Source organism: Cibotium barometz, chromosome 17 (assembly GCF_041138505.1).
Source record: "Cibotium barometz isolate CiBa-2024 chromosome 17, ASM4113850v1, whole genome shotgun sequence".
Lineage (NCBI taxonomy): Eukaryota > Viridiplantae > Streptophyta > Polypodiopsida > Cyatheales > Cibotiaceae > Cibotium > Cibotium barometz.
In genome coordinates, this window is record NC_141062.1 from 24,210,193 (window position 1) to 24,354,371 (window position 144,179).

At 39.8% G+C, this 144,179-nt stretch overlaps 1 protein-coding gene across 4 annotated transcripts; it reads right to left on the reverse strand.

Annotated features, from left to right (window-relative positions):
* Positions 1-7,923: 7,923 nt before the first annotated feature.
* On the reverse strand, positions 7,924-109,100 carry LOC147629807 (MADS-box transcription factor 23-like). Of its 4 annotated transcripts, none has more exons than XM_086810857.1 (7): positions 108,477-109,100; positions 64,129-64,204; positions 10,086-10,147; positions 9,640-9,739; positions 9,498-9,533; positions 9,359-9,400; positions 7,924-8,145 (listed from the first exon to the last, which is right to left on the reverse strand). In XM_086810857.1, the coding sequence occupies exons 1-7, from the start codon at positions 108,872-108,874 to the stop codon at positions 8,059-8,061; spliced, it is 801 nt and encodes a 266-aa protein (XP_086666983.1). In that variant the 5' UTR covers positions 108,875-109,100; the 3' UTR covers positions 7,924-8,058. The 4 variants fall into 4 exon arrangements, with proteins under 4 accessions (XP_086666983.1, XP_086666982.1, XP_086666980.1 ...); XM_086810856.1 differs by having other exon boundaries at positions 7,940-8,145; positions 9,498-9,539; positions 108,477-109,097; XM_086810854.1 differs by lacking the exon at positions 7,924-8,145 and adding an exon at positions 8,761-9,222.
* Positions 109,101-144,179: the final 35,079 nt, after the last annotated feature.

Below are 144,179 nucleotides of genomic sequence, written 5' to 3' on the forward strand. Positions count from 1 at the left end.
GAGGAGGAAAAAACTAGCCACACTATTTTAGAACATTCTAGATAATACAATAAGGGAATGTGGCCTTACTAATTTTTATGTATTTATGGATAATGAGGCTCAGGCCAATTGGAGATCCGTAAGGGCAGTGTGTAATGAAGGTGCAAGAATAGAATGGAAAGACATAATGAAAATGCTAGAGCAAAGCAAAGATAACCAAAGTACTTACATGATGAGAAAGGTTGATGTAGACTTCACCGATTTGACACAAGGAAGTACAACACTCTTATAGAGTGCACACACAAACTAAAGTACCTAGTGTATATGGGATAACTCCCAATATGACACGTGGCACTCTCACACAAATATTAGTTCCTAGTACAAACTAGAACACTCAACTTGACTTCATGTTCTAACACCCCCCCATGAAGGAAAGGTGAGTGATAGCATGAGTCCATAAAAGATGCAGTTCCTTGATATTCCCAATAAATCCCCCCTCAAGGAAATGCCTCATACTGCAAGGATAAATCATAGGCTCATGGTCTCTCATGCCAGGGTCTCTGGTCAAGGATAAATCCACGGCTCTAGTCTCTCATGCAAGTTGGACATCCTTGGGTAGGTACAAAATATGGGATATACCAGGACAAACACACAAAACATAATAGATACCTCTGAGAGGTTCAAACAGATAAGACAAGATACCTTTGCATACTCATAGCGGTTGCAACAGGTTTACAAAATCTTTTTTTTGGAAACATGATCCAGGCAGGGAACCCTAGAAACAAAAATCTTTGTCATCTACCATATATGCTTTTTCATCACTTGTGTCCTCCACCATATTTGCTGAATTTTTCTTTGAGAAACAATTATTTTCAGAGTGGCCATTCTTGCCACAAATCCCACATGGCTTGATGCGAAAACAATCTTTCTCATCATGATTGTTTTTGCCACAATGTCTACAAGCTTTAAAAGAAATCCTTTTGAACTTGGTTACCAAAGCTTGTTCTCCCTTCACTTGGTGATCCTTTCGCTTCTCCCGCTTCCTTTCATCTTCCTGCAATGCACTTATGATCCCTTCAAATGAAGGATCGGGACCATATTTCAGTGTCGTGACCAAGTTGTCATATTCTTCAGGCATGCTTTTGAGAAGCACTGCCATAGCATCATCTTCTGTCACCGGAGAGTGAACGGAAGCCAATTGATTCATTAGGCTTCGCATTTTGTTGATATGAGCATCCAAAGGTGCTCCAGGTTTTAGATCTAACTCAAAGAATTCAATCTTGAGTGACAACTTTGAATGCTTGCTACTTGCACCAAATAAGTGGTCAAGCACATTCCAAGCGTCAGCAGGGTTTTCAAGATCAGAGATGTGATGCAGATAATTGTCTCCAAGACCCAATGCAATGATTGCGAATGCTTGCTCGAGACGTTGAGGTTCCTTTTCCTTCTCGTTTGATGAAGAAGTTCCCTTGACCAGATTCCACAGATTGTACTTCATCAAGTGGAACTTGATCTTCATTTGCCAAGTGTGAAATCCTTGGCCATTGAACTTTTCAATGGCAGCGTGGGTGTTCATCATCGTGAGGAATCACATATGTTGGCCAAATCGTGGATAGATATTCACCAAAGAAGTGTGCTGATTTTGGTATTGAATTCGTTGAAGAAGATGATGGGCAGCTTCAGAGATGGGGCAGCCATAAAATGTGCAGCACTCGGAGAAAATAGGAGCGACCAAATGCAGCACGTGCAGGAAACAGGGGCTGGGCAGATTCAGCAATGTGGCGATGCTGAAAATAAGACGTGGTAGCCTGATGTGGGGCAGCAACAGGAGCGGGCAGAAACTGATAATGGTGGACAGAAATCGAGGCAGCCTTGGCAAGGAGAATCAGAGATATGGCGGGAAGAAGATGGCTGGAAGAGGTGCGGCCAGATTTGGAGCAGCATCAGGGACAAACAAGAGCGGCATGATGTAGAGGCGGGCAGCAGCAGGGTAGTGGCAGCCTGATGTAGAGGCGGGCAGCAGCAAGAGAATGGCGAGGTAAGTGAGAAGAGGTGGCGGACAGCAAACACGAGGGGAGCGGAGAAGATGGCAAATGAAGAGGGAAATCGTGGGCAGCTACATGTTGATGAAGACCACAGGGAAGCTCCAGCTCCACATGAAGGGGTATGGGAAGGGAAGCCTTCCAAGGAGAGAGAGAGAGAGAAGCTTCTCTTTCTGGCCTCTCTCAACTCAATTCCTTGGAAGGCAAGGAGGAAGGGAGCTGGCTCTGATACCACATGAAGGTGCAAGAATAGAATGGAAAGACATAATGAAAATGCTAGAGCAAAGCAAAGATAACCAAAGTACTTACATGATGAGAAAGGTTGATGTAGACTTCACCGATTTGACACAAGGAAGTACAACACTCTTATAGAGTGCACACACAAACTAAAGTACCTAGTGTATATGGGATAACTCCCAATATGACACGTGGCACTCTCACACAAATATTAGTTCCTAGTACAAACTAGAACACTCAACTTGACTTCATGTTCTAACATGTAATGGGGACTCTAAGCAACCCATGGAAGAACAAGAAAGGTCTTGTCTCTTTAATTGGAAACAAAGTCTACACCAACATACTACAAAATAAATAAAGAAAACACTACAATAAGAACACATGACATTGTGTGAATCATGGAGAACTTGCGAGAAAAAGGATGATGCACTCGCCCAAATTAGAGTAATAAGGAAATGTTGGAGGGGAGGACCTACTAAATACCCAAAACATGTGTCAGTGCTAGATAATTGATTTTCTTGGTGGGAAGTGAATAACACATTAGGAAAATATATATCTTTCCATTACTCCTTGATCTTTGAGATTATTATAATTTTATTTTAGCTTTTTGTCTGTGATTGTGTCTTATATTCCTATAGGTGGAAAGACATCCACCACAAGAAGATGCTTGGACTCCTAGAACAAATTTGGTAGAGAGTATTCATGGAAGTTGGCTTGCAAAGGAGGGTTATAAGATAAAGATCACATTGATGCTTTACTACAAAGAGAAAAGAAGCATGCTTATATGATTGGTAAACATATAGGAGATGGACCAAGCATGGAGGCATTGATCCAAAGAGCATCATCTAGAAAAACACAAACCCCACCACAAGTTAGCCGTATTGTTCAAAATGCAGTAGTAGTAGGGACCCCAATGTATGAGGGGAAAGCAAAGGTACATGTGAATAGAAAAGCCATTTAAAAAAAAGGGAGATTATCAAATGTTGAGATAGAGAATAGTATCTCACATCAATCTAGCTATGTGATGGAGAATAGGCACTATCCACAAAGGGTTTGTCGACCAAGGAACATTGGCTCAGAATTTGAGGCTACCGTAGATCATGGGCTGCAAGGTAGTGTTGTTGCAACATGTGTGTGAACGAATAAGCATTAAACGAGACTCTTTAGGTAATACATAGGACCCCCCCTAAACTCCTAAGTCAAGTTCCTTAGCTTGATTTATGGAAAGGTAAAATGCAACCGTTTCATTCAAGGCTCAACATATGGAGTTGTTGCTTCTTGCTTCTAGTATGAGAGAAGACATCCAGGTCTTGGGGTTGAATCAACACAATTCATGTGGTTTTTTAATGATGAAATTACCCACGGTTGGCATCCAAATCTTAACATCACCCATGTGCTGGCAGTAGCTCCAAAAATGTAGATCATAGATGAGCAACAAACTTTACCACCCAAGAGATTGAGATTCTTACCAAAGGGGGATTTCAGCATAATACCAAAGAGTAACAACCAATACACGTAGACCTAGTAGAAAAAGTGAAAGCATATATAAAAAGAAGATGTAGGCCTAGTAGAAAAAGAGAAAGCATATATAAAAGAAAGTGTGCAAGTTAGTGTGCAAACAAATGCTCAACATTATATTAGAGGGTCATCTAGTAATCAAAGAAGAGAAAAATGGAGACATGGAATATCTAAAGTGGTAGCCAAAAGAATATCTGATGCTATATCCATGGAAGCATTCTATTGTAACAATGGAGTGAGAACACAATGGAAGAGCTAACCTGTCCATAACGGAATCTCCACAAGGAACGTTACATTTGCATTTCTAGAAAATGACTCTTTTTTAGCATAAGCTTAGATAAGCTCTTGTCTTGGAGAAAAGGATACATCTACTCGAGAAAAAACATAGGGATTTGACATAAGCAAAAAGAGAGGGATACTCAAGAAAACATTAGAGGGACATGACACAAGGAATCAAGGGAGAAAGGACGTATAAGAAGCAAGGGATGGTAAAGACAATCAAAGAGGAACACAAAAGTAGACCCCAAAGGATCAAGTAACCCTCAACTATTATAAATGATCCAAAGTTTGTGTACATAGCTCACACATCCGCGGTATGAAGATGAAGGACCATCCACCACCAAATAGGTACATATGTTAGATGATTGGGAAAACTAGAAAGGGGTAAATGACTCTAAATAGATGATATGTGCATAGAGATGAAGAACCATATCCAACACAAAAGAGGCACATATGCCAAATGATTGTGAGAAATGGAAAGAGGCAAATGACTCAGAACTACAACCACATGAAATTCAACAAAACATGGACCTATCATTTGGGCATTGGATAATAAGATGCAAATGGATCTTCAAACTTAAGGAGGATGTAGGCGAGAAGGTCACAAAGTAGAAAAGCACACCTAGTAGCCAAGGGATACATATCGATTCAAGGATTATATTACATAGAAATCTATGCACTAGTGGCTTCCATTTCCACCATTAGGACGCTACTAGGGCATGCAAATACTCTAGGCTATTTAGTACACCAAATGGATGTATGGACAACCACCTTGCACATCGCAGCCGATAAAGAAATCCACATGGATGAACTACCAAGCGTACTTTTTCCAACTGAGGTATGTAGACTGCACAAGCCCATAGATGGAGTCAAGCAAGATTCATAAATCTACATGGATGAACTACCAAGCCAAAGAAATCTACATGGATGGACTACCAAGCGTACTTTTTCCAACTGAGGTATGTAGACTGCACAAGCCCATAGATGGAGTCAAGCAAGATTCATAAATCAAGCCCATACATGGACTCAAGAAAGCCTCATAAAGATGGTATCTCAAGATCCATACTTTCTTTCATGAAATTAATTTCTACTGTTGTGCATTAGATTCTAGTGCCTATGTCCACACAACCCATACAATGTTAATGATCTCATACTCATCAATCCTAGGATGGTCCTAGCATTCAACTATAGAAGATTTCAAGGTCACATTAGGAGACACCTTTGCAATGGTTAACTTAGGGCCCATGGCATAATGCCTAGGACTTAGAATGGTACACCACACACATAAGTAGATATTGACCATCAACCAAGGATACTATATTCATCATGTCATCTAAAAATTGAACATGACATATCGTAACACATTTTCTACACCACTAGAATGGGAATCACAAATCGGGTCGAATACCGATATGTCCATGCCGACATATTGATCATTGTTGGATACCTCATGTACGCAAGCATGTGTAAATGACCTAACATCACAACAGCCGTCTCATCAAATTGAACAATTTATTTAAAAATCCCACTAATGCACATTTGATAACAATTGAGTGTGTGCTCAGATATTTGAAAGGCGCCATACAATATATGGGTCTCCAATACATTGGCCCTCGGTGCAAACCTTTGACGTTATATTCTAGATTCCGATTGTGTGGTGGAGACACATATACAAGACACTCAATTGCAAGCATGACAATCTTACTCAACAAAAGACAGTCGTATAGTGGTGCAACAGATGGCAAGTAATAGTGGCACTCTAGTCCACTATAGGAGCCAAGGAGTGTGTCTTGCTAAAGCAACTGCGCCCGGAGGAGGAGACGACTTTGCATGCAAAGCCAACACAATTACATATTAACCATGGAAAACCAAGGCATAAGGAGAGGAGAAAAAAGAGAAATCATGGATTTCTAAAAAATAAAAGAAAAAAATCCCTTCGATTTGACCCTTAGTATTCCGGCTTCCATTTCTCCTTTTCTTTTCTTAATGTCTTTTACTTTTACATACCGGCTTCCATTCCTTCTTTTCTTTTCTTAATGTCTTTTACTTTTACATACCGCAACAATGCACAGGTTGAGTACTAGTAATTAGTTATGCAACTCACACCAAGGGGTAAATCATTTGGTTCACAATCTTATATTCATTAAGAGGGCAAAACACAATGATATCAAATATAGAGACAGAATCACGAGGAAGGATATCATTCTATAGTATTGTCCAACAACATCCATGGTTACCAACATATTCACACAAAGGTGCTCAAGCGCGATAGGTTCAGAGCGTTGAGGAGGACCCAACTAGGGCTGATTGGTGCCATGGACCACATAAATTACAAAGTTACAAACTCGACCATGGAAGGAGGCTATAGATGAGCAAGTTGCAGAGGCAACTGAGGAAGCTCGCAGTAATTGCAGAGAGGGAAGTGAGCAAAGCAAGAGGGGAGCCGGTCGAGTTACGAAGAAGAAAGACAATGAATCGTCTGCATGTGTCCCCCTCTACATGTCGACGCCGCATGCCCCAAATTCGTAACCCTACCTTGAAGGAGTACGGAAAGACCAACAATTGGCCTCTCCCGAGAGGAAACCCAACAAGCGGCAATAGCTGCGAGCTGGTTTTCAACTTTCCTGGCCATCATGGCCGTCGGGAGAAGAGGCGACGTGGAGATCACGCGTATGACGGTCCACCTGGAGATTGCGCATTTTTGTGACACATCAACATTCTACAGAATGGATTCTACGTGCTAAGTTGGCAAAAATATGGGCCATTCTGCAAAAATATGGGACCATTCTGCAAAATAATGTGTCCTAAATGTATGGCCTGGATGGTGCCTCCTTCGACCAACGACCATGAACGGCCATTGGCCTGCATGTGAAACCTATCAACCATAAAAAATCTTATGAAGTTTTGGAGGGCAATGATGATGCCCATTATATAATCAAAGTTGCAAACTTTAGCACATGAGTGGGAGAATTGTGGGGCACATCCAAACACGTGCAAAACTCGACATATTGTGAAAATTCGCTTCAATGCTAGAAAAAAAAATATTTTTCTCAACCCTTAAAATTAAAGGCATGCTTAGGTTAACTCAAATTTAGACCTCAAAATCACTAGAAATCATACAAATGCCAAGATTTATGACTAAAATTTTATCACTTCAAATTAAAGGCAAAGTGTAATTTTAGCAAGGGATTTCTGAATTTGAGCCAAAAAATCATGGGTCATGTAAGCACTAATTTCATTAAACAACGTATGTAGGTAGTCTTTTTATCAAGATGACTACGACAATTAAGGTTTCTTTGCTAAGGGTTAGAAGTCCTTGGTGTAAACTCACAACCAAGGGGTAAATCATCTGGTTCACAATCTCATATCCATTAACAGGGCAAAACACAATGATATCAAATATAGAGACAGAATCATGAGGAAGGATGTCATTATGTAGTATTGTCCAACAAGATGCATGGTTACCAACAGATTCACACAAAGGTTCTCAACTGCGAGATAGGTTCAGAGCGTTGAGGAGGAGCCAACTAGGGCAAATTGTCACCGTCTCAGAGGAGAGGTGGACCACATAAATTACAAAGTTACAGACTCGACCATGGAAGGAGGCTGTAGATGAGGAGGTTGCAAAGGCGACCGGGGAAGCTCACACTAGTTGCAGAGAGGGAAGTGAGCAAAGAAAGAGGGGAGCTGGTCGAGGTAGCAAGAAGAAAGACGATGAAACGTCTGCATGCGTCCCTCTACATGTTCGCGCCATAGGCCCCAAGTTCGTAACCCTACTTTGAAGGAGTAGGGAAAGGCCAGCAACAACTGGCCTCTCCCAGGAGGAGGAAACCCAGCGAGAGCGACGGTAGCCGCAAACTGGTTTTCGACTTTCCTGGCCGTCATGGCCACCGGCAGAAGAGGTGACGTGGAGATCGCGCGTATGATGGTCGACCTGGAGATTGCACCTTTTTGTGAACGTCAGCATTCTGCAAAATGGATTTTGCTTGTTGAGTTGGCAAAATTATGGGACCATTTTGCAAAATAATACGTCTTGAATGTACGGCCTAGATGGCGCCTCCTTCGACCAATGGACAGAACGGCCATTGGCCTACAATCACCCATAAAAAATATGGCATTGTTAGAAATCGAATTTTGTTCAACCTAGGCTTCATGTGAAACCCACACAAGTGAAACCTTTCTATCACTAATAAAAATCTACTTTTTAGAAACCAAATTTTCAAACTGGGCTTCTTATGAAGTTTTGGAGGGCAATGATGATGCCCCTTATATAATCAGGGTTGCCAAATTTAGCACATGAGCGGGAGGATTCTGGGGCACATCCAAACACACGTAGAGAACTCTACATATTGTGAAAATTCGCTTCAATGTTAGAAAAAAAATTTCTTTTTTCTCAACCCTTAAAATTAAAGGCAATGCTTAGGTTTAACTCAGATAGATGTAGACTTAAAAAATCACTAGAAATAGTACAAATGCCGGGATTTAGGACGAAATCGTACAGATTTTGTCACTTAAAATTAAAGCAAAGGGTAATTTTAGCATAGAGATTTCTGAATTTGTTATGTGCGCAGTGGTACCATCAACTGTAGTTATTGGTCGTGTTATCAAGACGACTACGACAATTAAGGTTTCTTGCTAAGGGTCAGAAGACCTTGGTGTAAACATGCTGTGCCTAATTTAGGCGCGGCACAAATAGGTGCTGACATACATGCATGAAGTCTTAATAATATTCATGTTCACTAATTAATCCTTAATCTCTGAGAACTAATCCACCAGCTATTCAGCCATCACAAGCAGCAGTTGTACGAAGGCACCACAAGGCAAAATAGTTATAAGTCCGTTTGTCTCACAAATAGAAGATAAGAAACTTGAAGGAGCCCTAAACTCTTTTCAGAAATGTCATTAAAATCTTTGTGTGCGTAAGCCATGTTGCTAAAGCATCTACGTAGATTCATTAAGTAGCATGAACTTCTTATCTCGAAGAGTAACCACCACCAATTGCAAGCTGAAGGGTACTGCCATCAGCACTCTTGTCTGATTTATTGTGTTGCATGAGAGAGGCTTCATGTGCAACTCTTGACGTTGAGCAACATTGAGCACTCAACCTCCCTAATTGAATATTACCTTTGCAGCTTCCTGTTGCAGCTGGTGCTTGCAGCGCAGCAAGCTTTCACCAAGATAGAAGGTCATGAAATAAAAATACACTACACATTTAAGAAGAATTGGGCTCTACAATAATAATAATGTAACGAATTATTGCAGAGCAATTATATATCATGTGCTTATGTTATAATAGAGCTTACCTTGGATCTCAGTGTTTCATGCTCTGCTACAAGCAAGCGCTCCTGAAGGGCAGAAGAATCTAATGAGCTACTACTAGAGTTTTGCTAATGCACTTGTTGTTTAGGAGTAGCAGCAAGCAGCAGAGCTGAGAATATGCACCTTGTTACGGAGATCTTCAACCTGTTGCATGAGCAGCTGTGTCTATTCACAAAAGGAATGCTAATTAGTGTTAGCTTCACAATATTATATATCGCCCAATCGACTTCTGTGGAATTTTAAAAAAAAAAGAATTTGAAACTACCTTTCGTCCCCTCACTCGACTTATGCCAGATTCGAGTTTGCTTTCGAGCTTTTGCAAGTTCCTTATTTGCAAGCTTTCTATATTCTCACCCAACATGTTTCTTTTAAATACAAGGAAAAAGAACACATAATTAGAGGTGGTGTTAGGGGCTATTTTTAGCTCAATGGCTATTTTATAAGGGTCTTCGAGACTGTTGGGTTGTTTCACCAAAAACTTCTTTTGTATATATATTCTCGAACGCACACACACATACCCACGTCGCATAGCCCTGATGGCATCGGACCCGGCGGGTGCTCTCGTTGTTGGAACCCAACCATTCTACCAACCGTGGGCTTAGTAGGTTGTAAAAAAATTGTCCAAATTTCTAGACTTTAGTAGGTTTTGGAAGTAGATTCATCAAAAGTACATTACATACTCATCATAGTTTGGGGTTCCCACGCTCTTACCTATGCGTTTCTTCCAAGTGAGCTATTTCGTTTCTCATTCGAGTAACCTCATGTTTCCAGAACTGCAACCAAACAGTATGAAGCTTCGTTATTGTACGTTAAGTTGCTCAAAATTCAACATTAAAAAAATATCCGAAGCACTATTATCGTCACTGATACACGTGGACATTCAAGCATTAGGCTATATATAAATCACAAATAGTTCATTAAACACAAAAAAGTAATACAATAATAGCAAGCACAAAGTAGAAAAACCTATCAATAGAAACATAGCGTTCTTAACATAGGAAATGCAAAAGTTCCATTTTCACTCTCTTCCCCTTGATGAGGATGAAATGAGAATGCAAAAAGGAAACAGGTGGACTCTTTTAGAGTTGGAGATCTCATTAAGAAGACATGTAGGGATGTTTATAATAATAATAAAAAGTGTTCAGTCATCATCACCTTTAAACTCAATTAAACCCTATCTAAAATCTACTCAATACCTATGGTCACACATTTCTTTACTCTTTTATTATATAGAATAATCTAACTTTGACTCTCCACCATTCAATGAAAGTAAACTTCATTAGGAAGTGAATGGTGTCTTCTTGGGCCCTTTAATTTGCCCAAGCCTAATCAAGGTGATTAAGGAATAGCCAAATGGGAGGTTGCCATGTGGACTGAAATGTTGGGTTTTTAAGAGAGGTGTAAGAGTGGTCAAGGGTGCACTTTTTCTCCAAAAAGGGGGAGGGGGATAATTTTACAATTTTCGGACCTCCATAACTTCTACATACAAGCTCCGATTTGAGCGGAGATTATAGATCTGTGATCTATGCATCAAGAGCTTTCCATAGATATGTTACATGATATGGTTTTATCCGCTAGATTTTAAATTTCATTTTCCCTCCAAAATTCAAATTCGAATAAAGTAGCCGTTTTGAAGCTTCTAATTAGAAAACGTTTCTTCTTAAGAGAAAAGGTTTGACTCCCTTAAACTGCCAAATAAAAGGGCCCAAGAAGCCTTCCATTGAGGTCCTAAAATGAACTGCTGTGATCAAATTTGTGGTCACACTTTTTATTTTTTATTATAAAAATAATGATAACCATTGAAGTTTTAAATACATAAAGAGTAAAATAGAATAATTTTTTGAGTTGAAGATGTTCATTCTATCTCTAAGACAAACAACAAGCATAAAATGCAGTGTGTCACTTTTAATGTTTTATTACATGGACATAATTGGGGATAATAAACTTTAGTATGGATGATGATTTTTGGTAAGAAAGAGATTGATTTTAAAGGCCAAGATAGAGGATTAAGAGAAGTTACTTTGAAGGGAAATAGAGAGGCCTTAGAGAAGTCAAGAGACACAAAGCCACATTTAGTTCTAAAAGAGAGAAACAACGGGTCTACAACCAATTAGGGATAAGATCAATTCATATTTGTAAGTTTTTCAGTCATTCTTTTACTATCTATAGTAATAATATAGAGAGAGAGATTGTGCTACTATCTGCATAGTGGAAATATGGCATATGAGACCAAAACACTCACACACATACAAAGACACGAGCAAATTGATATGTGGGCAACGATGGGAATTAAAAAAAAAGGTTTGTAACAATGTCCTCCAATATTTGGTCCTACCTTTGTAACAAAGGTAGTGATGGCAATAAGTGGACCCCTTTTCACGAGGAAATTGTTGATGTTAGTATTCCCCAAATATGTTGGGAAAGCATAAATTGACAATAGCATATGTTTGTTTTTGCCACACCTTGTAACTCTAAGCCATCTTATCTTGATTCATTTTTGGCACAAAGATGAACTTTAAGCCCCCATTGTACCATCTATTCTTCCACAAATAATTTTTTGAACACAATAAAAGTAATAGAATAATAGCAAGCACAAAGTAGAAAAATCTATCAATACAAACATAGCATTCCTAACAGAGAAAATGTGAAAGTTCCATTTTTGCTTTTTTTCCTTGATGAGGATGAAAAGAGAATGCAAAAAAGAAACAAGTGGACTCTTTTAAAGTTGGAGATTTTGTTAAGAATACATGTAGAGATGTTTTTTTAAAAAGTGTTCAATCATCACTATTAAACTCAAATAAACCCTATCTAAAATCTACTCAATAACTATGGTCACACATTTTTTTGCTCTTTTATTATATACAATAATGTAAATTTGAATATTCACCATTCAATGAAACTAAACTAAATTTTTGATCAACTTTGTGGTCAAATTTTTTATTTCCTATTATAAGAATTATAATAACCACTAAATTTTTAAATACATAAAGAAGAAAACATAAAGAAAAAAATAGAATAATGTTTTCAAGATAGAAATGAGGAAGCACGCATCCATGCGAGCGACTTCGCCCCTTCTATAATGAATCCTCATGTGAACGACAACCAGGTCGGTCATATTTCTAGTTCTCTTAAATATGTGAAACTTCTTCCTTTAGGTCATAAAGTTAAGACTCCTAGGTTTAGCAAGATTGCATCCCTATTGGTTAAACCTATAACTATTATGACTAGCATTGTAGAAGCATCGCACCTCTCTTTTAGGTTAAGTAGCCAAAAGGATTAAGGCTCCAATATAGAGAATTGCCACTCTGTCCTCCTATATACCCTTAAGTAAGACTAGTAAGTAAAATTGTGAGTAAGTAATCTTACTCCAGAATACTTTATGGTTCTTATTCTTATTGACAAGTATTGTAGCTAAGAAGATCATCAAATGCTGTGTTCGATGTTCTTTTCTTATTGCTCAATGAATTATTGGAAAGAAAAAAATATTTTCTCGATTTCAATGGATATGTTTGTGTTGGAATTAGGGTTGCAGGAAAGCACACAAAGCTTGGAGAAGAAGAAGCAAGAATGCACACAACACAAAGTGTATTAGATTGTGTCAATGTACAAAAGATTAGTTAGCCCTAGAAGGATGGGCGTATATACAAGCCGGGGGAAAAAACCTCCTAAAGAGGGAAAAAGTGCCCCGGCGGTCCTAAGTGCCCTAGAAGGATGGGCGTATATACAAGCCGGGGGGAAAAAACCTCCTAAAGAGGGAAAAAGTGCCCCGGCGGTCCTAAGTGTGTTCACACACATCACTGCCTATATATATATGGCAACAAATCCCCCCTGGGAGTGATGGTGTGAATGAGAGCTGGCACTCATGTATAGGGGAGTGCCATGCCCGAAGTAGATCAATCCACAAAGGGGAGCAAGCCCAAAGCTTTGCGGAAAGCTTCGAACTTCTCACGAGGAAGCGCCTTTGTGAAAAGATCGGCAAGGTTGTCCTATGTTGGCACATAGGCCAAGCTGATCTCTCCTGCTGCTGAGAGTCTCTCCCTGACATAGTGATAATGCACCTCAATGTGCTTTGTGCGAGCATGAAAAACTGGGTTTCTCGCAACTGCCAATGCGCTATGACTGTCAGTGAAGATAGAGGTGGCAGACTCCTGTCCAACACCCAAGTCAGCCATAAGCCGTCTGAGCCACACACACTCAACCGTAGCTGTGAAAGCTGCCCTGTACTCAGCTTCACAACTAGAAGTGGCCACAGTAGGTTGCTTCTTGCTCAACCAAGATATGCATGAGCTACCGAGCATGAAACAAAAACCACTTGTGGACACTCTTGTGTCATAGCAACCAGCCCAATCTGAGTCCAAAAAAGCATGTAAATCTGGCAACAACGATCCCCCCTTGGGATAAAATAACCCAAGATGTATGGTGCCACTCAAGTAGCGAAAGATGCGTTTAACTGCCTTCCAATGCTAAGACCCTGGGCTATGCATAAACCTGCTCACCTGTGAGATTGCAAACTGAATGTCCGGCCTCGTAATGCATACATAAATGAGGCAACCAACAGCTGTTTGATAGAGTGTGACATCAAAGTGATCTCCAGCATCATGAAGACTCAACTTCAAACCTGTCTCCATTGGAGTAGCAATAGGCTTGCAGTCTTCAAGGCCAAATCTCCGCAACAATGTCTCAATATACTTTGTCTGACACAAAGCAATACCTCCATCACACTGCTTAAATTGTATCCCCAAATAATGATGCGAATGCCCCAAATCTGACATCTCAAAAGAGGCATTCAAATCAGCCTTAAAATCAGCAATATGACTTTCATTTGGTCGTGTGAGCAGCATGTCATCGACATAGAGAGCAATGATTAGATGTACATCATCCACACATTTAACATATAAAGTGCTTTCTGTTGGACTATTCTGAAAACCATGTGCAGTCAAATATGCATGTATCTTTTCATACCAAGCTCATGGAGCTTGCTTTAAACCATATAAAGCCTTTTTCAACCTGCACACTTTGTTTTCCTGCCCTCTTTGAACAAAACCACGAGGCTGTGATACATGCACCTCCTCATGCAAATCTCCATTCAAGAACGCAGTCTTTATGTCCAACTGATGTACATTCCAACCATTATGAGCTGCCAATGCACAAATGCTACGAATGGTAGTCATACGACAAGTAGGAGCAAAGGTCTCATCAAAATCAATGCCCTTTTCTTGAGCATAACCCTTTGCAACAAGTCTAGTCTTATTTCGATCAACACTCCCATCTGGCTTCCGTTTCAACTTAAAAACCCACTTACATCCGATGGCCTTTTTACCAATAGGCAAATCACACAAAGACCATGTACCATTCTTGATTATAGCATCATATTCACTTTGCATTGCAGCCAACCAATTTTCTGATTTTTGTGCCTCATCAAATGAAAGAGGTTCTTCCTCTTCACACATACTAGACACAGTCAAAGCATAACAATCTGATGCATAAGAGGCATGCTGAAAACCTGAACGAGTACGACTAGATATAGGTGCATCAATTTTACTATCACGCAAGGTTTGCACCAGCCATTTAGGCATACTTCTAGCCTGCTCATTTTCAGCCCTATCCTCAGAAATTACATCCTGTAAATCTGCATCAGAAATAGGCTGATCTATGATGTCGTTTGAAATCTGCATAGGCTGAATATTTACCTCATTAGGACTTACATTTGAATTCCCACCTGTAAACACAGGCAACAATGTATCAAATACATCCCGTGAGCTCACACCTGTCTCTTTGGTACATGATAACAAAGGCTGCACAGCATCTTCCACAAAAACAACATCTCGACTAATCAAGATACGCTTTGACTGCGGATGATACAATCTGTAACCCTTGCTCTCAGCACTGTAACCAACAAAAATGCATTTGATAGCCTTATCATCCAATTTTCTGCGTTGTTGCACAGGCACTAAAGCATAGGTCAAGCAACCAAAGACACGCAAGTGACCAATAGAAGGCTTCCTGCCATGCCAAGCTTCGTATGGAGTAATAGACTACAAGGCCTTAGTGGGACACCTGTTGAGTACATATGCAGCACACATGATAGCCTCAAGCCAAAACGCATGTGGCAAAGCTTGGCTCTTGACCATACATCGTGCCATCTCCATAAGTGACCTGTTTTTCCTCTCAGCAACACCATTTTGCTGAGGGGTATACGGCACTGTACATTGGTGTTTTATCCCACGACTAGCCAGAAATGCATCAAACTCTTTAGACAAGTACTCCCCCCCTCGATCAGAACGGAGGGTGCCCACAGTACAATTGGATACATTTTCAACCATAAGAAAAAACTGTTTGAAGCATAAAAACACTTCGGACTTTGCCTTCAGTGGATATACCCATGCATGCCTTGAGTAATCACTCACAAAGTACAAGTGTTTACCAAATGACGGAGTTTGCATAGGCACACATACATCACTATGTACAAGTTGCAATTTGCGAGTGGCCCGCACAGAACCATCCTTTGGAAACGCAGAACGCTGCATTTTGCCCAAAATATAGCCTTCACAAACATGTTTCAATGGTGCCTCAAGAGGGGGCAATGAAGCAACCATATCAAATTTCTGCAAACGCAGCAAACTAGCAAAGTTCAGATGACCAAACGAGCATGCCATAGTTTTGCATCTGAAACTGCCTTTTCATCAGAAACTGCATTTGCTGAATCTTCCACACACTTGTCATAAGAATTGAGCCTATACAGCCCACGAAACAAGGTGCCAGATGCAATAATCGTATCACCAGAAGTCAAATCATGAACAGTACATCTATCATCCATAAATTTGACTACAAATCCAAGTCTAGCAAGCGCAGAGATAGACAATAGATTCTTCTTTATCCCTGGCACATACAAAGCATCTGAAAGTGTGAAAGCACTGTCATTTGCAGCAGTAAGCATAATTTTACCAATGCCCTTCACTGGGTAAGAAGTATTATTGGCACATGTGACAGTATTCCCATTAGAGACAGCCTCAAGACAAGTGAACATATCACGATGTGAGGTAATGCGCTTTGTAGCACCACTGTCAAAATACCAAACATGAGAGTCAACAGAAACTGCCAAACATGCATCATGTACAGATGGGTCATACTGGCAATACACGCTAAACACCCATTCTGTATCCTGCACAACATTTGCAGAATCTGCATTTGTAGAAGCATCCGCTATTGTGGCTGCATTTGACTCTTTCTTCTTTGCCTCTTTAGCCTTTAGCTTAGGGCAATTCTTAATGACATTATCATTTGCCTTACAATAGTTGCACCTGGTCTTTTTCTTGCCTTTATCAAGAGCCTTCTCAGACTTATTGTTGCTACCTGTGGAAGGAGAAGAAGTTGCAGACCTACTAATAGGAGAAGAAACAGTGGAAGGGACTGCCTTACCACTTCTTCTTTGTTGCTGAGCAGCAATAAATGCTTGATCAACTGCACATTGCCTGGCCCTGTTTTGCCTTGACTGCGCTTCTTGCAAGAGCTTAGCTAATCTACAGGTACATCTTCCCCCTACTTAGCTAACTCCACTCTCTCTTGCATAGTTCACCACCCACGGGCAGGATCATAGCTAAAAAGATCATCATTGTGTCCGATGTTTTCTTATTGTTCAATGAATTATTGAAAATAAAATAATATTTTCTTGATTTCAATGGATATGTTTGCTGGTTTCATTGCTAATCTACAGGTACTACATCTTCTCCCCTACTTAGCTAACTCTACTCTTTCTTGCATAGTCTACCAGGCGGAGGCAGTATCAAGCCCAAGAGTTGGCCTAGGGAAATCCCCTCCTATGCCACTGGGAATCAAATTTCTACCCCATGAGAGAGTGGACATGTGATTATGATGCTACCTAGTTCTGCAGACTGAGGCTAGTGCGGTGAACTAGCCAACCTCATGATTTAACGTCCCCTCTAAGGTGCGGGAGGGTTTGGTACAAGCAACAAGACCTGAGGGGGTGACAGGCTGGCTTGGCCTTTGCTGACTAGTTGACAACAAGGAAGTATGGTCTGTGAGGTATGCCCAGCTGCTTTAGGCTAGAAGTCTGAATTCTAGATCATCGATGGTTTGGTATTGGTTTGGATATGTCTATGGACATTGATATATAGAAGCCTAGATTTGGCTATTGACCCGGTTTTAGGATCTCTTTTGTGAGCATTTTTACTGAAGAACTCTTTGATGCAAATATTGTTGTTTTGAAAGGGTGTTTTAAGGAACATTGTGGAATGTCTTTAATGAAAGAACCTATTTTTATATGTTTCATAGTGTGGTAGGATAATAAAAATGAATGGGTGAGTGGATGGAAAGTTGTTGAAATATATGATGTTGATAAAGGGTGAGAGAAAGAGGTCATGTAGATGTGAACACACCCCAAATAAAGTGGGCATGTGGGTGGAAAAGGGATCTAGGGTTGGCCCAACCCTAGCCCTTGGTGGACCTTATATAAAGGAAGAAGGTCACGCCATCTTTGGAGTGGCTGAAATATTTGAAGATAATATAGAAGCTTCTTTCTCTCTCTCATATATGTTGCTCTACCTTGCCATCAACTATTGTTTCTATTGTATATACTCCTCATTTTTTTCACATGGTATTAGAGCCTTGCAACAAAGGCCAAGTTCCCCTTTAATCCTCTTTTCTCTCTCTCTTTCACTATCGTAAGCCATTCACATCCTCATTAAGAAGGACGGTGGTAGAAGAAGGTGAGAAGAAAAAAGGTATCAAGTAGGAAGGAAAAAAAAGAGCTTGATCAAAGAGGAGATTCCATCATCTCATCAACAAGCTCTTGAAGCTTGGAAAAACAAAAAGAAGAGGATCCTCATCACCGGCAAGAAGAAGATGAAGGAGAAAAAGAAAAACGCAAATTTCCATCAAGGAATTCTGATTGTCAATGATCTTGAAGTGTTGGAGAGGCGAAGAATAGGTAAGGGACTGAGTATATATGCTATTTTTTTCTTCACAACCAAAGGTGGAAAGACAAAGGAAAAAAATGTTGTTGTCCGTTCATTTCTAGAGCTGTCCGTCCATCTCTGCATTTTCGTCGTTTACATTGCCGTCCATCTGCATCTATCACCTTGTGTCTGGTTGCAAAGGAAATTGCTTTGTAAGCTACAACAAGCACGGTTGGCAAAGCTACATCAACTAAGCAACCTCAATACCGCGCGCATTCACGACGAGCATCAAGCGCAAGGAAAACGTTCTACATTTGTTTTTAGAAAAAACGCTACTTCCTAACATTTTTAAAAGCCTTGCATTTTTTATCAAAGGTTTTTTTAAGAAAAAAAGAAAACACCCTTTTCTAAAGGTACTCTATACTTTCTACAAGGCTCTCTTTAAACCTTTAGCTCTACAATTTTCCAACTAGTTTTCTCTAAGCACTCCTCATTTCTTTCAAGCTCAAGACAAGCAGAGGAAGAAATTATTTTGGCCGTTCACACTTGGGAAGTACAAGGTATGCATGATTTCTAAAACCAAGAAAATCATCGCATCAAGCATGAAATCCGATCCTTAATTTTTTTGATGAACTCACGTGCATGGAATTCATCTACCGTATTGTAATGGAATTAGACACTACCCTTTGATCACATTGGTCTATTATTTTTGCATCATGATGAAGTGGAAAGCTGGAAGCAACAAGCATATTGGAAGGAACATTTATAAGCTATTAAAACATGGGTTTCAGCCATGTGTTGGTCTATGTGGCAACTATACTAAAGAAGCTAGCATGATTGGAAGGAGATATATACGCATGAAGCTTATCTACCATGAGGAAGGGTTGGAGAAGCACGAAGATGCAACCAATGAAGCTAATGTAATGAGGAATGGTACATCCAAATCCCACTTGAAGATTGTCTTTTGCAAGAAGATGGTTTCATCAAGGTGAAGGACGAACAAGGGTCATGCACGAAGCCACTATGGAAGAGATGGTACCAAAGATGTTACTAAGGTTGAGGGAAATTTTGTAAGTTCCTCACATGACAAGCAACTCTTCTAGTTAAAGAGTGAATCATGATTACTAGAATTAGGAGTGAACGACATTTCTCTATAACTCATCACTTTTGTAAAAGCCTAATGACTACCTACCTTATCTTCTCCTATGATTGAGAGGGGATATTTTTTATTCTTGTATGTCCAATGCTCACCTTGCTCCATGTTTGACATTGTCCCATGGTGGCATTGAAAGGGGGTGTTGAAATATATGATGTACAAGTGATAAAGGGTGAGAGAAAGAGGTCATGTAGGTGTGACCACACCCCAAATAAAGTGGGCATGTGGGTGGAAAAGGGATGTAGGGTTGCCCTAACCCTAGCCCTTGGTGGAACCTGTATAAAGGGCAAGAGGCCTCACTTTTTGTAACACAATCAAGACATTCACAAAGGAGAAGGTCAAGCCAACTTTGAAGTGGCTAAAATAGAAGATAATATAGAAGCTTTCTATACATCTTGTGTTCCTACTCTTTCTCATATATGTTGCTCTATCTTGCCATCAACTATTGCTTCCACCACTGTATTATTTTCACTTCTTTTGGCCCACAAGCATCGAAATGGCCATAATTCATAGGAAAACCATGTATTGTACATTTTACATGTGCGATCGCTGCTTGTCTATTAAAGGCACACCACAAGATCCCAGATTGAGAGTGCTAGCTTTAGAATAGGTGTGTCTAAGGGGACGAGAGTTTTAACTTTGGTCGCCCAAGAGTGTGAACCCTAGAGGTCACCTACAAAACCTAAAATGTAACTCTCATGACTCATTCTTATGCAACTAGTAAAGTCCTCTTCTTTTCTACTCTCTTGTCTCTTACTTACCTTACTTCAATTAGAGCTATTGGATTGTTGCAAGATCAGGGTGTCCAGTTTTATCTAGTTTATGCTAGACTGGGACAATGCTTGGAGAGTAAGGGGGGCAAGGTACTTAAAATGAGATCAAGCAAATAATAGAAAATACGCTTGTCCTTAAATTAACTGAATATAACTTAAATTAATATAAATTAGTCTAATTAATCAAAATTAATAAAAAAATATGATGAAATGATAAACAAATGATCTTTCCATACTTAGAGTGATCCAATTTATTTTTCCATAGATGCACCATTACAAGTACACTAGTCCCTATATAGGTTTTAGATGATTCATATTAAAAATGTAATTTTACTAATTAGATTATTAATATTTGCAGGCCTTCTAATAGTCTGGAAGAATTTTGAAAAAGAGATCATTAAAAATCCAACCATTGGATTTGCAATTTTTACTAACCACCACATTCTACTAATGTCTCAGTATCTACCCACTCTTTTGATCTACAAGATTAAGGATTTTAAGTGGTAGCTATTGTGGATACAAAAAGTGGCGTATATTATAACACTTTAAAGACCTTGAAATATTTAAAGAAAATGGACATATATCTTAAAATTTTCTCGAAAAATCAAGTTAAGCTCCATATTATGTAAAGATCTAAGGTACAAAGTGGGAATCTCATATGAGTTTATATGTAAAGGATATTAGCATTTTATGGAATCAGTTCAAATTTGTATACATTGACTTTGTACCTAAGAAAATGAGGACTTTTAACTATCTAATGCTTAATCAAATTATGCAACTATATTTCCAACTTTGAATATGATGTTCCAACAAAAGAACTTGAAATGAAATTCCTTCATTTACTAGGAGAGATTAGCCACTAAAGGTAAACAAATGCCTGTTTTTTTACTGTTTACAGGGTGCCTAAGTGGACAAAACTGGGCACCCTGATCTTGCAACGACCCTATTATATGCTCTTCTTTTCTACTCTCTTGTCTCTTACTTACCTTACTTCAATTAGAGCTATTATATGCTCATTCTATATTTTTGATGTGTATGTGTGAGAGAGAGAGATTGAGTGAGACAAGGGTCGAGGTTCCTTTGGAGTGCGGTCGAGGTGGAGGTGGTGGTGGTGGAGTGGAGCTTTGGAGTGTGGCTGCATGGCAACATTGTCTTTCAAAATTTGAGCACAAGTATTCACAAGGTGAGTGACACACATTGCCTATGCAATTTTGAGCTAGGTCATGGTATATTGGCTTTTTGATTGAGCTATTTATACTCCCGAGTGTGGTTGGAAAAATCTCCACGATATTGGTTTGTTCATGCACTTTTTCTATGGTGCAAGTTACACCGTGCCAAGGAATATCCCCACCGAATAGCCACAATGCATTTTGAATGCGTGTGTGTGTATGATTGATTTCTGTTATGTTTCTATTTTTTGTATTTTTTTCAAGAATGATAGAAACGAGATGGTGAAAACCTGTCGATTTTGTTGCATTATTGTTGAAATTTGAAGAAATTTATGTTCAATTCTTGTAATTTCTACATGTTTTTTGATATATGTAATTTTTATAATTTCTACATATTTTTTAATTTTTGTAATTTTTATAATTTCTGTGAGTTTTGCAATTTATGCATTTAGGTTAACTCTACTCCCACTTATCATTTATAAGTTCAATTTGGGGTTTTCTACATTTCCTTTTTTTTGCATGTTTCAATTTGTGGTTTTCTACATTTCCTTTTTTTTTGCATGCTTCAATTTCAAAAAGAAAAAAACGTCAATTGAACATGAAATTGCATGTTTCAATTTGTGGTTTTCTACATTTCCTTTTTTTTTGCATGCTTCAATTTCAAAAAGAAAAAAAACGTCAATTGAACATGAAATTGAAAGAATCGGGTTAAATAGACCATAAAATCGATTTTTGAGCATAGAATTTATTCCAATTTCGACTCCTTACATGGGAAAATCGAGATAAAAATAGAAACTAGGGGAGGATTTGCAACACATAAATTTTTGTATTTTCTTCACATTCTGCATTTTTGCATTAGTGTAATTAATGCAAGTTAATTAAGCTTAATCCTCTTTCTAATATGGGACATCTTGACTAGCTATTCGCATTCAATGCATGCAGGCTTTTAGGCCACTAGCCCATAAAGTCCAAAAGCCTCCCAATACCCATTTTCGGGTGAGCTTTAATGGACTGACTGCATTCAATGCACACAGGCTTTAAGGCAGGCCCCAAGTAAAAGATTCTAGGAAAGCCCCTTTTTGGTAAAACTGAAAATTGAAACCGTAAACGGTAAATTAAAAATGTAAAAAATAAAAATAAAAAAAATAAAAAAAGTAAAAAGTAAAAAGATAAAAGGAAAAGGGAAAAGGTAAAAGATCCAAGGGAAAAAAAGAAAGGTAAATGGTCAGAGTATAGAAATTTCTTGAAAAGTGCACACACAAACTTGCCTAATATATCTTTTAAGCAGTTGCGATAGTGTGTTGATGTAACTTGTGTGAAACCCATTTTTGCATAGTTAAGGAGCTTCCTTAACTATGGGAGCCAAAAAAAGTACACTATTGTTTAGGCCAAATGGGTTAAAAAACAACAAAAACATGTTTCAATAAAACATTGGATAATCCTTTTTTTTTTGGAAAAAGAATATTTTTAAAAAAATAAAAAATTTCCTAAATTCCTAAACTTGTCCGAGACATCTCTAGGATCTTCCAACACCCCATATTCACATGCACCTATGATTTGAGCATGTATTAGTGGCCTATTTAGACGATAGCGGTTCTATTAAGCTAGGGGCATACTAGCTTACATTGGGCTCAAGACCTTCAATCTTCGTCTGAACCCAATTTAGCATTGTACAAGGACCCACTCCGCCACCCTTATGGATAAGTGGGTTGAGGGATCAAAGGGCTATGTGGGAGGCTCGGCCAACCAGGCCACTTTGTGTGCTACTCGCTCTCTCAACATGGTATCAGAGCGGGTCGCTCTCCTCGCCTTGCTCTGCTCATCGTCTGCTCCCGTTTGTGTGTACATGCTACTGTGCTGAGCCAAGCCAAGATCTTCATAAAGCCTATGCACCCAAGCTCGCCATGGCTCCTGACCAAGCTGCTGGTGCCATGGCCAAGCGAATGCTACCTCTGAGCCTAAGCCGTTGTCAAGCCCCTAATCCAAGTCATCATACTCGCTATGCAACCTCTCGATGTGGAGCTGCGTTTGACGCCAAGGGAGGTGTTGGAAAGCTGTCTCCTCTTGCTACCATATGGACTGGGTATTATCCCATATATTGTGTAAAGGGTTGAAAACCCTTAGTATAAGAGTTAAAGGACCCTTAGCCTCCCACATCCCTCCACCACCCACCCTTTACGGGTGGTGGAGAGATCAAAGGGCTCTGTGGGAGGATCAACTAGCTGGGCCACTTCGTGCACTGCTCACTCTCTCATTAAACATTACAAGCAAGAAGCGTTCACTTTGATATCCCTATCCATATAGTTCATGTTGCACCTACCACCACAACTGTGACCATCGAACCACCCCCTGTACAAGTGCTTATGTCTGATAGTAGAACATTAAAAGAAGTGCAAGTAATATAGGCACTAATCTAGCCTACTAGAGAAAAGGAAGCAGAGACTTTGCAATTGGCACAACAACAACTAGCATCGCAAACAATTCTGTATGCCCAAAATGAGTCCCAAGCCAAAACTGCGTAACTACTGTTCGATAGTCTTGATCTAGATAATAAAATTCTGTCTACCTCGGGGAAAGAGCTAATCTTGCAAATCATGGATCAATGTCTTCTCACAAATGATTAGGAGTATGACGCATCGAGAGAGACTCTTGTGGATTTTGCCACCACAGGCCAAGCTTATAATGTTAGTTGGAAAGGGATTGTCCAATTAATATCTAGGGCCACAATAAAGGAGGAATGATTGCAAGGTATCTGTGATTGCATATATAGTGTTAGTTGGGAAGGGATTGTCTAATCAATATCTCGGGCCACAATAGAGGAGGAACAATTGCAAGGTATCTATGATTACATATATAGGATCATTGAACATGGATTCTATGGTAATGGATTTTATGAGTGGTGTAGAATCCATTACCATAGAATCTAAAATTGTGCTAGCAGCATCTTGGGTTGGTAGCTCTCTACTACTACGGTGTCGAAATGTGAAGTCTATGCTTGTAGATTCTTGGAGCCTATGTAACCTAGAGGAATAATAGCACTAGTCGGGGCTTGGTCCATCGTGTAGCCGGGTGATACTACAAAAGTAGGATCCACTAGGTTCACAGGTCCAGGTATTACAGTTTCGCTCATCTTGGGCATTCTTGCTTTGGATGTCTTGACTTGCGACATAGGTCTTTGGATCCTATATTTGCAAGTCGGGACATCCAAATCAAGAATTCCCAGGATGAGCAAAATTGTAACACCTCCTGTGAGCCCAGTGGATCCTACTTTTGTAGTATCACCCGGCTACACGATGGACCAAGCCCCTGCTATACTAATATCTCCACCAGCAACCCTTCTAACTGATTCAGTAACCTTTTGAAGCATTAGGAAAAGTTATGGTGACTGAAAGTATAGGATCCATCATGAGAGATAATGAACGGAATAGCTCTAGAAAGGTTACACAAATCGTGAAGCTTATACACACGTTCAAAGGACAAGGAGATCCTAGGCGACCACCTCAAGATCTTTGATCAAGTTTGTGAGGCCTTAGGTGAGAGGAGTGAGCTTACAGGGACCAACATATTTAACCTTACACTAGATGGCAAGGCTGGTGATTGGTATCGGACTCTAAGGGTTGAAGAATATCTAAACTTTGCTGGGCTTTGAAGTAGTATTCCTAAAGCAGTTTGTGCATGAGAGAGCTTCGTAGAGTGTGATATCATAGTTGCACAAAGCTAAGAGAGACGAAGATGAGTCAATGAGAGATTTTATTAGTCATCTTAAGCATTTGAACTCATTGTGCTCTACATGAGCGCTTTTGTAACAATCAACTCCTTGATCGATTTATGCATAGGCTTATGCATGAACAAGAGGCTAAAGAAAGGCAAATCCAACAGTAGCATTAGGAAGCTATTTTGGGATCCGCACAAGCATTTGTTGGAGAGGTTGAAAGAGACATAGAGGAGCAAATAACACCTCTACTAACATCCATTCAATTGTCTAGCCCTTATGGTAAAGTGCTTTACAATGCATTGCTTGATACGGAGGCGTCACAATGTAATTTCCTTCAATGCATGGAACTAGTTGGGAAACCCCTAACTCATAGGTACCTCTTTAAAAGTGAAAGGTATCCATGGTAACAATACCATGGATACCTTTCCTAGTGTAGGAATACCATGGAAAACCCTAACTCATAGGTACCTTTTTAAAAGTAAAAGGTATCCATGGTAGGAATATTAAGGTTGTTGGGTTACTAAAAAAAAAGACATACTATGATAGCAAGTACCTACTAGTGGTAGAATTTCTAGTTATGCATGTGAGAACATTACCTGAACCGGTAATACTTGGTCTCACACGGATAAAAGTCACAAGATGTATGATTAACTAGTCAACAAGGTGTGTCTCTGTGGGTGAAATCATAGTACTTGAACAATCTACTCATAAACCCTTGCCACCTCTCATTATTATCGAGAGTGGCTAACGAGGAGAAAGCTTCAAAATCCATAAAAGCTATGGAAACCCCCTTCACTTTAGCATCTACTATTCAAAAAACTCTAGATTCTTTTACCTCCACACAACAAACACCAGCATATCAAAAAAACGAGTAGATACAATGAGCTTTACTTTAAAGTGGCAACCCAAATCTACCTTGAAGAGGTTTTCTAATATTTCTCCATCCATACGACCTCAAGCGACCAAGCAAGGAGGACCTCAAAAGAAGAATCGGTGTATGAAGTCCAAGTTACAAGTTACCCCAAAATGGATCCCCAAATGCTTATTGAAACCTCAAGGCTACTAATGAGGGTAACCATTGTATTTGGATACCAAAACATAAATGTATAATACTAGTCTCACTACTGCCACTTACAAATACCCGTCTCCTAATAAGTTTCAATAGCTCAAATGCCATCAAAGGGAAAGCTATTGTAAAAGACACTTCACCACCAATACCCAAACAAGTCTGGATCCCAAAGAGAAACCCGATCACATGAGACACGATGATTAATGGTTATGCTTCTACATTACTAAAGGTTACAAGTCCCAATCCCATTGATGGTGGATGTGATTAGGGTTGTGGCATAGTCAATTGGGCGATGTGGTAAAACCATTGATCATGATGTGGTAGGGCCATGATCGATGACATGGAAAATCATCGTGATGAATGACATGGCAGGGGCATGGTAATCATCATTAGTCATCGTGATCAGTGATGTGGCAGACGAGCATCAATAATGCAAGCAAGATGCAAGGCTAGCAAAACAAAAGGGAGGAGGAGAGTGAGGCATGGGAAAGGCACAGTAGCAGTGGGCTGAAAAGGCATGGAGGAATAGAAGGCTAAGGAGCAGGTTCTCGATGGCACAATGTGAAGAAAAAATAAGGAAGAGGGGAGCACCAAGATAAGGGGGTGTGCACACACGTAGTAGCAGGGGAGGAGGCCAAGCAAAGGATCCACGCAACAAGGTGGAGGGTAGCACTAGGGAGAAGGAAGTAGGCGATGGAAAAAGACAATAGGTGTAGAGATGGGAGGAGCTCTCACTCATAATAATGAGGTTTTGCTACCTCACATGCTACCATTACAACATCCATGTATTTAACCTATGTACTCAATAAAGTAATCATTGGTTTCTTCTTGGTGCTCCAACCAACTAAATCACTCTCAAAAGAAACATAAAGCTACTAGTAGATATCTTGTATGAGATACTACCTGCCAAATCTACATCTCTATATCCATGTATCTATACTACATGTACTCTAGCCTCATAAAGCTACTAGTAGATCTCCTATTTGAGATACTACTTGCCAAATCTAGATCTGCATATCCATGTATCTATACTACATATACTCTAGCCTCATAGAAAGTTCCATAGTGTACTCTCAAATTTATTTACAAGATTATTCTCCTAGCCGCATCAAAGTGTGGCTTCTTTGGTTCCTACATAAACTGACTCACCAACCCAACAGAATAGTATCTCTACATAGTAGGGGTTTCTCTATAAAATTGATTTTATGTCTTTCTCTGATGGCACTGATATTATCTTACAGTATCTCATCCCATACTTGGACAACATATCCAAAGTTCATTGCCTCTATATAAAAGCCACATTCCACCATGTGATCTAATCAAAACTATACCCATGAAGTATCACAACTCACATTCAAACTTCCTAAGAAGCATCTTTACCTCATGAATGTCTATGCCACTGCCCTCTGTGTGAGTCATCAACATAGATAACTACTAGAACAATGCCCCTATTAGTCTGTTTTGACATAAAATAAAAAAATAATTATAGATATATGAAATCCAATAGTGTGACAGGACACTCTCCTATCGTGTCTAACTATGCCCTAGGTGCTTGTTTCATGCCATACAAGACTTTATACAACATATTACCTATAAGACTTTATGCTCTAGGTGCCTGTTTCAAGCCATAAAAGACTTTATATAACCTACAACAAAATTTGTGCATGGTCCTCATATCCTAGTGGATGCACCATATAGGCCTCCTTCTTTAAGTCACCATGTAGAATGAAATCTTTATATCTATCTAATATAAAGGTCATTTCTTATCTAGAGCCATAGCAATGATTAATCTCATTGTTGTCATCCTAGCAACTGGACAAAAAGTCTCCTTATAATTAATGCCATAGGCATGTGCATATTCCTTTATTAAACTATAGTCAGACATCCACAACATCGATGCTGGCCACCTTACCATCTTCAATAGTTTTGGATGAAGTCACAGAAAATGCTAGATTTCATTGAAATATGCTTATATTAGATTTTTTTCATTGAAATGTGCTTATATTAGATTTTTCATTGAAATGTGCTTATATTAGATTTTGTTATGTGTGTGATCACCGTGCACGACGGGATCTTAGGTGGAGAGTACTAATTATGGATTAGGTGTTTATACAAGCTAGAGTGGCCAAATGAGCCCTAGCACCTAGTTTTAACTTTGGCCACCAATGCCCAGAAGTATAAACCCTAGAAGCCACACATAAAAGGCAAAACGTAACTCTCTCCACTCATTCTCTTACATAATCTAATGCTCTTTTCCTCTCCTCCCTTACTTATCTCTTGTGTGTGTTGAGCTCTTGTGTGCTTCATTGTAAAAAGAGAGTGGGAGACACAGAGAGAGTGAGGGTCGAGCTTCTATTGGAGTGTAGTGGTGGTGGCGTGGTGATGGAGTAGAGCTCTCAATAGGTGCTCTAGTCACAGGTGATGCTAGGTACTAGAATCCAAGCCGACCTCCATTCATAAGGTTAAAAACACACCTTAACCGTGCATTTATGAGCTAGGCGAGGGTTTTTGGTTTCTCAGTTGAGCTATTATTCTCTCGAGTGTCGAATGGAAAAGCGCTATGATATGTGGTTGCACTCTCTACATCATTCCATGGTGCTAGGGTCACCAATAAGCGGCACACGCGAATAGACCCACCGCACAGCCCCGCAGTGCATTTTGAATGCATTTTGAATGCATGTGAATGGTTCATGTGAATGGTTGGGGGGTATTGTAATTTCTACGATTTCTGTTATAAAACTTTTTTAGCTTAGGGAATGAATGTTTAGCTTGGGGAATGAATATTTCTATATATTTTAGCACAATTTCTACATATTTTTTTTATTTCTATAATTTTTTATTTTTCTTTTCATTTAATACATTTACATAAAAGAAAACAAACACTAATTTGGGCTAGAAATTGATGTTAGAATCTATGTGACCTAGCATCCATCCTTTGTGGTACCTAGGATAATTATTCTAAGGTTATAAGTCTCCATTCACTACAGTTACTAGGAGTAATGTCTAGGTGTAATCTCCTTGATCCAAGGCACTCACCCTAATGTGGGAGGGGAGGTGGAGGATTTCTAAGATCTATGTGCCTCCTCCTTGGAGAACTATAAATCAAGGTTATCACTCACTTGGGAGTGTAGAGAGCCTACTTTTTGTACTTTCTTAGTGTACTAATATACTAAGTGGTCCTTTGTGGAACATACTCTCTACTTTTCATGATATTGTCTCCATTTTACATTTCTTTCATGTTTATCCATATGTTGTGACTCTTGAGCACATTCCATTACTCTTGAGTCTCATCCATTTATACTTATTTAGCTTGTTTATATGTTTTAGCACTTTGATGATAGCTTATGTTAGTTTTAATCATTCATAATTGATTGCACTTCATCTCTTTGCGATCAATCTCATCATGTCTTTTAACATTGTATGACAGCTCCTTTTCATGAGAGTATGATCCTTCATGTGTTGGAAGGATGCATCTTAGTGTTTGTGGGTGTATGTGATTTGTTCACAAGCATTCTTTCTCATCATCATTAAGTAGAGGTTTGGTGAGAGCATCATTGTGAGCATTGGTTACTTGGTGAGAATCATCTTGGTGATCATTGCTTTGTGCAACGCTCTGTGTGTACTCTTTTCATTGCATTGCTATGGGTGCCACACATTGGTTCGAGGGAGGGGAATAGTTTTATAATTTTATTGCTTCATTTAGTGGCACTTTGAAGTGAAGACGATGGTGTCAAACCAATCTATACATTTTTGTGTGAGCCTCTATGTGAGCACATCCTTCCTTGTGATCACTACTTTATAACATCTCCTTCTATGCATTTGGTGTGAGTAGGAAATTGAAAGGCATATATACTCTTTGTCACAAATTTAAAGAGAAAAAGAGAAAACTATTATTGTCAAAGAGAGTAACTTCATTTGTTCTCAATCTTTTAGTGGTAAGCAAGAGAGGTAAAGAAGGGGAACATTCAACTTCTGAGATCTTAGAGGTCATCACCTTTGTGGGCCCCATTCCAAGAAGCAGCAAGTCCTTCAGCTATAGAAAGCTTGAAACAAAGGTTTAAAATGTTGCTACTACGAGAGCTCAAATACTCAATGATTGAGCTCTCCCTACTACTGTGTGAAAGGAGGAGGTCAAGAAGGTCTAAGGTACTGTCAACTATGTGGGTAAAACCCTTTTCATTAAGTTTAGAATTGAAGTACTACAAATCAAGAAATTGGTGAGAAGAGAGAAGCTCACACTAAGAAGTTGTGTGTGAGCCATGTGTTGAGCTCACACCATAGTAGTATATTGACATCATACTTTGTGTGCCTCGGCCTACAAAAAACAGGCGCACAAGCAAGCCCTCTACGTGATGGGTTTGAGAACAAGTCAAACTATAGCAGAATTAATCCCTAATTGAGACATTAATCAAGTCTTAATGTCAGGTTAATCATAAGCATTAGAAAGTATCCCATGTGGTGCAAGTCTTGGCACCACAGTGCTTCAAATGATCATTTGGTGCCAAATTAAAGGAGAAATCAATGTTGCAATAAAACTCATTTTCTTCCTTCATTTTAGGAGAGCAACATTGACCTTCACCTTAGTGGTGTCTTTATTTTGTGCAGTAACATTAGTGAAAGAGGTATTTAAGGCTTCAACATTCTTTTGAAAAAAAAACCTCATGATATAAAGGGTCATATGTGTAAAGATCAAACCTTGGTGAAAATCAAACTCTTTGTGAGAACCTCCATTTTAGTCATCACTTGTAAAGGACATATCCCACTATGTGAGTGAAATCTTTGTGATTGTGTGATCATTACACTAACCTTTGTACACTAACCTTTGTAAAAGCCATCCACATTATAAAGAGCTTTTTTCCTCATTGTGTTTATTTCATATATTCGTCACAATGCCTAAAATTTTACACACTAAAACCAAAACTCAAATTGAATTAGCCAAAGGTTCAAAGACAAAGTTCAAGACCAAAGCAAAGTCAAATTACCTAGGTTGGTCAAGGTTTCTATGCACTCATCTTCATCTTTTGGTGAAGGGATTCTTGAGTAAAGTTCCTTGTTGTGACAACTAGCTCCATTGTAAAGTCCTAGAGCTATAAATGTCTTCCCTAATTTGTGTAATTGGGGGACACTATGTGTGTGAGGTTGAGTACCTTGGAAAATATGGTGGGAAAAATGTTTGATAATTCAAACAAGTTTGATGGATCCAATCCAAGTACCATACTTGGTGCATCAATATGCAAATGTGTCTTATAGAAAAAGACATGTGGGGGGTGGTCAATGGCACAGAAAAGAGGTAAATAGAGATCCAAATCTTATTACCAAAAGGATCAATCTAGACTCTAACAAGGCTTTATCCATCATCATAGGTGATAGCCAAATTCATTAAGTGAGCTCAGCAAAAACTTCCAATGAAGCATGGCTTAGGCTCAAATCCATTTTTTGGGCAAACCAATGCTGTTGTTAAGTTTCTTCTTAAGGAAGAAACTTCACAGGATAGAAAAGGATGACAAAACTACTATTGCTTCTCATGTCAATAGGATGATAGGCAGTAGACTTCTTATGCATAATCAAATGAGTCTTGGTCAACTCCGCAATGACAGCATTGAGAAAATGAGTACCCCGATCACTAACCAATTCCACTGGGCACCCAAACCTGGTCATAATGTTGTGATACAGAAACCTAGCCACACTCTTGGCGGTATTATCTTTCAAGGCAACAGCTTCCACCCACTTCGTACAATAATCAGTAGCCACCAAGATATAACGATAACCTATCCGCTTGGACTTAGGCTTGATTGGCCCAACAAAATCCAAACCCCACTTCTGAAAAGGATCTAAGGGCAGAATCGGATTATCCGCCGTGCGGTCTGAAGCTCCAGGCTGCCCCAACTGTTGACATACCAAGCAACTCCTAGCATGATTGTGTGCATCCTTCAGCACGGTAGGCCACCAAAGCCCAGATTGAAGAATCTTCTTACCTGTAATGTCTCCAGAAAAATGCCCACCTGCAATTCCACCATGAGCCTCTTGCAGAACTGCTGATTGCTCAAATTCTGGGACACAGCGACGGATAATTTGATCTATCCCTCTCTTGTACAGAGCACCTGCAATTACCAAAAAAGGTTTACTCCTGAGTGCCAGCTTTCTCCGTTGATCAGTGGAAAATTCCACTGGCATGGTGCCATCTGTCAAGAAACCCAACATTTGATCATACCAAGAATCCAATATCGCCACAGTAGCTGAAAACAAAACCGAATCAGGGAAGTGATCATCCACCCCTACAGCTACTTCCCCAATCTCCAACCTACTCAAATAATCCGCTACAGCATGCTCCTTTCCCGGGGTATGTATGATCAGAAAGTCAAACTCCTGGAGTAGAAGCATCCACCTAGCTAACCTACCCGTCAAGTGTGGTTTCTTTACCAAATACAATAAGGCCTGATGATCTACATGGAAAACCACCTTATTGCTCAACAGATAGTGCCGGAACTTGTGAAGAGAATACACCATCCCCAAAGCTTCCCTCTCCGTGACGGTATAATTCCTTTCAGCACTTGTCAACATCCTGCTAGCATAGTACACTGGTCGAAACCAGCCCTTAATCTTCTCCTGCATGAGGACAGCCCCTATGGCAATGTCCGAAGCATCTACAAAAACATGAAACGGTAACCCCCAATCAGGAGGTTGCACTATCGGTGCCACCACCAACATCTTCTTCAGAATTTGAAATGCCTTTTCTTGAACTGGAGACCACACAAAATCCACTCCCTTCTTGGTCAAATGAGTAAGGGGTGCACACACATCTGAAAGATATCGCAAAAACCTACTATGCCACTTAACCTGCCCCAAAAACCTGCTTGTCTCCTTGAGAGTACTTGGTGCGGAAGCCTTCTGAATGGCCTCAATCTTCTTAGCATCAATCAAGATGCCTTCCCGGGACACCACATGGCCCAAGAGAATCCCACGCCTTACTGCAATAGCACATTTGAAGGGATTAAGAGCTATGCGGAACATCCGACAGCGCTCCAAACAGAGCCTCAGGTGCTGTAAGTGCAAAGCCATTTTACCAAAGACACTAAAATCATCAAGAAAGGCTCGCATAAAATCCAACAGATATGGCTCAAATGCCTTCTGAGCCACAAATGAAAATGATGGTGGGCCATTCTTTAATCCAAAGCTCATCACCGTGTAAGCAAATGCTCCCCACTCAGTGATAAAGGCCGTCTTATCCACATCCTCCGGTGCCATCCTTATCTGATTATACCCTAAGAAACCATCCAAAAAACTATACATCTCATGACCGGCCACAGCATCAAGGAGGGTATCACAGAACGGTAACGGAAACGGGTCAGTAATTGTGGCAGCATTCAACTTCCTGTAATCCACACACACCCGGATCTTGCCATTCTTCTTTGGCACGACCACAATGGGAGACAGCCAAGTCACCTCATTGACCTGCTTGATAAACCCTACCCGTAATAGCTTATCCAGCTCCTCCTTGACCTGCTTGGCGAAATTTGGATTCATTCGATACCGCTGTTGGATGACAGGAACAGCATCATTCTTCAAATTGATGCGGTGCTGATGTAAAGCTGGATCAATGCCCTTCATATCAGAATTCTCCCAGGCAAATACATCTCGAAACTCCACCAACAGCTGCTGCAAGTCCTCCTTAAATTGACCTTCAACATACACACTGACTCGGACCACCTTGGGATCGGATGCAGTACCTAAATTCATGTCCTGTAATTCATCTTCCTCCACCCTGATGGACTTCTGCAGACGCCGTTCATATTGCTGTTCAGCTGCTATAATGGCTTCTTGCTCGGTTACAGAATGCACCTGCTGAGCCTTGGCAGCTAAAGCTTCTTCCACAGCCCGCTGAAAAGTCTGGCCTTCCATGATCTGGCCTGGTACCACCTGGATCTCCTGCTCGGGCCCCACACTGTCTTCAGTCGGAACATCCAATGATTGTTCCAAACCCTCAACACTCTGCAGAACTGCCGATACAGGGTGTCCAGTATTCTGATATCTGGTGACAATAGCTTCCACATCTACATCAAAGATCGGTACTACCGTTGGATTTGCTTGCATATATGCCTCCTCCTCATCTTCACCTACATCACTTGCCAAATGAATGCCCTGAGCATATAAAGGCTTCTGCCCCTGCTTCAAGAGAACTTTGGATAACATGGACAAGCGAGTTGTCTTCTTGCCCTGCCTGATCACCACAGTATTATCCTCCCAATCCTGCTTGACTCGGGCAATTTTAAACCAGGGGCGGCCTAGCAACATGGCATAGGCAGACCCGCTATCCTGCATCCGGAGCACCACAAAATTCACAAGAAACGACAGACCACCCACCTTAATAGATTGATTCTTGAGAATCCCCAAAGGTTGAAGTCGCCTCTGATCTGCCATCCTCACTTGAAAAGGTGCTGGTGCTAATGCTCCCAACTTCATACGGAGGTAAACGGTCTCCGGTAGAATATTGACTCCGGAACCCCCATCCAGTAAAACCTCTTCAAAATTGTGCCCGTGGAATGCCACCTTAATCACTGGGACTTTAAAATCCACATCTGCGGACTCAGCTTGAGAAACTCCCACAAACGGGGCTTGATCCTCCACCATCTTTGCTGGAACTGGCTCCTGCAGCTTCCCCAACAGCTGTTCCCGAAAAGCCGGTACCATGCTTAACAGCTGATCCAAGGGAATCTGAATAGGCGCATGCATTAGTGCATCAAATAGATCCCCCGAACCTGGTACGGTTTCAGTTACCTTAGGGACTGGATCCGAATGGACCACCGCAATCTTTCCTGGAAGTGGATCACAAGGTGGCTGGGCTGGAATCGGTTCCTCCGACAACTGTGCCTTTAGCAGTAGCTCCATCGGTTCCACCGGGAGCTGCTTCTGCTGGAGTTTCTGAACCTGACTGGAAACTTTTCTATGAACCACCTCCTGGTCCTCCCAACTGATAGGTCCCTTACCCTTTGCATAGGTAACAGCCAAAGTATCCACTAAATCTTGCCCCTTACAATCCCCAACGAGCATACCCGTGGAGCACTCACCGAGCCAGCAAGAAGCCCGAGGGTTAGTGCTAACACACTGCGCATCAACAGAGCTAGAAGCTTTCAGCACTTGGAACTGCTGCGGCACACCCTGAAGATGTGAAACCCCCGTGCTAGCCCCCGCTGCTTTATCTCCCACCATCTCTATCAGGATGGCATTTGCTTGAGCTGGAGGTCTCTGCTGCTGCTGGTCCTGGGGAGGTCCCTGATCTCGATTCCCCTCATTGAATCGAATGACAGGTCTCCCTCTTTCTTCCCTATGCTTACACCATAATTCACAGGCCGGACCAATTCGATGCCCATCTTTTCCACAGTAATCACACAGTGGCACACCCTGAGGTCCCCTCTGAAACCCTTGCTGCCCCTGCCAATTAGGTCTTGGAGCATATGGTCTTGGAGGCCTATTATAGGGAACATGCGGAACGGTCGGAACCACCGGATTAGCCTCTGCAACTTGCTGAGGTGGTGCTCGCTGAACCACATTGGGTGGCACCTTGCCTCTGTAGTTGGGGTTGTACCAACAGGCACCCGTAAGATGGCCTTCCTTCTCACAGATATGGCAGTACTGTTTCTCCTTGGGCAAGACTGCTGCATACCCTAAGGCTTTAAGTTTGTGAAGAAGCTTTTTCTCCTTCTCCTCCCTAACCTGTTTCTCTTTATCTTTTTTCTGCTTAGCCTTCCTTGAGGCCTTTTTCTTCTCACTATGCTTCTCATCCTCCGATTCATCAGATGAGCATGCCGACTCGGCCTCACTATCCGAGTCTGACTCAGTCGAACTATCCGACTCTGAGTCCTCCTGCTTCCTTCCCTTCCGTTCGCCCTTCTGAATGCCCAGTCGCTTTTCCACCCGAGAGGCAGCCGTCACGAGGTTATCAAAGCCGCCTGCAATATCCACATTTGCGACAGCACTCTTCAAGTTCCTCCGCAATCCTTTGACAAAATAACTGGCAAGCATTTCATCCGAGGGTCTTTCATTACCCTGCAGTCTGGCAGCCAATCCCCGAAACTTCTGAGCAAAATCCTCCACTAACAGATGCTTCTGTTCCATGGCCTTGATCTTTTTGACGATATCAGTAGGAGTTTTCTCCTTCCTGAACCAGGCCAAAAACGCATCCTTCAAAGCATTGAAATCTGCAAAGTGGGCCAAGCCATATTGGCTAAACCAACTCATTGCTACCCCCTCCAGGGTTGCGGCAAACTGCTGCAATTTCACCGGATCTCCAAAATGGGCAGGGTACCCACTGGCCACGGGTCTCGAATTGAGCCACGTGACAGTCTGGGTCTTCCTTAGGCTTTGCCTTAAATTTGGCAGCCTTAACCGTTGGATTGGGTGGTGGTGCAGCCATGTTCACAACTCCTGGTAGTAGATTAGCTGGTGGCGGATTTTTCAATGGATCAAATTGCAACCGTCTCTGACTCCGAACAGGCGGTCTGGACAGAAATAGGGCACCAACAAATCGATGCAAATGCCGCCGGGCTTGTTCCGGGCTAACGACATTCTGCCCCGGCCCTTCTGCAAGTGGTGTTGTATGCTCGACAGCGTCAGCCTCGTCCACGCCGGCCTGCGCCGATTGGCCCTCAATTACGCCAGCAGAAACCGACGTAACTGCCACAGGTGGCGCTTCCGCAGCATCACCGCTTCCACTGCTAGAAGCTTCCGATCTGTCATATCTGCGCTTCCTGGCTTGTGCCCTCGTGAAATGAATGGGACTAGTGTGCCTCTCCCTATCTGACATTCATGCGAGACACAAACAGCACAGCACAACACAACCCCATACCCAACAAATACAAGACAATGCTGAGTATGCGAACACCGCAGGATCGCCAATGTGTACCTGGGCACTAAATGCCTGATACTTGGTAATGGAAATCTCATACAAGAACAAACACTAGCACAAAGACATTCCCTTTAGCAGAAAATCATAACAGTAAAACGGAATACAGAACATCATATAGCAAATCCGCTAACACACAATAACCCTGAACAGATGATCAGGATTCATTCATGTCATAATCATGCAAGGGATTACATTCCATGACTTCTTCATCTTCTGCAATTCTGAATATCCGTTATGCGCCTTCCCCTGATCAACTAACTACATCCCTTCATATCTATCACTTCTCATGAATTCCTAAGCAACTACCCAAAAAGATCATTCACATACATAGACTTCGGATATTCCAACTTAGGTAAAGTTAACCCCTAACAAAGGGTGTGATTTATTAATTAAAAATTCACAGATAAGGGGTTTTTAAGATAGATCCTAAACGCACGTGATATAGAGTGTTTACATATAGTGACCCCCTCGAGAATATGTTTCAGTGGATAGCAAATCAAAAAAATGACACTCTTACCTCAGCGACTTTTGCCCTCATTCTAGAGAAAACCCGAAAGTTCCAAGGCTTCAATCTCTTCAACTCAAGTTCCAGTAGAGCATGCCTATATAGTCACAGTCAAGAACAAACAAAAGAAGACCAAGGTCCTTATTTCTTGCTACTATTGCAATAAGAAGAGACATATCATCAAGGATTACTTCAAAAGGAATAAGGAGGAACATGAGAAAGAGAAGGGCAAGACAAAGTAGCCAGAGAAGGAAGCAATCAACTTTTCTGACACATTATTCTAGCAATTGCTATGTATGACATTTTATAGCCCGTGAGGCATTTTCTATCTTAGTGATATCTTAGTGATATCTTAGTGATATCTTAGTGAATTTTTTTCCTTTGTGGTATAACTCGGGGAATGGGGGGAGGGCGCGGGGGTTCACCTCCAACAAATTTTATGTATCACGTGCATTCAAGGGTTATTTAAAAAACCCCTTACACTTACATACTTTTATGAATAAAATGATCCCTTTTTCTTTATAAACTTACGTTTTTTTTTAATTGGTTTTAAAAACCCCTCCTATAAATGTAATTCTGTAACTTTTTTGAATTAACATACCCCTCCTGATGAATTCACATACTACGCTTACATACTTTTACTTGAAATCTCGAGTAGTATAATAATTCCAAGCAAACCCTGCGTGGAATGGATGCTTAATCAAGAGAGGGTGTTAGAATTTATATGATCTAGAATCCATCCCTACTGCAAACCTTAGTGGAAAATACTTTATGGTACCTAGAATAATTAGTCTAAGGTTATAAGTCCCCATTCACTAGACTTCAATCAATCTCTTGGATCTAGACACAACTCAAATCTACGGTGTTAGTTGGGAAGAGATTGTTCAATCAGTCTCTAGGGACATAAAGGAGGAGGAATGCTTACAAGGCATCTAGCAACAATTGCATACATAGGACCATTGAATATGAAAGGATCCAAAGACCTAGGATGCAATTTGCGAGGGCACCCATAATGAGCGAAATGGTAACACCCCCTATGAGCCCGACAAATCCTACTTTTATAGTATCACCCAACTATACCATGGACCTACCCTCATCTTCTGCCCCACAAGGCCATGTAGGGACTCAAGAGCATGCTAGCACGAGCTTCATATTCTTAGATCCTAGAGTTGTCTCTACCCAAGACATTACTTGCATAGTACCTGTTCGAGTTGAAACTGAAACATCATTATTATGAGCCACAGACCCATCACGGTGGTAGAAGCCACTCCCAGTTTCCACATAGTTTTCCATGTGCCTCTGGCACGTCCATTATGGCTATTCTAAGAGGATCATCAACTTTACATCCACCATTCGTCACACCTCATTCTAGCGTACCCATGACACATCTATTTCTTAGAGTGAGTGTGCTACCAACTCCTATTGTGAAAACAATTGCACTTAATACCCACATGATTGCAAGACCTATTGGGACACTAGTAGGACATGTGCCTTGTGTTGTACATCCAGCTCAACCTCCATTTAGACCAATGTATCCTCATGTAGTGCCGTGTGCTGCACCTGTCGTGCCAACACCAGCTTTGCCTATAGATCTATTGGATATTTCAGAGTTAGTATAAAATCTAGTCTAGTGACCTTTGTGGTGTGAACACCCTCTTATTTAGGGTCAAAAGACAAAGACCTTGGTACTTTAAATAAAAGCCTGTACGTGGGTCCTTCATTCACACAAAATATGAGTACCATTCAAGTTGGCAATCTCTCTCTCATTCTTGAGCTCTATTTCTTCGGTGTCTCTCTCTTTTACACACTCCACCATGATGATATATTTCATCCTCCATAGCTCCATGTGTGATCCTGTGGATGCCAACATTGTATTAGAGCTGGGTAGCTCTGTTTTCATCAATCGTCTCCATATATGCATTTCAGCCTTATATCATATGCTGCATTTTCTTCAACCCATGCAATCGCCATATGATGATGCGTTTTCTGCTATGCGTTTTTTTTTGCACACAGCCAGCATGATGATGCGCAGCATGCTATCGCTACACTCTCAGCCAAACAGCCCGCGATTTTCACCATCTCCACGCTGCATTCTTCTTCGACTGATGACCGCTGATTGGAGATGTCACCCAGACCTCCGTCAGCGGTCTCACTGCTCACATAAGCCGTATCTGGCCTACTGCTTTACCTTCAGGTGGCTCTTCCAGCGGCTCCGCTCCACAGCTCTAGGGGCTCTACTAGTAGCTCTTCTCCACCCCGCGTGACTCCAGTGCAGTAGGGGAACCTAGTGCACTACTCGACGGGCCATCATCAGCATAAGAGAGTATATATCTCTGTATTAACTGGTATGTTTGACTATGCGGTATATCTCATCTACATGGTATCTTGGTCATAAGAGAGGATATATTCTCTGTATTAACTGCTATGTTTGACTCTACCACATGAGTATATATGATATGATTGAGAGTTTCCTACTCAACCGTATGGCAATCAAGAAGACTCCAAGAAAGTCGTTTGGTCTTTGTTATTGGGACAAACACATGGCCTACATACATCCTATATTCTTCTTTCATACGAGATCTTCAAAAGTCAGCCTATTTCAAGACATTTGTGTACTGCATCATCGGCATTTACATCTTCATGAACACATCCACTTCCGGGTGGCCCATATGCTTTTAAATAATAACCCAAGCATGCATTTCTTGGAAACAATGTCACAAAAATATCTTCACCGACATATTTCATCCATTGGGACACTAGTAGGACACATGCCTTATGTTCTACATCCAAGTCCACCTAGATTTAGACCAATGTATCCTCATGCAATGCCGCGTGTTGCACTTGTTGTGCCAACGCCAGCTTATCCCACATACCCGTTGCTTTTGCACAAGCCCTAAGAAGAGTGATAGCGCGTGTAATGAGAGATGGGGGTCAACATAGCTATGGCAAGGTTGCCCAAATCGCCAAATCTCATAGATCCACTGGAGATGGTGATCCTAGGAGACATCTAGAGGTATTTGATCAAGTGTGTGAGATCCTAGGACAACGAAATGAGGATGCCAAGATCAGCTTTATCCCAGAGACCCATTGCTTTTGCACAAGCCCTAGGAAGAGTGATAGCGCATGTTATGAGAGATGGGGGTCAACATAGCTATGGCAAGTTTGCCCAAATAGCCAAATTAACTCATAGATTCACTGGAGATGGTGGTCCTAGGAGACATCTAGAGGTATTTGATCAAGTATGTGAGATCCTAGGACAACGAAATGAGGATGCCAAGACCAATGCCTTTAGTCTAACATTAGAGAGTAAGGGTGGGGGTCTGTACGGAACTCTCAGGGTCTAGGAACGCTTGAACTTTACCACTCTTAGGAGATTGTTCTTGAAGTAATTTGTGCATGAAAGAGCCTTACGGGCTATAGCTTCACAGCTACACAAAGCAAAGAGAGAAAAAGAGGAGTCGGTACGAGATTTCATTAGCCGACTCAAGCATTTGAACTCTCGTTGCCTTCCACATAAAGGCTATTCGATTAATCAACTGCTTGATAGATTCATCATGGGATTAAACCTGAAGCAATCTATAATGGCTTAGTCATTATAGGGATCACTACATGGGATGAAGCCACAACAAATGACATCCAATCAGAAGATAATCTAATGGGCAAGGGAGCCAAAGCAACGGATTCTAAATCTATTGCTTTCGGAGTCACTAGACATAGCACTTATACTACCAAACCCAATGCTAAAGGTAGAAGAGATGAATTTCATAGACTTCATGAAACACACTCCAAGAGGGGATAAATGTAGCCACCAAGGGTGCCCATAGTGGGCCAACTCAACGCAACTCGAAAGCAACGTGCAAACATCACCGTTGAAGGTGTCGCACTGTCACTCCAAAGACCAAGGCTGCCCACTGCCGCACTATCACTCCTGTCACCCCAACAGCATCTGCCAAGGATATGAGATTCTTTCACTGCCAATATCACTATGCCAAGCGCATCTTCTAGTGGGCAGACTTGTATTAGTATTTGCAGAGAGTAGTGAAAGTGTCTTGTCCCTCTTGTAGTCTTGTCTCCTTATGTTGTATTTCATTTTGTCTATCTTCTATATCTATCGTGATGAGCAGGGAGGATTCTAGACGTACTGTCCAGAGAGAGAATCCCATCACTTAGTGTGCCGGGAAATTGACCCTACTACAGGCACACTAAAATTTGCCATGCCTAGTGGGACTCTCAAAACTTGGAGTTCTCATTAGCTCGACCGTATTCTATGTTCTCTCTTTGTGCTTAACTCACCCTTAGTTTTTGTGTCACCTTTGTTTACCCAATACACACTCACGTGATAGTTCTGTCAGCCCATGGAAGACTCCTCTCTCCATACACAACCAAAGAAGGTCAACTACAAACCACCTAGGGATTCTCTTCCACCTCTTCCTATGGTAGAGCCAATCTTTGTAAGCCCACCCTCGCAATAATATTGGAGGCTAAGCCAACCCTCTTGCTCCAATCATTCCTCTTGGTGCAGAACCCCTTCCCACAATGCTGGGATGGGAAAACATTAATCTTCCCACATTCAAAGGAGCATCCACTGAGGATGTGAATGACCACATCCAATGGTTCTTTTCCATTTGTAAGAGCTCAGGACTTGAGCGAGAGGATGCCTTCTTGGTACTCTTTCCGTCCACTCTACAAGCTTTTGTAGATGAATGGTTCAGAAATTTTCTAGTTGACCAAATTGCTGACGGGACCGCTTTCAAGAACACTTTCCTCCGCACCTTCTCACCTAGCAACTACAAGGATCTCATCCTCCAAGAACTGGAGAAGCTAAAAATGTTGCTAGGAAAGAGAGCGTCGGAACTAATGACTCGAACCATAATGCTGGTGGCCCATCTTCCCACTTACCCTGGCAACTTCATGGTGCGTCAATGGGTAACAAAGGCCTTACCCAGGTTCACACAATAGAAGATCTGAGAGAGAGCCTACACCAGCTACCTTGTCATAATTTAAGGAGCTTGCTTCTCAACTTGAGAATGTGCGACTCATGTTTGAGGGTTATGTCAATTATGACATAATCAGACAACCTAATGGATTGGCTAAAGCGGGAGCCGGTGGCTCTCAAGGTGAGCCAGAAACCCCCCAGCAAGGAAAGTACCCTGCTTCTTCAACTCAAGAGGGAGATTAAAGAACTGAAGAGTCGGCAAAGTTCCTCACCATCCTGTGTTACCCATGTTGATCCTTGCCTTCCTCAACTATCTATGTTGGCCATCATTTGAATCTAATTTAGATCATCACCTTCATCTACTATGACCTTTGATTGTGATGTTCCCTATCTTGTATCAATGTCCTTCTTGCAGATGAAGAAATATTGCATGGTCCCTAGCTTGTATTAGTGCCCTTCTTGCATGTGAAGCAATATTGCAATTGAATGGAACTGATGATGGTATTTGATTGATTATCAAAAAGTCCACCACTACCCATAGGATTTAAATGACCTCAATCTCAGAAGGTCTACTCTAAGGATTGAATAATCAAACATGGTCCCTTTCCCAATCATGGACCATTTTATCTTCACACATAAATGACCTTTCTAGGATGGATAGGGTTACATTAGTATCATCACTCTCAAAGTATTGTATCGATTTTTTCAATGGCTTCGTGCCCATAGACTTGGTGTTGTCCTCATCCATTTGAGGCTCTGGTGTAGTATCATAGGAAGAATTTTGTTTATGCATGTTTGCGAAGGGTGATGGACAAATATTAAGTTCCTCATTAAGAAGAGTTTTCAATGCAGCAAAGAGTTGAGGGTTTCCACATAACATAGTTTTTGAAGCCATGAAATCCATCAACTTAGGGATGTTCAATGGAGTACTTATTACTTCTCTACTATATGAAGGTGCTGTTGAGAATAGAATCTCCACCTCTTGAATAGGTTTAGGGTTCTCATGCTCAAAAATTATCCTAAAAAGTTCAAAATCTATGCTTGGGACATGTGAGTTCTAATTCACCTTAAGGATGAAACTCGTAATATCCAATGGTTTGTGGGTTGTGAGGATAGGCTTTAGGATGTTTGGATGAATAGTGTCAGCGATGTTTACATGTTTTGGTCTTAGTTATAACTCCTCCTAAGTATATGTGACTATATCCTTGAGCTCATGAAGTTATGTCAATTCTTTTCTAGGGTAAGGGTATGAACCAATTTTCTCTTTGTTTAGTTTCTTGACATCTTGCATCCCTTCCTTTTTGATATCCTTGGTTTTTGTTTAAGAGTCTTTTGTTTTCTCAAAAGCAGCCTCTGTGTCCACTAAATTAGAACCTTTATCAATATCATTCATGTAGACTGGTTTCTCAAGTGTTCCAGGTTCACTTATTCTATTTTCTCAGTTTTGTGCCCTTTTATGAATTTCTTTCTTCTATGGCCTCTCTTCTTTTTGGATCTTGTTACTAAAGTAGCCTGGTTTTCTATTTTGTTTTTTCCAACACGTGTGTTTTGAACCACAAGTCTCGTTATTGCATTCACATGTGGGTAAGGGTTTCTCAAAATTGATCTCTGAGTTTGACCACCCACTCCAACCATGTCGATTGGTGTGATGGTAGGACCATTCTACTGATTTGCAATTATAACTTTCATTAGAAAATCTCTGATCCAATTATCTATGTTACAACAATGATCATAGGTTGCAGCAGGTGGCATGCTAGAAGATGTAGTTTGGGTGATTGATTGGTTTCTAATGGGACACTTAGAGACTCGGTGTGGTCCCTGATAATGATAGCAGGGTTAAAGCATGGTTAGGTGGTGCCACTTTTTTTCTTTCAAGTAAGAAAAACATAACTGATTTTAGGGTTTCTCTTGTGGTTTCAAATTCTTAATATATTCTTCAAAGTACTTTTATGGACAAGAATCTTAAAAAGTACTAGTATTATTTTCTAAATTGACCTAAAACTCTTAAAAATTTTACTATTAAAGTAGTGTCAAAGACATCGCTTTCTGTACCACCTATCCATACTTTCATCCAACATTCAAGAGGAATTCTCTTTGTAGTACAGGACCGCTTCCTACCACTTCTAGCTGGTATATTCGTCTAACTCCATCTCTTGCATCATCGACTACATAGTAGTCTGAATAAAGCTCTCTAGTGTCATGAGAAGACAGACATGTGATGCACTATCCAAGTCAACCTCATAGTCTAGAAACTCAAAAGATTACTTGAAACCTTTTTTCTTCAATGGTGTAATCCTTAGAAGTGGAGTTTGAGGTCCCAAAACTGGTGGAGGTAATGACACATTTTGTGCATTGTAAATCCTCTTTGCAATAGGTTGGTATGCCATTTGCTTAGAATTGGCTTGAAGTGTTTAATAGGAATTATGGCTTGTGGCTGTGATGGAGCTAGTAAAGCCAACTATTGTTGAGGTCTGAGGATTTGTAAATGCATGTAGCATTTTCAAGCCTCGTCTCCATAACGTCTTCAAAAATATAATTTTCATTATAGTGTGACCTTAAAACTTGACACTTGCACTGGTCAAGTTCTTTTGTCTCCAGATTGAGCACCATGGAAGCCCTATCCTTGGGTACATATATACATTTTCAGAGCTTTATTTTCCTTTATCTAGGAGGGTTGGTTTCCCAGCACACTAAGTGGTGTGATGGATCGCTGTCTGTGCCAAACAGTATGTCTAGAACCCTCACTACTCACACGAGACAGATACAAACGATAGGCAAAATGAAACACAACACAAGGAGACAAGACTGCAAGAGAAACAAGACACTTGCACTACTTTGGAAACACTAATACAAGTTTTCCATTATACCATGCATGCTCATTAGAGGTAAGTGGTGGAGAGGATGCTATTCAGCTCAAGACAAAGGCAAGTGACTTCTTAGAACCATCCAAGTGACTGCAGACACCGACTATAAGGTAAGAGGATAGGTGTGCAGGGTAGTGTTGTAGACTCTCTGCGATGGGGCACAGGGTGCTCGAGGGACCATATATATACCTTTGTTGAGTAGGCGACATCCCCACTATCTTTAGAAGATTTCCTTAGTGCGGTAATATCAGGGGAAGAATATCCTATCCATGGTAAATGTTGTTGGTGGGGGTGATCAGAGTGAGAGCATGACAACGGCGGCCTTGGTTGTTGGAGTGTTAGTGCGGGGCCTTCAATGTTGATGCTTGTTGCTCCTCCCAGTTGGTTCTGTTGAGTTAGCCCCCTATGGGCACCCTTGGTGGCTATGTCTTCCACCACTAGAGTGCTCACACCACTAGAGTGCTCACACCATCCTTGGTGAGTAAAGAAGAAAAGGGATGGCCATGAGGAAGTCAAGGATGTTGATTTGAAAAGTTGATTTTTGGTTTTTTTTTGTAGGATTCCATAATACTAACTCTGCATCTAGAATTCCATCCCCGGGCACCTTACTTCAGGCTTTGACAATCGACAACAACAAGTAAGGAGGAATGATGTGGAAGGAGGCAAAGGAGATGAATCAGGCGAGAGTTATCAAAGGAGAGGAACCAGATCTGAAGAAGGAGAAGAAATTATTAGAGTGAGTGCCATGTACTTAGAAAATGAGAAAATTAGGGAGTAAAGTGATCTTGAATCCACACAGGAAGTAGACTCTGATTCATACACTCCTAACTCTTACATCTCTAGTGAGGAGCTTAGAAATGAGATGGAAATAGAACCAAAACAAACACAAGTGAGTGAAGGCAGACCGAGAAAAAATGAGACAAGTGAAAGAGAAACAAAATCACATGAAGGAGCCTCTCACCAAAGTAAAATAACACTAAAGAAACAAAACAAACAAAAGAATCTGATTAATACTGAATATATTAAAATCAGTAGAGTTCATGGATTTTAGCACCATATAGATCTCAAGGAACGAGACTTTCTTTAAGGAAGTGAAGAAACTATTAGTGCTGCAAGATTCATCTATCCTATAGAAAACTCTGAATAAGTGTCTCCTATCGTAACACCAAAGAAGAATGGAAAATGGAGAGTATGTGTGGACTTCAAACCCTTGAATGTAGCAACCAAGAGGAATCATTTCCCTCTGCCATTTCAAGATGAAACACTCAATGAGGTTGTAGGTCATGAACTCTATAATATTTGTGGTGTGGATACTCTAGCTATTTTTAGATCAGAATAGCTAACAAAAGATCAGAAAAAGATAACCTTTGTTACCCCTTAGGGATGCTTTGCATACAAAGTTATACCTTTTGGACTGACAAATGCCCCTGCTACCTTTCAAAGGTTTATGAACCATATGTTTGAGCTTTTTCTGGACCTTTTATGAGGGCTTTCATGGATGATTTATGTATATACAACAATAGGTCACGTTAGATAAAGGAAAGTTACTTTTTTAGGGCATGTGGTTTCTGAACAAGGGATAGAACTCGTTCCAAAAAATTTGAAAGCTTTAGTTAATGTCTTATTCCAAAGATACCAAATAGCTCATGAGTTTTCTTCAAAAGGTAGAATATATGGCAAGGGTCATAAATATTCTCTCTCAACTAGTCTTTGAACTTCAGCAAATGGTTTATTCTAAAAGCTTTCATTGGGGAGATTATGAAGAAAATCAGTTCAAGGAGGTGCTAGCTACTCTTCCTACCACCAATCATGCCACCTTCTTAGAATGCTATATTCTATTTAGGACCAAGAATAGGATCCAATTTAGTAGGTGTAGTGCACTGATGCAGAAGGATGTTAAGCAAGGATACATGAGACCTATCTACTTTGCAAGTAGAGTACTTCATACTAATGATTAAAAGACAATATTCTGAAGTGAAACATATAATGTTATCCTTGATTTTTACAGTCAAAAAGTTTAGAACTTATTTTCTTCCTAAAGAGTTTGTGGTTATCATATATGAATCTACATTTCCTTATGTGGCACAACACATGAACACTTCATTAAAGTAGCTAAATAGATCATAGAACTTCAAGAATTTAACTCTTATGGTAGAAGAGAGCATAAGAACCATTCTTGGTGACGTTCTGACATATAGGTATTATAAAGAACCAAAAAGGAGATGATTTGAAGATAAAGAGGAGATATTCATCTCTAATTTACCTGATGCATATACAATGTATTTTGATGGAGCTTATAGGAGGCCAACACGACTAAGTGAAGCACTATTACAATTTATTAAGCCTTCAATGGTATCGCGTCATCGAAATAACCATCCAGACACCCTACTTTATACAAGTCAAAAAAATTTCAAAATTTACATCGATGATAACATCTATACTCAAATCAATAAAAACATCAAAAAGCATATTTTTTGTGATTTTTTAGAAAAATTCAAGTGTTATTGTTCTCATAGTCCTAATAAACCCAGTTTTTAGTTACTTTTCAAACAAATACAAAGATACATGTAGTAATATTTACAAGAAATTAATATGATAATATTTGTCTCCAAAGCTTGCACTAATGGTCCCAAATACAAGGATATATGTAGCAATATTTATAAGAAATTATGATGTGTCTACCAAAGATTGCATTAATGGCCCCAAACAAAAGCAAAATGGCAAAAACATATATTGCTTGTCAAATAAAAAAGAAATATATGATGTTATAGCTCATCATTGACTCTCTCATCCTCAGCTAGATCCATGGCTCCTCCAAATACATCTATTTCTACAAAGACCTCTTCATTTGTATCTTCGTCAATGGATGGAGCCTCGTTTATTTTAAGAGTAGACTAAAGTTCATCCATATCATCCTCTTCTTCAAATTCCGGATTAGCCATTATATTTACTTCTGATTCAAGTTCTAGTTGTTCAATTACTATACCTTCATTTGACCTTCTTCTAGTTGTTCAACTAGATCAATATTTGCTTTTTGTGCTTCTTGAGTGGGTTCCTCAACCACTACTTTATCTGATATTTCCATATCTTTTTAAAAAAAAATATCGGTTGATCAATTTGGATTACAAATAACCACCTATGATCTCTCGGGGTCTACCTTGAAGACAACATGCTCACAATACTCTGGTAGCACAAATGTGTCCCTTTGGTATATCCATATCTTTGTGGAGAGTCTAGACACTTGAACAAATCCGCTCCAATATCTACGTATGGTTTCTTGTGATTCTTGAGTCACCACTTTGAACCACTTCACATCGAAAATGAACATAAAAAACCTTTCTGAATCCAACCTTGATAATGTCTTTTATCGTTCCACAGTAATCAAGCATGCCAACTTCACTATTCAAGTCACTTACACTTAAACGACTTTCTTGGCCTTGACATCACAATCAAATAATTTTATTTTCTTATCTATTCGATCCACTGAAAAGTGATGACCAGATGACCAAAGTGCATCAAATTTGTAATGCTGCAAGAAAAGAACATGAAATTATATGAAAAAGGAAAACTTATGACCCCCTCACGTAATTACTAAGGAGACCACAAGACTATGTCTTACGGTTTCTTGTGTACATATAAAAACTCATCTACATGGTAATCACAACCATAAGGAATCTCCTCCTTCTCGGCACTTATAGCCTCACCACTATGTTTTGCTTGTCGTATGATTTGCTAAAACCATCTACTAGAAAGAAATTTTGGAAGTTAAGTGAATCTAGGTATGACAATGCTTAGGTTGTTCGACTCTTTCTGGAATTCAAACGATCTCAATCTCTTTTATTCTTTGTTAGGTTATACCTCTCAATCCATTTCTTCATAGCACGTAAGTTCAGGATACAAAATTTTTTGATCCTGTCTCGTAATTGTTGCCATATATATATGCAGTGATGTGTGTGAACACACTTAGGATCGTCGAGGCACTTTTTTCCTCTTTAGGAGGTTTTTTCCCCCGGCTTGTATATATGCCCATCATTCTAGGGCTAACTTATCTTTTGTACATTGACACAATCTAATACATTGTGTGTTGTGTGCATTCTTGCTTCTTCTTCTCCAAGCTTTGTGTGCTTTCTTACAACCCTAATTCTAACAATTGGTATCAGAGCAGGCATCGGCTCCCAGGGCTACACCACTAGCACCCTCTGACTCACGTTCTCTGATTGAGGTGAGCTTTCACGAGTGCTTGCAGGTCCCTATACTCTACAAATATACCCGTAGAGCTTTGCGTTCTCAGAAATTGCATTTGAGGTCGTTTCGGGCTCTGCTTTTGCATTACAAGTTCTGCACAGGTGTTTTCGTCATTTTGTGCAGAAATTTTGACAGTGTAGTTTTCTACAAAACAAGCATACATATTCTATTGTGGATCGTGCTACATAGCACGAGTTGTTTTCTGTTCAATCTTTGCTTCATTACAGGTAGCTTTTGCATTAGTTTCAGTCAGTGTGGCGATGGTGGCTGATAACAGCAATGATGTATTTCGCATGTTGTCTGCTGATGATGTATTTCGCATGTGTCTCTGCTGATGATGACAAATTGGATGGAGACATCAACTACCCACTTTGGGCATACATGATGCAGCATGTTTTGCATGCAAAAGGAGTGTGGAACATTGTGCAGGGTATGGATGTACGTCCAGGTTTTGTGGATATAGGATCTATTGAGAATGTTGCAGGTTCTAGCAGCTCTACTATTGCTGCTGTTTTACCCACTACTGAACAAGCTCGTTGGGATGGTAAAGATGCGTAGGCTCATGCCTTGATTGCACTTTCTGTCAAACGTAACATCACTCCACATATTCGTTCAGCTAAAACAGCAAAACAGGCTTGGGATATTCTAGCTGGTTTGTATGCAAGTCGTAACGAGGCAAAAAACTCTTACCTGCGTAAAGAGCTAGAATCGAAGATTATGCAAGAAAATGATGACATGAATGTTTTTCTTGCTGCGATTAAAGATCTCAAGGAACAGTTGATTTCTGCAGGTGAGATTATTCTTGATCATTCTCTTGTGCAGACTGTTCTTGATGCTTTACCTAAGTCATATCAGACTTTTGCTTCCACATGGAGACTTGTTACACTAAGAGAGCAGACCTGATGTTGTCAAGTATGATACTTTAGTCAACAAGCTCTTGCAAGAAGCGCAGTCCAGGCAAAACAAGGCTAGGCAGTGTGCAATTGATCAGGCATTTGTTGCTGCCCAGGAGAGAAGAAGTGGTAAGGCAGCCCCTTCCACTGTTTCTTCTCCTATTAATAGGTTTGCAACTTCTTCTCCTTCCACAGGTAGCAAACAACAGGTCTAAGAAGGCTCTTGATATAAAGACAAGAAAAAGATCAGGTGCAACTATTGTAAGGCAACTGATCATGTCATTAAGAATTGCCCTAAGCTAAAGGCTAAAGAGGCAAAAAAGAAATAGTCAAATGCAGCCACAATAGCGAATGCTTCTACAAATGCAGATTCTGCAAATGTTGTGCAGGATACAGAATGGGCGTTTAGCGTGTATTGCCAGTATGACCCATCTGTACATGATGCATGTTTGGCAGTTTTTGTTGACTCTGATGTATGGTATTTTGATAGTGGTGCTACAAAACACATTACCTCGCATCGTGATATGTTCACTTGTCTTGAGGCTGTCCCTAATGGGGATAATGTCACATGTGCCAATAATGCTTCTTATCCACTGAAGGGCGTTGGTTAAAATTATGCTTACTGCTGCAAATGGTAGCGCTTTCACACTTTCAGATGCTTTGTATGTGCCAGGGATAAAGAAGAATCTATTGTCTATCTCTGCACTTGCTAGACTTGGACTTGTAGTCAAATTTGTGGATGACAGATGTACTGTTCATGATTTGACTTCTGGTGTGATACAATTATTGTATCTGGCACCTTGTTTCGTGGGCTGTATAGGCTCAATTCTTATAACACCATATTAGTGAATTTGGAAATTCTCCAATTTCCATTTTTGAATACTTAAAAAAGGGGACATGGATAACATGTTTGTAAGTTTCTCAAAACTCTATCATATGACCTATCGTTGGAAAGTGCTTGAAAAATGAAATCTAAAGAGCTATAAAGTGCTCATTTTGGATTAGTGGTGTTCAAGTTAATCCAAACTTTTGATCACGTGTCCCAAATTTATGGGAAATTTCCCTATTCCCCAATATGGTGTTTTATGACAAGTGTGTGGAAGATTCAGCAAATGCAGTTTCTGATGAAAAGGCAGTTTCAGATGTAAAACTATGGCATGCTCGTTTTGGTCATCTAAACTTTGCTAGTTTGCTGCGTTTACAGAAATTTGATATGGTTGCTTCATTTCCCCCTCTTGAGGCACCATTGAAACATATTTGTGAAGGCTGTATTTGGGCAAAATGCAACGTTCTGCGTTTCCAAAGGATGGTTCTGTGCGGGCCACTTTGCAAATTACAACTTGTACATAGTGATGTATGTGGGCCTATGCAAACTCCGTCATTTGGTAAACACTTGTACTTTGTGACTTTCATTGATGATTACTCAAGGCATGATCCACTGAAGGCAAAGTCCGAAGTGTTTTTGTGCTTCAAACAATTTTTGCTTATGGTTGAAAATGTATCCAATTGTACTGTGGGCACCCTCCGTTCTGATCGAGGGGGCGGGAGTACATGTCTAAAGAGTTTGATGCATTTCTGGCTAGTCGTGGGATAAAACACCAATGTACAGTGCCGTATACCCCTCAGCAAAATGGTATTGCTGAGAGGAAAAACAGGTCACTTATGGAGATGGCACGATGTATGGTCAAGAGCCAAGCTTTGCCACATGCGTTTTGGCTTGAGGCTGTCATGTGTGCTGCATATGTACTTAAGAGGTGTCCCACTAAGGCCTTGCAGTCTATTACTCCATACAAAGCTTGGCATGGCAGGAAACCTTCTATTGGTCACTTGCGTGTCTTTGGTTGCTTGGCCCATGCTTTAGTGCCTATGCAACAACGTGGAAAATTGGATGATAAGGCTGTCGAATGCATTTTTGTTGGTTACAGTGCTGAGAGCAAGGGTTACAGATTGTATCATCCGCAGTCAAAGCATATCTTGATTAGTCGAGATGTTGTTTTTGTGGAAGATGTTATGCAGCATTTGTTATCATGTACCAAAGAGACAGGTGTGAGCTCACGGGATGTATTTGATACGTTGTTGTCTCTGTTTACAGGTGGGAATTCAAATGTAAGTCCTAATGAGGCAAATATTCAGCCTATGCAGATTTCAAATGACATCATAGATCAGCCTATTTCTGATGCAGATTTACATGATGTAATTTATGAGGATAGGGCTGAAAATGAGCAGGCTAGAGATATGCCTAAATGGCTGGTGCAAACCTTGCGTGATAGTAAAATTGATGCACCTATGTCTAGTCATACTCATTTAGGTTTTCAGCATGCCTCTTATGCATCAGATTGTTATGCTTTGGCTATTTCTAGTATGTGTGAAGAGGAAGAACCTCTTTCATTTCATGAGGCACAAAAATCAAAAAATTGGTTGGCTGCAATGCAAAGTGAATATGATGCCATAATGAAGAATGGTACATGGTCTTTGTGTGATTTGCCTATTGGTAAAAAGGTCATTGGATGTAAGTGGGTTTTTAAGTTGAAACGAAAGCCAGATGGCAGTGTTGATCGCTATAAGGCTAGACTTGTTGCAAAGGGTTATGCTCAAGAAAAGGGCATTGATTTTGATGAGACCTTTTCTCCCACTTGTTGTATGACTACCATTCATAGCATTTGTGCATTGGCAGCTCATAATGGTTGGAATGTACATCAGTTGGACATAAAGACTGCGTTCTTGAATGGAGATTTGCATGAGGAGGTGTATGTATCGCAGCCTCGTGGTTTTGTTCAAAGAGGGCAGGAAAACAAAGTGTGCAAGTTGAAAAAGGCTTTATATGGTTTAAAGCAAGCTCCACGAGCTTGGTATGAAAAGATACATGCATATTTGACTGCACATGGTTTTCAAAATAGTCCAATAGAAAGCACTTTGTATGTTAAACATGTGGATGATGTACATCTAATCATTGCTCTCTATGTCGATGACATGCTGCTCACAGGACCAAATGAGAGTCATATTGCTGATTTTAAGGCTGATTTAAATGCCTCTTTTGAGTTGTCAGATTTGGGGCATTTGCATCATTATTTGGGGATACAATTTAAGCAGTATTAAATTTGTGATGGAGGTATTGCTTTGTGTCAAACAAAGTATATTAAGACATTGTTGCAGAGATTTAGCCTTGAAGACTGCAAGCCTATTGCTACTCCAATGGAGACAGGTTTGAAGTTGAGTCTTCATGATGCTGGAGATCACTTTGATGTCACACTCTATCAGACAGCTATTGGTTGCCTCATTTATGTATGCATTACGAGGCCAGACATTCAGTTTGCAATCTCACAGGTGAGCAAGTTTATGCATAGCCCACGGTCTCACCATTGGAAGGTAGTTAAACGCATCTTTCACTACTTGAGTGGCACTATACATCTTGGGCTGTTTTATCCCAAGAGGGGATCGTTGCTGCCAGATCTACATGCTTTTTCGGTTTCAGATTGGGCTGGATGCTATAACACAAAAGTGTCCACAAGTGGTTTTTGTTTCATGCTCGGTAGCTCATGCATATCTTGGTTGAGCAAGAAGCAACCTACTGTGGCCACTTCTAGTTGTGAAGCTGAGTACAGGGCAACTTGCATAGCTACGGTTAAGTGTGTGTGGCTCAGATGGCTTATGGTGGCTGACTTGGGTGTTGGACAGGAGTCTGCCACCTCTATCTACACTGACAGTCAAAGCGCATTAGTAGTTGCGAGAAACCCAGTTTTTCATGCTCGCACAAAGCACATTGAGGTGCATTATCACTATGTCAGGAAGAGACTCTCAGCAGGAGAGATCATCTTGGCCTATGTGCTAACACAGGACAACCTCGCCAATCTTTTCACAAAGGTGCTTCCTCGTGAGAAGTTCGAAGCTTTCCGTAAAGCTTTGGGCTTGCTTCCCTTTGTGGACTGATCTACTTCGGGCATGGCACTTCCCTATCATGAGTGCCAGCTCTTGTTCACACCATCACTCCTCCCAGTAGGGGTTTTGTTGCCATATATATAGGCAGTGATGTGTGTGAACACACTTAGCACCGCCGGGGCACTTTTTCCCTCTTTAGGAGGTTTTTTTCCCTGGCTTGTATATACGTCCATCATTCTAGGGCTAACTTATCTTTTGTACATTGACACAATCTAATACATTGTGTGTTGTGTGCATTCTTTCTTCTTCTTCTCCAAGCTTTGTGTGCTTTCTTGCAACCCTAATTCCAATAGTAATGCCATATCCATTGTTCTCTAAAGGCCTTGTCCTTTAGGCTCTTCCCCAACAAGTCAATCATCCTCTTCTTATGTCAACATCCGTGGCATATCTAAGTCATACATACTAAGAAATTATGTTATGTATACAAGAGATTATTGAACAAGACATCCCATTGCCATACTGTCCTCAGTGCGAGCTCTTTGACAAACAGAATCTTTTAGTGTCTTCATAAATCTAGAAAGAATTTATCCGCCATTGTAACTACTTCAATGGAGTGTAGATGAGCTTCTTGTAATGTATTTCTTCTAATCTCCTTATTTGATGTCCACCGCACCACTGCACTAATTTTGTATATTACCGCTCCTATGTCCTCGGTGAGACAATCCTTAATGGTTATTGGCAGTACAAATTATAAGATTTTATACTAGTCATGAGACTTCAAGCCACTAAGCTCTTCATCCTTTTTAAATGCTCTCTTCAAAGCATTACATACAACCAGTGGAAGTATGAAGCTCACTGATGCAATTCTTTACACGTCGTTGCTCTTCTTTGGTCAAAGCCTAAGGTACTCTTCTAAGGAAAATCACCTTAACATCAGGTCTACTCCATGCCCATAAGTGTTGCATGCGATCCACCTCTTTGGTCAAAGCCTACGGAAAATCACCTTAACATCAGGTCTAATCCATGCCCATAAGTGTTGCATGCGATCCACCTCTTTTGTAGATTACCCTTTTGTGCCTTGCTCTCTTTAGCACCTATGATGTTTTTCCAAAGAATATCGGCTATATTCTTGAATATGGGCATTGAGTCAAGAAGATGATTGAATACAAGATCACTCCAGTATGGGAGTAGATGGAATACGAATAGCCGCTTCATTCCAAGGGGTAAACAACTTAGATATGCTTCCCATACGCTCTTCCAATCACTTGGCTTTACCACACAAGGCGGCTTCTATAAAAATCTCTCTTGAAACTCATGGTTATTGGGGAGATACTTTTTGTGGCCCTCCTAGACAACCTTCCTCAAATATATTTATTACCGGGCCTCTAATCCAGGACCACATATAGGGCATGCATTATAACTAGATATTGAAAGCCATGCCAAACATTCTAATCATTGTGATGAGATCTGTAAATAATGTGAGATGTACAATATAGAAATTGTTAAATTATATTTGATCAAGAAATCATAAAATAATTAACTTACCAAAGCCCTCTCCATAGCCCGGCCAATCATGCATGGTCCATATAAGTAGTCCTTGCATTGTTGTTGCAGCCCTTTCTCTAAACCGCTTGGATGAATCGTGAACTTGGATACCGTCCCATAATGTGTGTAGCTTGTTAACTAATAAAGCCACATAGACATATATGTTCTTTACCTTGTACTTCCCTGGAACTATCAAGGAAAGTAAAAGGCACCCTTTCTTTTATCATTAAACATGGTGACAAGTAATAGTTGACTACATGTACTCCATGATAAACTTCATAAGCCAAATGGATTGACTCCAGCCACCATTGCTAGTCCAAGGTGAATGTGATAAGGCTCTTTCCAAAAGTCCACCCACTTCTCTTTGATATGACCTCATGCTAGGGAGTCAGGGCACGCATAATGTCATTTGTGGATCTAGTGTTCCGGTGCCAAGTCATTAAAGATGTAATAGATTTATATTTAAACATTGTTTGAATGCATGGAATGATGGGAAAATATCATAGGATTTTAGCAGGGACCCTTTGTCCTTGGACATCTTTTGTATATGTCAATGAACCATACTATGGACACTCATGAAGAGTGGCATACTCTTGCTAAAAGAGAATACAATTCTTTGGACAAGCATGGTGTGTGTTGCAGTCCATCCCTATGGAGTGCAACATCAATTTTGCTAATGCATGGTTCAAAGGCATCTCATTATCTTCTAGTAGAATTTTATCCTTCAATAACTTATATGATATAACACACTGAATAGTATAGGAGAAAGAAAAGACATTTATGTGGCATCAACTTTAAATACAATATAAAGAGACAAGTGGGAAAAACAAAAACACGTGCTCCATGGTAAAGTGGTAACGCACAAGACTATATAGCTCTTGCTCTTCTCGAGAAGCACGCTCCACACATCATCTGATATCATCTACTTATTATGCCATTTCATGCTTCACATCATGATCGTTTCCTCCATGGCTTGTGTGGTGTAGGGCATCTATCATGTCATCCATGTCATGCTCTATAACTTGCTCTGAGTGCCAAATCTTGCTCTGAGTGCCAAATCTTGCTTGGGTTCCAATCCCACCAAGCTTATTGTTGCTACCTTTGCTTATGCTGGATATTCAACCAATTCATTGTTGTGTTGGTTTGCATTGAGGCCACTAATTAGATGTTGCAAGTGCCCCACTAGAAATACGCCCCATTTTTTGGAGTTCTCGTTGTGCAAATTCTTTGACATCGGGTAACTTGGTACTTACAAATGACTACACAGGCACAATGTTTTCTCCTCTAAATTGACAAAATTTGAAATGTTCATAGCACTCACGGGATCAACATATTTTGAATATGCATGCATGAAAATGTGGGTCTAAACAAGGGGGAGGGGGAGCCTCTTTTATATTTCAGGCATGGTCTAGTGAGTACATTCTAGTTTTAAATGGAAAGGTGTCGAGCCACCAAAAAGTTTCAAATTTTGAACGAGAATTTTCATGTTGAAGTAACAGATAGGGGGGGGTCAAAATAAGCATTGTAAAATCAACAAAAGTATTTTCGACATATTTTTCATGGTTTTTTGACGCTTACTTCAGCTCTGGGAAACTTTAAAATAGAGTGGCACTGGATATTTTTCAAATGGTTTTTTTGATGCTTTCAACTTTGGGAAACTTTAAAATAGAGTGACGTTGGATAACTTTCTCCGTGTTTTCATGTTTTTTGTAGATTTGGGAGAAGTGGCTTATTTGCAAGGTTTTTTCTCCTCTATGCATCTCCTCCCCATCTCACAAGTTTGTTTTGTAGGCTCACAAGTTCTCCTTGGTCTCTCATGCTGCAAGCCCTCTCTTGAGAATCTAGCTAGTAGATATCCCTTCCCCTTTTCCCTTTCTTTTGATTGTATGTGTGTGGTGTGGGTGTGTGCATGTGTGCGATTTCACTGTTTTGCTAATAGTTCTTGTTTGTGTTTGTTTTGCAGGGTTTTCACTAATTTTCTCTCACAAGTTCAAGCTCTCTCTTGGTCTCTCCCACTCAAGCTCTCCCTTGAGACTCCAATTAGCTTACAATATCTCTGATAAAGTTACCTAAACACATCATCTCAATTTTTTTAATTGCATCTTCTTGCTTTTGATGTTGCCCCTTGATGTGGGCTTTGGGTAGGTAGATCCTTCAAGACCATGCTTCTCTCCTTATAAGAGTCATGTCATAATCACTGATATAATGATGCCCCATGCTTATGCCATGGAAACCCTAAACACTAACACCCTTGTATAATCATGCACCTAACCACCTTTGTGTGTGTGTGTGTGTGTGTGTGTGTGTGTGTGTGGACCATGGATCACACACCAAATGACACACCTACATACAACCCCAATATCTCCATCGTGCCTACTCCACAGGCAATGCCTCCCAATTAGTTTTTAAATTTCATCTCCCAAATGAACCCTGAGAAAAGAGTTATGGCTCAAGCCTATTTTGAGAGAAGGGCTTGCACTTCTACACAACCATTACAGGCCACCACCACACAAGTCTGCGAATAGACACTCCACAACAAATCACACAAATCCCATCCACAGCTTGCTCAACTAATTTCAGTTGTTGTAGAAGATGGAATCGCTTGTTGAGTTGTTGACATGGTGGCTCCACATACATTTCTACCCCTGTGCGCGAGCGCCCACTCATTTCCATTTGTGAGGGGATGCTACACTCACACTCATCTCGATGCTTCGACACAAACCCAATAGTGGAGGGAAATGTGGTCCTCAACAATGTCACCTATAGGATGAAAACTCAAATTTATGATTTATTCCATATAGTCTTTTCTCACGGCTTTATGAATACATGGCATAAACTTGATTAGGCCGAAGGACCACATCATCAATCAAACTAGGAGTGATTTTAGGCCAGCCTCCTCAGGCAGTGAAGAGATCCACCCTAAGTGGAATTAAAGATCACATGGTGGATGTCATGAAGCACTAACCCAATGATGTCACACGTAGGGTGAAGACAGGGGGAGAGAGGCCTTGGTATTGTCACCAAGAGATTTGAGAGGAGTACAGAAAGAACAATGTAAATCCCCATAGGTATAAGCAGCAAGAGGCCACAACCAAGTGGATGGAGAGTGTAGGGAGATTGCATCTTAGAAGCGGTGGATGGGATACTTTTCACACGTACTTTGTAAATATTAATAGTACACTCACTCTCTTTTGTTGGCATAATATGCATTTTGTGTACGTAAGTATTTATGGTTGGTTTTGCGCAAAGAGTGGTGGGTTGCACAATGAATGATACGGGGGAGGAAAGTTATTCCTTAAAGCACGGCACATATGCCCTCCTCGAGCAACTTGAGAAAGAGGGCGTCAATATCATATGGAAAGATGTGGTCGATATGGTAAGCACCCTACACTTTGCACCCATGATAAAGTTTTGCATCACTTGCCATTTCTCAGTTTTTACATTATGAAGTTTTTTGCAGGGACCAATGCCAAACCTTGACTCTGCTGATGATTAGGTTTGGCCTTGCTCTTGCAAGGCACTATGTATAGGAGCAATGTCTTTAAGTACTTTTTTGTCATCTTCATGTGTTTGAGCATATATTGTAAACATAAATAAAAGATGCTATGTAACTTCTTCTAAGTAATAAAAAGCCATGTTTTGTGAAATTTCAATACAATTGTTGTGGGTACTCTTCAATGTTAGTATAGTGATGCATTCAGCTCCGATAAGATTGCACCTGGATGTACAATTATGCTAAACACTACAACACATCGGGAGAATAACATTTTTTAACAGCGTTTTTGTAACGTTTTTGGAAGGTAAATATCGAGGGTTTTAACGATGTTGAGTAGCAATTTGTCACAACTCCGCAACGTTTTCTCGTCGGTCGCTACTCCACAGCGATTTTTGCACAGCTAAATGTTTTTGCTCATCAGCGTATATAGCAGCAAAAAAAATGATGTTATACTGTAAACAATATTTTATTTTTTTCCCGCTTCTTTTGCCACCGTGTAGTTATTTATCTTTTGAATACAATAAACTTGTACTCTAAGTTTTTTTGCAAGTTTATGTTTTATCTATCACTACTACCTCTCCTACTCTATCCTCCTCAAGCTCAAGCAAGAGATGTCCACTCTTTTCCTTTGTCTCCTATGCAAACAAGCTTTCCATGAAAGCTTTCTTGTGAGTATTTCATTTCTCTTTCCTCTCTTTTAAATTTTTCTTTTTTTCTTTTTCCCTTCTTATTAAAGCTTGACCATTACGAGTATGTTCCCTTCTTCTTTTTTTGTAATTCCATTAAAGCTTCATATGGTAAGAGATCTTGATTTTTCTTAATAATTTTTTTTCCTTAACTTGGTTTAATTTTATAGGTTTTCAACACATACAAGCCACACAAGAGATCTCTTTCTTGTATGTTTCTTCTTTCATGCTTTTACATGTTTATAGGGTCTGTAAGTTTTAGGGCTTTTAAGATTAGGGTTTGTTATTAATACTTTTTTTTCTTAATTTGGTTTGATTTTGTAGTTTTTTAACACATACAAACCTCACAAGGTAAGAGATCTCTTTCTTGTATGTTTCTTCTCTTATGCTTTTACATGTTATAGATTTTGTAAGTTTTAAGCTTTTAAGATTAGGGTTTGTTATTTTTTCCATGCTCTATGGATATGCCTTAGCCTCATACATGAGACTTATGCATTAGCTATATGCATAAGGCCATATGTATAAGATTTATGTACGAGGCTTATGTATAAGCTTTATGCATGAGACTTATGAATGCATGCCGGTAGCTTCCAATTCATGCCAATAGCTCCCTAAGCATGCCGGTAGCTTCCAATGCATGCCAGTAGCTATAGCTATATGCATGCATGTAGCTATAGCCATATGCATACATTAGCCTTATGCATTGGAGTATACATAAGGGTTTTAAGTATTTATGTTTCTTCTTGGATAGATGACAAATAACTTGTGACACAATGTTACACGTGAAAAAGGAGTCGATACCCCAACGATATTTGTAAGTATATACTAGCCTCAAACTATGTCTTATCTTTTAATTAAAGAAAGTTATCTTAAATAATAACATAATTGTAATATTCATTTATTTGTATGTCTATAACTTGAAGAAATGGACCGCTCCTATGCAAGATGAATGTAATTTTGCATTACAACGGGTATTTATCTAAAACCATAACCTCTTTGTTTTGTAAAACTTATTTTCACTTGTGCTAGTTTTATTATGTTTTAGGATCATTTTACTAGAGAAGAGAAGGGGGTGGAGCTGCAAAACGAACAATAATAACTTCATGAGATGTAGACTCCCTCAATGTAGCCCCTAGCTCCATATATTTTCATTACACTTTATTTTGTATATAAGCTTTTGGAATCATATACTTATGTAATTCCGCCATGTATTGTAATTGAATTTTGATATTTCTAAAACCATGAATTGCAATTGTTCTTTTTTTTGTATTTGTCAAGTTTTACATTACACGTTCCATGACGATAAGTAGGACATGAAGTTGTGTTAGTTTTACTATATCTACATTAGAAAAAAAAGAGCTAGGATAAACTGGGGAGTCCTTTGCAGACTCCCCAGTCTGCTCGAGTCTACATTAGAAAAAAAAGAGCTAGGAGGACAAACTAGGGAATCCTGTGCAGACTCCCCAGTCTGCCCGAGCTTTTTTTACTATGCAGTACTTTCGCTATACAATGAAATATCAGTGCTATTTACACTGCTCAATCAAACTTGTTGTAGTGAAAATAGTAGCTTTTTTAAGAGCAAAATGGACTCAACATCTCTGTACCCTTCTAGTTATAAAAGCGCTGCTATTTTCGCTACTAAATCCTCATTCTATTGTAATGAAAAAATTTAAAACTTGCATTCGTCGAAGTAATAGTCAAAATATTTAGCGAAATAATTATAGGGATTCTAGTCAAAAAAAGCATTGAAATAACTATCATTAACCTATATTAATTAAAATGCTTACTATACAATGTTGATTTCAATGGTTATTTCGACTCTTGTTTTGAGGGTTGTTTCAACAACAAGTTGATACAAACACAAATTTTGACACTTTTAGAGTTTTTTTACATGTCCATTTCCATCAAAAAGGATGTCAAAATAGGCTGACTTGTAAAGTGGAATGGGGATATCATGTTGATTAAGGTGGAAGAAAAGTAGTAGAAGAAACACTTTATCATATAGGGATAGGATCTAATAATGAGCCAGAATATGCTCCTCTCAAGGGAGGATTACATAAATGTAAAGAACTTAGAATTCAGAAACTATTTGAATATCAAGGGAGATGCTCTAGTGATAATCAAGCAATTACTTCGTACTTGGATAATCAAATCTGATTCCTTGAAAATTTGGAATAGGGAAGCGAAGAAGCTAATTCAATAATTCAAAAATGTGAGCCTTAAGCATAGACCTAGGAATTTTAATGAAGAAGCTAATGCTCTTATTCATGGAGCATTTAGGGATAATCTGATTTATCAAAAAGTGACTTTACATATGTATCAAGGGATTGAATCTTTACAGCTATATCAAGGGGTTGAATTTTCCTTCTTGTTACATGGAGAAAGCTCAATCAACCGAATGTCAAAGGGGCGAAAAAATAAGCTTGCAAAGAAAGCTATATCATTTCAGATGATCGGAGAGCGGTTATATCAAAAAGGGAAGGATTAAATTCTTACAAGGGACCATTATTTGAAGAGATTTTACATATTATGCATGCAGGTAGACATTTCGGATTCAACCTTACAATCAAAAAGATCCTACAATTTTGATATGTATGGCCAAGTCTAAATAGAGATATGAAATAGTGGTGCAATGTTTGGGATGCCAAAAAGCTAGAAACAAAAAACTTATATCAAAACCAAGGGTTCCTAGTCAAGATGAAGGACTACTTACTAAATGGGGAGGAGGGGATGCCATAGTGATAGGATAGTACCTCTACCAAGGACATATAGTGGCAGGGTATACATTTTGGTTGTTGTAAATGATATGTTAAGATGGGTTGAATCTGTTGGGACTAAAAGAATCAGTACTCAAATATTTTTCAACTTCATCTATAACATCGTATATATTTGACCAACTCTAGCGAGAGTTATTGGAGCCAAAAAAAGATGTGGAGTTTAATAGAAAGTGGATGCTAAAGAGGACAATGGCCACTATGAGCCATTGAAGGTCAGAAGTATCAGATGTGATTAAAGATGTGATTAAAGAGGACAAAAAAATATACCTCATAGCTTGATGCAGATGATTAGAGAGGAAGGCTAGGGCTACGTTACTTGATACCTTCCACAAGTATAATTAAACACACTAGAGAGCAACTACAGCATGCCTTGAAGGTTCGTGGGCTTATCATCTCAATAGTGGCACAGACGCTTCCATGCATACTTCATAAGTGAATCCCCCACATTTACTCCATGTGTTAATGCATAGCTTGTGCCATACATGTGCTCAATTATCTTTTTGATAAATATGTGATGAAAAAGGAAACTAGTCATGTTTATATGCAAGAGGAGTATGACTATACATCGAGGCATGGAACATCTACATTTCACGAGAAGTTAGAGAAGAAGGGAATCTAATGTTTTGGTCCCACGTTGTCAACTACATAAGGTATTTCCTTGCTAATTAAGTGTGCAAAACTTGGTTTGGGAGCATGTAACTTTAGTTTGCCTATATCTATGTAAGGAATTTCAAAATTATATATATGTATGTATGTATGTATGTATCTATATACATATATATAAATATATATAAATATAAATATATACATACATGTATATATACATATGTATGTTTGTGTGTGTGTATGTGTGTATATATACATACGTACACACACACACACACACACACACATATATATATATATATACACACACACACACACACATACACATATATATATGCAAATACAAATATGTAGTTCTATATATCTTTGTGTTTGTGTGTGTGTACATATATACACTATGTATATGTAAATATACATAATATGTGTGTGTGTGTGTGTGTGTGTGTGTGTGTGTGTGTGTGTGTGTGTACTACTTTGAAAATTATAAATAATTTGATTTTTTGGATAACATGTGATAAGTTTCTTCCTTTTCGAATAATTAATGCGTAAAAATTTGTCAAACTCAAGAAATCATGATTTTAATCAAACCCCCAAAACACTTACTATAAAATATCTTAGCACCTACCTCAGCATTTAATGTTATAATATTACCACTCCGTACTCCTGAGCACATCCGATATCTCTCAAGTATCTTTTGCATACTGTTAATAAAATATTCTTGAGTTTAAATCTCTCTCTCTCTCTCTCTCTCTCTCTCTCTCTCTCTCTCACACACACACACACACACACACACACATGGTAAGTCTTAGTAAAATTAAGATCATGCCCTTCAATATTTTCTATTTATCGTAGAAAGAGTTTCATTCATATTAAAAGGGGAAAAGCTTAAGCTTATATAATCATGCGTATACCTCACTACCTTCAGTAAAGTATTTTTCATCATGTGCCAATAATCTACCTTGGACTATTTGGCAAAAGGATATATGTCCCAAGTCTCCTCAGAGATACAATGCTTCCATGCTCACTTTTAGGAGATCGGTGCTAGATTTTGTCTCTTTGACACTATGCCTATTGAAATGGAGGAGGCCTCATTCTAGGGACTATGTTTGGGAGGATAGCACCAAATAAGGGATGAGAGGAGAATTATTAGACTATATATCATAATGTTCAAGTAATAATGATAATAAGGAGTAAGAATTTAGTCTCACACTTTTGAGATTATCTTGGTTATGTTTGGGGGCGACGCTTGGTGCTATATGCCATGTTATAGATTATCACATACATATACCATGACTACACTCTTGCGAGAGATCATCTCCCAATAATAGCACCTAAGACCTCCAAGAATATTGAATTTGATGGATCAAGTTGTTCTACCACTCCCATATGATCAATTATTAATTCTACATACATAGAGTTTACACATGAGCCACTACTCTTCCCTCTAAGTAGAGCTTAGACATTCCTCTCTTAGATCTTTCACATCAAGAGATCAATTATATTATTTATATAAACCTAATTTGACTCCACACAAATCCAACATGGCTACTCTCACTACCATCCCTCCCTTAGGTTTTTCACATCAAGAGGTCAATTATATTATTTGTATAAACCTAATTTGACTCCACACAAATCCTACATGGCTACTCTCACTAACATAATATTGAATTATGTAGGCACCAACTAGCTCATGTTTATATGACTCCTCTCATTATGTGTGAGGAGTAGCCATGCTTGAGCAGCCTAAGCATGTGGCATCCCTGTGTTCACACAGGAAGGTAATCTAGGAATCTAGATAGTTTGTAGGCAACTTACATTAGATTTGGCACACTACCAAATATGCTACATACTACTATCTCAAAATGGTCCACACATGTTCCCTTTTTGGCACACTGCTCCATGTTACATTGGACCCGTTATCTTGAAATGGTACACCCATATCATCAATTGTTGGTTTGACATACATAGGCTTCACACATCAGCCGATGTTCTTTCCTCTGAGTAGACCTTAGACATCCATCTTTTAGATATTTCACATCAAGAGATCAATTATATTATTTATCTAGACCAAAATTTATCTTCACACAAATACCACATAGGTAATCTCACCATGTGGTTTTTGGATATAAATTCTCTACCCTCATATTGAATTATCTAGGCATCAACTAGTTCATGTTTGTATAGCTCCCATTGTGAGTTGAGCAAGCCGAGTGCCTACCATCCTCGTTTCATATGGAAAGGTGAGCTCAGAGGTGAAATTGTTTACAGTGGACCTTCATGGTCATGTAGGACAATGGCAGTGACTACATAGAAATTATGAGTTCATTTTTATGGGTTAAGTATACACAATGGATAGTGGCAGACTATGCTCGTGGACCTACATGGTCATGTAGGACAATGGCAGTGACTATGCCCATGGACCTACATGGTCATGTTATAGCTGCCCTACATGTACAAGCCTATATAGATACACATTAGTGAATTAGTCATTTAAAGTTGTTTTTCTCATCATTAAAATTTTATTTCACTTGTTTGTCAGAAATTATTTTGTTGTGGTATGTGGGCGTGTGTGAATTAGTTATGTATTTATCTATTTTTGCAAGTTATTATTTTTATTTTTTCTCGGGTGTCTCTATTAAGCTTTCCTATTTTTGATTTTATTTATTTTAAATGATTCTCTTCTTTCTTTTAAAATTATTTGTAAGTTCATGTTCATATGGCCTTATGATAGTATATATAAATTTAGAGTGTCCCTCTTTGCCTTAAATTATCTCCATGTTCACAACTATGATACTACAACTATGGTATTACATCTAGTATAAGACTAAATATATATATTCATAACAAAGGTTAAATAAAAATTTTATATTTTTTTATAGCCTTAGTAATACTATCATTGATTGAGTATGTCTTGTGTTTTTACTAAGAAAATACCAAGGTTCAAATTACCAAGCTTTTCAGTGAGACATTCGATACTCAAAAATAAATTCTAGTCCTTTAAATAACCCTTTTTAATCCACAATTATTTTCTAGTGAAATAAGATCTAAGGTAAGTTTTGATTTTGTGCAAATTCAAAAAAATAGCAATGCCTCATGGGAACGGCTCATAGGAGAATTTGTGAAGAACCCATTTTTAGAAATGATGTTAAGATATTCCTGATAGTAGATACTCCGTAGGACGTTGGGTTAACTATGGACTACATGTTACTTTTTTATTTCTTTTATGAGATACTATAATAGATCATTGGATATGTTTGTGTCAATTTATGATAATTCTCTATGGTGCAAAATTGTTTGAGTGGTTATTTCAATTATGGTGTCAAATTGAGTGGTTATTTCAACTATATATTACTATTTCTTGTTGACTTTATGTGATATGATGATTTATGTTGGAGTATTCTTTCATTATGATAGTAATACTACTCTTGCACTAGCCATTAGAAAATTCCACAAAGTCCACATCATGCATGGGGAGTTCTCATTTTCTTTTGGCAAGTCTTAAGGAAAGTGTGGTTTTAACAATACACTTGTAGCATAGTGATAACACTATAAAATCAACTTTTAAATCAATTATTCGGAATGTTAATTAATCCATAGAAATAAAATCATATGCCCTCACGAGATTATCCTACTAAAACGAGCTCATAGTGTCAAAACAAGGATTTTTAGGTCTTAAGCATCTCGGAGAGGACCCCCTTGTGATAAAAAGTTTACATGGTCTCCATCAAGGTGAGCATAGTGATCACCACACACAAACACATTAGACTTCATTGTGGCAAATTCTCATATGGTTTTCCACCATATGTTGTGTGATTATATGATAACAACAGTTTGGAAACCAACTCCATAGATATTTGGTGTCTCTCACCCATGACATTTTCTATAATGGATATCAACAAAGATGTCTACTTACATATATGGTACAACTTGTAGCAATCATGTTGGGTACTCTTCCTAATCAATTGAAGGGATCGTGTTTTTTCCTCATTTATTATTCCTTCTATGGAACATGGAGATGTTGACAAGCACGGCCTCATTAGCAAGACCCACCTACAAGAACGATAAGAGGCTACTCATATATGGACAAGTAGAGTCATTTGACACATCCGAATATGAGGACCACAAGAGGGTACCAACTTTTCAAAAGATAACTTATTTTGTAGGCAATGGTCTTGTTTTGTAGGAGATGGTAAGCCATCATGAAATGCCACAAAGGACAACCAATTAGTTAGTTACAGAGAATATCTTGCACAATAATTTGTTTGCTAACTATGTAGTGAAGAACTTTTCTTAGATAATGTGAAAGTTCATGTCCCAAGTCTAAAGTAGTACAAGTTGAGAAACTAGTTATGTGCAATATTCTTATGGAATCCTTTTAGTGTAAATGAGGTGGAAGAGCACTAGAAAAACTTCTAGAACTAGCTGATGTGTAAGAAAGTAATAGGGAGGTTGTGTTTTCCCTAATATTTGAACCCAAGGCCTCCAATTGGCTAGTTGAAGAGAATATCTTGCACAATAATTTATTTGATAACCATGTAGTGAATAATTTGTCTAAGAAACTATGCTAAAATGGTTGAGTGGCTCAACCCACATATCAACTATTAGCTTGATCATGATGAATGGAAGTTATTTGAGAATTTATCCCAGTGTAATCTTTGATGGTTATGTAGTCTAAGTCTCTTGAGAGCACATGTGTATAAAGGGTATCTATCAAACCCCTTATTTGCAAATCTTGACTCGTATTTATAAAACCCCTTATTTGGAAATCTTGACTTATCAAACCCTTTATTTGTAAATCTTGACTCGTATATATAAAGCCCCTTATTTGCAAATCTTGCCTCGTGGCCCATCTTCTACATGTAAAGTTTCCAAATATGTCTATTCTTACTTATGCAAGTGTAGTATATAAGTTTTTATAGCATTCACTACAAGGGAATGTAGGTTATAGACAAACACAAAAGCTAGCCAAAAAATAGTGAGCGAAAGTACTGAGAAAGTCCTCTCCAATCCCTCTCTCTACTCACTCTATTCATTTAATATTATTTCTTGTGCATTTAGTTTTATATTAAGGTAAAGACTCTTTTAGGATATTATTTCTTTAGCTAACTCTTGAGGTAAGCTGAACCCTAAACCCAAAGCTCTTGTTTTATCGTTTTATGTTTTTTAAGATTTCTACTTTATACTTTATGCATATAGTATAATTCTCTATTCTTTTGGTTGGGCATGTATATAGTATCAAGGGAGCTCTTTTATGTATCAAATATGTATATAGAAAGCTCTTTTATGTATGAACTATGCATAAAGAGAGCTCTTTATGTATAAGCTATGAGCTCTCTTCTATGCATAGTGAGAGCTATACCTGAGCTCTCATAAGCTACGTATACAGAGAGAGATCTCTAGGTGCATAACATCTCTATGCATGCATGATCTCTCATAAGCTCTCAGGCTATGCATATTTTTTTTATATAACTTATGTTTCTTTTCATGTTTAGGTCTTCCACCTATCTTGTGGAGTCTCATTTCTCCCTCTCCAATATCTTGTGCGGTCTGGTTTCTCCCTCTCCAATATCTTATGGCAAGATCTAAACCCATTGTTCTTTTCTTTAATACTACATCCTCGGGGGTGCAATGGAATTATGTTTTGTTTAACATGCATGAGAGATATCCATAAGCCCATGTATTCATAGGGATATCTCTATTATCTCTATTATCTCTATGCATGTATGCAAGTATCTACCTATGGATAGAGCTCTCTACGTATGTATAGAGTTCTCTATGCATGCATGGATGCATGCATAGGGCTCTCTATGAGCTCTATGCATGCATAGAGGGCTCTAGCAAATACATGAGATAAGGTAGAGCCCTTATGCAAATCCATACAAGGCTCTACCAAGTGAATGATAGTTTATATATTTGTATAATAAATCTTATCTTATACATATAGGGATCTACCAACTCTTTCTCTCTTCTTGACAGAAACAACGAGAACTTGCCATGGCTCTACCAGCAGCAATGAAGGAAAATGGAAATAATGATGCATTTATGGTGTATCAAAGCATATGTATGCCATTACGAGTGGGTGATTAAGAATATGATTAAGATGAGATTATGCTAATCACAAGCATGAAGAGGGTATGAATCAAACACATGAACTGATTTTTCATTCCCAAAGGTGCCTTTTTATAGGCCAAGAGTGCGTCCTTGAATATAAGAGAGGTGCCTTGATTTTAGAAGAGATGGAGAGGAATGTGGAGAGGTGGAGTGATTGTAGGAGAGGTGGAGTGAATGTAGGTGGGCACTACCCTCAATTTTCTCCTTGATTCTCTACAAAGGAGGGCACCCTCTTTTCACCTCTTTGCCTAGATTCTTGTGCCTTTTACAATGTTGTAGTTACATGGATAATAACCTTTGAACCCTGGGCTTTCATCTTGGCTTTATGTTTGGGTTATTTTCAACACTCCCCTATAAGATTAACATGAACACAATGACTTATGACTAACTTTTCCCAACAACAAATCCTCCTTAATACATTAAGAGAGAGCCCCCCTTAACCACAACATAGGGTGTGTGTACTCTTCACTTAAAAACTTCAAGGTATGCATTAACAACAAGTGGGTATACATAACAAAGAGTTAAGCCAGCAACACAACAAGGCTTACTCAACAACTAGTGTTCCCACAAATATAAGGCATAGCCAAATATGACTTAGATAATGTTCTAAAAGGCATAAGATTCATCTACATCTTCACACACTTGAGCAAGGTTGGTTTCTTCTACAACAGTGTTGACTTTATCCTTTCCTTTCTTCTTATTCTTGAGGTAGCACCTTTGAGATGAGTGGTTTGTCTTTCCACAATGCACACATGGATTGTTGGTGAAGAAGTATTTAGTAAGATGATTTTTTCTTCCACAACTTGCACATCTTTGGCTTACAATGCAGTAGTGGTTTCTCTAGTCGTAACTGTAGAAGTTTCATCTCCATCAAGTTGTGTTTTGACAAGACTCCATAGATTCTTCTTCATTAAGTACCCCTTAATTTGGGTTTGCCAGGTGTGGAAAGCTTGACCATTAGACTTATTTGGCATTTTAGATGAAGCCATAAGAAGGTATCTTACCACTAAGATGAACCCAAGGCAATGTCTAATCTCTTACAATTGTGATTAATGTAAGTAATTATCCCAAAACCCCAATTACATTGAGATAAGCATCATGTTTGTATGCAGAAAACTATGTCTTTTGGTGGGTACAATTAGGGAAGAAAATGAGAGTAATAATCAAAAATGTTTGCATTAACATCAATAGCAACTCTCTAATGTTGGGTTTGACCAAGAAATGGTCACCTAACACTTCAATTATAAGGATTAGATGCTTGTTTTTCAAAGGGAAGCTCACTGTTAGCATGTGCAGGGGCACCCTGACTTGGAGTGCTCAAATGAAGTACCAAATAAGAAGGGAAGATTGATGTAAGGCTATATAAAGCTTTAGCAACATATGAATTAAATATTTGTAACTTTAATGGCCCAAAGAAACCAAGTATGCAAAGATTAATTGAGCAAATGGAAAAGTTTTTCTTATTGTGGTATTCTGCAAAAAAACAGGCGATTGATGATCTCCCTTGTGTAGCCTATGTGGTTGATCTTTTTGAGAATTATTTTAGGGTTTTGAATCTGGCTTATAGGGCTACAAAATCCTTTAAACAATTCCTTGAGTGACTCACTCTTTAGTGAGTTCCGAACTCTGCAAGCCAGTGGTGTTTTTTTTTAAGCACGAAAATCTACAACAATGCACCACGATTGTGAGCAATTGAGGAGCCTTGGCTGTGTGTCTTGATGTGCTAAAGAAGCCCCAAGTTATAGATCACCAAAATCAAAAGTATGCATAGAGATCTAAGCCCACCAAGTAGTGTTTGTGCTATGGGAAGAAGAGCTAGATTAAGCTTATGAATAAAATCTTAATGATCTATTAATAATATTATAAAAGGTGATTAGTGGAGTGTAATTAAGTACAAAGGGATGTCCTAGCTCTGATACCATGAAGGAAAATGAAAATAATGGTGCATTTATGGTGGATCAGGGCATATCTATGCCATTACTAGTGGGTGATTAAGAATATGATTAAGATGAGATTAAAAGCGAATCACACAAGCATGAAGAGAGTATGAATCAAACACATGAACTGATTTTAATTCCCAAAGGTGCCTTTATTTTAATTCCCAAAGGTGCCTTTTTATAGGCCAAGAGTACATCCTTGAATATAGGAGAGGTGCCTTTATTTTAGGAGAGCAATGTAGAGTGAATGTAGGTGGGCACTGCCCTCAATTTTCTCCTTGATTCTCTTCAGAGAAGGGCGCCCTCTTTTCACCTCTTTGACTAGATTCTTGTGCCTTTGATAATAACCTTTCAACATTGGGCTTTAATCTTGGCTTTATGTTTGGGTTATTTCCAAACAAGCAAGACAGTAGAGTTCGATTCTTGCAGTACTATCCTAGACTCTGTGCTTTAACAATAATGGTTACAGAAAATCCAGCTATTTGGGTTCACAATGAAGAACTGGACAAACCTATAAGTAAGAGAACATGGAAGACAAAGTACAGCTAGCAAAGTTGTCAAAGCACAACATAGTCAAGATAGAAGGGCAAAAGGCGGTGCTAGTCACACCATAGAACATCACCCCAAGGCATTCAATCTTCCTACAGAAGGCATCACCAATGCCAACTCCCATGATGTGGATATTGAGGTAGATATCTCTGAAGTCGGTAAGGAATACTCTTTTGCCACATGTGATCAAGAGACGCAAAGACAGTTCAAATTTTATCTTGACATGATTGCAAAAAACACCAACATCAGCAGAACCAACTACAGACTTTTGGCAATAGAGCAAAACATGGTCAGAAGGTGAATTGGGTAGTAGTGGTGGCTAAAAATATGCAACAACGTCAAGCTTAGAAGAGAACATGAAGACGAAGGACAGCTAGCAGAGTTGTCAAAGCACAACACAGTCAAGATGGAAGGGCAAAAGGCGGTGCTAGTCACACCATAGAACATCACCCCAAGGCATTCAATCTTCCTACAGAAGGCATCACCAACGCCAATTCCCATGATGTGGATATTGAGGTAGATCTCTCTGAAGTCGATAAGGAATACTCTTTTCCCACATGTTGTGATCAAGAGACGCAAAGATAGTTCAGATTTTATCTTGACATGATTGCAAAAAACACCAACATCAACAAAACCAACTATAGACTGTTGGTAGTAGAGCAGAACATGGCCAGAAGGTGAATTGGGTAGTAGTGGTGGCTAAAAATATGCAACAACATCAAGCTTAGAAGCTGCGGCTATCCAACGGTCATACAAAAATGGCAGGACATTTGCAAGCCTTTGCACATGTCAATGAGTTGGAGAATGATAGCTCGGCTGCAAACCAAGAAAGTGTGCAAAAGAAAAAGGAAGAAGAAACAACGCAAAGAAGAGACTAGAGGTGGTGTCTCGCTAGCAAAGGTTGAAGCTGAAAGAAGAAGAAGCAAAGGAAGAGACTAGAGGAGGAGTTTAAGACGCAATGGTTGAAGCTAGAAGAAGAAACAGTGAGAGGAGAAGACTAGAGAAGGAGTCTCAAAGGCAAAGGCTAGAACAAGAAGAAGCGGAAAGAAACAAGTGGAGGAAGCTTAGAGAAACCAATGCCACAGAAGCTGCCAAAACAACGCAAGAAGAAACCTCCAAACCAGACTCCCTCTCAAAAGAAAATTTGAATGGTCTTAGCACATCACCACTCTCAAACCAAAGAAGGAAAAGGAGACCCAGGCATCCAAGGAGCAACAAAGGCAGCAACTTGAGGATATAGGCAAGCATCTGGTCAAAAGTGGAATGTCCACAGAAGTGAGTAAAGAATCAACACAAGGGGATAGCCACACAAAACATCGTTGGGTGATAGGGGCTAAGCAGAATGAGGCAAACATCTGACTCACTAGCACACATCATTCTCACAGCATTGGAAAACATTGTCAATTATGTCATGGAAAAGCTGGAGAATAAAGAAAGATTTGCCAATATACATCAGGTAGAAGCATAGGTGCACCTGCTAACCACCTAAGTCCAACAACAGAATAAATAAGCAGTCGCATAGAATGAGCTATGTCAGCACAACAGCAAAACACCATCACAAGGCTGGAGGATGAAGCAACAACTCTATGAAGGAAGGGAGATGAATTAGAGATGATGGTCACTTAGCTCCGTACAACCAATCTGGACATCCAAAGAAAGCGGCAAGAAGCAGAGCAAAAACTACTCAAGTGAGAAGAAACAGCAACCTGCATTGTGCACCATGCCACTCAAATGATCCACAATGTGGAGCTAGAAGCAGGAAAAGACCTCAAGGAGCTACTCCTTGTGAAAGGGAAGCTACAAATACAAGAGACCATGGAGGCAGAATAAGAGCTTCTTATAGTCTAGAAGCATGTGGAGATCATGGAGAACTAGGAGGAGGAACTGACAGCATCACAAAAAGCATGTCGGGAGGACAATTTGTAATTACTGAAAGAACACATGATATTGTCAACTCCCACATGCCACCTCCTACTGCTACCACCAATCCCACCATAGGACCAAGAGACAGAGCTGGAGGAGGCAGAACTGGAGGGTCATCCTCTACACAGCCACAAAGAACCATAGTTGTAGGCAACCACCACGACCTCCACACAGCCACCACCTCTGAACGGAACACTTCGTCAGATCAGCACAATAAAGAGCTCCAGCACACAGAATATGCAATTTGACAGAGCAGGTGGAAGGAAAAAAAGAACTAGATATTCGGCCGAAGCTACTCCAAAAACAGGTGTTAGCCAAAGGTGATGCAGGAGAAACCCCCACAAATCAGCACCTGCTTGTGGACCAACAAAAATAGATTAAAACACTTAAACAACAAGCTAGAACACAAACAACAGCAGAGAGCTGCGAGCTGGCACTCACCAAGGGCAAAGAACCGATATAACAGCCAAAGAACACAACAAAAATCATCGTAGGCAATCTACATGCCATCAATTAGATGGTAGTGGCTTAGCTAAAAGAACAGATAATCATCATAGAGAAGAAAATGTCTATACAAAAGGACGAAAACACATCCAGACAAACTGTCATGGCTGAACTGGATGAAGAGTTTAAGAAGACAGACAAGGCACTGGGCCAGGCATATGCAAAGATGGACAAGCAAAAAGCTACTTTCATTAAACTTAAAGAGTAGGTGGTGGAGACAAAGGCATCTTCCAAAACAAGGTCTAGAAAGAAGACTAACGTAGCATCAGCACCCCAAGAGACCATCACAACCAAAAAACTACAATAGCTATGCAGTTTGAAGGAAGAAAACTCCAAGTTGACTTCCCAGCTACAAAAAACTCAATGGGAGCTAACAACTACCAACAAGGAAGGAGCCAACAGACCAGAGAAAAAACAAGAGAAGCTAATAGAGGCCATAAAGAAACAACTGGTGGACCTGCACAAAGATATTCAAATCAAGAACACCAGGTTGGAGAAAGATTCCCAAATGGTGCTAAAGCTGCAAAATCTCTAAACATAACTCATGTAGGAATAAATCAAATAGAGAAAGCTACATGAAAAACTATTGATAGCCAAACAGCAATTACGATGAACAGCAACTCCGCCAACCTTCCACCTTGAACAATCAAGTACACATCCTCCTCAGCTGGTTAATCTTCACGAAGCGTGAGATAAGGCACAGGCATTAAAACAGCTTAAAGCTAGAGCATAGAACTTAGAATACACTGCCTACTCACTTGAAAAATTCAAACAACAGGATGAAGATAAAGACTAGGACTTGCCTGCTGTCAACCCTTACAAGCTTGACAAATTCTTCCACAAGTACAAACCCCAGCCCATAAATACAAATATCTACTAAATTATTCTCATTCTTTAAATTACCAAGCTGCCCATGCTGATGTAGAAAGAATTTTTGATCTGATTTGACCCTAGGATAACAGGGAGGTTTAGGATTTGATCCACAGGAAGTAGACAGATACTGGTGAAACAGAATAAAAAGTCAGCCAAATCAATCCCCCAACCACCTCATCAAACCTTTCGAGTAGTTGCTGGTGTAGAGCCACCAGGTATGCCAGGTGTTGAGTGTCCGACAAGAGTTGACTAGTGGGACCTAAAGAACCGGTTGGAAGACATAGGCCGACAGTAAAAGGCCAGCACACCAATAGTCAGGCACAAGCGCCGACAGTGCACACACACCCATTGTAATTATATGTACTTTGTTGTAGCATTTTGTTAACAGAATGAGTCTTGTAATAGTAGGCAACAGCTAGAAGGGGTACAAGAAAGACCTTCCAAGATAGCAAAGAATGAAGTAGGTAGCAGTTAGAAGATAGAGAGGTCTCTACCAAATGCATGAGAGCTCTATGTATTTACATAAGGCCTCTTACTTTTTATGCATAGATCTCTCTATGCATTTATATAAGAGCTCTATGTATTTAAGGGTTGTTACTTTTTATGCATATATCTCTCTATGCATAAAGTAGAGCCCTTATGCAAAACACATAGAGGGCTCTACCAAATATATTAGATCTCTATGCATTGCATAAGAGCTCTTAATCTATGCATTTGCATAAGGGCTCTTAATCTATGCATTTGCATAAGGGATCTTTCTTTTTGCATAATCATTTACATGGAAGAATCTACAAAAGGCATGAAAGCATGAATAGGTGGCTCTCTATGCATGTATAGGGATTTTTATCCATGCATAGAGTGTCCTCTATGCATGCATAAGGCTCTCTATGAGCTCTATGCATGTATAGAGCTCCATAGAGTGCCCTCTATGCATAAATAAGGCTCTCTATTTATGCATAGAGTGCCCTCTATGCATAAATAAGGCTCTCTATTTATGCATAGAGTGCTCTTTGCATGTATATAGCACTCTATGAGATCTGTGCATACATAAATCTCTCTCTCAAATGCATGAGAGCTTTCATGAGATCTCTATGCGTAAGGCAGAGCACTCTATACATCTATGAGCTCTTTATGTATGCATAAAGCCTTTCATCATGAGTTTTATATATGTGTAAGGTAGAGCATTCTATTCACTTTATCAACTCTCTATGCATGCATAAAGTCCTTTATGACCTCTTTCTATGCATAGAGTGCATAGCACTCTCTTTGCATACACAAGGCTCTTGTTACATAATGTCCATCCTTTAGCTGAACAGGGATGCCCGGATGCTAGTGTGCCATGCTAGTGAACTAGTATCGTGGGTGACCCCGCATTAAATACTAGTTACCTAGTGTTATTGGTATAGCTTGAGACCATGCTTAATAGGTGTATGTTTTTGAAGTGTAACAAGCAATGCCATGCTTGATGATTGTATGTGATCAAAGTGAAACAAGTGGACTATGCAAATGATGTGCCATGCTAATTGAAGTGTAACAAGTGGTAACACACACCATGCTAGATGATGTATATAAAATGATACTCTCATTAAAGTGTAAAAAGTGGTAAGTGTATGTTGTGTTTATGCCTATCAATGTTTCATATTGGAATTAATTGTGGAGATAGGAATTAATTGGAACAACTAATGTGTTTGCGTTTGTGAGATAGGTGATGGGAAATGCATGTATCGGACATGGAGGATCTTATCAATATCATCTCAGATTATTGTTATTTTGAGTGATTTTGTTGGTCATATGCCAAATGATTGTACACATTATTTATGCACGCTTGTGTATGGCATTGTTATATTACTAATACATAAGTTAGAAGAGTTTTGGTTATTTAACTCTTAGTGTGTGAACTCTGTGTGAACAAGCTCTAGTGCTAAAGTTATTTTTGTAAAAGTAGAAAAGTGAGCCCTATTTTGTATGCACAACTATTACTAGATCCTTAGGCTATATTTTGAATACAATTCTCAAAATACTCATGTCATGAAAGGAAGAGCTACATGCATGAGGGGAAAGATTGCACCCAATAGTGTGTTGATGGTGATGTATACTCTATTTTCTTGTTCTATGCTATGGTTTAGTCTTTTTAATTTGATTTAAGTCTATGATTTAATCCTTGATGTATTAAGTGATTTTGATTGATTCTTTAAGAAGTACATGAGATCTCATGATAGAGGTATCAGAACTCTGGGTACTTGCACTTAAAGAATAGGTAAAAGCTCAAAAAATTCTAGAGGATAAAGAAGATAAAAGCTTAGGGACTCTAGGATAAATCTTGGAAGGTTTATGGAAATTTTGTGAGCCATAGGATGAAGAACTAGATCAAAGGCTACCAATTTATGTCACCTTCTCTCCCAAAACCAATTTTGAGAATCCAAAAACCACCCTTCTTGAAGAAAAATGGTTTTTCTCATCTCTTAACATCTTGTTGATTCATGTGTACGGATGAAATCAGCATACAAGAGAGGAATTGGCTCCACTGTCAAATTTTTAAACCCTTTCTCATGATAGAAAACTATATTGAAAGATGGAGAGTTGCCCATAAATCAATTTGGAGTAAATCTCTTCTTATATTTGCTAGCCATTAATCATGAATTAAAGCCCAATCAAGAAGAAATTCAGCCTTAATAAGAGGGAATCAAAAATAATGATTCTCTCTTTTTTTCTCTATCCACCATGGGTGATGACAAGTAGTAGCGATTCGTAAAATTGGACCGCTCATGTGGGCGGGTGTTTTTTTCTTTCTTTCTTTCTTCTCTCTCAGTGCGCTACGCATGGATTCTTGGCCGTGAAGGTTTAAACTCCTTCTTTTATTTTTTTAAGCTTAAGCTTTAATCTTTGAAGCTTTAAAGCTTCATATTATCATAGGCTTTTAAAAGCTTACAACCTTTTAAAGCTCTTGTCTCATATATAAGCCTTGAAAACTTATATTTCCTTAAGTTCTAAGCCCTCAAAGCTTTTTTTTTTAAGAGAAAAAAAAACAGAGAGTTTTACAAAAGAAAAAATTCAACAAGTGGAGAAAACTTGACGAAGGATTCTTCTACAAAATTTTAGAACCTTTTCAAGCCTTCTTCATCAACAAATTATTATTTGGATTATTTTGGCATCAAGGAGTTATTTTGCTAGCTATCTTCTACGTCACACATTTCTTGGGAATATTCTCAAGCTTTTAAAGACGTGGAATCGTGACTTTTTTGTTGATTATTCAACAGCAACAAAATTATTTATGCCACTTATCTTTTGACATACAAGCTCTACTTCGAATATTTTGCCAACTCCTCAAATTCAAGCACATCGGTAACATTTTATTACTCAACCACGCATCAAATGAGCTAAGTATTATCAATATCTCAGTTATTTTTATTTCAACATTTATATCCACACCTTTATTTTTCCACATCTCTCTTTCATCATGAACCCTCTTCCCCTAAAACATTCAAAAGAAAATTAACTCACTCTAAAACCAGATTCTAGTTGAGAAGGAGTTGAGAACGAATCTAGAGGATAAGTTATCCCACAAGAAGAGGCAAAGTGGTGTTAGTGATAAATCTTCAAACTCCGATGTGGTGACCAAATTGAGAGAACCATGCAAGGTACTCTTAGATCTTTTACCTTTCAAAATTTTGATGGCAAGAAAGATGCTCACACAATACTTTCCTCACTTAGTCAACTTGATGAATTACTTTTTGGGGGAGAAATTCTCTAAGAAAAACAAAATCAAGTGTGCTACCAGTCATTTCGTTGGACAATGCAACATTATGGCGAAATGTGACTAGAACCAACAAGCACAAACCAAAATCTTGGAAGAGATTTCAAAAAACTCTTCAAGAAAGATTTATTACTCTCACAACACAAATCTAGGACAAGACAACGATGGTCTATATTCACTTATGTGGATAGATTGTGCCAAACGTTTTTACAAATACAGGTAATTGGAAAGTTAGAACCAAGGATCAGAGAAAGAAGTTTATAGCACATTTGAAACCTACAATTTGATCAAAAGTGAACATGTTTCGACTACACTCTCTTAGCTCGGCTATTTCATTAGCCTTGAATTTTGAAAAGAAAAATGGCTTTCCCAAGGAAGAAATGACACCTCAAACCTCGACATCAAAGTCTTTGAAACCTAAAACTTCTTCAAAATTATTTGATAAACCCCTCAATGGTAATAACATAGGTATTGATACCAAGGTTGATGATTTACAACAAGATAATAAATATGATCCAAAGAAGTGTTACAAGTGCAAGGAGATTGGACATATTGCATCAAATTGTCCATGAAAGACAAAGATTAATCATGTGCGAAGGATTCCAATGCATAATTATCTCTACATTTATGTGGGATAATTTTTTGTAGTATGGAACACTAGAATTTATTACACATAGAATTCCTTGATAGAATGTCTTTTTGTCATAATTAGAGAACATACTAGAATTTATATACTGGAGGGCATTAATATCCTTTTCTCACAATAAGCAACACATAATTGAGTTTAGTGGTCTATCCAAGCAAGAGAGATGCTATATAATGTCCACCCTTTAGTTGAACGAAAACACTAGAATGCTAGTATGCCATGTTAGTGAATTAGTATCATGGGTAACCCCGCATTAAATACTAGTTACCTAGTATTATTGGTATAACTTGAGACTATGCTTTATGGGTTTATGTTGTTGAAGTGTAACAAGTAGTGTCATACTTGACGATGACTCTGTGTGGTCAAAGTGAAAGAAGTGGACTACGCTAGATAACTACACCACGGTTGAAGTATAACAAGTGGTTTATACAAATTATGTGCCAAGTGGTGAGTGTATGTTATGTTTTTTGCCTATCAACCTTTCATATTGAGATTAATTGTAAAGATAGTAATTAATTAGAATAATTAATTTATTTACGTTTGTGAGATAGGTGATGAGTAGTATGTGTATTGCACATGGAGTCCTAATCTTGTCAATATCATCTCGGATTATTATTATTTTGAGTTATTTTGTTAGCCAAGTGCTAAATGATTGTACATATTATGTATGCATGCTTATGCATGAAGTTGCTATATTATTAACACATAAGTTAGAATAGTTTTAGTTATTTTACACTTAGTGTGTAAACAAGCTCTATTGCATAAGTTATTTTGTTTTTAGTGAAAAAACAAGCCCTATTTTATACACACAACTATTATTAGCTCCTTGGGCTATATTTTGAATACAATTCTCAAACGACTCATATGATGAAAGGAGGAGGTGCAAGCATGAGGGGGGAGATTGCACCCAATAGTATGTTGATGGTAATGGTTACTCAATTTTCTTATTCTATACTATGCTTTAATCTTGTCAATTTGATTCACGTATATGGTCTAATCCTTGACGTATTAAGTCAGTTCTATACTATGCTTTAATCTTGTCAATTTGATTCAAGTCTCTGGTCTAATCCTTGATGTATTAGACCATGGAGTGCTCTATGAATACATAGAGTGCTCACATGCATGGATATAGCTCTCTATGCATGTATATAGCTTGTTATGAGCTCTATGCATGCATAGAGTTCTCTCAAGCACGGATATAGCTCTACATGATCTCTATGCATGCATAAAGTGCTCTTAAGCATTGATATACCTCTACATGATCTCTATGCATGAATTAAGTGCTCTCAAGTATGGATATAGCTCTCTATGCATGTATATAGCTTGTTATGAGCTCTATGCATGCATAGAGTTCTCTCAAGCACGGATATAGCTCTACATGATCTCTATGCATGCATAAAGTGCTCTTAAGCATTGATATACCTCTACATGATCTCTATGCATGAATTAAGTGCTCTCAAGTATGGATATAGCTCTCTATACATGCATATAGCTCTTAATTTATGCATCTTTTCAAATGGTCTTGCATAGAGGCCTCTTGCCTCTTATGCATAAAGGTCTCTATGCATATTAATTACCATATATATGCATGTGTCTTGATGTCTCTTTTTTTCTATAAAACCACAAGGAGATCATCACCCCAAGACAAACATTTGAAAAATTGCTTACAAACCTAAGTCAACTAAACTTAAAAAAACTCACTTATCAAGTGGACTAAGAAAAAGACTAGGGATAAAAAATACATAATAGATGTGTTCTCAAATCCCATGAGCCAGTACTTTGATAAAACTTGGACCAAATAAAACCAAATCTCTCCAATAGGAGGTTAACTATATGATAGCAAACATGTAAAGCATGGTGTCTCCTATCCCAGATCTTGCTCAAGTAAGGAGTGGTGTGGAGAATTGGAGAGAAGCAATTTAGAGAGAACCTATAAGGCCATGCACAATGAACAATAAAAATAGCAACATTGTGACCCTATCTTTCCTCTTGCTTAAACATGGAGTGGAGAGTTAGAGAGAAGTAGTTTAGAAAGAACCCTATAAGGCTATACACAACAATGAAGGCTATACACAACAACGAAGGATAGCAGATAAGTGTAAATTGGTTATGATGGGGGCTTACTACAAGATAATAAAGGCCATAGCCACAAATTAGTTAGACATAGTAAGAGAGTGATATGGGTAGTGATAACCATGGCACCAATGGTGATATGGCTATTTTATGTCTATACACATGACTACCAACATAGTTGTGCCATGTGCATAGCTATGTTACTATGTTGATTGGGCAAATTTTGGATTCTCTTGCCCTAGTCATGACATGTTACAATATCATTGTTCCATGAACTATCTACCTTCTCTTCATTTATCACATTCATCTTCTTTCTTCCTTACTCTTCCACAAGCATAATGCTCTCAATTATAAGGTATTTGTGTCCTCCCTTCTATGTTCTTCAATTAAAATGTTTGTGATTTTTATTTTCTTATTCATTCCTCCTCTCTAATCCCTCTCTCTATTAATTGAATATTCTTTTATGGGTGTGGTTTTTTTGAGGTAAAGACTCTTTAGGACATGCTCTCTTTGGCTAAGTCTTGAGGTAAGCTCCAACCATAAACCCAATGCTCTTGTTTTATAGTTTTATGATTTTTTTTTCCTATGTTTAGGATTTAGAGCTTTCCACTTTATAATCTACGCATAGATTATATTGCATATTTGTTTCATATCCCATGTTTCTCTAAAATATAGGTCTTTGATGCATTTGCATAAAAGCTCTTATATTCTCCTTATCTTATGCATCTAAAAGCTCTTTATGCATTTGCATAAAGTCTCTTACCTTATGTATAGAACTCTCTTATATTATGGATTTGTATAAGGACTCTTACCTTATGCAGAGCACTTATGCAAATGTAGAAGGTAGAAGCCTTACAAATTTGCGTAAGGGTTCTAACAATAGTAGAGGACTCTACCAATGCATAGAGCCCTTATTCAAATGTAAAAGGTAGAACCCTTATGAATTTGCATAAGGGTTCTATGAATAGAGGGATCTACCCATGCATGATAACTCTCTATTCATTTGAATAACACATCTTACCTTATGCATAAAGAGCTCTTCTGTATATATGTTTTTCATGTAAATCATGTTTTTTAAATGTGTAGGTCTTTCATCTATATTCTTGCGGCGTGACATTTTTCCCTTTCCAACCCATTTCTCTTTTCTTTAATTTGGTACCCATGAGTGCTATAAAAGTACTTTTTGTCACATGCATGAGATCTCTTTATGAGCTCTATACATGCATAGAGGGCTCTACCTTATCGATATACTCTCTAGGAATGCATAGAGGGCTCTACCTTATCGATATACTCTCTAGAAATGCATAGAGGGCTCTACCTTATCGATATACTCTCTAGAAATGCATAGAGGGCTCTATGCATGCATAGAGCTCTGTATACATTCATAGCGAACTATATCCATAAGGTAGAGCCGTGTATGCCTACATAGAGGAATCTACCCAATGAATAGAGAGCTCTATACATAAGTTAGATCTCTATGCATCAAGGCTCTACCAATTATATGAACTCTATTCATAAAAGGTACAGCCCTCATGCAAATGCAAAGAGGGCACTATCAAATGTATGAGAGATCTATGCATTTATATAAGGGCTCTCACCTTATGCATAGAGCTCTATTTGAGATCTATGAATTTGGTAGAGCCCTTATATATTACATAGAGGACTCTACCAAATGCACAAGATACCTATGCATAGGGCTCTACCAAATGCATAAGGGCTCTTGCCTTATGTGCCCAAAGCTCTATTTATACATAAGGGCTCTTGCCTTATGTGCCCAAAGCTCTATTTATAAGGTAGGGGCCTCATGAAAATGCATAGATGGCTCTACCAAATGTATGAGAGCCCTATATTAAATGCATGAGATCTAGCTATGAATTTGCATAGAGCTCTCTTATGTATATTTATTTTCATGTAACCCATGTTTTTTTTATATGTAGATAGTTAATCTATCTTATGCAGCCTCTAGTTTCCCTCTCTATTATCTTACAGTAAGGTCTAAACCTAATGCTCTTTCCTTTCAATTATGTACCCCCACAGGTGCTAAACAAGTACTTTTGTTTCACACGCATAAGATCTCTCTATGAGCTCAAGCATACATGAGACCTCTCTGTGCATGCATAGAGCTCATAGAGAGACATATGCATGCATAGAGCTCATAGAGAGACCTAGGCATGCATTAAAGAGCTATATCAAAAGCATTATAGCTCTATCTATGCATAGAGTGCTTTCATGCATGGATAGATCTCTCTATGCATAGAGTTCTCTCATCATGCATGCATAGATCTATCTATGCCTAGGACTTTCTATGAGCTCTCATACATGCATAGAACTCTCTATGTATAGGGCTCTATATGCACAAGGATCTCTATGCATAGACTGCTCTCATTCATGTATACATCCCTATGCATACATAAGGCTCTTTATGTAAGCACTATGCATACATAGATAGTTATCTCTTATGCATGGATATAGCTCTCTATACAGACATAGAGATCCCAATGTAGGCATAGGACTCTATATGTATGCATAGAGATCTCTCTATTATGTATGCATAGAGCGCTCTCTATTATGCATGCAAAGAGAGGACTCTCTATGAGCTCTATGCATACACAGAGTGCTGTCATGAATGGGTATAGCTCTCTTTACATGTGTAAGGCTCTCTATGTATAAGGTTATTTCATGCATGTATAAAGTTCTCTTTGCATTCATATAAGGGCTCTCTATGATCTCCATGCATGTATAAAACTCTCTACGCATGAACATAAGGGCTTTCTATGAGATCTATGTGCATAGAGGAATCTCTAAGAGTTTATGCATGCATAGAGTGCTCTCATGCATGGATATAGCTCTCTATGCATACATAGATCTAGTTCTAGCCGTATGCATACATAGAGATCTCATGCATGGATGTAGCCCTCTATGCATGCATAGGGCTCTATATGAGCTTCTTGCATAGGGATGTATATGAGCTTCTCTATGTATGCATATAGCTCTTAATTTATGCATCTTTGCATAGTGGCTTGCATGGATGCCTCTATGCCTATGCATTGCCTCAAGGCATGTATACCTTACCATTGTTAAAAGACATGGTGTGAGATTAGGTTTGACAATGATTAAATGAATCACACAATGGAGATGGTTATCACATAAGCAAACTCACACCACCACTAAAGCAACATATGCAACCACTAAGTTAAAGATAAGATGTAACCAAGGAGCAATATAATATACTCAAGGCCACCACAAAGCATCCCATAAACACATGCTAATGAAAATGCCAAAGAAGAGAGTATTTCCACAAAGGACCACTTAGTATATGAGCCCACTAAGCAAGTACACAAAGCATGGGCATTACACTCTCCACTTAGCTGTATAAGAGTGAGTAGGTGCAAGAGAGGGGGTTGTTGAGATGTCAAGATCAACATGATCTGACACTCACAAGGCGCCTACATGACCGTTCGATATTTACATCACTGGCGGGTTTGGTAGCTAGCACCGACATATCTGGAGTACACCACACCTATCCACTCTACTTAGCGTGTTCACATTATGGAACACTTTTATATAATCTATTATGTGTGTTGGCCACTTTATTTTCTTTGTACATCTCTTTTGTTGTGTGAAGAAGAAGAAGAATTTTAGCCTCTCACCTTGTCTGTTCTCTTCTAGGGTTTGTGTGAGAGTGTGTGTGCTTTGCAAGAGCTCAAGCTCTCTCCTTCCTTGCATCTTTTCATGGTATCAGAGCCCGGTTCATGCTAAGGGCTGAGCGATAAGCAAGAGAAGCACAGAAAGCGGTATCAGGGTAAGAGATTCATCTACTCTTCTCTCTTTCTGTTGGCTATTACACCCTTGTTGGGAGCTCTTCGGGAGGCACCGGCGGCCAATAAACTCTGATTGAGGAGCTTTATTTGTAGGAGAAGAGATACATGGCAACTATAATTCCATTAGACCAAATTTTTTTGACCAAAAAGGCATTTTGGGCGTATCTGGACCTCTGTTTTTGCAGTTCACAGGCGTTCACAGGCACTGCGGGGAAGTTTTGATTCTCTACAGAACTCTGTTTTTGGAACTACAGGAAGGGGAATTGGTTGTACAGACATTGTGAATACTGTAAAGAGGTTTTCCACTTGCCATTGGGTGTATGTATGCAAATTAAGGTCACTGTTGTGACAGTTTGGTGTAGTATAGTACCGCCTACAGTTAAAAAAGAGTGTTGTTTTCGGTAAATTTGTGTTGCAGACAAGATGTCAAATGATGGAATAAACTAGATTGTTGCAAAGAAGATTGACAAGAAAAACTTCCATGCTTAGAGGTTTAGATTGACAAATTTCTTGATGGGAAAAGATTACTAAGACTACATTGAAGGTGAACAAGAGGAGGCCCCAGAGATACCAGAGATTAATCCAATTGCTGCAGATGTAAAAGAATTCAAGCATTGAAATCAAGGAGCAAGGAAAATCATGTATTGGCTTTCCATTAGTATACAGGACACCATGATTGATATATAGAATGCCAAGTCACCTAAGGAGGCATGGGACACCTTGGTGAAGCTGTATGAAACTAACACCAAAGCACGAAAGATTCAGTTAAAGAATGAGCTTCATCCTGTGGAAAAGAAAATTATGTCTGTGAATGATTATACCTTGAAGGGCATTGTGGAATCCCTTGTATCTATTCGTGTTTCTATTGATGATGATGATAAGGTGGGAGTGTGTCTATGTAGTCTCAGCCACAATACAAGGCATTGAAGATGTCTATTCAGACTTGGGAGAACATTCCCAACTTCACAGATTTGGTGTCAATGCTAATTATTGAAGAGAATAACTTATGTGAAGATCAATACTCTTCACAAAACAAAAACAGTTCAGAGCAACAGGCCTTCTACACAAGTTCAAGTAGAGGACAAGGTAGAAGTCATGGACGTGGCCAAGGTGGTGGCCGACCAGGTAATCAGAATTATGATCAGCAGCAACAATAGTCCCAGGATTCGCAAAACAATAATACACCGATGGAAGAGGCCAATTTAGAGGCAAGGGGAGTCAAAGAGGTCATGGTAATTGGCAAAGGCAGCATAATGATACACGAGGTTGTTTTTACTATGGTAAGTCTGGACATGTGGAGGCGGATTGCTATAAGAAACAAAGTGACATGTGAAATGGAAAAGTGCAACAAAACAACTATGCGTCCTCTAGCGGAAATAATGAGGATAATTAGAGGTTGTTTGTTATACAGCATGTAGTTAATGTTGTATCTGGAAATGATGTAGCAGCATGTAAGGTTAATGTATGGTATGTTGATTCAACTACTTCGAGCCACATGACAAGTCATGGTGAGTGGTTCAAGGAAATGAAGAGTCTTGAAAGACCAGGTTTTGTTGAAACAGGGGATGACACTACTCATCCGATTTCCCATGTTGGAGATTTGCCATTGTCTATGCAAGACGGTAAGGTAAAGTACCTTGCAGATGTACTTCATGTTTCAAACATTACAAAGAATCTAGTTTTAGTTAACCACATGATTAAGCAGGGTTTGCAAGTCCAATTTAACCCTGATGGCTATTATGTAGAAGACTTTAAAGATAAGTGCAGGTTGGTTGTAAAAGACAACACAGTGTGGACAGAATGTTTACATTGAATGTAAATATGTCTGAAGTGAGTGTTGCAATGTTTGCAAATGATTCAAGAGTTGTTGCACATATAGAAATTTGGCATAAGAGAGTTGGGCATGTAAATGTGCAAAGAATGAAGTCTATGCAGACTAAAGAAATTGTGACAGGGCTGCCTAAGTTTAAGGTTGAAGGTATGTGGAGGAAAGTATGTGATGCATGTCAATTTGGAAAGCAAACAAAGTATGTATTTCCACAAGACAAAAATGTGAGTACGAATGTACTAGATGTTATGCATTCAGATGTATAGGGTCCTACGAAGACTATGTCTATGGGTGGCTATAGGTACTATATGTAACATTCATTGATGACCACACGAGGAAAGTGGGTGTATTTCATGAAGGAGAAGAGTAAAGTTTTCACTCATTTTCAGAATTTCAAAGTGATGTGACTGAAAAACAAATAGGAAAGCATGTGAAGTGCCTAAGGTTAGATGGAGGGGGAGAATACTTCTCCAATGAGTTCTCTCTGAATCCTTGCAAAAGGATGGCATTCAGAGACAATTTACATGTAGATATACTCTACAGCAAAATGGAGTTACTGCTGAGCGAAAAAACAGGCACATTGGAGAGATAGCACAAGCATTAATGGCAAAGAAGAATATGCCATGTATAGCTATTGGACTAAGGCTATGCCTACAGCTTTTTATATCATGAACATGACTCCTATTGTAGACATACATGATGTAAAGCCAGAGGAGAATTTTACTAGCAAGAAACCTGATTTGTCGCACTTGAAAGTTTTTGGATGTATTGCATATATGCATGTGCCAAATGTACTAAGTTAGATCCAAAGGCAAAAAACTATGTGTTTATTGGATATTCCCTTGAGTAAAAGGGATATAGATGCTATAATCCTTCTACACGTGAATTGAGAGTAACAAGAGATATTGTATTTGATAACATGAGTAGCTGGTATGCTGCTAAAAAAGATGTTGCCGGGGCTGATGTAAGTGGAAATGTGGCTGCACAAAATGCAAGTCAGCAACACAGTCATTGAGTGGACCAAGAGAGTCCTCATCCAGTGGTTCTATTGATAGACCTTGGAGTGGTAGGCAGCGTCAGAATACCAGTCCTGGAAATGTAGTTGGTACATCACATAAAGGAAAAGAGAAAGTGGTTAAGCCCCTTGGTATGCCTGATATTTCTGTTGCAAGGCATTCTCTTGTTGATGGAGAATCTAGTGGCTCGGAGATAAGCCTTGATGAGGAGCTTTGGATTCCAATAATGAGGACACCTGGTGTGAAGAAGGCTATGGAAGCCATGAATGAAAAGTTACAAAGATCTGGAAGAGTCAAAAACCCTGTGTAGAGGTTGACTTATGAGATGATTATGTGGCACATCACTATGCTTATATGAAAAAAGTTGTGCAGGTTATAGAGCCCACATGTTTTGAGATGAGGCTATTGAAAATGTGTCTTGGGAGAAAGCTATGGATGAGGAGATGAATGCATTTATGAAAATGAGACTTGGGATTTGGTGCCATTGCTTGAAGGCAAGAAAGCTATTGGTTGTAAGTGGGTGTATAAGGTGAAACATAACACTGATGGTAGCATAAGCAAGCACAAGGCTAGATTGGTAGCCAAAGGATATGCGTAGACATATGGGATTGATTATGAGGAGACATTTACCCCAGTTACAAAGATGGCAACTGTGAGAGCTGTGATTGCATGGCTGCAACTAAAGACTGGTTTTTACATCAGATGGATGTAAAAAATGTGTTCTTGCATGGTGACTTGCAAGAAAAAGTGTATATGGATCAGTCACCTAGTTTTGAGGATACTGGTCACCCGAAGTTTGTATGTAAGCTTCGTATGTAAGGCTTTATATGGGTTGAAGCAAGCTCCACGAGCGTGGCATGACAAGATTGCTAAGTATCTTGTCACTATTGGTTTTCATATGGCAAATGCAAATCACTCTTTGTATGTGGGCAAGAGTGATAAGGATATTGTGATCATCACCATCTATGTAGATGATCTTATTGTTGGGGGTGACAACTTGGATAAGATTGAGCATGTGAAAAGTCTTATCAAAAGAAAGTTTGACATAAAGGATTTGGGAGATCTATGCTAATTTTTGGGAATTGAGGTCATTCGCACACTTGAGGGTATTTGGCTGTCAGAGACAGTGTTGTCCAAGTATGGGATGGCTGATTCTAAGTCAATCTCAGTGTCATTAGATCAAAACAGCAAGCTTAGTGCAGATGTTGGTTATGTGTTGGAGGATCCCACTATGTACACAAAGATTGTGGGAAGTTTGATCTATGTCATGGTCAACAGGCCAGATTTGAGTTACAATGTTGGCTTAGAGAGCCAGTTTATGTGCAGGTTTCACGCAAACCACATTTTGACAGTGTGCAATGCACACTTCGGTATGTGAGGGCCACTGTTGATTATGCATTGTTTTATGTAGCAGGTGTACCACTAGAGCTATATGGGTACACAAATGTAGATTGGGCAAGTAGCATCTCAGACAAGAGATCTACCAGTAGATTTATGTTTTCATTTGGGAGTGCTGTTGTGACGACATGGAGCAGCAAGAAGCAACCCACAGTTGCCTTGTCAAAGTACAAATGTCAAAGTACAAAGGAGCTGCGGTGGGAGCGTATGAGAGGTAGCTTGGTTACAAATAGAGACCATGAGAAAGGCACATGCAGAGGAAGTGTAGACAAAGCAAAAGATGTTAGAAGACTTCCAAAGCTGGGCAAAAAGAGCAAAGGAGGACTTGCAAAAAAGAATCCAAAAAAAAAACGGGCCAAAAGAGCATGGACGTCTAGAAGGAGATTGCGCTAAAATGTATGAAAAAAATTAATCCAAATAGCTCAGTAGTACGATCCATGAGGCCTTCCAAAAACTGGAGCGAAATTGAAAAATTCATGAACCAATTGGAAGCACCTAATGCAAAAAGACAAGGCTAGAGCAGCTTTCAGATAGGAGCAGTGGCCACATGGAAGAAGCCCCTCCCTGGATCTAGAGCAGTGCATGGAAGAAACGGACTCTTATGACTCGCGGATCTAAGTGAGGAGGCGATAGCTCATTGGAAGAGCGACACTGCTAGTGCCGCTCACCAACGGAGCCACCTAGCAAAAAGGGGAAGGGGAGTGCCGAAAAGACAAAGCCAACAAGTATACCACCCTATGGGTGGAAATGGACTCAGAGCGGAAGGAGAAGGCCAAAGGAGTCAGATAAGACACTCTTCAAAAATAATATCATCACCCGAGAGCAAACAGAGCCCCATGCCTTTGCCAACAGGCATGGTTGTGGACACAATGAAAAGGGCAAGGACAAGGCATCCAAAGGCATGGCCCCTAGATGTATAATTCCAATGGGCCGACAAAAGGACAAGTTTAGGACATGCCTAGGTGAGAAGCAAGAAAAGGGCTTACGAGCCAAGATATGCCCAGGACCTCCCTATCAAATTCATAATTGTAAAAGAAGAGGAACCGGACGAAAGTGGCTTGAATAGGATATAAAGTGTCTAGAACGGAGACTTCAGACTCAAAGGCAATCTGGATTCACAAAGTTTTTAGAACAACAACAACCATGGGCTTCATAGTGTCCACCGTGATTGCCAGGTGTAAGCGGCCAATCAACCCATTTGGTCACCGCCCAAATCACTACCCGGAGTGACCGTTGTGCAGTAAGCCGAGATTAGTTGGGTGTGGATTAGAGGCTAGAGAAGACTTGGTCTACCCGACTGAGATTGTAGCAAGAGTGTGTTTCGCCTGGATAGTTCAAGAATCATGTGGATCTACTTGGGCCCGAAGGAGAGGAACAATACTGAATAAGAGGATAGGAGAGTTGAGTGAGCAGTTCATGAGCAAAGCTCTTGCTAAGACATTGTATTGTATGGTTCAAACTATTACTCAAGAATGACACATGGGATGGTCTTTGTCTTATTTTTATTATTATGCATATCTTTGTCTATTCTGCATTCACTCTTATGTTAAGTGTAGTCATGTTTAGTTGTGGACTTCGACTGTCTGGATTTAGGATAGACCACAAAACTAACCTGCTTGTAGTTGTGATTAACTTCCGGAGCTTAGGCACACATGTAGCTCAACGTCCTAGTGTTGACTTATAGCATTGGGCATAGTTGTATAAGTTGCTACTCTTTTGGAGCCGACTAGGTGTGGTCCGGAACCACGTAAGTGCCGGGTATTGACCGGGCACTGACATTGTATCTTGAAGAAGTGAACCACCCCCTATGAAAGATGAATATAAGTTCACATTACAATGAGATTTAGAAGCTCTCTTTGAAAGAAGCAAGAAGAAGAATGGATTTTTTTTTTTGGAGGCCATGCTTGGCAAGCATGGCAAGTAAGTACATTCTTAAACTCATAACTTCTTTGTTTTTTCAAAACTAAGTTTCACTTGTGTTAATTTTGTTATGGTTTAGGATCATGTTACTACAAACTATGTTACTAGATACTGTGTAATTGGAAAGTAATAGAAATGTAAGAGCAGAGGGTGAAGCTACAAGCGAAGATATGAGATTGTGTTTATGTTTTTGGTGAAGATAATGACGAGAAACATCCCGTTCATGATGAGTACCTCAATGCAACCCCAACTCCATAAACTTTTATTTTTCTATCTTTTTGTTTTGCCTATGATAAGGTATTACTCTTTTTTGTCCCAATCTGAGATTTACTTCTTCACAGCACAATTAATAACACTATATTTAATCACTCAACCATGGATGGATGGTATATGCTTTATCATTATTTTTATATAAACATAATCACAGTGATCTCTTTTTATTTTTTCTATTATGTAAGTACATGCTATCATTTGTATTAATAAACTCTTATAAAAGAAATGTGTATATTTACATGTATTTTAATAAAAAAACTTTGATTTTCTAACTAATTACATATATGAAATTAATAAGAATGATAAGCCATCTCCCATGGAGAGGAATTGTTGATAAGATTTGAGTACAGAGCTAAGTCGTATATATGTATGTTGTATCCTGTATAGAATCGATAATAGTGTGATGAGAGTGTGACAAATGATTATATGAGTAAAACATAGAGTGAGATATGTATATATTTAGCTCATATTTAGAGAGAGATAATATAGAACCGATAATAGTTTAATGAGAGAGTGAGAAATGATTATATGAGTAAAAGAGAGAGAGAGAGAGAGAGAATATATTATCTCAGTGCGCTGTGAGATATACATATATATATATATATAGAGAGAGAGAGAGAGAGAGAAATGAAATGAAATGATATATTAACGTCTTCAGAAGGCCAAAATGACCTATGAGACCAAAAAGGTTACAACAATTGGTGGATCTGAGATACAATGTCTATGTAAGGAAAGCTAAAAACAACTAAACAACTAACTGAAACTAAAACAACTATGAGGAAAAGTACGGTACTAGGAGCTCCTAATGGATAACATCTGGGAGGAAAACTCCAGCAACAAAGGTAAGCATCATACACATCACTATCCAAAGATGTCTCTCATCGGTCGATGGTGGATATTCTCAATGTCCTCCATGGTGAGTACTCTGACTGGACGTCTCCCATGCCGTGCTAGTATGGTCCTGATCCTCTGTTGTAGTCTCTGCCGGTGTCAAGATGGGCCTCTCATCTTGGGGCGCCTGGACCGCCCCAACTCTATAGCCCGATGCGGCTGTACTCTGGGGCTAGCTGCAATGCCTGCTGGCCTGACTGCTCAATCTCTGGTCGAAAGAAGTCTGTAATCTGCCTCTGTAGGTGTCTCTCCCTCTCTGATCCCCTCTCTCTCAAGAGACCCTCTCTATGTCTACGCAGCTCTAGCAAGTACAATCTGAGGCATCTCTGATCCCCTCCCTCTCAGGAGACCCTCTCTATGTCTACGCAGCTCTAGCAAGTACAATCTGAGACATCTCTGATCCTGGTATCTCATGACTCTAGAAAGTGGTCCAAAGCCCTCTCTGAACAGGCAGTGAAAATGGCCTCGTATCTCATAATATACTCGACAGTGACATATGTAATGTAACTTTGTCTCTGGCTCCATCTGGCACAGCTGACAAATCCTGGCCTCAACTGGTACTCCTCTGAATCTGCCAGTCTCAATCTCTAGCTGGTGTGAGGATGTGCGCATCTGACCAATAGCACACCGTACCCCATGAGAAAGATGAGTATCCATGTAGTTGGGTCTAATCACAAACCCATCCTCCGTGAGCTGGAGAAGATGATCTCTATAGAAAGCCATCTTCGTACCAAGCTCGTGTGTCGCCTGTATCCATGTCCTCTTAGTGTCCAGCTGAGTCAAGTCGTCCTGCCTGATAAGTCTGGTAATCTCTGCCCGTGTGAGAGAGAGGGAGGGTGCATCCAGGGGAGTACTGAAATGGAAGTAGCCTGTCCATACTAAAGCCATGCAGTTGGAACCAAGCTGTCATCTGTGCATACCAACATGATCCGTCTCCCTGTGATGCCAACTGTCGTCGTGAAGACTCCAGGGCTAAGCGAGCATATCTGTCTCTAGGGAGAGCCCAAGTGCTATGTATAAAGGAGGCTGATCGAGTGAGTGCCTCTACTACCAATGGGGAGCCAGCCATCTTTGCACGGATAATATCATGTGGTACAGAGGCCTTGGCCCTAATCATCCGGGAAATCATAGAAACCAAGGACCTCTCCATACGTCAGTGCTACCAGCTCTCGGCTGTGGGGGTCCCCATATCTCCACTCCATACAGCATGGCTGAAGTGACCAAAGTATCAAAGAGCCAGAGCTTTGTTCGAGGTTCTTGAAACTGAACCTGTGAACACATCCTCTCTAGTTTCCCCAATGCTGCATAAGCTCTGGTCAATCTGGTCTCCGCTGCTCTCCTCAAGGAAAATAGTGGGCCACTAAAAACCACACCAAGGTAAGTATATGCATCTGTATACTCTACTCTCTCATGACCATATGTAAAGGTGGGTATTGACCTCCTAACCCACTGTGCTGTGGTGTTAAACACCATCACCTTGGTTTTACCAAGATTAACAGACAATCCACTGTCCTCTGCAAATGTGTGCAATGCATCCAAATGACGCTGCATCCCCTCTGGAGAATCTGAGATCAGCACAATATCATCAGCATACAATAACAGCGGAATCCATGTCCCTGCTAGCTGTGCTCCTCTGTCACCCTCCCACTCTACATAGTTCAAAACCTCATCCACATACATCCCAAATAAGGTGGGAGAAAGGGGGCAGCCCTGTTTCACCCCAATAGTGGAGTGAACCATCTCAAATATAACCTGAGTAGTACACGTACCTCCCCCACAACTATCTTGTATAAAGCCATGATTCCCCAAATCAGCTCTATGGGCACTCCCATCTCCTGTAGTCTGCGCATTAGTCTGGCTCTCGGTACTGTGTCAAAAGCTTTGCGAAAATCCACAAAGCAATAATAAATCCTCCTGCCATATAATCTGCCCTCCTCAATAATAGCTTTGAGTGTCAAGATATGATCAAGAGTGGAGAAACCTCTCCTGAACCCTGCCTGCCCTGATACACATATGCCCTCTCTCTCTGCCCATCTACTCAACTCCTGCTCAAGAATAGATACATATAATCTAGCCAATGTGTGACCAATCATGATGGTACGATAATTCCCAGGAAGCATGGGATCCCCTGACTTGAAGATAGGCACAATCATGGACATATTCCAAGTCGTAGGAAAACCCTCACACATGGCTCGGTTAAACATCATAGCAATAAGTCTGCAAGCATATCTCTGGCATGAATAAAGTGCTCTGTTACCAAACCATCATGATCATATGCTCTCCTAGGCCTCATCTTGTCAATAGCTTTCCTTACCATCTCAACAGTAAAGAAAGCACATGTCTCTGGGCATGGCTCCGATGGGTCTGTTAGGGGCGGCTGTCCTGGTGCTGTGTACAGGGATGCTGCATACTTACCACAAATCTCTGTGGAGGTAATGGCTAGTGATGGTGAATGCTCATGGAATAGTCTCCATGCCTCACCTGAGTCCTGACTCATAAATAACTGGTACAAATCCCTCTCTAACTGAGCAAGATAAGCCCTCTTCTTCCGTCGCACTAGGTGCCGAAAGGTAATCCATGACTGTCTGTGAGTGGTAACACCCATGAGCACCTCTCTCTGTAACCTGATCCTCATCTCTCTGCACTCCTCATCATACCAACTGTTCTAGGGCATGTTACCAGATCGTCTCCGTGTAGGCTGACTATGGGGATATGCCTCTGATGCTGCAGCATGAAGCATCTCTATCAATATCTGAGTGAGCTCATCTAATGGCCGTCCCGGCTCCTCGGCACATAAGTGTCTGTATATCTCATCCGTGTACACGGTGTCAGTCTCCCTCGTAAAGGTATAACGAGTGTGTGTGGAGACCTGTCCCAATGGAGTGGTGCTGAACTGAAATGTGAGAGTGAAGGACAAGATAGCATGATCCACTGCTATTCCAACCGGCCTAGTGCCTACCATAAAATCCTGAAAAGAGGGAATGAGACTGGGCTGAGCCATAACATAGTCCACTGTACTAGCACCATGCCGATGTGGAAAGCTAGTGGAACCGCCCGATGTCGGGAATCTCTGTAGGCCATTCAAGATGGCCAATCCATGTGCAGTCCCCATGTCTATCAAATACCGCCCATACACTGTATGTTCCTCATCCTGGGAGAGTCTAGATAGGCCCATATCCCTAACATCAAGCTCCCTCAACATCTCCTCTGAGGTATCATAAAATATTGTCTGGTTATAGGTGATCCTGGCATTGAAGTCCCCCAAGAGAATGATGTCACCATCCCATGTCATTATCCAAAATAGAAAAGGGAGACTGCCAGCTAGGTGATGCATACACTGATGTACTACTAGGAGCAAAATAGCATATAGCAATGTAGAGATATCTGCCCGTCTCTGCCCTCAGTCTAACCCACATGTACCTAGCCTACTCATCTCTGCGGACTATATGTATCAGTGGCTGTAGCTCCTCTCTAAACAATACTGCCACTCCTCCTGAGCCCCGTCCTCTATGCTCTGAACGAGTCTCCTGTCTACAAGCTATCTCCCATCGGTATCCACTAACATGTGGCATGGACTGTCCAGGAGCCTGATGCATCTCACAGTAGAAGATGATGTCCCTCCCAGTGAAACTATCCTCAAAAGCCCCTACATCAAGGCATAGAGATCCATTACAATTCCAAGTAGCAACTTTGAGTGTAATCCCATAGTCTCGCGCTGTCATGAAGAGCGCCTCTCCATAATCACCACTCTCCCATCTCTATAGAAGGCCACTTTCCCTTTCTCTCCAATGATTTTATATTCACGTGATCACAAATTTTTTTTTGTTAATAACATGTGTTAACATGTTATTAACATGTTAACATGTTAACATATTCCCAAAAAAGCCGGTGGGAAGCTCCCTGATAACCGGATAAAATCCCGCCGGGGTTTTGCAATACCCGGCGGTCCCGCCGGGAAAAACTAAACCCCGGTGGGTCCCGGCGAGGTCGTCATCTAGCCCGGCGGGCTACAATTTTCTATATATATGGGCCCGGGGGGGCCTTTGGGAGTTCATTGCTGACAGTAGACATAGGTAATGAGACTTGTGTTTGTGTGTGTGTGTGTGTGTGGGTGCGTGTTCGTGCGGGCAGCCGCCCATTGTCACAATGCACGGCAGGATGTGGGTGGTCCGCCACACGAGGGGTGTGTGTGTGGGTGTGTGTTCGTGCGGGCAACCGCCCATTGTCGCATGTGGGTGGTCCACCACACGAGAGGTGTGTGTGTAAGGCCATTCTTCAGAATGGTGCTTACCCTGGGGCACTTAGTCGGTAACGCGGCTAGTCTGTGTCCTATAGTAAGTATGGCATGCCGTAGCGGTACTAGTCGGTAACGCGGCAAGCATAGTATCGTTATGGCAATGTCACCTTCCCTTCCCTTCCCTTTGTCAAATGCGAGCATATGGTCGGTAACGCGGCCAGTGTATGTTCGTATCCTATTCGTATTCCCATAGAATCGGGCGGCATTTTGTCGTTAACGCGGCAAGTTGGTGTCGTCCGCTAGTGCATATATTGTTTTTTGCATATTGCGGCATTTGATCGTTAACGCGGTCGAAAAAATGTCGTAAATTTGCTTGCATATTACAGCATATGATCGTTAACGCCGTCGAAAAAATATCGTAAATTTGTTTGATTTGACTTGTATTGTTTTTATTGTGTTTGATCCATGCGATACTTGGTTTTGCTAATGCGGCATGAGTATTTCATGGATCAAAGTTTACATCATATTGTCTTAACATTTTATTTTATAATATCGTTATCTCTCTCTCTCTTCCTGCCCCCCTCTCTCTCTCTCATGATACACTTCACAACTCTTTCTCTCTCTCTCTCTCTCATGATACACTTCACAACACGATAGATGTGTAGATAAGGATTTCTTTTTTTTCTCTTAAAATATACATAATTCCTAATAATTTCTTTTTTCTCCCTCTATTTACTTAAAAATTAAAACAGTACATTATTTTCCTCTTTAGGAACTTACAAGAATATTGAAAATGTCATCTAATGTTTCTTCTCTCTATCTGTCACAACTCTCTCTCTTCCTCTCCTCTCTCTCTCTCTCTCTCTCTCTCTCTCTCATGATACACTTCACAATTCTCTCTCTCTCTCTCTCTCTCTCTCTCTCTCTCTCTCTCTCTCTCTCTCTCTCTCTCATGATACACTTGACAACTCTCTCTCTATCACGATAGGTGTGTAGATGAGGAGTGCTTTAGGAATACAAAACATTATTTTTCTCTCTTTAGGAACTCACAAAACTATTAAAAATGTCATCTAATGTCTCCTCTCTCTCTATCTGTCACACACCTCTCTTCCTCTCCTTCTCTCTCTCTCTCTCTCATAATACCCTTCACAACTCTCTCTCTTTCTCTCTATGTCACGATAGGTGTGTAGATGAGGAGTGCAACATGTATACACTTGATAAGTAATAATACACTTGTTGCGGTTGTCTCACGTTCGATAATGTATTGCATGATGTTGAGTTCAGTAATATTGTTTGATATTCCGTTTTTGTTTGATCATTTATAAGTAATGATACACTTGTTGCTGCTCTCTCACATTTGATGATGTATTGGATGATGTTGATTTCAGTAAAATTATTTGATATTCCATTTTTGTTTGAACATTGATAAGTAATGATACACTTGTTGCTGTTCTCTCACGTTTGTTTGATGTTGATTTCAGTAATGTTGTTTAATATTCTATTTTTTTGTGTTTAGTGATATTTGCTAGATTTACGAAGACGACCAACATGCTTTCCCCTGAAGAGCATAAAATCGTTCTACGAGCAATTCGCATTGAAGCAGTCATCACAGTGTCACAATGTGCTGATGACGTCGTCCAAAAAGATCAATGAGTCTGAGATACTCATGCGAGATCTAATAGAGCAGATATGGGAAAATGCACAGCGTCGACTTCGACGAAGCGGAGGCAACACTGAGTTGCTTGATAGACAGAAGATAGCAGATTTCAACCATCAACATATAACACGAACCATTTTGGGGAGCATGCGTGTAGCATGAAATGATCTTAGAGATGCTGCCCCGCCTGAAGCTAATATGCATCGTCTACAGTTATGGGACGTTGTATGGAGCGAGCAAAGAGCCAAGAGCAAGCGCATGAAGGCGCTGGATGTAGAGTCACTCCCCAAAAGAGTGTGCATTGCCCAGGACGTCGCTGCAACGTCCAGCCAGGCAGATGCGAATGGGACAGGTGCCATTAATCGTACAATCTACAATTCTATGTGCACACACCTCATTGGCATCCCGCACGAGGCTCTGTTCGAAGGGCGAACAATAGGCTCTGGTGTTTTTGGCACAGTAAAAGAGTATACAATTAAAGGTATATCATTTTTGCCGGAGCACATTACTTTTTGCGGAAAGCACTACAAAGGAGAAGGCAGCGCCAAGTTCGAGAGCTTCGAGGCAGAGCAAGGCATGCAAGTTCTACACCCATCAATTGTCAGGTGTATTGCCTTCACAAAAGAATCTCCTTGGATCACTATTTTCCCATACTATAATGGCGGCTCGCTTGGTGATACTCTTCTGAAGGTCCCCTTCAGTTCAGTGAGTTCACCAGAGCAATTTTCTGTTTGGATCCAGGATGGAGACAACCCCCACCCGATAATATTCCTTTAAGTCATCTAGAACTTTCTAAAATAAAACAAATAGTAATAACCATGCCACATATTATGCATGCCCTGGTGGAAGACCTAGCGGCAGCACATCTGGCAGGAATTGTACATATCGACCTACATCCATTCAATGTAGTGTTGAATTTTACAAAAGAGTTGAAGCCACGTGTAGGTATTATCAATTGGGGGTTACTGCTGAGAGCGCCCAAAAAACGGGTATCTCTCAATTTTGTATTTGAAGCAGACAAGAACCCTGAGAAGGTGGCACAGGCGGTCTCCTACGCAGACAGAGAGCGAAATAAACGGTCGTGGATAGCCTCGAAACTTTATGATCCGTTTTTGGCAGATGCATACACTCCTGCATCTGATGTTTTTGCTTTAGGGTATTTATTACAAACTTTATATGACTTTTGCCAGAAAGTACAAGAGTTGTGGATGGACAATAGTTCCTATGACAAAGTTACCATGGATACTATTATTTATAGAGTCAAAAATTGGATGTGATTGCCTAATTGCGATGAGCGAAAATCAATTTTGCAAGTAGTGGAATTTTTTAGATCACTAAATACTGACCCAACGAGGGCACAACGTCCTCTTGTAGAGCTATCGGTGTCATTCACCCCAATTTTTTAATGATACAGTATCAGGAGATTAAGTTTCAGGAATGGCACTTTGTTTCTCTCTTCAAAATTTGATGTGTCCATTGTTTGAAATATTATCTTATTGTCTTTGCAATATCTCTCTCCTCTTGTGGTGTTTAAGTTTATGTTTTCTCTTCAAAATTTGATGTGCGCGCATTGTTTGAAGTATTTTTGGAGTCAAGTGGATATTTCTCATTGAGTCTTTACAATACATATCTCCTCTCGTGGTGTTAAAATTTAATTTTTTGAGGATAATGGTCAATTTATCTTACGTTGATCTTTACAGTTCATTAAAATCCTAAAGTCATTTACGTTCATGAAGATATGGCAGAGGCGCAAGCAAACGAGCATCAAGAGTTAGCCAAGAAGGCATATGAGCGAATGAAGGCCCTTGCACATGGCCTGACAGCCCGCGAAGCTACAAGAACAGCATGCAGGTTGTCGAAATGGACAAATCCTACTTATGCCCAATGGAAAGACATAAACAAACGCATAACCACAGAGATGATAAAGAAAATATGGCCATGTCCAGATGGCGAGATTAAGAAGGGAAGATGGAAGATTTCACGTTGCACTCACAATGATATCAAAATTAATGCCGAGCGCATTCTCTTGGAGGTATACGGTCGTCCTCTCCATAACGCCGACACTCCACTCTATTTTGCTAAGATGCTATATGCACAATTTATCTTAGAAACTCCAGTGGACTTCGCCTCCAGAGAGGCCACTGTCAACACCCACGACATACATGAAGAGACAGTGACATTCACAAGGGAGGAACTTGCTCTCATGGTGGAGGGCGCTGGTGGATTGGAGTTAAACAAGGTCAAAGAAAGCTTAGGGGCACAGCTAGCAGAGAAGGAGAAAGAAGCTGAGCGATTATCTCAAGCGTCAACTCCTTCCCTAGCCAATAGAGGGATTCAAGAGCAGCTCACAAAGATCAGCCAAGATGTACAGACCATCTCTTCACGTATTTCTCCTGTGCACCAAGGAAACCACATCTCTCATTTTTTGATACATCCTGATCTTGTGGGAGTTTCTGCTGAGGCTACTAGTTCCTCCACCCCCCAATGTCCTATATGTTACAAAGTATTCGATGGGTGGAGCGGCCAGTATATACTACCCTGTGGACACTACTACCACTTAATATGTTTAGTGAGGCAAATGCAAAATATTTCCACGTGCATTGTGCAGTGTCCCAATAAATCAAGGTATTTATACAGTGTTCGGCATGGCTAGCGAATATAAACCACCAGGACCTTTAGATGCAATTCCTAGTGCAATTCGCAATTTATTTCAAGATAAAAGCTAAGAAAGACATAAATCCTACTTTTGTATTGATAATTTCTCCAAATACGATCATTTGTACAAGTACTTTTTATGAAATTAATGAAATGACTTCTTCCTCTATGTCAGTATCTTGCTCCAAAATTCTTTCACTGTTTACTCTCTCGTCTGCTAAATTAAGCTCATCTAAGTCAATGTCTAAATTGTCTTCTATCTCAAGGGTGGTGCACGACGTGCGTCCAACATCAAAGTTCTCGTCTACTACATCATCACAATTGTACATCCATCTGGGCATATCTTCTTCATACTCTTCGCTTTCAATGTCCCGCAAGATCTTTTCATTGCAATACATGTAAACAAGTTTATCTGCTCGATCTGCAAGAAGTCGATTGCAAATAGTACTGTGAATATATTTGTACATGTCCAGTTTCTTTCTGAGCCTGAGTTTAAAGAGCACTGACTTAGAACCTTCATCACAAGGTTGCGCAATAAAGCATAATGCTCACCACCATTCATCATCCACCACTTCCATGCAGGTTGCTCTTTAGCCATTTGTTGAACAAGGGAGTTGGAAAATAAACCCTCTTTCAATCGAAATGAGGTCATCTCCTTTATGCACTTTACACGATCATCAACATTATTATAGAAAGTGTTTACCACTTTATAAAAATCTTGCACCACCTCAACGTTGGACATCAAATCCATATTCCAATATTCAGGATCTAACATGTAAGCAGCACTGTGTAGTGGTGAATGCGCTCCAATCCATCTAGCATGAAAGTACTTCAATAGAACTTTTCTTTGTTTATTGGAGAATGGTACACGCCATTGCTTTTCCACCACTGAATGCTCTAATTTCTCAGGACACTCCAAACTCTGCTGGACAGTCCACCATTGCATCCATGCTTTCCCGAGATTAGGCGCTCTTTGATCAAGACTTCGTACGGCATACATAACAGGCATCATGACATGGTATGCATCCATCACACTGTTCCACCAACTTCTTCTCCGTAAGCACTGCCTTCAAGACTTTGATTTTCTCTTTCACTTTTTCAAGTTCTCCCAGTCATGAAATGCCATGCATGTAAATGTTTCGCAAAATGCATCTTTATTTCGAAGAAGAGACTCAAAAGTGTAAAAGTGAGTGCAAAACCTAGTCTCCGCTCTGCTGGAAGCTTTAACATAACTGACATGCGAGGTCGAAAAATATCTAACACTCTCTGTCTCTTGAGCATGAATCTCACAAGCTGGCGAGCAGTGTCGACGATTGAGGTAAACCATTTGGTATCATCACTTTTATACCAATCTTTTAATACAAGATTCAAACTATGAGTATTACAGCCTACCGAAAAAACATGTGGATATTGTCGCTGTAGGATTTTGGATGCATTTTTGCAATTCTTTGCATTGTCCATGACGACTTGGACTACATTTTCGGCACACCCACTTCCTCTATCATAGAGCCAATGACTTAAGCAATGTAAGCCCCAGTTTTGATTGAACAAACTGAATCCATGGCACGGATGAAAGTCTCACCTCTAGGTGAAATAACCATTATATTAATTAATGGTTTTCTTTGTACATTAGACCAAACATCACTTACTATACTACATCCAGAAAGCTCTATATTGCTAAGAATTATTCTTTGTACACGTTCTTTTACTTGCGCATAACATTTCTCTAATAGATCATTTCGCATAGCATGGTACGTAGGCGGTGAAAACCCTGGTCCAAACTCACCAATTTTCTTCCATGCTCTCTTCCAATGCTCACTGTCCACCATCATCATAACACTCCCAGAAAAGTAAATCGATGTGCATCATCGAGCCGACTTGACGTAGGCTTCCTTGCAATGAAGTTTGACGCATGGGTATATTTCCTACGTCAAAGTTTCGCTTGCAGGAAGATGCACTGGGTAGATTACTTTCTGGTTGCACATTGACGTTCGGAGTACAAGCAGGCGATGTAGCGAGAGTTTGATGATTAGAACAACAGTGTTCTTGCTGCCTTGATACATTAACGGTAGGAGTGTCATGTTTTCTTGAATCTTTCTTTTGAATTTCTTCTCTTATGCATTTGGCCTACAGGTGCAGAGGGATGGGTACATGACTTTTTCTTCGGTCCGCCTAAAAAGTGTTCTCTTAGTTGAGGCGCCCCACTTGATTTTACTGCATGGCATAGCTTACACTCCCAATCTATGAATCGATCACCAACATTAATTGCATATTACCACTCTATCCCAGGTGCCTTTTTTTTCCTGCTATTTGAAATTTGGACTCTATTGGAGGTATCACTGGATCCAACATTGTCCTCCATCGCAACAAATAACCTATTCAACCAAGCATATAACAATGAATACACAAATGAAAAAACAACAAAGTCACTCACGTATTACAAAACATACATTAACAGACAAAGTACTTCGAAACTATCTTGACAAATACAAAAGATCATCACATAACACAAAACTACTTCGAAACTATCTTGCAAGGTCTGACTACAAAACTACTTCGAAACTATCATGCACATTGCACCCCCAATGAAGGATGCCTTTTGTACCCAATTAAGGATACTTTACACAATCAAAGATCTATGCTTGCCCAATACTCTAGTATAGGACAATAGACCTTCTCTAACATTCACAAAGAAAATCAAAGATCTATGCTTGCCCAATACTCTAGTATAGGACAATAGACCCTTGTCTACTCTAAACTATATCAAGTATCAAGAACCAATACAAGCCCCTAAGCAGGACTCTTGGCTCCATCAAACCATTCATAAATCAGAATGAGGTAGATTACCTACGTAGCTCAAATGCAAAGCTGAATGACTCCAAATTTGTCCCTAAATCTCCGTAAGTATTAGCTACAAACCACACCCTACCCCCAATTCAAAGAACTAAGGACGAGTGGCTCAATAGCCTTAGGAGTGCCTACAAGGAAAGACGACAGCCCCTAAGATAAGGACGTTCTTCCCAAGAGGACACTTCTAGCAACTCGAGAGCTCTACAAGTACTTTGAGGAGAGATATCACGCCCCCAAAACAAGGACTATCTCCCCAAAAGTTCCACGATGGGTGTCGGACAGTGTTTATAAACAGAATAGAACCCTGCCGGTGTTCTTTGGTTTTCCAGGTGGCGGGCCCGCCGGGATAAGTAGTTATCCCGACGGGCCCGCCGGGAAAACCAAAAGCCCAGAGGTGTTACGGGACTAGTGGGTTCTGGCAGGTCATTGCTCAGGTCATGTGAATATACAATGTGATCACAAGTTTTAATATGTTAACAATAGGTTTTGTTAACGTGATCATGAAATTGTGAAGACGTTAATGAAATCCCTGTTTCTCTCAGGCTGCCCTTATCTCGGGCATAACTTCTTTCATGTGGGCAAGTTGCGAGAGAGTGTGAGGTCATCTCCAAGAAATATTCCCGTCTTCTTGAGTGTAGGACGTCTCTTCAAGGAGTCCTTCACTTCCATGGAGGGGAAACGAATGAATTGTGCTCTCTCCTTAGAAGATTCGCCACTACCTTCTCTCTTCTTTCCCACTCTCCATGCCTTTGCGTGCGTGGCTTCAATGCCCATCATAGAGAAGAGCTCCTTGGTTTCCCCTTCCGCATCATCACGGTCTTTTAGACCGGACACTTGTACATGTAAGGCCCGAGTCTTCCTCCTTTGCTCCTCTTCAAGGGTCATGTTGATGATGGTGGGAGTGGGGATGGGTGGCAATTCTTTACCTTTCCCTTTCTTGGCGACCTCGATCCATTTCTCGGCCTCGTCCATCTTCTTTTGTGTCTTTGTGATCACCTCCACCCATGAAGATGTCTTCTCTTTATGTTGCTCCTCCTCATCTCGAATGATCCTCATTTGTTCCTTGATGGTATTCAGCTCTTCAATAAAGGAGGGCTGAAATTCTCCATCCTCAAGCTTTCTTTTTGAAGTGGCTTCCAACTCCTTTTTGAGGGCTGAGATTTCAGCCGCTTGACTTTTAGTATGCAGTTTAGCCTCCACTGGTTCCTCCTTTAAGGCTGAAATCTCAGCCTCTTGCTTGGATGTTCTCAACTCGAGCTCTTGGATTTTGTCAAATCCCTTCTCGAGTTTGGAGAGGCGGTTTATGATTGCGGTAATGGAAGAGTTGACCATCTTCTTGTTTTCTTTGATAATTGTGCCGAGCTTGTCCTCCACTTTCACGAGCTCCTCTTTAAACCCGGTCTTGGCCGCCATGACTTTTTGCAAAACTTCCCACAGCCAATGGATTGGAAATTAATCCATGACACAAGCGCGAAACAGCAGCAGAGCAGGGAGAGAGAGAGGGGGGGTCAAGCCATGTAGGGGAAAGAGAGAAGAGAGAAGAGAGAAAAGATTCAGCAAAGAGAGAGTTATGTTGCTGCCTTGGGGGCCTGAGGAAGGGTGGATGGGGAAAGGGAGGCAGAGGAACAGCGAGAGAGAGAGAGAGAGATGCGAGCAAATAGGCGGGTAGGGGCGAAAAGGAGAGACGGAGCGAAGGAGCAGCGAGAGAGAGAGATGCGAGCGAACAAGCGGGGAGGGGCGAAAAGGGAGAGAGAGATGCGAGCGAACAGGCGGGCAGGGGCGAAAAGGGGAGGCGGAGCGGAGGAACAACGAGAGAGAGAGAGAGAGAGAGAGATGCAAGCGAACAGGCGGGCAGGGGTGAAAAGGGGAGGCGGAGCAGAGGAACAGCTCGAGAGAGAGAGAGATGCGAGCGAACAGGCGAGCAGGGGCGAAAAAGGGGAGGCGGAGCGGAGGAATAGCGAGAGAGAGAGAGAGATGCGAGCGAACAGGCGGGCAGGGGCGAAAAGGGAGAGAGAGATGCGAGCAAACAGGCGGGCAGGGGGGCGAAAAGGGAGAGAGAAAGAAGTAATAGAGAGAGAATATATTGTCTTAATATGATATAAATAAATAAATATATATATATATATATATATATAGAGAGAGAGAGAGAGAGAGAGAGAGAAAGAAGTAATAGAGAGAAATGATTGTGTATGTGTGCATGTATGTTGTGTGCGTGTGTGTGTGTGTGTGTGAGAGAGAGAGAGAGAGAGAGAGTATTTGTGAGTGTGTGTGTGTGTATGAGAAGAGAGAGAGGGAAGAAATGCAAGCTATGTCATCATGGAGCAATAGCAGTGAAATAATGCGATTCTACTAAGTCGCTTATAGCACACAATTTGAGTCACTAAAGTGACTCACAAAATGATATTATATTACAAATTATTCACTTAAATAATGTCACTAAAAGCGATATAAAAAGTGTCGTTAAGAACATTGCTATGTGGTATGTCAGATACAACATTCTCACCGACATTTTATAGGGAAACCATAGTGTTGCTTCAATTGTTCGTTAGGACCCCCATAACCTTATAGTGCTTATTGATTAGATTTTCCATCACTTTGAAAGATTCATAACTCTTTTCACATTAGTCTTCTTTAAACTTTGAGAGGACCTCAACCTTCCTATCAAGTTTATGAAGAATCTCCTTTGATTGTTAATGAACAAGAAGAACTTATTCCAGATTCAATCATTCAGCATTAGTAGACCAGCACAAGAACAAGGAATGTATATACCAATATCTTATGACTTTCAAGAGCCATCCTATTGAAGATGCTAGGTGAATGCCTAAGTGGTTTTTTCATCAATATCCAAGTCTCTTATCTACTCATATCAACATACACGCAATTGAGGTCTGTTTTGCAATCCAACCAAGAGGGAATGTTACATATGATGTGTACTCCCTCTCTATGGTGCACTATGGATGCTCAATGTGTCATTGTATTTAGACAAGTATCATGGGTGATTCTATTTAATACTTAATACTAAATATATGTTTTGTGCATGGATTTAAGTTATTGTGTTTGTTCTTGCACCGTACGTGTGAGAGTTGATTGAGCGAGTCCAAATAATTTCATATTCACGTGATAGTATATTGGTTATAAGTGAGTCCACCTAATTGCTACCACGTGTTAGTATTATTTTGTTAACTGATTCCAATTTATTTACAACCTAGCTTTAAGTGATTCCAATTTGCAACCTTACTTTATGGATTGTATGAGTATAGACTATGAGTAAAAGGATGACAATGATGGACATTACTCTTGTCTAGGTGCCAACATTATTTTTGGCTTAATCAACATGTTGTGTGCACCATTTTGACATTATTATGGTTAGGTCCATTGTACATAGTCATTAGACAAAAGATTTATTATTTTTGATACCTTAAACCTTGGACAAAGGGACGTACCGTTGTAAAACGAAAAGCTCAATTTTAGAAAGACACTCTATTAATGGTTCCGAAGATTGCATCCAATATAATGTCTCTTGTTCAGATTCTACTAGTTTATTTGGACAAGATAAATGTCCATGTGCAAGATCCTTTGACAAGGTTCCCATGGTGAGAGTCTTAAGGAGGTAAAAATAGTAGAGTGGCTCATTCTGTATATGCATATCCTCTATAAGCTTCATCGTGAATGGAATTTTTTTGGAGAGTTACAATTTGGGAAGGTTAACTTGTCTAAGGCTCTTGCCTAATTTGAGAAGGTTGCCTAATTTCCCCATTGTTCCCTTAGGCTGTTCCCTTAGGCAGTGTATTAAGGGAAAGTCTTTTCGCATTGCCAGAACATGACCTTTAAAAAATTGAAGGCACCTTTTCTTATTCATCTAAGACTAAACTGTGTACGTAAACTGAAATGCACTACAGGGCTTGATAGAGCATGAAAGGCTTTTGATGAAAATCTACTAGTTTAAGCACACTATATAATGACTGCAGGGCTTTAGGAATTTACAGGGTTAGCTAAGCATTCAAACTTCGCAAAACGACCTCAGCCATAACCATAAACTGGAATTCAGGAATCGTACCTTGAAGAGCTGGCGAACTCGAAGAGCTTGCCCGTGCTGGAGAAGACAATGAGACCGATTTCCGCATCACAAAGAACGGCGAGCTCGTGGGCTTTTTTGAGGAGGCCGTTTCGGCGCTTGGAGAAGGTGACCTGGCGGCTTGCGCTGTTCTCGATTCGTCTGATCTGGATCTTTCCGCGGGCTACTACACCGGTCTTGTTGCGCAGCTGCAGCAGGTCTTGGCATCTATCGTCGTCGTCTGTGCGCCATTCCGCCGTCTCCGCCGCGTGGCCGTTCTCTTCTCCTTGCAACGCTGCGGCATCGTTAGCTGCTGCCGGCGCGTGCTCCACTAGCTCGCCCAGATCGGCCATTATGCAAAATAACAAGGGAGAAATTGCAGTATTTGGAGGAGATAGCATGTAGTCTGCAGAGGCTCAGACGTTCCAGCCAGTGCTCTACATGAGAATGACAAACAAGTGGCGCTGCGCCCAGCAGCTGAGATCACAACCAAAGGAACCGCATCTGAAAAAAGGCAGGCACAGGCCCTGACGCTCTCGGAAGCTGTGACTACTTAGCTGGGCAGCAACACCATATCGACGGAGAGGCGACGAATTTCCCTATAGTAGAAATCCTAAATTCTCCATTATCTTTGGACTCGCTACTTTCCAGCGTCATGCATAATTTCGTATTTCTGCAAATAAATTATTTGTGTGGTATACGAGCGTCATCTTCCCAGCGTAGCAGCTCGCAGTTTCCCGTTCCACCCACCACGGTACTGTTCTGGTCCGTTTTGTCCCTTCGAGAGGACCACACCGCGTGACTCCACCATCACTTTATTATATTATGAGTTTTAAAATGCTCCCAGCTATTTTTTTCCCGTCTTTTTATAATTATATCACTTTTCACACCGTCCACGTGTCAAATTTCAGAAGCTGTAAGTATACGTAATTCAAAACACACGTGGCAACCAATGGTTTACCAGCTTTGTAGTGCGCACTCGTGGCTCTCTTTGCCTTCCTTCCAAGACATTACCCGAATTCAAACTTGCCCCAAAAAAATTGCAATGTCTCCAGCAAATAAAAAAGAACACTCGAAGTTCTGCACTATGTCAACAAGCTCAAAGACTCCAATGCATGCAATCATGCATGTGTCCTACTATGAAGACACACTCTAGCATATGGAGGATGTCTAGCTTACAAGATTGCATGAACACAATTAACTCAATAAAGAACAAAGGATACCAAACTAGTCTACATAGCTTACCCAACGTGAGTATGGACGTAGGTCAACCATATGACTGGGACCATATTAGCTCCCTGGCTAAAACCTATGCTCTAGGTCAATGGATGCATAATTTGATGGTTGCCATGCAATGAATATCAAGATCATGGTATAAAGTACCATGATCATGGTTAATAAATACCACGATCTTGGTAAAGAAATATTATGAACATGTTTTATTAAATAACGATCAAGGTATTTTTACTTCTCAACCATTGATCAATGCACATCCAATGAGCCATAAGTTTTCAAATGAAAATTTCTAATAACATTTTCCAAATTATATATACCAAGATCGTGGTGATGGTTTAATCAAAGTATACGAATACCGCGATCGTTATTTTTCTAAAGCACTATGTAGCAAGCAGTTCAGTAGTTCAAGTGAATCAGCTGGGTGAGATACCATTGCATCCCTTATACAATACAGATGAGGTTAGCAGGATTCATAGCAATAGTGTGAACTCGGCCACCACCCTGCATTTGGTCTTTCACCTTGAGAGGATGCTCGACTCTTGTTACAGTATCCATTGAAGCTTGAGTGTGGTGAATGTATGAGGCAAATGGTTGCAAATCTGACAAAGAATCATGTATTTGGCAAATGGGAATGTATTGGCAACTGATGTGCAAGCCCTACATTGAATTTGGAGCAAAGTTGATGCATTTAAGTGAGTGGAAATTCACTGTTTTGAAGCCCTCACAAAAACACAGAAGAGATGTTCATTGTGGATGAAATTGGAGCTCGTTTTTTGCAAAAATCACTACATTGATGGATTAGGTACATACCTAGGAGTGTTGGGGACTCACATCTACCTTCAATTACCACAACAAACCACCCAATTCTCCTCAAGAGCAGGCGGCGCAGACTGTAGGGAAGAAACAGTGTAGAATTTTCAATACTATGCTAGGTGGAGGCCAAATTCAAGTCTTGTGATTGATTAATCCCTGAAAAGAATTGGAGATAGAGAGGAAATGAGACACATTCTCAATCAACAAGACAATTCCAATATGGAAGAAACAATACTACACTTTTATTCAATGGAGTAGAGTAGCAATGACTACTACGTACAAATCATGGGCTAATCCCCAAACCCAAAACTAATACCAAGAGGCTCAATAAGCTGTGATATGTCAATGCGTACAATAGCAAGAGTGTTGGCTACAATCAACACCACACGACACTCTCAACACTACACAGTATGTGTGTGTCTCACTCTCCAACTATGTCCAGGACTACAAACTGCAACTGTAGAAGAACTGATGTATCTCACACTTGTGAGTGAACCACAACCTATCCTTTGGTAGGTAGATGCTCCATAATATGGGGAACAACTATTCTTTACGCTCCATGAGCTAGAGGATCAATCTTCTTTAGTTATTGAAGTCGCCAAGTACGTAGATAGGTGCAGTCCAGAATTCTGCAAGTAGGTAGACAGCTAACTTGTAGGCTGTATATATCATTCTAGAAATCTGATCTCGAAGATCCCAACGGTGAGGTTGTTGTCCATAAAGAGAGGAACAATTCATAATTGCTCCAAAGTTAATGCTGGGATTGAGAGATATTAATACTTCAAACTTGCATATACAGCAAAGTTAGCATCCAGAAATTTTCTCCTTGATTGAAGGAGTCTCTTTCACCAACCATGCACACGTGATGTGTGCTATTAAAGGTACATCCAAAGTCAAATCTATGACCTTAGGCATGTACATTACAACGTATCACCATCAAGGTATCAACCTTGACTTTGCTCAATCAACCTTTGTGAACAGATCATATTGAGCTTGCTCAATCAACCTTTGTGAACAGATCGTATTGAGCTTGCATACTTTAACACCTTCCCTCAAGTTCAACATTCCTCTGAACATCTTGGAATACAACTCTGAAACAAATGAAATGAAAAAGAAATCTAAATAGCGAATCAATGATAGAAAGACATTGAAGACTTTTGATGAGCCTTCCCTTACTTCTCAAACTCCTTCCCTTAAGGGAAGCTCCATCATGCCAAGTCCTGCTCGATGCTTGAAGAAGAGCTCTTTGCCTAGAGCCTTAGTAAAAATATCAGCAAAATTTTCCTTAGTATTGCAATGATGCAACACTATATCACCCATCATACACTTTCTCTCTGATAAAGTGCTCTCAAACCTCGATATGCTTAGTGCGTTGATGCAAGATAGGATTCTTTGCCAAAGATTCAGCTGATGTATTGTCACAAAAAAGAGGAATGGGATCACAAGATTCATAAAAACCAAGTTCTTGCAAGCATCTCTTTAACCATATAGCTTCACAAGCTGAGGTAGTCAAAGCTTTGTATTCAACCTCTGTAGATGAGAGACTAACAGTATTTTGTTTCTTGGAACACCAAGAAATTGCTCCATTTTCAAAAAAGAATGCATTACCACTAATGCTCTTTCTAGAAACAAAGTCTGCAGCATAATCAGAGTCACTAAAACCATGTAAATTCAGCTTATCACCTACATATAAGATACCCCAATGTTGAGTACCTTTCAAGTATTGTAGAATTCTTTTGCATGCAACCCAATGAGACATTTTTGGGCTTTGCATAAACTAAGCAAGTGAATTTATAGTAAAACAAATATCAGGTCGTGTGATAGTCAAGTAAATGAGACCAATGAGTTGTCCATACACTGTAGCATCACAAAGAACACCATTTTCATCCTTCGTAAGCTTGAGGGATGATTCCATGGGTGTAGAAATATCTTTGGAGTTAGTCATACCATATCTTTCAAGGATGGATTGAAGATATTTTTGTTGTGAAATGAATATGTCACCTAGCTTCATTCGATTGATTTCAAGACAAAGAATATAGTGCAAGTATCCAAGGTCTTTCATTTAAAACTCATGAGAGAGTTTGGACTTCACATCCACCACCAAAGCATCATTGCTTCCTATTAAAATCAAATCATCCACACATAAAGTAAAACAACAACAATATCATTCCCTCTAATCTTGTAGTAGAGAGTATGGTCAGCATTACTCTTGGAAAATCCTTGAGATTTGAGGTGGTTATCTATTCTTCCATACCAAGATCGTGGAGCTTGCTTTAGTCCATATACAAGCTCTTTTTCAGCTTACATACCAAATGCTCTTGTCCTCCTGCAGCAACATATCCCTCCAGTTGCTTCATATAGACTTCTTCCTCAAGCTGCCCATTGAGAAAGGCATTGTTGACATCCATTTGCCACAATTTCCATTTGTGATGAAGAGCAGCCAAAGAGAGCAACAACCTAATGGAGCTCATCTTGGCTACAGGAGCATATGTTTCTTCATAATCAATACCATATTCTTGAGCAAAACCTTTAGCAACCAACCTTGCTTTATGCCTATCAATGTGATATTCCTTATTAAATTTCAGCTTGTAGATCCATTTACAACCAATTGCTTGTTTGTTGGGTGGGAGTTGACACAAATCCCAAGTGTCATTCTTATGTAAGGCATTCATCTCCTTATCCATAGCATCTGTCCATTCCTTTTTACCACATGCATCCTTATATGTAGTAGGTTCATCATGCTGCAAAACTGATGTAAGAAAAGCAAAATTGCATTGCTCAAAATCTGATTTATTACCTCTATGATAGGTCAATCTTTGGGGTTGCCTTCTATCCCTCTATCCTCCTTAAATCTCTTGATGCTCTTCATCTTCTTCCTCCAATTCTTCAATAGTAACATCTTCTATAGAACCTGGCACTTGTGCTTTGATAGATGTGGAAGAAGATGCATCCAAATATGAAAACTGAGCTGATTTCTAGCTTGCATTCTCATCAAATATGACATCTCTTGAGACAAAAGTTTCTCTCTTGATTGGATCATAAAGCTTGTAGGCTTTACTCACACTACTATATCCAACAAATACACATTTTCTTGATTTATCACATCAAGTTTCTTCCTTTTTGCATCAGGAATATGAGCAAAAGCTAAACATCCAAACACTCTTAAATGATATACCTGAGGCTTGGTTCCATAGAATGCTTCATATGGTGTAATGCCTTTTGACACTTCTGTAGGTGACTGGTTCATCAAGTAGCAAGCAGTATTGACTGCTTCAACCCAATAGTAGTTAGCAAGATGTATGCTTATCCTTTAGCATACATCTTGCTGCCTCAAAAATGTCCGATTCTTTCTCTCTGCCACACCATTTTGCTGAGGTGTGTAGCTGCAAGAAAGCTGCCTTCGTATCCCATGTTGTAGAAGGTACTTGCTGAATTCATTTGATAAGAACTTCCCTCCATTATCAGATCTTAGAAGCTTGATTCTTCTACCTATCATAGTCTCAACATATGAAAATGCTTGAAAATATCAAATACTTCATCCTTTGATTTCATGAAGAATACCCAAGTTTATCTAGAAAAATCATCAATGAAACTAACATAGTATGTATGTCCACCTATTGAAGGTGTATGGCCTGATTCACATACATCTGCATGAATGAGATCAAGGATCCCTCTTGATTTAGTTGTACTTCTTGAAAATCTAGTTCTTGATGGCTTTCCAATGCAACATGCCTCACACACTTTGCCAATCCTTTGTAGAGATGGTATGCCCAAAACCATGTTGTGATTCTTCAACATACACATGCTATTGAAATTCAAGTGTCCATACCTTTTATGCCATAGTTTGGTAGGAGAAAGAGAGGCTAATCTTTCATCTTGTATGGCTGCAAATGCTGAAGGTGATCCATCAAGTTTGAAGAGTTTTCCATGCTTCCTTTGGCTACTACCTTGTAGTGATCTTTTGCATCTTTAATAAGACATTGCTAGCCTTCAAACTCCACTTTGAATCCTTTTTCTGTCATAGCTCTAGCACAACTGAGAGTAGATTCTTGGTAAGTGAGGGTACCAAGAGAACATCTCCAAGTTTCCTTTTCAGCCCTGTGTTGAGCTGAACATGTATATCTCCTTTACCTGTGATAGCATTAGGAGTACTATCTGCAGTGTAATATTACCATCATGAGTAGAATCTAGCTTAGAGAAATATTCAGCATGAGAAGTCATTTGGGAGCTTGCCCCACTATCAATCCACCATGGTTCTTCTTTCATTCAAATATCCACACTATTGGCTTGAGTAATCTCCTCAATGGAGGAGAATTGTCATTAGAGAATCCATGAGAGCTTCCTTCATCTCACGAGCAAAACTGGCTAATCTTCCTTTCAAATCAACTTGCTGCTTCTTTTCAAATCAACTTGCTTCTTCCTGCAATCTTTTTCATAGTGTCCATATTTTGAACAAAAGTAACATTGAATTGAACTTTGATAGCCTCTACCTCTACCTCTTCCTCTACCTCTAGAGGAATGGCCTTCTCTTCCATAAGAAGAATGGTTACATCCATGAGATTGTTGATCCATGTTGTAGTTGAGTTGGTTGGGCTGATGTCTTCCTCTTCCTCTTTGAGTGTTGAATCTTCCTCTTTCTCTTGTTGAAAGAAGGGCTAGCCTTTATCATTTGTGCTTATGGAAGCACTTGTAGAGCCACCACCATCATTGCTGAGAAGCTTGATAAGAACAACTTCCATGCTTGGTGGAGGTTCAGGTTGACAAATTTTCTAATGGGAAAGGGTTATTGGGACTACATAGAAGGTGAGCATGAAGAGGCACCGGAGATATCAGAGATCAATCCAACTGCTACAAATGTGAAAGAGTTCAAGGATTGGAACCAAGGAGCCAGAAAAGTTATGTATTGGCTCTCTATCAGTATACAGGATACCATGATTGGGCACATACAGGATGCCAAGTCTCCCAAGGAGGCATGGGACACCTTGGTAAAATGAAACGAATACCAAGGCACGAAAGATACAGTTGAAGAATGAACTTCATACTGTGGAGAAAAAGAGTATGTCTGTGAATAACTATGCATTGAAGATCAAGGGTATTGTGGAATCCCTTGCATCTACTATTGGTGTTTCAGTAGATGATGATGATAAGGTGGAAGTGTGTCTACGTGGTCTCGGGCCACAATACAAGGCGTTCAAGACGTCTATTCAGACTTGGAAAAACATTCCCAATTTCATAGATTTGGTGTCTATGTTGATTATAGAAGATAAGAGCTTGGGTGAAGACCAATAGTCTTCACAAAACAAAAACAGTTCAGAGCAATAGGCCTTCTACACAAGTTCAGGAAGAGGACGAGGTAGAGGAGGCCGTGGACGCGGCCAAGGAGGTGGCCGAATAGGTAATCAGAATTATGGCCAGTAAGCAGCAGCAACAATAGTCCTACAATTCACAAAACAACAACAACACGCAGGTGGAAGAGGCCAAAAGGGGAGTCAAAGAGGTCGTGGAAATTGGCAAAGGCAGCATAATGATACACGTGGATGCTTTTATTGTGGTAAGCCTGGACATGTGGAGGCAGATTGTTATAAGAAACAGGCTGACATGCAAAATGAAAAATTGCAGCAAAACAACTATGCATCCTCAAGCAGAAACAATGAGGATAATGAAAGGTTGTTTGTTATGCAGCATGTCGTTAATGCCATGTCTGAAAATGTTGAAGCAGCACATAAAGATGATGTATAGTACGTTGATTCAGGTGCTTCGAACCACATGACAAGTCATGGGGAGTGGTTAAAGGAGATGAAAAACCTTAAAAGACCAGGTTTTGTGGAAACAAGGGATGGCAAAGATGAGGCTGTTGGAAATGTGTGTTGGCACTGCTCATCCAATTGCCCATGTTGGAGATGTGCCATTGTCTATGCAGGATGGCAAAGATGAGGCTGTTGGAAATGTGTGTTGGGAGAAAGCTATGGATGAGGAGATGGATGTACTATATGGAAATGAGATGAGATTTAGTGCAATTTTTTGAAGGCAAGAAAGACATTGGATGCAAGTGGGTGTACAAAGTAAAACATAACAGTGATGGAAGCATAAGTAGGTACAAGGCTAGATTGGTAGCCAAAGGATATGCGCAGACATATGGTATTGATTATGAGAAAACTTTCAACCCAGTTGCCAAGATGGCAATAGTGAGAGTTGTGATAGCAGTGGCTGCATCAAAGCAATGGTCTTTACATCAGATGGATGTAAAGAATGCATTCTTGCATGGGGATTTGCAAGAAGAGGTGTATATGTTGCAGCCACCTGTTGGTTATGAGGATGTGAGTCACCCCGAGCATGTTTGCAGGTTGAAGAAAGCCTTGTATGGCTTAAAACAAGCACCAAGAGCATGGTCTGAAAAGATTTCTAAATATCTTATCACTATTGGCTTTCATGTAGCCAATGCAGATTTCTCGTTGTATGTGAGACACAGTGATAGAGGGGTTGTGCTTGTTGTCATCTATGTAGATGACTTGATTATTACGAGGGGACCATGATGCAGAGATCTTTGATGTAAAGATCATGCTTAGACAGAAGTTTGAGATAAAGGATCTGGGGGAGCTCATATATTTCTTGGGCATTGAGGTGTTTAGGTTACCATATGGTATTGGATTACTGCAGAGACAGTATGGCTTGGACATGTTGTCCAAGTATGGTATGATAGGCTGTAAGCCTATCTCAGGCTGTATGACAGGTTGTATGACAGGCTGTAAGCCTATCTCAGTGCCATTGGATCATAATGGCAAGTTGAGTGTAGATTCAGGAGAGATTTTGGAGGATCCTACTATGTATAGGCGCATAGTAGGAAGCTTGATCTACATGACGATCACCGGGCCAGATTTGAGCTATGCTATTGGGTTGGTGAGTCAGTTTATGTAGGTTCCTCGAAAGCTGCATTTGGATGCATTGAGACACATACTGAGGTATGTGAGGTCTACTTTGCATTGTTGACTATTTTATGAAACTCGGACATGGGTGCACACAGATGTTGATTGGGCTGGTAGTATCTCAAATAGAAGATCTACTAGTGGCTTCATGTTTTCTTTGGGGAGTGCTGCTGTGACTTGGAGCAGCAAGAAGTAGCCTACGGTTACTCTAAGATAGACAAGTTGTAATTTTCTGTGAAAACATTAGCAGTATACAGTTGGCCAGGAACCCAGTTTTTCATGCTCGCACGAAGCATATAGAGGTCCACTACCATTTTGTCAGAGAGAAGGTTTTGGCAGGAGACGTTGACCTTGTTTATGTCAGCACACACGAGCAGGTTGTTGACATCTTCACCAAAGCATTCAGTACAGAGAAGCTCCACAGATTCAGGGCTTCGCTTGGTGTACATGAGATGGAGTTGAGCTCGAGGGGGAGTGTTGAGATATCAAGCTCATCTAGTGAGGCGGTGGGACACTGATGACCCACCTGGGAGATAGGCCCCACACTTACACCATTGGCATGGTTGGTGAGATCATGGGTGACATGCGGCCACCCAGTGGGATGACAGGCTGTGTGACAGCCATTCTAGAGACTGGCATAGTTATAGCGCCAGCTCACTTAGTTGGGTTCACACTATAGAGAACCCTAGTATGTATTTGGTTGAGTACCTTTTCATATGGTGTACTCTTATCTTTGTATATGGTGTGTTGAGTGTTGAGTGAAGAAGAAGAAGATTTAATATGGTGTACTCTTATCTTTCATATGGTGTACTCTTATCTTTGTATATGGTGTGTTGAGTGAAGAAGAAGAAGATTTTTAACCTCTCACCTTGTGTGCTCTTTTTTTAGGGTTTTGTGAGTGTGTGTGTGTGTGTGCTTGCAAGAGCTCAAGCTTTCTTCTCCCCTGTATCTTTTCACACATGGTTGCCAGGTGATGTACTAGCTTTCCCTCACTAATTACTTCAAACCACACATGTAGCTCAGAGTACCCTCATCCAATATATAGTCGTGTCATTCTCTACCAAATGAGCTCACCCCACAAGGAAGAGACTTGCCACAATAGTAGCCCTTTTATATGCCTATGTGAGCTATAATACCAACTTTTGCTTCAAATATGAAGGCATTCCTAGTTAACCAGATATGCCACAAACCTGTCCACTTGAAAAAGTAAGTATGGTGAGTCAACGCTTCCTTCACATAGGCCCATAGGCTTTGCATCGACAAACCTCACCAAAAGAGACAACTGCATGCTCGAAAGCCTCATCATCGATAACCACTCCACAAGAGACTCTAACCTCATCTTCGTTAAAAATACCCATGAGTCTCAAACCTGCAGCCTCCGAGCCAACCAATGTGAAGGAGAACCCAAAACCCCCCACTTCAACCAAAAAGAAAAATCCACCAAGACAACAAAAATTGAGGTATCTTAATGGTATCAAAATATGGGTGGAGAAGCAGCTACTTATTGTTCAAGGCTACTACGAAGGTGCCAATTAAATTTGGGTGTCTCAATTATCAAAGCCTCTTCCTCAGCACAACACTTAGAGGCCAACGAAAAAAAAAAGTACTCCACAACACCGTCCACAAAAGCCTATGCGAGTTCCTCAAAGAACTCCACCAAGTCAACAAGTGTGGGTACCAAAAAGATTACTACAAGCATAAGGGTACTACCAAGATAATACCAAAGCTTGGATTCCCAAGCGCATCAAAAAGTCCCCTTAACCTGTTCAAAGAAGGAAACCTCAGCACCAAAATCATCAGCCACCAATTTATAATGTTCAGCAAAGATGGATGCGTATGCATGTGCTTCAACAACAAGGATATTATGAAGGTAATACCATCATATGGTTGCCAAAATTGAACAACATGAAGAAAGCCTCACCACCGACTTCAACCCCAACAACTTCACCAAAAAGTTCGACAAGAATGGGAACCCAAGCAACACCAAGCAAGTCACTCAACCACTCTCATGCATTCAGCACCTACACAAGAGCTTGTGTGTTCAAGCAACCCCAATGGTAACCAACCAGCAATCTTACCTACTACCTCAATAACATTTGAGCCAAAAATTCAAGAATCAATCCCACATCTGCAAACGGAGACTTATGAGCACATCAAAGAAAAACTCACAATGTTCTTTTCACCCCTCTAGATGTGAAGCATAAGTGCAGAAGTTACACGGCCAACATAAGAACCTATTATCTCAAAATGGAGAATAGCCACAAGAACCTGTTGCTCACAAGTTGGTAGCAAAAAAAAACACAAACACAAGGGAGTCACACATATGGCCTACCTAGAAGTGGTATAATATGACAAGCAACTCCCAAGGATCTTCAATAACCATTATATTTTGTCAAGCTTATAGCTTACTATTATTTTGGCTATGTTAATGTAGCAACTGCTCCATGAGTACATATCCATACTCATGCACTGGAGGACATTTGTTCAAGAGCCTCACCATCAACAACTTCTAGGTACATCTCTGGATGGGGGGGCCATGGTGGGCGAAAGCTTGGTCAATGGTACAACCCATCGCCTAAAATTTTCCTTCAAACTACAAACCTCTACAAACAACGGTACCATCTTCACAAATCAATAATCTCCAATCCTTAGTGAAGATATCTCAATTAGCCTCGCAAGTCAATGTAATTCTTTCAATCCTCGCCAACCAGTGGTGGCTACTTCAACACATAGCAGTTCAATAAGAGTCTATATAACTCACTTCTTGTACTTAATGTATATCTGCTTCTTACAAGCTTTTAAATATACATAAAAACATAAAAAGCACATGGGAAGAAGCAAGCAAGAATAGGTCCTACTCAACAACATTTGACAAGAATCCTATCACACAAAAGGACTTCATCGAAGGCTAATTTCTTCAAATGATGAATGTCACTTCAATGAATCAAATGAGGAACTCAGAATTACCATCTTGTTCTGATGATTATGTCTATGTTCCTTCGGATCCTTCCCTCTCTTCTTTCTCATTATTAACAACTCTTAGCATCCCCACCACTAACACAAATCACATGTAACCTTGCTTATGATTGCTAAAAACAAAGTGATTAAACAACCAAAAAAATAAAGCTCACACAAAAATAAAAATACAATCATTTGCAAAGACCCCTCCCCGTTAGGAATTCCCAATAAACCACTAACCTTTCCATTCATTAAAACTAGTTTTTCTCATTCCTTTCGGATGAACAAAGACCATTGAATGTCACTTAACATTAAAGCCATCGACAAAGCTTGTCCATTCTCCCCACACAAAGGTCTTCAATGCAATCACGAGGATGCGATCACCATGAGGAAAGGGGGAATGTTAACCCATTCCTAGGGTTAACAAGAACTACCACCATTATCTTACATCAAGGAGTCAAGGTAGATACACCAAAGGGTCATACATTCAAGATATGAAGCAATGGTGTCCAAAGCTACAACTTGGACGGGCACTCGTACTGGTGTGATGGAGTATTTATGGCGATTTTCGCTTCAGGCGCATGTGGTAGCAAGTTAGGATGAAGTCCTAAGTGATTTACTTCATAGATATATTATGAGAGTCATTGTAAGAGCATTAGGCCTCTTATGAGCCTAAAGTGCCCAGTCGGCCATAGTTTAAGTGAGTGTGAACACTTATGGCCATGTATATAAGTGCATTTCTCTCATAATACAACATACTCTCCCATTGTGCAATTGAGTTTTGATCTTGCTAATCTCTCTCCCTAATTCATGCTAGTGAGTGTGTGTGAGTGAAGTGAGGTGAGAGGAGGGACGAGTACCCGTAGTGCAACGCGACGGTGTGACAACTCTCTCGCGACCCACCTAGTCGCTTCCGCACTTATGCCACTAGCATGGTTGGCGAGATTATGGTAGATATATTGCTAGTGAATGGCAAGTTGTATGATAGCCACATTTGGATTTACTAAGTATTGCTAGTGAATGGCAAGTTGTATGATAGCCACATTTGGATTTACTAGAGTATGGCATATTTATAGCACCAACTCATATAGTCGAGTTCACACTATGCATTGACGTTGTATGTTTTAGTAGGAGAGTATTACCTGGGGCGAGGCACGAAAGTGCCTCTACGGCTTTCTCAAAGGAGAAACTCTAAAAGGATGGCGATAGAACCAAGAGACCAAAGGATGCCTCTACGGCTTTCTCAAAGGAGAAACTCTAAAAGGATGGCGATAGAACCAAGAGACCAAAGGTCAAGTGACCTCACCCACCACGAGATCGGAGGGAGAGGGCCAAAGGCCGGGTTACTTAACAGGTGGAAACTCTAGCAACTCGACCCTTTTATCTCTAAAGAAGCACTTTTGTGTACTCTGCTCTGAGGAATGCCCATGTTTGTCCATTCGATTGTATTCAGGCTGATTGGGAATCCGATAGAAGTAGCTTTGTTGTGAGCGAGCCCCAGAAATAATTGACTTATTGGGAATCCAATAGAAGTAGCTTTGTTGAGAACTAGCCACAAACAATTGACTTTCCCCATTTCCAAGAACAAATTACCTCATCGGGCAATTTCAAAACGTTCTTTATATACTACAAGCAACTAACTTTACCTTATAGTATGTACTCTTCTCTCTTATGTGTGTGTGTTTTCTTGCAAGGAGCTCAAGTTTTCCCTCTCCCTTGCATTCTCTTTATGGTATCAAAGGTCCAGTTCATGTGAGATCTAAAGAGGCAAGCAAGAGGCAAGAACAAGGCAAGCAAGGAAGGAGTACATGGGTAATGGTATTTTCATCTCTTTCCCTCTTTAATTTTGGAGCAACACCTTTGGAAGAGAGCTAAAGATAGACATGGAAGTCATTGTTTTAGATGGAGGCATCCTCTTGGGTGAAAGAAGAAGACCTTATTATGTGCAACATTTTGGGCCCCATAGTGATGCAGACATTGATGACCCACCTAGGTAATAGCTTCTACACTTCTGCCATTGGCATGGTTGGTGAGATTATGGTTAATATGCTGCCAGTGGTGGTGAATGACAGGTGGTGTGACAACCACTTTGGAGTACTGGAGTTATGGCATAGTTATAGCGCCAGCTCATATAGTTGAGTTCACACTATGGAATCACTATTGTATGTTATTATAGGAGAGTACTTTCCCTTATAGTATGTACTATTATCTTTTTACATATATGGTTCTAGAGAAGAGAAGAAGACAGAAGAAAATTCAGCCATCCATCTCTCTCTTGTGTCTTGCTCTCACTTGTATGTGTGTGTTTGCTTGCAAGGAACTCAAGCTCTCTCTCCCACACATTTTATTTATGGTATCAGAGCTTCGGTATTGTGAGATCTAAAGAGGCAAGCAAGAGGCAAGAACAAAGAAAGAAAGGAAGCGGTACACGGATAAGAGCATCATCATCTCTTCCCCTTCTTGTTTAGGTACGACACCCCCTGTGGGTAACTCTGGGAGCTACACATCTCCGATTGAGGAGTTGTCTTCACAGGCTTAGAGGTGCCTGCAAGGTGTGTACTAAATTTTTGAGGCCAAAATCACAGTTTGGACATATTTTGGTCTCCATTGGTCACTACATTTTTGGAAGTTTACGGGAAGTTTTGGTTGAGAGAATGGTCTTTGGTTATTACAGTGCTGCATTGCATTTTGGAAGTGTAGACAATGTTTGCACATGTATTGTTGATCTTGGACGTATGTATATGTACTCTAGTCACATCTAGTGACTAGAGTCACATCTGGTGACATACGTGTTGTGTTGAAGTATCACTGCATACAGTCACACATAAGATACTACTGTGTTATAGATTGCATAACAGAAATTATATGTATGCAGGTTTCTAGTTGCTGTAGGAAAATATGTCTACTGTGTTATAGATTGTAAACAAAAATTAATTGTATGTAGATTTCTGGTTTGCTGTAGGCAAACATGTCTAATAGAATCAATCAGATTGTCAATGAGAAGCTAGATAAGAACAACTTCAATGCTTGGAAGTTCATAATGACCAATTTCCTAATGGGTAAAGAATTTTGGGACTATGTCTCGAAGAAGGCAATAAGGAGCCTCCATAGTTGCCTGAAGAGAATGTCACTCTAGTAGATGTAAAGACATTTAAGGACTGGAACCAAGGTCCGAAGAAATTCATGTACTGGCTTTCAATCAGTGTCACAGACACAATAATAGGACATATACAAGATGCCAACACTTCAGCAATTGCATGGCAGTAGAACCTAGTGCAAATGTTATAGACCAACATAAAGGTAAGAAAACTATAACTAAAACAAGAGCTACATACTATGGAGAAGAAAACCATGTCTGTCAAAAAGTATGCTTTAAAGATTAAGGGCATTATTGAATCCCTTGGGTCTATCAATGTGTTGGTGAAATATGATGATTTAGTGAGCGTCTGTCTAAATGGACTTGGCAAAGAGTACAAGCCATTCAAGACCTCCATTTGCACTCACAGAGAATGTTCCCAACTTTCGTGTCTATGCTGATCATAGAAGAAAAGTCTATTGGAAAGGACTCTTCTTCACATAAAAAGAGCACAACCGAACATGCCTTCTACTCCAATTCAAGTAACGACAGAGCTAGAGGTTGTGGGGTTAAGGCCAAGATGGTAGCCAACATAGAAACCAACATTAGCAGCAACAGCCCAATGATTTGCAGCAGCACAGCAATCATACATAAGTGGAAGAGACTGGTCTAGAGGCAAGGGGAGCCAGAGGGGCCAAGGTGGTTGGCAAAGAAATCAGAGTGCAAATAGCATATAGTGCTATTATTGTTCACATGGCAAAGGACTACTTTAAAAAGCAGAATGACATTAAAAGTGGAAAGTTGTAGCAAGGCAACTATGCATCATCATTAGGAAAAATTTGGACTCACAAACTGACCCTCTAAGGGCTTTCTCTCTCTTCCATGAATCAAGGAAAAGTGCAAAAATAATGTTATAATATTGCTCCTCTCTCTTCTCTTTTTGAATCTTATACATCTCAACATATTAGTTTTATAATAAATTCACTTATTATTTTATTGACTGTCCAAGAACTGTACCAGACCTACTCGAATATCTCAAAAACTATTTTTTTATTTGAGCTGGTTTTGAATATCTCAAAAGATATGACATTCTTAAATGCCCAGATTCATTTATGTGACTGAAGAAACAATCATTTCATGATTCTAGAAGGATTTTATCTTAAAAATGGAATATCTTGATTTGTACTTTATATTTCATAATTTCTTTTTACAAGTACGTAGATCCATGCTTTATCTACATTCTGGTGCGTTTTTATGTTTTTTTATAGAGATTTGAAGAGAGTAGACATTTTTTAAGATTTTAAGAATGTGTTTAGATTTATTATTTTAGAGAATAGTGCATTACAAATTTTTCTTTTTTCGTGATAGAGCTTCTTCTTCTCTTTAGGTCATTTCTTCTTTCCATAGCTCATTTCTTTTTCTACTTTCAAATTTGTATCTCCAAACAGTTTATATTTCCCTCCATCTCCAAACAGTTTTTATTTCCCTCCTGTTCTGTTGCACTTGTTCACTACAAAGCTAGAGAATGAAGAGTGATTTGATTTTTTGGTGCCATTTTCTTGGAGCCAACAAACCATTTCCCTCTTCATTAATCTTACTATCAAGGAAAGAAGTAACAAAGAGACAACACAGAGAAGCAACAGAGAACAAAAATTGAGGTTAGGAATGTTTTAATGTTGGTTATATTCAATTGAGTTCTATAAGTTATGTTTTCCTGATCTATTGGTTATGTGCATTACTATTCGTAAATAATAAAGTTAATAGTAAGATATGTTTTATTGCTGGTTAATAATAATATGTGCATTAATGTTGGTTAATAATAATAATATGTGTTAAAGTTGGTGTTAAGTTACACATATGTGTCAATAATCATGAAATTTTGTGTAAGTTCTCTTGTAGGCATTGATTGTACTCAATACAGATAGTGATGTACCTAAGTGTTTCTAGTTTTTTTGTTGTTTTAGGAAGCAAGAAGCTCTAAGAAGAGAAGTATACACTTCTAGCTAGATGAAGAGTATGTCCCAATATACAAGAGAATTGAGGTTTTAATGATGAATCCATGGGTGATGTAATTAACAGAATAGCACGGAAAAAACATATAGATCTTTGGGTTGATAGGTCTACATATCCACTTGATCCTATTACACAACAATCTCCCCAATTCTCAGGACTACCATCATTTGTCAAGTATGTTTGTGAGAGTAATGCAGGGTTATACTTAGAGACTTGCAACCCAAGCCCATGTTTCTGCACAATAGGTCATGAAACTTACTACATCATTGTTGGCAAAACAAGAAGAGAACAATGTTTTGCAAGATGTTATGCATGACATGGTAATGCAAAATGCCAATTTGATTAACCAGGTTAATGATTTATAGGCTAGCAATAAGAAGATGAAGACAATGCTAGAGAAGATTGTCACTTATGGCCCCACAACTACACGGGAGGTACGTGAACGCCAAAGGTCATATAAACCTGTGAATCAAGGAATTGAAAAGGTACTCGCTAAAGATATGGTGAAGTCCGCACTTCAATGCCCAAAGTTTAAGTCAGTTTTGTGTGATGAAGTTATCATACAATGCCGAGGTAAGTGATTCCTTCACATCAAATGATATGCATGGAATACGTGATAAGGTAGGAATAAGTTCTCAGTCTTATGGCATGATATACAAAAATTTAGATACAAGGTTTAAAAAAGTGTTGCAAAAGAAAAGGGTATTGCCTCTTCCTAAACCATTTCATGTGGTACAAGCACAACAATCATTAAACAGTAAGGTGGAACAATTAATTGGTGAGCTAATGCACTTATGTCACAGACATGTATGCAAGTATGGGTCAAAGGAAGTGTCGTTTGTCTTGCACACAAATAATAATTTTATATTAGATGTATGCAAGTTACAATCTTTAATGGTAAAATTTTATATCTGTAAAATTTTACAGTATATCTATTACAGAATGTGGAGGTAAGCTAAAATTTTACAGTATATCTATTACAGAATGTGGAGGTAAGCTAAAATTTGTTTTGAAGCTTGATGAAAGTGAGGTTATCAAAGGTCAGAAGTTAGAACGTGTTAGTCTAACTCTCATGAATAGAGCACTGGATCCTAACATCTTGCCTAGTCATCCTGATTACTTTAGTGTACAGTCTGAGAATGAAATTTGGTGGCTTGCTACATTTGAAGTACCAAAGGAAGATTATGAGATTTTGAAGATTTTCTTTTACTTGATAGAGATACCTAATACAGACACATCAAAATCATGGTGAAAGTTTGCACGTGGAAGGTTATGGTGAGTATCGAGTGGAATGGCACCTTGCTGGAGATCTCAAAACTTTGAAGTGCATGTTTGGTGTGTCAAATGCAGCAAATGCAGAGTTTCCTTGCATATATTGTATATGCGGTCTAGAAAGAAAGGTAAGAATGGGAAGAAACACGCAAAGAAGGGTGTCTTACATATGATCAATTTATTTGCCGTTGGGGGCCAAATGGTACGAGTAGATCCTAAGTGGGATCCTATTCTTCACATCCCCTTGATAAGACTACACTTTTGCACTTTGCATGCACTAGTGAGGATCATAGACAAATTGGTTTATGAATATGTGTGTTTTGATTATAAAATGCAACCATCTTCTGATGCCCAAGAAACATGTAAAAGGGTGGAAGAAGTATTATCTGGGATGGGTTTACATCGAGGCCAGGTAGAAATAAAGAAGGATGAAAAAAAGTTTGGAGCAAGCGGCAATGTACCATGCAAGCCTTGCATTGGCAGCTCAAAATCAAGGAAATTCCTCTCTGCACCACGAAATGAAAATGGAGAACTACTAGTACAACAACCAGAGAAATATGAAGCATGGAAAAAGTTACATATGGTCGTTCCTGATCGAAACAATGGAGGAAAGACTAGAGTAGCAAAAGCAAATGTGTAGATTGCTCTTGACAAATTGGCAGTGCTTTTGCAGAAGATGATATTTGGACCAGATGATTCCAAGGAGTTTAAGGAGGTGATTGGTATATTCTATGCATCAGTTGTTGAAGCCTCGACTTCAAGTAGTACAACACATTACATGGTAAGTGTGACATTACAATTAATTTATATGGTTTTAGAGACTAACTATGATTACGTTGTTTATTGATGTAGTATATATTGCATGCTCATGGTCCTTACTTTGCAAATGAAGGAAGTTTAGCGATATGGTCTACACATGGCATGGAGTGATCTCATTGGCGAGCATGATGTGCTTTCCAAAAGATAACTGCTCATGGAGGTGGAATCTATGATGCCAATCCAATGAAACAATTACTTCTATGGTGGTATAGAACGATAGTAATAAGGTTAGAGGAGAAGAAACCTATGTCCAATGGATCACAGACAACACACAGAGTCATATGTGAGGTTAGAAAGGCATGATTTGAGAATTCGTCAGGCAGAGAGAAACATGCTGAATGGTTGAGAACTCAAGAAAGAGAGGGAAGCAAGTGAAAACCCGAGAGTCCAGAGTTTCAAATGAGCAAATGCAAGTTAAAACTCTGTAATTTTTTGTTAATGCAAGTATTACTCTACTAAATCAAAATGGCTTTCACATAGAGCTTTTCAACCAATGTGATATATCACCCATAATCTTACTAACTATAACCATAATATTAAATGGTTTTATGTGTAAGAGTATATGCATACTTGTATGTGAACAGTTGTGTTATTTTTAAAGTTAACTAAACTATTACTTATAAGTGCTTATAAGTGTAAGAGTATATGCATACTTGTATGTGAACAGTTGTGTTATTTTTAAAGTTAACTAAACTATTACTTATAAGTGCTTATAAGTGGTAAGAAATTTACATTTTATAGTCTTTTAGCTTTCAAGGCATGGCATGCACCGAGCAAAGTGCTAAGAGGAACCCTACTAAGACTCGCCCAACACAGCCCAAGGTCAATATACCAATGGAGACTGATAGTGAGCGCACTCAATCTGACAATCCAAGAGGCACTACTACAAGTACAACGCATCCACATCCGCATGTCACAAGAAGTGTAGATGGAGACTAGGCACTGCTGCTCTTCGAGAAATAAGGAAGTATCAGAAAAGTACAAACTTAATCATACCAAGGGCGCCATTTGCAAGACTCGTAAGAGAGATATTGTAAGATCTCCATCGAATGTCTCGTAATAAGTTCTATACAAGACTTAGTTCTATAGTCAACAATGTGCAGCGATGGTCAGCCCAAGCATTGCTAGCTCTTCAAGAAGCAGCTGAGGCATATTCGGTGGACCTCCTACATGATGGCTATTCATGCGAAGTGCATCACTCTTATGGATAAAGATTTGAGACTTGCATGAAGGATTCATAATAATGGGAATGCCTTCAGTTTGAACATGGATCATATGATTTGAGTAAATCATATAATGTGTTGTAAACCTGTGTTTCAATGTACTTGTAATCTATGAGAAGTTTTTTTAATACAAGTACAATTTGATGTTTCTTTCTCAGTATCTTGGGTGTTATTATCTTTTTCTCTCATATAGTTTTTCAAGTTTATCAAAAGCATTATTTTCTTGTTCACAGGTCTCATATGGATTTAGTATTTTTCACACATGTATGCATGAAAGACTATGTGTATAAATTTTAATGAATTCAAAAATTTTAAAAATTTTATCTTTACTAAAAAAATTTAATAACAACAATTACTCTAAAAACTAGATTACTTTAAGCATGGAACGAAGTTCTAGAAACCCTAGGGAATTAGTGAGATGTTGCATCAGAGGGGCTCTTATAAATAAGAAAATTACTAAATATAATAAAAATTACTAAAAACTTTAAGAGTTATTTATTTTTTGTTCTTTAAAAATATAAATATAAGTTATATTTTCAGTTTTTGAAGTTATAAATATAAGTTTAGAGTCTTTCATTTTCATTCTATTCGTGTTTTATCTTCTTCAAAAACATGGCTCGCACCAAGCAGACTGCCAAGAGGATTGATCTCGTGAAGGTCAGGCCCCCAACACCGCCCACACATTGCAAACGTCGGTGGAGACCTAGCATGTCGCTCTTCGAGAAATAAGAAAGTATCAAAAGACAACTGACCTTCTGATCCTGATGAGACCTTTTCATCGCCTCATTAGGGAGATCATGGATGATTTGAACTAGAGCCGGATATCTCGATGGCATTATCAGGTAAGCAATAGTGAGGCTCCCACACGATGGACAGCAGTAGCTTTAGAAGCTCTTCAAGAGGTTGCTAAAGCTTTTTTAGTGGACATGTATGGTGACATAGTGTATGCAGCAGTCCATGCCAAGAGAGTCACCATTACTGACAAAGATATGTGGTTAGTTCTACACATGTGGAAGTGGAGGGAAGATTATGGTGATGAGCTGCAATTTTAAGGAGATCTTGTAATCTCATGTATATGCCACAATGTAATCTCATGTGATCATGATGTAAATGTTTTACTTGAAAATATATTTTTTTTATCCTTGCCAAGTGTCTACTTGATTATATCTGGTAATCATAATTGTATTGTGATTTCAATTTCAAATTAATGATTAAATATTATTTGTTGATTGCACAAATACAACAAAACTTTAAAAATATATTTTTATTAATTAGAAACTGTTACATCATGACATAGAAGCAAGTACAAAAACCCTAAACTCCTCGCCTCTTAGTACTAGGCTCAGCAGAGTCAGTAGGAGCTTTAAGCGAAGGAATTATAACAAAATTTCCATCGAGATTGAGTTGGATAGCATGAAGATCGATCTTCCTAGTAGTAGCAAGGCCTAGGCCAACAAGTGAATGAATCTTCCCTCCACGCTGAGTGCAGCACCCTTTGTTAGAGCCTTGATCTTCATGAGAGAGACTTGTCCATCGAGGGAGCATACTTTGTGAAAGACAATGATGTCTTAGAAGATCTTGCCAATATACTCCTTTAAAGTTGCATCCTAGACTCTTCCTCTGCAACCCCTTGTTCCACCAGCTCTTGATGCAAACTTATCGACATAGACAATTTCCTAAAGAAAATATTTGCATGCAAAAATAAAATATCAAAAATTATTCCAAAATACAAATGCATGAAAAAAAATATTTTCAAATGAGTTGAAATTGTCTGTGCAAGGCCTCAAGGTACAGAATCAGGGCCATCCTCACCAACCTTTGGTTGGCATGCCTGGAGGGCACCGATGCATGCCAAATTACATGTGTGGGGTCCCCAGGCCCTTGAGGCCCCGCACCAAAAAATTTTCAGGAAGATTTTAAAAAAAATTACGTACCTTCTCAACCTCATCATTCTGTTTCTCGACCGGTGCATCTAGGTTTGCCCCAGTGATCACTCTATCACCATGTAGAGGGTCCGAGAGGTCAATGCATGGTCGAGGTCCAAAGAGCTCCTCCTGCAACCTCTCAAATTTTGCATCTAAGATATCATAGTCAAGAGGAGCTTCTGCAGCACTTCTTTGGATGTGGATGATTGCAGAGACAACATTCATGCTCGTGCCATCGTATTGACCAATCTTAGTTACTTGTGGAGGGACATCCATAGTGTCAAAGTCGATGAGGTCTTCATCAACATCCCAAACAAGGTGGCAGTACAGCTCTTCCTCCCTCAAATCCAAGACCTCAAGGACATCCTGCATGAGCAAGTACTCAACACCATCTATAATGATGGCACTCAATGATGCAAGTTTTGCATTCTCAGTAGGATGGGCTGCCTCCTGTTGGATAGTCGACAAGTCCAAAGACAAGCTACGTGCCTCCTCCGCTTGCTTGTCCTCCAGGACTGTCTCCTCTGGATCCTTCTCTTCATAGGTGAGAAGAGGCATCACTGGCTTCTCATCATTCTCCTCTTCAAAATCAGAGCATAATATAAAAATAGCAAAGGCAATATCCGGCTTGATGAGATTGATCAGGTCTGTCTCCTCAAAAGTGAGGGGCACAGAGGTAGATCGGAAGGGGGGGGAGCATGTGCAAGTGCTCTTTGCACAACCTTTCTATGATTGTCACCACTCTTCATGGAGAAGAGGAACTCTAGGGGTATCCACCGAGCAGTGGAGTCAGGGATTAAAAATGTGATATCATCACATCCCGCGTAAAAATATGCAAGCACTGAGCTATCAAGATCTAGAGCCCTAAATACATTCTCTAGCTTAACACTATAACAAAACCTAGGGTAAATTTGGTCCCACATCTGACCATAACGGGTTTCACTCATCCACTATACGAACACATCATGATGAGAAGCCATGGTGAAAGCGTAAAGGGAGCAACAAGCAAGGTGGATAGAAAGTGAGAGATAGAGAATGCAATAGAAGTGAATGAAAATAAAGTAATATATATTTTATTAAAATCTTAATGGAGTAATATTTATTTCATTAAAACTCCAAGAGCTCCAACACATCCTATATGAGGAGGTACTCCACCCCTTCAATGGTGATGGCACTCAATGAAGCTAGTGGAGGGTCATGACTTTGGGTTTCATGAGGCTAGATGGATGCAATTTATACTTATGTTTATTATTGAGTATTTTATGCCACTTAAAATCAAGATAGTTATCTGTGGTGTAGAGAAGATTATAAGCAACAAATAAAGATTAAAATAACACAAAATAAACAACAACTTGCTAATTTTATTTGCACAATCTTGTTGCTCACAACCTTGCTCCTGTGAAAACAAACAACACATCAAGACAAAACATAAACAAACCTATCTTACATCAAGACAAAACATAGAAAAACCCTAAACATATGATCATTACTCTAAGAATTTGATGCCACTTCAGATCAAGATAGCTATTTGTGGTGCAAAGAAGAGAAAGTTCATGTGAGAAAACGTACATAACTCATAGAGGTTTTGTCCAAATGAGATGAAATTTCATGAGGAGAGAGCTATGGTGGAGAACAACATTCTTGTAAAATTTCGTGAAGAAAGAACTAGAGTTGCAGAAGATATAGCAAAATTGAATTCCACTAAAAAAGGGGGGGAATGAAAAGGTAGTGAAATACAAAAGGAGGGAAAGTAAAAAATTAAACATAAAAAAAGAAAAAAAATAAATTTTGATTTTCAAACTTCCATGTGCTGACCACATGGTATATCTGACATGAAAGAATAGTTTATGACATGAAATCTGACATTTCTCTATTTTTCAAAGTTATGGGCTCTATTATTTTCTTATCCTAAGAGATTTGGGCAAAGATATGACAAAAAGATCCATGTTACATGGATCTAGAATCCCAGCTCTCTCATTGGTCAGGCCAATCTTTTTTTATTCACTCCTTAAGGGGCAAAATGGAGAGTCCATATTTCTCCTAATGCTAGTAATAGGGTGGTGGTAACAGAAGTGAGCAATTGTTTATGATGTAGCACATGCTCAGTTCGACAACAGGAGATGTGTCAAGATCTAAAGATATATGGAATGTGGATTCTAGCACCTCTAACCACATGACCAGTCATGGTGGGGAGTTAGAGACATGTAAAAAATGAAAAAACCAGGTTATGTAAAAATAGGTGATGATACTACACATCCTATTGTGCACGTTGGTAAAGTGACATTATCTATGCAGGAAGGCAAATATACTTCATATTCCAAATATTATAAAAAACCTGGTTCCTATTAGATATATTGTTGAGCAAGGTCTGCAAGTGAGGTTTAATCCTCAAAGATGTTTTGTGGAAGACTTTAAAATCAGTGTTGCTTAGTTGTAAAAGGTAATAAAAATGGCAGGATGTTTACTTTGGATGTGAACATGCCTAAGGGAAAGGCAGCCATGTTTGTGCATAGAACAAGTGTCATTTGTAGATATTGACATATGGTACAAGTGCATTGGTCATGTCAATATATAATGTTGAAGTCTATGCAGGCCCAAAATATTGTTGCAGGTTTACCAAAGTTTAAGGTTGATAGTATGCAAAAAGTATGTGAAGCATGCCATCTTGGTAAGTAGATCAAACATGCTTTCCCACATGAAAAGCATGTTAGTGTGTAAGGCCATTAGATGTTATATATTTAGATATATGGGGATCGACCAAGACCACAACAATTGTAGGTTCAAGATATTATGTTGCATTCGTTGATGATCATACTAGGAAAGTGTGGGTTTATTTCATAAAGGAGAAAAGTGAAGTGTTTGCTCACTTTCAGAGATTTAAAGTCTTGGTCGAGAAGAAAAAAGGCATATAGATAAAATGCCTAAGATCAAATGGTGGGGAGAGTATTTCTCCAATGAGCTCAATGATTTCTTGAGAAAGTAGAAAATCAACAGACAATTTACATGAAGATACATAACAGAATGGTGTTGTATAAAGAAAAAATAGGCATGTTGCAGAAGTGACACGTTCCTTGATGTCTAAAAAGAATATGCCACATTATTTTTGGGCAGAAGCAGTAGAAATTGTTGTGTATATTATGAACAGGACCCCCACTGTAGCTATTCATGATATGACACTTAAACATAAGTTTAAAGGCATAAAACTGGATGTGTCTCACTTAAAAGTGTTTGGGTGTATTGCACTCGATAAAGTGAGAAGAAAGCTAGATCAAAAGGTAAAGAAATTCATCTTCATTAGTTATGCTTTGGAGTAAAAAGGTTATAGATGTTATAACCCTACCACTCATGAGATGCGAGAGTAAGCAGAGATGTCTTTGATGAGATGAGTAGCTGGTATGCACCAGCAGCGAATAGAAGATGAAGATGTAATAAGTATTGATGTTGCACCACATGTAGAGCAGCAACACAAGTGCTTAGTGGACCTAGAGAGTCTTCTAGTAATGGATCTAGTGTTAGTCCATGGTGAGGGAGATTAAAGATATATGTAGGTACATATGTATCATGCAAAGGGGAGAAAAGATAGATTAATCTTTTGTGCCTGATCTATCACCAGCATTTGTGGTTACTCCTGGTGTGTAAGGAGAACTAGGACTGTTTTGAGGACACCTAGCACTGATCCAGGTGTATACGGTCTACAAGGGTTAGGTACCATGTTTACAGGTTGAAAGCAATACAAGAGTTGGAGCCTACTTGTTTTGAGTAAGCACTTGGAGATACAAATGGGAAGATGCCATGAATGAGGAGATGGCAGTATTGGATACAAATGCAACATGAGAGTTCATGCCTTTGCCCAAGGAAAAGAAGGCAATTGGATGTTAGTGGGTGTATAAGGTCAAGCATAACGTAGATGGCTTAGTGAGCACGTATACGGTGAGATTGGTTGCCAAAGACTATGCATAGACCTATGGCATTGACTATGAGGATACATTCAACCTAGCTGCGAGGAGAATAGCATCGATGATAGCTGGCATTGCTATGGCTGCTACATCAGATGGATGTAAAGAATGCCTACTTGCATGGTGATTTTCAAGAAGAAGTATACATGATGCAACCACTAGGATATGAGGGGGATGCACACCCAAATTTTGTGTGCAAGTTACATAAATCCGTATATGGATTAAAGTAGGCATCCAGAGCATGGTCAAAAAGATCGGGGAGTATATTGTTACCATTGGATTTTAGATATCCAATGCAAAGTTTTCACTTTATGTGAAAAAGATAGATAAAGGGATATGCCACCAATGGATGACAGGTTGTGTGACAACCACTTTGGAGTACTAGAGTTATGGCATAGTTATAATGCCTGCTCATATAGTTGAGTTCACACTATGGACCGACTATTGTATGTTATTGTAGGAGAGTACTTTCCCTTATAATATGTACTTTAAAAATTTTAGATATATGGTTTTAGAGAAAAGAAGAAGATAGAAGAAAATTCAACCATCCATCTCTCTCTTGTGTCTTGCTCTCTCTCTCTCTCTCTCTCTCTCTCTCTCTCTCTCTCTCTCTCGTGTGTGTGTGTGTGTATGTGTGTGTGTGTGTGTGTGTGTGTGTGTGTGTGTGTGTGTGCATTTGCTTGCAAAGAACTCAAACTTTCCCTGTTCCCCGCATTCTCTTTACATTTTAGCTCTACAAGTTTTCTTTGTAACATGCTATGAAAGTGTCGATTTTGACTGTGTAAGACTAATTTCTGATCAGAGTAAAGTTGAAGCATAAATTTGGCTACATGATAGTCTGTGTCGAGAATCTAAGATTTTCATATTGTTGGTGGGGATATATGTTTATATGACTGTTCCATATATAGTTGCAGTATAACCGGTGTACGGTATCGCTTTATTGAAGATTATAGGTTTGCTGCTCAAGTGTAGAAGTTTTTTCAAGCACTCTTTAGTAAGCTTCTTCTACACGTGATCATGTCTAATAGTTTATCCCAGATTGTGAGCAATAAGCTCGACAAGAATAACTTCCAAGCATGGAAGTTCACGATGACCAATTTTTGAGAAAAAGATATTGGGAGTTAATCACAGGTGATGAAAAGGAGCTAGAGGAGAGCCAGAGTTTGCTGAAGAAAATCCCAGCCCACAGTAAGTGCAAGCATATAAAGCATGGCATAAAAGAGTCAAAAAGGTGTATTTATTATTTATCAGTGTATGATTGTGCATATACAGGATGCACAAATACTTAAGGAGGCTTGGGACACCTTTTGAAGATGTACAATATAAACACTCAAGTTTGAAAGATGAAGCTAAGTAGGAGCTACATAATGTGACCAGAGGGAAGCTGAGTATAAATGATTACTCGCAATGAAAGTTAAAGGGCTTGCCCGTTGCCCACTTGCTTCTATTGGATCACCAACAAATGATGATGATATGGTGTAGGTGACCTTAAATCGTCTTGGCAAGACCTGCATTGGAGTTCAAGAGAACTTTCTTGATTTTCAGGAACTCATTACTCTCCTCATCTTTGAGGAGATGAATATTAGGGGAGGTTCATCCTCTCTAGAAATTCACATGAGCAGGCCTTTTACTTAGATGCAAGTAGAGGTAGAGGCTGATCATCATCTAGAGGCTGAGGTGCAGACTGTTTTGGAAAGAAATCATGGGTAGCCAATAACAACAAGAATCTAATGTACATATAGGTGGAAGAGGCCACTCTAGAGGCACGGGAGCTAGACAGGCCATAGTAGTATCAAAATATAAATAGCTTAGAGTGCTATTACTTGAACAAACGAGGCAAAGGACTACTATAAAAAGCAAAATGGTATCAAAAGTGGAAAGTTATAACAAGGCTATACATCATCAAGTATACAAGATGATGACAAAAGTGAGCACATGCTCGGCTCCACGATAAGAAGTGAGCACATGCTTAGCTCCACAATAAGAGACATGTCATGATTGAGAGATATTTATTATATGGATTTTGGCACCTCTAACCACATGACCAGTCATGGTAAGTGGTTTAGAGATATGTAGAAAGTGGAAAAACCACCATATATGGAAACAAGTGATAATCTTGTGCACCCCAATACACATGTTGTTAAAGTACCATTGTCTATGCAAGATGGCAAAATGAAGTACCCTTCATGTTCCTAATATTACAAAACACCTAGTTTTTGTCGGAGATAGTTGAGTAAGGTCTGCAAGTGAGGTTCAATCCTCAAGGGTATTTTATAGAAGACTTCAAAAATTAATGCCGCTTGGTTTACAAAGGGTAACAAGAACAAGTACATTGGTCATGTGAATATACAGCGGTTGAAGTCTATGCAAGTCCAAAATATTATTGCAGGTGTCCTGAAGTTTACGGTTGATGGTATGCATAAAGTATGTGAAGCATGCTAGCTTGTTAAACAAGATAAATATGATTTCTCGCTTGCACATGTGCCAAATTTTATGGTTGATGGTATGCATAAAGTATGTGAAGCATGCTAGCTTGTTAAACAAGCTAAACATGATTTCTCGCTTGAAAAGCATGTTAATGCAAGGCCGTTGGATGTTATACACTCTAATGTACAGGAACCGACCAAGACTGCAGCAATTACAGATTGTAGGTGTTAGTGGGGGAATATGACCGCTTATTCCCATAGCAACCTATTGAGACTCGTTAGTTATGCACATAGCATACACCAGACAATTGCATATCTAATGCAAACAAACATAGCATATAGATTACTAAACACTACCGGGCTCTCCGCTTGATAAAGTAGTGATGAAACACAATATGTTAACAGATAACTATAACGTATGCAGCAGAACTAAAAAATATATAGAAACATGACAAGAAGAATGTACACGAGAGATAGCAAAAAGGGACGTTCTTGCTTATATCAATCCCAAAAAAAATGATACAGTTGACAACCAACCTTTGCAAGGCTTTGGATTCATCCTTTTATAGTGCCCTCTTACAGTATCTACCAGTGTACTGAGATGATAAGATGTAGCGACTGAGTGTTTAAGGAAGCATTGTTTCCTGCAATAAAGTAGGTGGGCCTTGACAGTTGGCGGTGCTGACATGCAACAGTTTGGCTGCTGTTGTTGTAGCGCTAGTTGACATTGGCCCACGGCTCAGGCTAGCCTACGGCTAACACTTGGCACACCCAGTGGGTCGGATTCCCAATCCAAAGACTTGAATCCACAAAATTGTTATCTTTTATTTAGGCGAGTTATGATCAACGTTGGTGATGATCTCTGGTTAGCACTTGTAGAGGCCGGATCCTGAATGCTGTGGTAGTAGGCACATCTTGGACAAGTTGATCAGGAAGGCGGAGGATGACAAATGCCTTCCCATGGGATGAATTCCTGGGACTACTTCTCGGAAGCAGACTTTCGGAAGAAAAATTCTAAGGGTAGTACTTACTTCTTTCTTGATATGAGCGAGGATCTCGGCGGTGTTATTGTTGTCAGTTTGCTACTGGCCTCCTTTGTTGGGCATTATCATGGTGATTAGCCAATCGTGCAGTTGGTGGTAGTCCTTCTAGAGAGTAGTGGAGTAATCCTTTAGCACTTCCAATAGCTGCAGCCTTCCTATGTTGATAGGTGCCTGTGGATTTAGTGCTAACAGGTTCTATGAGGGTATCTCCACTTCCACTACTTTTGACGTTTTATTATCTTGACCACTTACTTAAGAGCGCAATGTGATGCTCTGAGGTGAGGATGGCTCTGCCTCTTCTAGTGCTATTCTGACGACCTCAGGTAGGATCACCGAGATAGGAGGTAGAGGAGTTACCCATGATCCTTGAGTATGGGTCCTTGTGTTTGCATGTTCCTCCATGTTACTACTACTGTTAGTAACTTTAGAATCATAGTGTTGTGTTGTAGATGGTCTTTTGGTGTCATTGTTGTTGTATCTCCATCTTCCAGAATACTGGCTTCTTTGCCTTGTGCTACCAAAGTAACTGTCTTTGTCATCAGAGTTATGAGTACCGTGCTGGCTATTGGCATAGTCAGAAGGGAGCCTTGGGAACCGATTCTTTGATCTCCAGTGTTGCGAAGAAGGCGGTTCTCTTTTTGGCTATCGTCGACTTCTCCCTTTGTTGTAAAGATCTCGACTAGTGGCACCAGAACACTGGCCTTCATGATGGAAACTTCTACAAGGGCTAGGACTATCAGTGTAGGTGGTGGCTTCTTTTCTAGGGTGATGGTGACTACGGGTTGTGCAATTAGAGACAGAAGAAGGAACTAAGGGTTGTTGGATTTTGGGAGTATGTTGTGCCTCATGATATGTGGATGTACAGACGGGTGGTACTTCAGTTTTGGATATGGGGGTTGGGTTTTCTAAGGTTAGAAGTATGGCTTTGGGTATGTATATGGTGTTCTTCATGGCTGTATGCAGAACATGTGTAAGGAAAGAGGAATTGTAGAAGGTCGTTGTTGCAAGCGAAGGGTTATGGCCTAAGGCGAGAAGGAGTGCTGCATTCAAACGGATAGATACACCCATATTAGTTGAATTTAGGGGGGGTTTAAAAAGAATTACCATGTAGCATTGGTGCACAGTAATTGAATTTTTTTATTAGACTGTATCATGTTGCTGAGCATGTTGCTTGTGAGCACTTGAGGCGAATCTTTCATGATTGTTTGGAGAGGGGTGTCATCATGATGGTGATCGATGCTCAGGTAGTGGATTGGTGTTTTTGTCACCTCTATGAAGGGATTTTGGTGGCATCAGTGCGTGGTAAGGTCTTAGGCGATAGCTGTTAACTGGCTTCTGAAAATTTTTCGCCGTTGAGTGTGTCGAGAAGGAAAGTTCCATCATAGAACTTTTCCACGATCCCGAATGGTCTTGTCCACTGGAGCTTTAGTTTTTCGAGATGTGGACCCATGCGAGACTGAAATAGTAGGACTGGATCTTCTTCTTTGAACAACCGAAATTCGGAGTGACGGTCGACCCATTTCTTCCTTCTTTTCTCAATGACTGTGGTGACATAGAAACTCTTAAGGCAAACTTCATCCAATGCAACGAGCTGATCCAAGCGATGCTGAAGGGACTCTTCTAGGCTTAGCTTTTCTACCATAGCAATGCGAAGACTTGGCATTAGGAATTCCATTGGTACAACTGCTTCAATGCCATATACTAATTTAAATGGGGTCATTCCAATGGAGATCTTATAGGTTATGTGGAATTCTCATAAAGCCAAATAAAGCTTTTCATCCTAAACATTGTGATTTTGATTGACCAACTTTATGAGGATTTTGTTAGTAGCTGATGTAGCTTGACCATTGGCTTGGGGATAGTATACTGTGGAGCGTTTATGAATGATGAGATGTTCGATGACCAGTTCTTTGATGACATCATTGACAAAGTGCTTACCTTGGTTACTAATCAACTTGATCGAGCATCCGAAACGAGTGATTATCATCTCGTACAAGAATTTGGCAGTTGATTGTGTCATGTTATCCCAGAGAGCACGTGCTTCTACCCATTTGGTGTTGCAGTCTGTTGCTACTAAGATATACTTGTGACCTGTGAAATGGGTTGGGGGCTTCAATGGGCCAACAAAGTCAAGGCCCCATTTCTAGAATGGTTCTGGTTATGTGGCATCCTGTCTCTATCTATTAGCCGAGACGTTGGCATATATCACACTGTTTGGCCCATTTGCAGGCATCACCAAGTACTGTCGGCCACTAGAGTCCTGCTTGGAGGATTGTCCTCCCGGTGATTTCTCCGACGAAGTGTCTTCCCCTGACTAAGGATAACTTCCTGCTCATGTGGTGGGATACACCTCTAGAGGATTTGATCAATCCCCTTCTTATATAGCTGGCCGGCTATGACTTGAAAGTACCAGCTCTGCAGATTGCAATCCGCTTCCGCTTCCGCTAATCTCTGGATAGATCATCCTCCATTAGACCCAATAGGTAGTGCCGAAACTTAGTTACTGAGTAGATCATGCTGAGGGCTTCTCTGTGTGTGGTTGAGTAGTTCCGCTCAACTTTAAAGAGCCTTCCACTAGTGTAGTAGACAGGCCGGAACCATTTCTTCTCGGCCTCTTGCATCAGCACACTGCCAATTGCGACATTAGAGGCATCTACAAAGACATGAAAGGGCAAGTCCCATTTTGGAGGTCGGACCACCGGTACTTCTAACAACATGAGCTTAAGATGCCAGAATGTGATGTCGCATTCCTCTATCCAATTGAAATTTGCCTACCTTAACTACTTGGTCAAAGGTTTTTTGATCTGTACCATTCTTTGATTCAAAGGGGCTGCTACATGGATGAGGTATCTGAGCATTCGGCTGTGCCATCTGACTTGTCCCAAAAATCTTCTTAGCTCTTTCTCATTTGTCGGTGGGACTTTCCGGATTACCTCGACCTTGGCTGGGTCAACTGCTATTCTTTCTTTGGAAATGATGTGGCCTAGTAGCATTTCGCATTGGACAGCAAAGGCACATTTGGGTGGGTTTAGACTTAATATGGGGAGTCTACATTTTGGCCAAGCACAGCTATAGATGCATTAAATGTTGAGATGTTTTACCAAAGACACTGAAGTCATCAATGATTACTCGCATGAAGGAGGTCAGGAAACCGGTAAAAATTTCATGAACCATGCACTGAAATGTGGAAAGAGCATTCTTGAGGCCAAAGGTCATGACATAAAACTCCTCATTCTGTGATGAAAGATGTTTTGTGCCGATCTTCCGGGGCCATATTTACCTAATTATATCCACTGAACCCATCTAGAAATGAATACATTTCATGCCTTCCTACAACATAAAGCATGGAATCTGTGAATGGCAGGGGAAAAGGATCTGAGATGGTTGCTGCATTTAGCTTCAGACCCTCAATTCTTTATTTTTCTTGGGCACTATTATGATTGAGGATAACCATGTTGATTGATCGATCAGATATATGAATCCAACTTGTAGCAACTTATCTATTTCTTCCTTCACCCTTTTGGCATAATTCGGGTTCATCCGGTATCTTTGTTGCCGAATAGGGATGGCATCTTCCTTTAGATTGATCCGGTGTTGGTAAAAGCTGGGATCAATTCCTTTCATTTCAGTGTAGCTCCAAGCAAAGACATCTTTGAAAGAAGTGAGCAACACCCGGACCTCTTCTCGGAACTCAATGTCCAGCTTTGCACTGACACGGACCATTTTGGGGTCATTATCAGTTCTGAGGTTCATTTCCATGAGTTTATCCTCTTTGACTCTCTTAGAGTGTCTTAGATATTTGTCAAAAGCTTTTTCTGCAATGAGTTGGTGTAGGCTTGGAGTAGTGCCTTTCTTAGCTAGAGCCTCATAAAAATCTTCTTCTGTTTTCGGACTGTGTTCCTATGTCCGTGGGGCGAACTGATCCTTAAGAACCTCATCCTTGAGTGTATTGCTTGGTTGATATCTGTCCATTATCCAGACTACATCAACCTCGAACAGGCTAATCAAATGAGCAATTTGTTTGGAGATACTCCTCCTCCTCAATCGAGGTCTAGCCCTTCGAGCATGTTAACTCCTTTGGCTACTTCTGCTGAGCTGGATTTTCCACCTTTCTCCTGTTAGGGATAGAGATCTTGATTTTCTTCTTACCATGCCAGATAGTAATCATATCCATGTCCCAATCTTTCTTGATCCGTGCTTGGCGAAGCCAGGGTCTGTCAAGCAACATTGGATAAGCACCTTTGATATCTTCCATCCGCAAGTGCTATCTGGATACCTCCAGTGTGAGCTCTCGGATCAATCCAAATGGTTGAACTCGTCCACTGATCCACCATTTTGACAACGAATGGTGCCAGCTCTCTCCCAACTACTCAACCCAAGCATGCTGCATGTTGCATCTGATAGGATATTGACTCCGAAACCTCCATCCAGCAGCAGAACTTCTGCTATATCCATTCCGGCCAACTTGACGTGGATCATTGGGATGGCTTCATCATAAATGGGGGATTTCCTTGGTGGGATATCTTCCCTTTCAATATTCAGGGCTTCCAAATGGTTGCAAGGGTGGCATTTCCTCTCCTTTAGGATTCAGGCGACCAATCAGCTGCTCCCTGAAACTAGGCACCAATGTAAGTAATTGTTCCACCAACATGTGTATTCGTTGTCATTTCAGATGTTCCCATAGATCATGCAGCTGGTGTTTTACTTCTGTAAGCCTTCTTAGGGAATCGACTCGCTTTTATGCTTCCGCACATTCTTTCGGCCATGGTGTCTCTGCACCTTTCATTAGCGAGTGTGTCTTGTTTGGCAAGGCCACTTTGCCTTGTTTTCCTTCCAGGCTCATCCCCAGAAAACTGAGTTGTGGTTCCGAGTGACAGATAGGCTTCTACTTTTTTGGCTGCTTTTTTTGCGGCACATCTTTGGCCTACTGCTCTTCCATCCAACTAGATACTGCTTTTTCTGCGGCACATCTTTGGCCTACTGCTCTTCCATCCAACTAGATACTGCTTTTTCTGCGGCACATCTTTGGCATACTGCTCTTCCAAGTAGATACTTTTGTGTGGACTTTGCATTGTTCCTGCCACGTGACTCCTTTCTGCTTGCCCTTCTTATGCAAGGTGGGTACTTGCACCGCCTCTAAGGCCTTCATGAAGTAAGAGTTGAGAATTTCCTCTGTTGGCTAATTAGCTGCATCTAGCCTATGGATAAGTTTCCATAATTTTACAGCATAATCTTCTACTATCATTCTCTTCTGGTTCATTTTGCATAGCTTATCCAACACATGAACAGTTGTTTTGTCTTCTCTGAAGCGTTGAAGGAATGCATCCCGGATGGCATCATAAGTGAAAAAATGGCCATACTCATACTGAGCAACCCAGAGAGCACCACTCTTCTAAAGTGTGGGAACAAAGGAAGCCTTTTTGAGTTGCTGATTAACTGGACTAGGTACATTGACACGCTAAGCAGTGTCAAACATGAGGATGTGAGCATCTACATCATCTGAGGATTTTTAAAAAAATTTGGGATACGTGATATTGACAGCTGCTCGGGGCAACATATTGTGGTAGTGGAGGGGGTGAGGTTGGGAGGGGGGGTGGTGGTGGTGGTATGAACATTGTTGGTGAGGTCAGGGAAGTAGGGGCGAGTGGTTCTTCTTCTGAGTGAGATGGGGATTGTTCCTGGATTAGATACAACGGGCTGGTCTTTAGGGTTGCCGAATAAGAACTACCTAACTTGGTTGCGTTCCAAGTAGCAATTTTCACGTGTTGACATGAGTAGCACTTTTCACGTGCTAACATGAGGGACAGGTTTGAAAACAAGGAAAAGAGATTCAAACAAGATGACAATTAGGCAGCAAGCAAAAAGGAAACAATAAAAAGGTGCAAAAAGCATCGTGGTCGCCAAAGTGTTGCGGGGGAATACGACCGCTTATTCCCATAGCAACCTACTGAGATTCACTAGCTATGCATGCATGATGCATCTACATTCCTTGCATTTGTCCTCAACCTGCCTGACCCTAGACT

Excerpts from the sequence above, each read along its gene's own strand:
- LOC147629807 (XM_086810855.1), bottom strand. The coding sequence starts at position 108,874 with ATGCTATCTCCTCCAAATACTGCAATTTCTCCCTTGTTATTTTGCATA. Across the intron at positions 9,540-9,639 it reads GTCGAGTGAGGGGACGAAAG|ACACAGCTGCTCATGCAACA; the intron begins GTAGTTTCAAAT and ends TTTTGTGAATAG. Across the intron at positions 9,401-9,497 it reads TTGAAGATCTCCGTAACAAG|GAGCGCTTGCTTGTAGCAGA; the intron begins GTGCATATTCTC and ends TCTGCCCTTCAG.